At 43.2% G+C, this 121,896-nt stretch overlaps 5 protein-coding genes and 1 long non-coding RNA gene across 13 annotated transcripts; 3 read left to right on the forward strand and 3 right to left on the reverse strand.

Moving 5' to 3' along the window:
* The first annotated feature begins 24,823 nt into the window (after positions 1–24,823).
* LOC116518082 lies at positions 24,824–28,930 on the forward strand. Its single transcript, XR_004256501.1, has 3 exons — positions 24,824–24,939; positions 28,536–28,755; positions 28,892–28,930. It is a non-coding gene; the product is annotated as an uncharacterized LOC116518082 (long non-coding RNA).
* A 25,381-nt stretch (positions 28,931–54,311) lies between these two features.
* Positions 54,312–59,693, reverse strand: MRPS34 (mitochondrial ribosomal protein S34). 3 transcript variants are annotated; one of them, XM_032231070.1, is made up of 4 exons: positions 59,607–59,693; positions 57,427–57,750; positions 56,117–56,159; positions 54,312–55,071 (listed from the first exon to the last, which is right to left on the reverse strand). In XM_032231070.1, exons 2-4 carry the CDS (start codon positions 57,742–57,744, stop codon positions 54,791–54,793), a joined length of 642 nt encoding a protein of 213 aa, XP_032086961.1. In that variant the 5' UTR covers positions 57,745–57,750; positions 59,607–59,693; the 3' UTR covers positions 54,312–54,790. The 3 variants fall into 3 exon arrangements, with proteins under 3 accessions (XP_032086961.1, XP_032086959.1, XP_032086960.1); XM_032231068.1 differs by lacking the exon at positions 59,607–59,693 and adding an exon at positions 59,446–59,600; XM_032231069.1 differs by lacking the exon at positions 59,607–59,693 and adding an exon at positions 57,924–57,961.
* Positions 59,694–59,795: 102 nt separating this feature from the next.
* EME2 (essential meiotic structure-specific endonuclease subunit 2) lies at positions 59,796–70,556 on the forward strand. Its single transcript, XM_032231062.1, has 8 exons — positions 59,796–61,202; positions 61,961–62,097; positions 63,060–63,149; positions 64,641–64,765; positions 66,431–66,530; positions 67,352–67,467; positions 67,971–68,160; positions 69,436–70,556. Exons 1-8 carry the CDS (start codon positions 60,743–60,745, stop codon positions 69,604–69,606), a joined length of 1,389 nt encoding a protein of 462 aa, XP_032086953.1. The 5' UTR covers positions 59,796–60,742; the 3' UTR covers positions 69,607–70,556.
* A 129-nt stretch (positions 70,557–70,685) lies between these two features.
* Positions 70,686–80,460, reverse strand: SPSB3 (splA/ryanodine receptor domain and SOCS box containing 3). 3 transcript variants are annotated; one of them, XM_032231064.1, is made up of 7 exons: positions 80,343–80,460; positions 76,744–76,892; positions 75,468–75,645; positions 74,860–75,047; positions 73,101–73,203; positions 72,248–72,373; positions 70,686–71,625 (listed from the first exon to the last, which is right to left on the reverse strand). In XM_032231064.1, exons 1-7 carry the CDS (start codon positions 80,359–80,361, stop codon positions 71,249–71,251), a joined length of 1,140 nt encoding a protein of 379 aa, XP_032086955.1. In that variant the 5' UTR covers positions 80,362–80,460; the 3' UTR covers positions 70,686–71,248. The 3 variants fall into 3 exon arrangements, with proteins under 3 accessions (XP_032086955.1, XP_032086954.1, XP_032086956.1); XM_032231063.1 differs by having other exon boundaries at positions 75,468–75,648; XM_032231065.1 differs by lacking the exon at positions 80,343–80,460 and adding an exon at positions 80,160–80,335 and having other exon boundaries at positions 75,468–75,648.
* NUBP2 (nucleotide binding protein 2) lies at positions 80,460–95,823 on the forward strand. 2 transcript variants are annotated; one of them, XM_032231067.1, is made up of 7 exons: positions 80,460–80,686; positions 87,073–87,191; positions 89,578–89,776; positions 90,694–90,848; positions 92,105–92,215; positions 94,515–94,584; positions 95,122–95,823. In XM_032231067.1, exons 3-7 carry the CDS (start codon positions 89,623–89,625, stop codon positions 95,265–95,267), a joined length of 636 nt encoding a protein of 211 aa, XP_032086958.1. In that variant the 5' UTR covers positions 80,460–80,686; positions 87,073–87,191; positions 89,578–89,622; the 3' UTR covers positions 95,268–95,823. The 2 variants fall into 2 exon arrangements, with proteins under 2 accessions (XP_032086958.1, XP_032086957.1); XM_032231066.1 differs by lacking the exon at positions 80,460–80,686 and adding an exon at positions 80,865–80,967.
* A 2,765-nt stretch (positions 95,824–98,588) lies between these two features.
* IGFALS (insulin like growth factor binding protein acid labile subunit) lies at positions 98,589–121,656 on the reverse strand. Of its 3 annotated transcripts, none has more exons than XM_032231228.1 (2): positions 121,579–121,656; positions 98,589–100,931 (listed from the first exon to the last, which is right to left on the reverse strand). In XM_032231228.1, the coding sequence occupies exon 2, from the start codon at positions 100,918–100,920 to the stop codon at positions 99,130–99,132; it is 1,791 nt and encodes a 596-aa protein (XP_032087119.1). In that variant the 5' UTR covers positions 100,921–100,931; positions 121,579–121,656; the 3' UTR covers positions 98,589–99,129. The 3 variants fall into 3 exon arrangements, with proteins under 3 accessions (XP_032087119.1, XP_032087118.1, XP_032087120.1); XM_032231227.1 differs by lacking the exon at positions 121,579–121,656 and adding an exon at positions 106,799–106,960; XM_032231229.1 differs by lacking the exon at positions 121,579–121,656 and adding an exon at positions 101,935–101,968.
* Between the last annotated feature and the right edge of the window lie 240 nt (positions 121,657–121,896).

A 121,896-nucleotide genomic window follows, 5' to 3' on the forward strand; every position in this document is an offset into this window, starting at 1 on the left:
AGAATAATCATATCCAAGGACCAGTGGTGGGTTTCAAAAAATGTTGGAACCTCTTCTGTAGGTGTGGCCTGCTTTCCGGGTCCACTGGTGGAACCTCTTCTAACCGGTTCGGTAGATTTGACGAACTGGTTCTACCGAATAGGTGCGAACTGGTAGGAACCCACCTCTGCTTCCAACTCTGTTATTCTATTCTAAGTTGAGGTTAGCCTGTTTAGCTCCTTGCCTTAATTCATCACACCACTGATTTCCTTTCTCTAATAAAAAAGAGCCACAAAGAATCAAGCTGAACAGAAATTTTATGTTGCTTAAGGTAATTACCAGATATCAAATGAAACGAGTAAACACCACCTTGGAAGAACAAATCATATCCTTTTTCTCCAGGTTAAAAGTAGAGTGCAGAAGAAGTTAAGAGCTTTCCTTCATACTCACTGCAGATCTGTAATTATATGGGCTCTCCAAGAGAAGTTGGCTTTTTTAATTATGTATTAATAACATGAATGCAATAAAGTACCGTATTTAATCTGGCCCTAAAATCTTTCCATGCAGAGATCTTTATTAAATAAATTTACTTTGCCTTTGAATTAAAACAATTATTGCAGCACCAACATAATTATTATTCTTCATAAATAGGAGTGTAAAAAAAAAGGAGATGATATATGCAAACCTAGCCATTTAAAAAAAAAATAAACTCAGATTGGAAATGCGCATTTGATGCTCAAGCAATAAATTGGATGCATTTCCTGGGCTGTTGCAGGAAATTGCATTTTATACTTCAGTTGAACTTTTGATGCTTTTAGAAATCTTTAATGTTTCAGTGATTTTCTCATTCATTGGGAGCAATCGGATATTTAGAAGATATCTAAATATACCTATTAGTCTGGATTGGATGCATGATTACTTTTCATTATTTGATTGAAGGTTCTTCTTTTTTGTAGTTCTAGAAAGTTTTTGTTTTTAAATTCACTTTTTCATATATTCAGAAAATGCACATACTGGAAAAGTAGAACAAAGAATAACAGAATTGAAAGGGACCTTAGAGGTCTTCTAGTCCAACCCCCTGCTTGAGCAGGAGACCTTATACTATTTCAGATAAATGGTTATCCAGTCTCTTTTTGAAAGCCTCCAGTGACCCACAACTTCTGAAGACATGTTTTTCCATTGACTGATTGCTCTCACTGTTTGAAAATTTCTCTTTAGTTCTAGGTTGCTTCTCTCCTTGGTTAGTCTCCATCCATTGTTTCTCGTCTTGCATTTTGGTGCTTTGGAAAATAGTTTGATGCCCTTGTCTTTGTAGGATATTGGAATTCCAATATTGGAATACTGATATCATGTTTCCCTTAGTCCTTCTTTTCATTAGACTAGCCATCCCCAATTCCTGCAACCATTCTTTGTAATGTTTACTACTCTTCTTCTCATCTTTTCTTCTTCTTCTTCTCCACCTCCTCTTCTTCCTCCTCTTCTTCATCTTCATCTTCATCTCCTCCTCCTCCTCCTCTTCTTCTTCTTCTTCTTCATCTCCTCCTCTTCTTCTTCTTCTTTTCTTCGTCTTCATCTCCTCCTCCTCCTTCTTCTTCTTTTCTTCTTCTTCTTCTTCTCCTTCTCCTTCTCCTCTTCCTCCTCCTTCTCTTCATCTTCGTCTTCATCTCCTCCTCCTCCTCCTCTTCTTCTTTTCTTCTTCTTCATCTCCTCCTCCTCCTCTTCTTCTTCTCCTCCTCCTCTTCCTCCTCTTCTCATCTTGTCGTCTCTCCCATCTCCTCATTCTCCGCTTACTTCTTTCTTTCTTCTTTCTTTTCTTTCTTCTTCTTCTTCTTTTCTTCTTCTTCATCTCCGCCTCTTCTTCTTCTTTTCTTCTTCTTCATCTCCTCCTCCTCCTCTTCTTCTTCTTCTTCTTCGTCTTCTTTGTCTTCTTCTTTGTCTTTGTCTTCATCTCCTCCTCCTCTTCTTCTTCTTCTTTTCTTCTTCTTCTTCATCATCTCCTCCTCTCCTCTTCCTCCTCCTCCTCTTCTTCATCTTCATCTCCTCCTTCTTCTCTCTTCTCTCTCTTTTCTTCTTCTTCATCTCCTCCTCCTCTCTTCTTCTTCTCCTCCTTCTTCCTCCCTTCCTTCATCTTGCTCATCTTTTCTTCTCTCCTCTCTTCTTCTTCTCTCCTCTTTTTCCTTTCTTCTTCTCTCTTCTCTTCCTCCTTCTCCTTTCTTCTTTCTTCATCTCCGCTCTCTCTTCTTTCTTTTCTTCTCTCTTCATCTCCTCCTCCTCCTCTTCTTCTTCTTCATCTCCTCCTCCTCTTCCTCCTCCTCCTCTTCCCCTCTTCTCTTCCTCCTCCTCATCCTCTTCCTCCTCCTCCTCCTCCTCCTCGCATATTCCCACAGGTGCAGGGGTCTGCTTTTTGGCTCATTGAGCACCATTTTGCATGGTCAGATGCCTCTCCAGGGTGCAGGCCCATGGTTTTCATATCTTTGTGGATGGTGTCTTGCCATCTCTGTTTTGGGACACCTGCAAAGTCGCCAGCCATTGACCTCTAGTTGGTAGGTTGTCTTGGCAATGGTGAGAAGTGCTGCTTTCAGGATATGTTCATCCCAGCGGAGCCGGCCTTCCCTCATCTTCTCTATAATTGGTGCCACACCAAAATGTTGTCGAACGGTGTCATTTGTGATGGGGTCACGACATCTTATCTTAAACTGTCGACCGTGGGCCTTACGCATTTCTTAAGAGGTCCGTAAAGGGGCCGTGCATAAACGCACCAGCGTGCCTACTGTCCTTGGCCTACTGTCCCCATTGATATGTACTCTTTTTATGCGTTTATGACTATGTTTTGCTTATTTATATCCATTTATTTCTGCCATTTTTTCATGTGCTTTCATACTTGTTTCCTTGTACTTGTTGACAAATAAATTAATAAATAAATAATGGTGGGATTCAAAAAAAATTACTAACAATTCTGTGGGCATGGCTTGGTGGGCGTGGCTGGTTTGGTAGGCGTGGCATGGCTTGGTGGGTGTGGCATGGTGGGCATGGCATGGCTTGGTGGGTGGGTGTGCCAGGGGAAGGTTACGGCAAAATCCCCATTTCCTCCCGATCAGCTGGGACTTGAGAGGCAGAGAATAGCTGGGGGCGAGGCCAGCCAGAGGTGGTATTGACCGCTTCTCCGAACTACTCAAAATTTCTGCTACTGGTTCTCCAGAACTGGTCAGAACCCGCTGAATACCACCTCTGGTCAAGAAGGGAGATGCCCGATATCCAATGGAGCATTTGCATTTCCCATGGCATGGAGACAGTTTTCAGGGGTTGGTATTCACTTACCTTCCCTACCTGTTGGCAAATGTGAGTGTGCGCTCATCCTTCCACGCATGCACTTTTGGCTTAAAAAAGGGCCGTAATGGGATGCCATAGAGTGGGGGTGGGTGGGTGGGGCCACCTGCGATATCCGCTACCGGTCCGAACCGCTAGAATATCACCGCTGCCTCTATCCCCCTAATCATTCTTGTCACTCTTCTCTGCCAACTTTCCAGAGTCTTAACATTTGTCATCAATGCTGATCTATGAAAAAGACCCGTGTGCCTTGACTGAGAAAATCCTCTGTTGTGTGGACGGTCCCCCATTTGCCTGGTTGACTTCCAGGACTTCATCAAACATCATGTCAAGGTTGTATTGGCCAAAAGATCATCAGATGTTGTGTGGCTTGCTTATCCTTTGGAGGCTGTGCCCCGGGAGCAGATCTGTTCCCACTTTCCTGGCCGTGATGAATGAGCCTCCTCTGGGCCTTTAAGTTGCTTTCAGCAGGGGGAAAGTGTGGGGAGGAAAGCTGCTTCACAGCAGGCTTTCTGAAAATATCTCCATAATTGCAAGGGAAAGCTATCTTAATGAAACTCTCCTTGCTGCGATTTTGCATTTTCAAGTATGCTTATTATTACCACGGCAATCCCAAACTCTTGAGAACAGTCTATTATCCATCTGTATTTAGGTTAACAGTTTGCATGTGATATGTAAATAAATGGAGGGGAATCTTGGGGGGGGAGGGGTGTTTGTGTGTCTGTGTATGTATATGTGTGTGTGTGTGTGTTTGTATCTATATCTATCTATCTATCTATATCTATATCTATATCTATATCTATATCTATATCTATATCTATATCTATATCTATATCTATATCTATATCTATATCTATATCTATTATAGCAATAGCTAGCTATTATAGCTATTATAGCTATATAGCTATATAGCAAAAAGGCCCGTGTGCCTTGACTGAGAAAATCCTCTGTTGTGTGGATGGTCCCCCATTTGCCTGGTTGACTTCCAGGACTATATCTATCTATATCTATCTATCTATCTATCTATCTATCTATCTATCTATCTATCTATCTATCTATCTATCTATCTATCTATCTCTATCTCTATCTCTATCTCTATCTCTATCTCTATCTCTATCTCTATCTATCTATATCTATCTATCATCTATCTATCTATATATCTGTATCTGTATCTGTATCTCTCTCTATCTCTGTCTGTCTGTCTGTCTGTCTGTCTGTCTGTCTGTCTGTCTGTCTATCTATCTATCTATCTATCTATCTATCTATCTATCTATCTATAGAGAGAGAGGGGGGGGTTCAAGAGTTTCCGCTACCCAATGCAGATCAATAAAGGCTGTGTGAATCCAACCAAAATCTTTAAAAAGAAATAATAAATCAGAGTTTAGGATGCAGGGCGAACCCAACTACCGGTAAATTATTCCAAGCAAACACAAGCTTTGCAAAAAGTGCCAGGCTATTTGGAGGACTGCCTTATTATCACATCCAACCAACAACCCCACCTTAGAACAATTAAATCAGTGGAACAGAAGTTGCCTCCAGAAGTTGTGAATGCTCCAACACTGGAAGTTTTTAAGAAGATGTTGGACAACCATTTGTCTGCAATGCTATAGGGTTTCCTGCCTAAGCAGGGGGTTGGACTAGAAGACCTCCAAGGTCCCTTCCGACTCTATTATTCTATTCTATTCTAACCTAGTTAGGGTAATGACATCCCTGCAAGCAAACCATCAAGTTCGGAGAGAACCCAGGATCCAACAGTTCAACTATGAGTTACAAATATTCTCCTTTACTGGTATTTTACTTCTGTTCTGTTTACAGTTTCATTTGCTTCTTTTTTTATTACTGGAAGCGGCTTGGAATAGCCCCAAATAAATTTAACACATAAACAAATAGTAAATAAATAAAGTCTAACTACCCAAAGATTGATAACTCCCTTAAAATTACTGGTGGGTTGTCTTCCCCTCCCTCTCTGTTCCCCCAAAGTTTCGCTGATCCTAATCACTGTGGAGAGATTCTCCCAAGGGGAGGAAGGCCGATTGCTGTTGATGAGGAAGCAATTCAACCAGGAGGAAAGACACCCCCCAACCGTAGTAAATCCAGGAGTATTGAATATTTCAGAAGCATTCCTTTGGGGAATTCTTCCCCTGAAATAAGAATAGCACTTAGGATGCATTCGGCATTAATATTCAAGTATTCGACTCAGGGGGATTATCCAAATCTCTGCAGTTGTTCTCAGGGTGGGGGGGGGGGAGCTGCAATTGGCTATCCATATCTGTGATTCATTTAAACTTCTCCCTTTTGCCCTCTTAATAGCACTTACGCTCCACCTTCCAGCTGTCAATTGGCACCTATTAACTCATTAATCTTTATTCCATGGGAGAGAGAGGTGAGAGAAAGGGAAACGGAGGAGGAGAATGATAGAGGGGCAAAAGAAGAAGAAGAAAACCATTAGCGTTTAGGTGAGGTTATGCAAGACACTCGCCTAAACCGTTGCCAAGGGAAACGGAACTCAAAGAAAAAGCCTTTTACTGGGATTTTTTTTGTGGCCAGTTTTTCCTTCCCCTTCCTCTTGCTTCTTCTGCAAACGCATCTTTGGCTACCATGTCGCTGGAACTGCAGATTTCGTCCTCTTTCTCCGCCATAAGCGTATTGAATTGAAAAATCATGGCTCCATCAATGGAGCTTCTCACGGAGGTTGCATCTGGAGGAAAGCAGCTTCAATGGGATTGTTGGGCCTGCCAGAGGATCTGGCAGCAGATTCGGACAGTGAGGAGGTTGGGGAGGAAGATGGGCCAGTCCTGGAGTCTGGGGAAGGCTCTGGGGAAGGCTCTGTGTCGAAGGCAGATAAGAATAGGATGTAAACTTGTTTTTTAAAAGGCATCTTTGGTTTGCGTTAAAACAACTTCAACACACGCAATGTTCTGATTGCACCACAATCGCAGGAGTCATCCTTACCTTTCACAGAGGCACTGAGTTTTATAAATAGGAGCATGATAGTGTAGAATAATCACATCCAAGGACCAGTGATGGGTTTCAAAAGATGTTGGAACCTCTTCTGTAGGTGTGGCCTGCTTTCCGGGTCCACTGGTGGAACCTCTTCTAACCGGTTCGGTAGATTTGACGAACCGGTTCTACCGAATAGGTGCGAACTGGTAGGAACCCACCTCTGGTGTGGATAAGAAAATGAAGTTATAAGAGAATGAGACGGGACATTTGGATGAAGTTCTGCGCATCCAGTCTGTTTCTTTCTAACTTCTTCGTAAAGAATAGCAGCAAATTTTATTCCGGGGGAAATAGGAAGCCTTAATTACATTCTGCTTTTAACAAGAGGCGCAGCAGCCGCAGCCTATGCCTAATCACAACTTACACACACATAAAAATTACTGCCTTCAACATACATGCATTTCTTTTTAATTATACATAGGAAAGAGGGAATCAGTCTAATTAAGGAGCTCGGATAAGAGCAGAAAAACAAAAATCTTTCCACCCAAATCAGAACAGGCCCCAAATTACTCTGAAGTGTGCTTGATTTATACTTCCGAGGCGCTGAATGTCGCAGTCAAGATACAGCTTATGTTATTAGATAATGATGAGTGACTCCATTGTTTTATGAGTTTTGTTTGACTATCTAGTCCTGTCCAGGTCTACTCATGAACATAGGGACATAAACATTCCCAGCAAGGAGGGGAATCCAGAAAGGGGACGAGCTCAGAGGCAGCACGACAACCCAGAACTGGATAGGATACAGAAGAATAACAGAGATGGAGGTCTTCTAGTCCACCCCCCAAACAGGAGACCCACTACCATTTCAGACAGATGGATGTTCAGTCTCTTTTTAAAAACCTCCAATGTTGGAGCACCTACAATTTCTGGAGGCAAATTGTTTCACTGACTAATTGTTTGGCTGACAGGAAATTCCTCCTTAGTTCTAGGTTGGTTCTCTCCTTGATTAGTTTCCATCCATTGCTTCTTCTCCTGCCTTCAGGTGTTTGGAGAATAGGTTGAACACACACACACCCTCTTCTTTGTCGCAGCCCCTTAGATATTGGAACACTGCTATCGTGTCACCCCTAGTTCTTCTTTTCATTAATAGCAATAGTAAGGTAAAGGTAAAGGTTCCCTTCGCATATATGTGCTAGTCATTCCCAACTTTGGGGGGTGGTGCTCATCTCCATTTCAAAGCCGAAGAGCCAGCGCTGTCCGAAGATGTCTCTGTGGTCATGTGGCCAGCATGACTCAATGCCGAAGGTGCACAGAATGCTGTTACCTTCCCAACCAAGGTGGTTCCTATTTTTCTACTTGCATTTTTACGTGCTTTCGAACTGCTAGGTTGGCAGAAGCTGGGACAAGTCACGGGAGCTCACTCCGTTACGCAGCACTAGGGCTTCAAACCGCTGAACTGCCAACCTTTCTGATTGACAAGCTCAGCAGCCACTGAGCCACCACGTCCCTCCCTAAGTACATAACAAATACTCGTTTTAAATGGGATTCCTAGGAAATGCCTTTCTCCTACGTTAGGCTATTTTGCTGTCCAAAGTTTTGTTTTTATGTTATTTTCTCCCCTCCTTGTTTTACTGCTATCTCTGTCTCTCATATGCATACATAAAGGACAGCAACTTCCTATAAATGGAGAAAGTGAAAAATCAAACAGCAAGAAGCAATATAATCATAGGCTGGCAATATTATCGTTTAAGTTCTTGATCGTTTTCAAATGCTGTAATTATAAACTCCCCCAGTCGCTACACAAAACTCTTGAGCGTCAAATCGATATTATAGAATAAAGGTCTACTTTGGAATTTCTCATCTCTAAAGCTTTTTTTTTGTTTTTGTAGAAATGTGTCCATGGTCTTGTGATGAAATAAACTCCATTCACAATCTGGATGCTTTCCTGACACACCATGGAGACTTCAATGACTTTGTTAATACTGGATTAAATGCATTGTGTTGATAATACAGGTGAGTCCTTAATTTACGACCATTTGTTTAGTGGCCATTTGAAGTTACTGTAAGAAGTGACTTTGAGGCTGATCCTCACACATACAACCCCTGGATCATGTGATTTGGTCATGTGATTTGGGCAACCGATGTATTTGCAATGGTTGTGTTAGAGAGTTTGCAGCAATCCAACAAGCACACAAGTAAAGAATTCAGCAGGATTCATTTATAAAAGAAACTTTATATACAACAATATAAGGCATAATGCTGTTGGACCATAAGAAAGGCTGAGCGCCAAAGAATGGAGGCCTTTGGACTCTGGTGCTGGAGAAGACTCCTGAGAGTCCCTTGGACTGCAAGGCGATCCAACCGGTCAGTCCTAGAGGAGATCCACCCTGGCTGCTCTTTAGAAGGCCAGATCCTGAAGAGGAAACTCAAAGACTTTGGCCACCTGATGAGAAGGAAGAAGGACTCCCTGGAGAAGAGCCTCATGCTGGGAACGATGGAGGGCAAAAGAAGAAGGGGACGACAGAGAAGGAGGAGGCTGGATGGAGTCACTGAAGCAGTGGGCATGAGCTTCAATGGACTCCAGAGGATGGTAGAGGACAGGAAGGCCTGGAGGAATGTTGTCCATGGGGTCGCGATGGGTCAGACATGACTTCGCAACTAACAACAAAAGTCATGAAGAGATGAGTCGGTTGAAGGTTTTAAAGAAATAGCTTTTCACCTAATCGACTATTGGTGATAGCATTACCATATTTATCCCCCTCCTCCTTTCTATCTTCCGTATTTATTTAATGTGACTCTTTCAATTAATGTCCTCTCTACTACTTCTTAGACGTTCCTACCAGCAACTGCTGTTTGACTCAAACAATCGTCATATGATTGGAGAAGGGGAAAAATATAAGCCCATGTTGGCAGAGGGATTGGAAAAAGCCTGACTGATAGTGGTGGCTGGATAGAGTCACCAAAACAGTCAGCATGAGTTTAAATGGACTCCAGAGGAGGGTAGAGGACAGGAAGGCCTGGAGGAATGCTGTCCATGGGGTCGCAATGGGTCAGACACGACTTTGCAACTAACAATAACAAAAGTATGTAATAAATCAAATCAATCAATCAATCAATCAATCAATCAAATCAATCATGAGGTATGTATATAATACCCGTGCAGCAGATCTTAGAATCCAGACGCACAGAATCAATTAGAAGCCATATAATACAGAGGCTACGTTACAAATCAGTCAAGCTAAGTCATGCCCAGCCTCCGAGCCATCTGTCTCCAAACAGTCTCCATTGGCTGACCTGTTACCATGTCTATTCCAATTCATGAATTCTCATACACTGACGGATTGCAGCATCTTGAGGTCATGTGATCTCTACCTGTGACCTTCCCAGACAACTTCCAACAAGTCAACGGGGAAAGCTGGAATTTGCTTAACTATCACTTAAGGTGTTTCACTTAACAACTGTTGCAAACAAAAATCAGGCAAGACCGCCTTGCTTAGCGGCAGAAATTCTGGACCCAATCACAAATCAAGGACTACCTGTGCATTTCCATCAGTTTTACATTTATTCGCTTGGGGTTCCCCCCCCCCTTTCTTTCCAGCGCTGTAAAATAGCTTTAGAGTTAGCGAACAGCTGTTGTCTTGCCATTTGTTGAATGAGAATTTCATTCCAAAATTAACCTTACTTACTTACTTCACTTCATTGGGGTCGTTAACCCGCACGAGATAATTGCTATTCAAACATTCAAAAATATCCAAAACTACACTGACATTGCCAGGATAGGCACGTACGGACAAAATAGGGGGGGGGGGGGAAATGGCTAAAAGACAATATTAAATCAAATATGCTAAAAAAGACTCGCTCGGGCAACACACATCTAAGAAGAAATTAAAATTTGCCATCTGGATAATATAAACTTGAACTAGCCATATAAAAAAATCCCAAATATTATATAAAGATATGCAGATATAGACAAAAGACAGAGACACAGGCAGATGTTACAACCACACTTGGGACCAAAATTTCTGTTGTTAATAGCAATAGCAATAGCAGTTAGACTTATATACCGCTTCATAGGGCTTTCAGCCCTCTCTAAGAGGTTTACAGAGTCAGCATATTGCCCCCAACAACAATCCGGGTCCTCATTTTACCCACCTCGGAAGGATGGAAGGCTGAGTCAACCCTGAGCCGGTGAGATTTGAACAGCCGAACTGCAGAACTGCAGTCAGCTGAAGTAGCCTGCAGTGCTGCATTTAACCACTGCGCCACCTCGGCTCTAAGCAAGTGGTTGTTGAGTGAGTCATGCCTGATTTTACAGCCATTGTTGCTGCAGCTGTTAAGTGAATCACGCCATTGTTATGTGAATCATACAATTGTTAAGAGAGTCATACAATTGTTAAGTGAATAATAGAGTTATGTGAATTGTGCAGTTGTTAAGTGAATTGTGCAGTTGTTAAGAGAACCTAGTGTTGTGGCCTGTTGGCCACCAGCAGCCAAATCAGATGAGGTGTGGGAGTCACGGCCAGCATCAATGCAACCTGAGAACTCAGAGGGGGAAGAGGGAATGCAGCTGTCAGAGAGAGAGAGAGAGAGAGAGAGAGAGAGAGGAGGAGGAGCCTGGGCCATCCGTCAGTCCTCAGATGGAGAGTCAACTTAAGGTGTTTCACTTAACAACTGTTGCAAACAAAAATCAGGCAAGACCGCCTTGCTTAGCAGCAGAAGGTCTGGAGGTGGCTGATGAGGAAGAGGAGGAACAGCTGGGTCCAGTGCCTGATGCGGGGATGTGCAGAAGGCAGAGGAGAGGAGAGCAGTGGAAATCTATGGGCCGGTCCTTGGGATGGAAGATCACCGCTGTGCCGAAAGCAGAGGAGAGGAGAGCAGTGGAAATCTAGGGGCCGGTCCTTGGGATGGAAGAGCCACTGCTGCTAGCGAAGCCCCACCTGAGCTCTGGGAATAAAAAGCAGGGGGCAGAGATGAATAGATGTGGCAGACAACTATTCATCTCCTTGCCGGATAGACTTGTTAGCCTGCAGTGAGAGAGAAACATTTTCCCAGGGCTGCCAGCATTCCTAATTAAAGGAATTTCTGAGTTAACTTCAGAGGGTTTTCTCGTGTTTGGGGAGCTTGGTCAGAACATCCAGTTTCCCCCACTGATTGCTTGTCAGAAGCCAGCTTGCAAGGTCCCAAACCTTGCTGATGATGTGATCCCGGGGACACTGAAAACCATTGTGAGTACGTGCCAGTTGCCAAGTGTCCAAATTTTGATCATGTGACCATGGAGGTTTCTGCAATGGCCATAAAGTGCAAGGACCAATCCCAGGTCCCTTCTTTTCAATGCTGCTGCAATTTCAAATGCTCACTAAATGAATGGCTGTAAGTCTAAGACCACCATTATCCATATATACATGTGTTGTGGCCCAGCAGGAGCCATTGGAGCTGCAAACAGACTCCGACAGTGAGGGGCCCTATGAGTCGGCTCTGGAGGATGTGGAGGACCCTGGACAGGGTTCCGACTCCGAGCAGGCCGCAGAGAGGCTGGTTAGCCACCAGGTGGGGCCTGAGCCTTGGACCAGTGGGGAGGAAACAAGGGAGAGTGATCCAGAAGCCAGTAGTGAGTTGTTCCTGAATGCACAACATAGAAGAACTACTAGGCGTCAGGAACAGTTGCGCAGTTACAGGAGATAATTGCACTTAGCTGGTGGTCATTAGGCTCTTCTCCAGACTATAAAAAGACTACTTGTGCACACGCCCCTCTTTGCAGAAGTCAACACAGGATTGAATGTCGGAGGACATTACTGTGAGCTTGGCAGGCTGGATTGCTGCCAAGCCTTATCTGTGTTTATTGCTGCCCAAGTTTGTCTGTGCTGGTTTGCTGCCAAGGACCTGTCTGTCTGTTAATTAAATGTCATAACTTATCTCTGGCTCAGAGTGTGTGTTGCTGTGGGATGAGGGGGATCAGAACATACATGCGTATCCTGTTTCCCCAAAAATAAGACCTCCCCAGATCAGACTTTTGAGCCTATACACTAAAATAAGCCCTGCCCCAAAAATAAGCCCACCCCAAAAATATTGCAACGCAGCAGCAGCCAGGGGGTGACCACACTTGCTGCCTCCTGCACCTCAAAAATAATAAGACCCCCCAAAAAATAAGGCCAAGCGCTTATTTAGGGGGGTCAAAAGAAAAATAAGAAAGTCTTATTTTGGGGAAAATATGGTATTCATAAATACAACACAATACAACAGCAGAGTTGGAAGGGACCTTGGAGGTCTTCTAGTCCAACCCCCTATACCGTTTCAGACAAATGGCTATCCAGCATCTTCTTAAAGACTTCCAGTGTGGGGGCATTCACAACTGCTGGAGGCAAGCTCTTCCACCGATTAATTGTTCTATGGAACAGCTTGCCTCCAGAAATTGTGAAATAAAACAATAAAATTGCCCGTGAGGATTTATTCCTTTGCAGAACTCTGCCAAGCTTGAGAGAAACGTAATATCTATCAACATCTGAGCTATCAGCTATCAATATCTGAACATGGAATATATACACCCCAAAGCTAATTAATAACCCCAATTTTTGGACCAGTTCAAAAACCCAGGAGAAGCTCAGCTCTGGCAGTGGGAATTCTGCATCCTGTTTATAATGCTAATAAAATTACCTGGTTTCCTATTTTTAAACATCCAAAAACATTCCTCCTTCTTTATTTAGCCGCGCGCCCCATTTATATATGTTTTCTTCCATTTGTATATGTTTTCTTCCATCCCATTTTGGTATTACTTAGTATTTATCTAGGGCCTGACAATAATACTTTCATTTTATGTAATTTATGTTTAGACAATTTGTTCTCCACGCTCAGCTGTGGGTGGGTTTTTTTCCCCCCCCCACGTAGATGTCTGTACTTAATCAGAAGCATATGACAAGGTCAGAAATACTAAAATGTGGGGATAAAGCATGTTTCCATAAATATTGTGAATTCATTATAACACATTACACAATTCTTAATCATCAGTGTTTAGAGATCATTTTGGTACATGTCAAAAAAAAAGCTTAATGACTAGGCTTGAATGACTGCAGCCGTTGTAAATGTGTACATTTGTCACATAATAACATTACTGAGGATAATACTGAGGACATTAAAAAAAAAAATTCCTGCAGACATTTAAAAGTGGAAGGCTGGTGGCCACTTTATATGGAGTAGCAGAGCTGGTGGATGTAACAGAAATAAATCCATTGATCTTCCAACCAAGGTTTTTTTTCCGGTTTGCTCAGCTACAAAGAATTCATCTGAATTGCACAATTTAATTAAGGAAGACAGTTTTGCAGCAAATCTCTTTTAACAGTCCCATAATCCCTTGCAGGGTGGAGTCTGGGCAACTGAATGGAGCTGGGTGTTTACTGACCGGATGCCTGCCCTGTCACCAATGCGGAGTTTTGTTCAGCAGATATATTCTCATTGTGCCGAGAGGAAAGAAATATCTGACTTTACTTAAGATCAAACTCACAGCCTCCAAGGGTTAATTGCAATAACAGACCTTATCATTCCTTGGATTATTGCCAGCCGGAGAGCTACCAGTCGCAAAGCTGTCAATTAAACTCTCTCAAGCAGTCTCTGAGGCAGGAACCATGATAAGCAAGACTTCCGAAAGAAATACGAACTGTTGTCTCCTGCAACCACCATCCCCTTTTGCTTCTATTTATTCCCCAGCCAGGGAAGGGCCATTCAGCATCCACGTGTGCCTTTCTTCCTGAGTTGGCTCCTGGTACTCAGTTGTTCCCCTGTCCTGACAGCTCTGAGCATATGTGCATCTGGCCCCAGCTGTTTGTCCTCCCCCACTTATCTCCAACTCCGGAGGCAGCTGGAAAATGTCGGATGGCCTGGCTCTATCTCTGCTTCCGGTGCAGAGCATCCATCAGACTCCAGGACTGGCCCAAGTTCCTCCCCAATCTCCTTATTGTCCAACTCTGCCACCAGCTCCCCTTGCAGGCCACAACATACAAGTTCTCCTGGGTTCCTATTGAAAATTCCAGGTGAAACGGGATCATGGCATGAATTCACCTTTTCTGTAGTCTAGAAGGCATCAGAAGACAAGTTTCTTGGAGTGCCCTTTGGACAGGCAAGACTACAATTCCCATCACCCCTCAGCAGTTCATCTGTCCTTTCCTCTTGTGTCTTGCATGTCCATCTCAATATCAAAGACAAGAGATGATTATTTTTTTAGTCCCACTTTCTCCAAAGACTTCTTGAACTTGAGGCTAGATTTCCTATGAGAAACCTAAACTCTTCTTACAAATGTAGACATCCCTCGGCTCTTAAATTCCATGGAATAAACATTTGAATTAAGTTTTGCAGTCTTAGCATGGGAATAAACCTCCGCTGCAAACAGAGATTGCTTAGAGACAGGTTCATATTTATTAATTTTCCACTACCTTCCTTGGTTTCCCCCTGATATTAAAAAAAGGGATTTTCTTGCAAAAGTTTTTTTTTCTTGGCAATTCTGATGTGATGTGACCTGAATCTCCATCTCCTGGATAAATGAGTTATACTTCCCAAGTTTTGCAGTGCAGTTACAGATATGCAGATTAACAGAGTTGGAAGGGACCTCTAAGTTCATCTAGTCCAACCCCCTGCCAAAGCAGGAGACCCTACACCACTTCTGACAGAGGGCAGTCCAATTTATTCTTGAAAGCTTCCAGGGATGAAGCTCCCACAATCTCTGGAGGCAAGTCATTCCACTGGTTAATTTTTCTCACTGTCAGAAAATTTCTCCTTATTTCCAGGTTGAATCACTTTCCATCCGTTATTCCTTGTCTGGCCTTTGGGTGCTTTGGAAAATAGCTTGATGCCCCCCCATCCTCTCTGTGGCAGCCCCTCAAATATTGGAAGACTATTCTCAGATACAAGTTTAGAATAAAATAAAATTTGAAGTCTGCATGATGAAAACAAATTAGAATATAAATTAATGTGTCTTCTGTTCATTTTCTTAAGATACATATTAATAGAAACACCTGGTTACTTATTTTTCCCTCCAGAAGGGCGGGCGTTTTCATCCGTAAATGTTGTTAGCCTTTAAAGTACCCCAAGAACTCTTGAAAGAGAGACAGGATCTCATCAGCATAATCAGCTTTATCTAAAGATACTTTTCAGAGGCAATTTGATCATGTCTCTCCTTTTAATCACATCTCCCAACTGAGTCACCCGAAAACCATAAAGGTAAAGGTTCCCCTTGCGCATATGTGCTAGTCGTTCCCAACTCTAGGGGGCAGTGCTCATCTCCTTCAAAGCTGAAGAGCCAGCTGTCAGGCCTTCAATTATATTCTTTTTAGAATTTTGGCCTGCCACACCTTCTCTTATTTCATTATGCTGTTCCATTAGTATAGTTGATGGGAGGGGCGAATAGAAGGAGTAGGATTGTGGAATGTATTGTTTTCATTCTTTACTAGAAGCCAAGGTTATCCTTTGTCTCCATACTTTGACACCTGACCGGAAGCAGCTGGGTGTGGATGCCCGCGTGGAAGAAGAAGATTTGACCATGTGATGGATTGTGGGTATGAGGACAAGTTCATGAACTTTTAACTGGGTGGAATTCTGATGTCATTTCCAGTATTGGGATTCCATAGCAATGTGCCAACATGTCTGTCTTATTAAATTGGAACCTTAAGGATAGCTCTGCCTTGGACTCTGATTTAATTCTGCATGATACTTGGAATGCTGACACCAGCACTGTCTGAAGACGTCTCCGTGATCATGTGGCCAGCATGACTAAATGCTGAAGGCGCACAGAACACTGTTACCTTCCCACCAAAGGTGGTTCCTATTTTTCTACTTGCATTTTTACATGCTTTCGAACGGCTACGTTGGCAGAAGCTGGGACATGTAACGGGAGCTCACTCCGTTACAAAGTGCTAGGGATTCGAACTGCCAAACTGCCAGCCTTTCTGATCAATTTACTGATTTACCCCATTTATTGAACATGAAAGAATTACCTCTGCCACCAGACACCCAACAATGAATCTGGGTGTCCCAACGAAAATTGCTTTGAAGTGCATCCCCCAACTTGTCATCCCTTCAAAACTCATCTCCTAGCAGAGGAACTCAACGAGGATATGGGTTCCAAGGGCTTGGGAATGAAGGTTTTCTCAGTAGCCAGACCCCAAACTTTGACAGTTGCACCAGCTTGGATGGGAGATAACATTTGTTTTCCTTGCACCTTTAACATTTTTTAACCTTTTCTAGACCAATTCTCGAATACAGCTTGTCTGCCTGGAATCCGCACTCTTTATCGGATATGAATACAACTGAGAGACTCCGGAGGTATTTCACAAGAAGAGTCCTTCACTCCTCTGCTCATAATAGAATCCCTTATGCCACCAGGGTCGAAATTTTGGCCTTGGACAACCTAGAACTACGCTGCCTATTGTCTGACCTAAGCATAGTACACAAAATTGTCTGCCACAACATCCTACCCATCAACAACTACTTCAGCTTCAACCACAATGATACACGAGCAAAGAATAGATTCAAACTCAAGGTAAACTGCTCCAAACTCGATTGCAGAAAATACAACTTCAGCAACAATAGCAGTAGACAGTAAACAGAGAGGTCAACGCCTGGAATGCTCTACCTGACTCCGTTGTTACATCCTCAAACCCCCCACAATTTTAACCTAAGACTGTCTACTATCGACCTCACCCCATTCCTAAGAGGTCTGTAAGGGGGCGTGCATAAGCGCACCAGCATGCCTACCATCCCTCTCCTACTGACTCCATTTATTTGCATCCATTCCAGTGGTGGGTTTCAAAAATTGTTCGAACCTACTCTGTGGGTGTGGCCTCCTTTGTGGATGTGGCTTGCCACCCATGTGACCGGATGGGAGTGGCTTGCCGCCCATGTGACCGGATATGAAGATGCCAACGACACTTTTCAGAACAACCTTAAATTATCTCACACACAGCACTGGCATGCATAAGAATATGATGTAAACTTGTTTTTTAAAAGGCATCTTTGGTTTGTGTTAAAACAACTTCAACACACACAATGTTCTGATTGCATCACAAACGCAGTAGTCATCCTTACCTTTCACAGAGGCACTGAGTTTTATAAATATGAGCATGATAGTGTAAAATAATCACATCCAAGGACCAGTGGTGGGTTTCAAAAAATGTTGGAACCTCTTCTGTAGGTGTGGCCTGCTTTCCGGGTCCACTGGTGGAACCTCTTCTAACCGGTTCGGTAGATTTGACGAACCGGTTCTACCGAATAGGTGCGAAATAGTAGGAACCCACCTCTGATCCATTCCCTTTGTTCATGCCCATGTTCATACTTACACCTGTTATCTTTTACATGTCTGACAAACTAAATATTTTTTTTAAAAAAAAAAATGCATTTGTTGCTTTCCAAAGCTGGAGTGACCTTCCCTTGGTTATCGGAACAGGAATGGAAAGTAACAGGAAAATATCCAAGGGAATCGAAAAAGATGGTTAGAAACAAAACAAAACAAATCTATTTGGCTTGCAAAGAGGTTGGCAAGAAAATTGCTTCGGTTGACACGCCTGACAACAAGAGAAACCCAATCCTTTGAAAAAGGAGATTTAATTCACATGATATGACAACCACCACAAATCCTCTCCACCTTCAGAGACAGCTGCAGGAAATTAAGACTCACCACAGCCTTGTATCTGATAGTGTGACAGTGTTTCCTCTCCCTCAAGAGCGTCTCTTGATTGAAATCCTCAATAATAGTTTAAAAGGGTCTGCCTGACCATGGCTTCAAAACGGATGCTGCCCATGAAGGACTTGGGAGAAATAATTAGATGGACTGAGAATAGAATAGAATTCTTTATGGGCCAAGTGTGATTGGACACACAAGGAATTTGTCTTTGGTGCTTATGCTCTTAGAGAGGGAGGGAGGGAGGGAGGGAGGGAGGGAGGGAGGGAGGGAGGGAGGGAGGGAGAAAGAAAGAAAGAAAGAAAGAAAGAAAGAAAGAAAGAAAGAAAGAAAGAAAGAAAGAAAGAAAGAAAGAAAGAAAGAAAGAAAGAAAGGAGAGAATAGAATAGAATTGAAAATAGAATTGAGAATTGAGAATAGAATAGAATTGAGAATAGAATTGAGAATAGAATTGAATTGAGAATAGAATTGAGAATAGAATAGAATTGAGAATAGAATAGAATAGAATTCTTTATTGGCCAAGTGTGATTGGACACACAAGGAATTTGTCTTTGGTGCTTATGCTCTGAGAGAGGGAGGGAGGGAAGGAGAGAGATAGAGAAAGGGAGAGAGAGAGAGAGAGAGAGAAAGAAAGAAAGAAAGAAGAGAATAGAATAGAATTGAGAATAGAATTGAGAATTGAGAATAGAATAGAATTGAGAATAGAATTGAGAATAGAATAGAATTGAGAATAGAATTGAGAATAGAATTGAGAATAGAATAGAATTGAGAATAGAATAGAATAGAATAGAATCCTTTATTGGCCAAGTGTGATTGGACACACAAGGAATTTGTCTTTGGTGCAGATGCTCTCAGTGTACATAAGGAAATAAAATACATTCATCAAGAATGAAAGGATACAACACTTAGTGATAATCAAGGTTACTAATAAGCTATCAAATCGTACTCGGAACAAATAAAACAATATAAATCATAAGAATACTAACAACAAAGTTATAGTCATATGTAGAAAAGGAGATAGGTAATAGGAAGGATGAGAAGAAGAATAGAATAGATAGGATAGAATTCTTTATTGGCCAAGTGTGATTGGACACACAAGGAATTTGTCTTTGGTGCATAGGCTCTCAGTGTACATAAAGACAAATAGAATAGAATACATTCATCAAGAATCATAAGATACAACACTTCGTGATAGTCGTAAGTTACTAATAAGCAATCAAATCGTACTAGGAAACAAAAACAATATAAATTGAAAGATACAAGCAACATGGTTACAGTCATAAGTGGGAAGAGATAGGCACTAGGAAGGAAGAGAAGAATAATTGTAAAACAGTCAGTAAAATTATTGACCATGTTGTGGGGGTTGGTAGTTTAGCAGAGTGATGGCATTCAGGGAAAAAAAACTGTCCTTGTGTCTAGTTCTTCTGGTGTGTAATGCTCTATAGAGTCGTTTTGAGGGTAGGAGTTGAAATAGTTTGTGTCCAGGATGCGAGGGGTCTGTAGATATTTTCACAGCCCTCTGTTTGACCCGTGCAATGTCCAGGTCCTCAGTGGAAGGCAGGTTGGTAGCCATTGTTTTTTCTGCAGTTCTGATTATCCGTTGAAGCCTGTCTCTGTCTTGTTGAGTTGCAGAACCAAACCAGACAGATTTCAAGAACTATCCACAGTTTCTGAGCATTGCTGTGTCACAACTGTATGGAAGGATCTCTTGTTCATCTGCACCTTCAAGCTTTCACTCTCCACATTTTTGAATCCAAAAAGTTGGATCATCAAGAAAGGAATGCAACATCTGCCTTATTTATTTGTATCCCACCTTTATTATTTTTACAATAACTCAAGGCAGTGACTATATCCAACACACCTTCTTTCTCCTGTTTTCCCTATAACCACCCTATCTGGTGTGTCGGTCTGAGAGACAAGGACTGATCAAGGTATATCCAGCTGGCTCTCATGGCTAAGGCAGAACTAGAACTCGCTGTCTCCTGGTAATTGGTCTAAAGCCACCCAGGTGGCTTTCATGGATAAGGCAGGGCTAGAACTCACAATCTCCTGGTGATTGGCCCAAAGTCACCCTATTGGTTTTCATGATTAAGGTGGGACTAGAACTCAACAGTCTTCTGGTGGTTCACCCAAAATCACGCAAATGGCTTTCATGGATAAGACAGAACTAAAACTCCCAGTCTCCTGGTTTCTAACTTGATGTCTTAATCCCTGGACCAGGCTGAGCTGGTTCTCTTATTCTGTCCACAGAAATTCCAGGGCTCTTTCATAGAAACCCTCAGAGATGAACTTGTAAAAGTAGTAAGAACAGAACCTATTGGCTTTCACCGACTCCAGGTGTGTTGGTTAGCTCTTCTTCTAACAGTTCAACAAGCGGAGCTGACATGTGTGCCTAGGCATTGGTACAAAAGCTGGCCCCAGTTACACAAGAACTTCCATTCACACGGAAAACTCTGTAGTCATGCATCTGAAGTCACTTCAATTGGTTGAGAAAAACAGGCCTACCAGAAATTTGGGGTGGCCCTGTTTCCAGTCTTCGGAGGGCTTCCGGAGCCTGCAGAGGCCATTTTTTGTCCTCCTTGAGGCTCGAGAAAAGCCTCAGGAGCCCAGGTAGGGCCAAAGGTGTCCCATCCACCCCCCGCTGTGGTGCAGGAGGCCAATTAGGCCACGCCCACCATGGCCACGCCCACTCAGCAATCAGGCAGAGAACCCCTTGCTAAAAAATTTGAAGCCCACCCCTACATGACTGATCCTCTCTTTGCACCAATCTCACATAACCCCTCTGTCACTTTCTCCCCATTTAGAGTCCCTGGGTCCATAGTTGTCTCATTTCCAATTTACACCCTGTTGGCACTGCTGACTTTGAGTGGCATAACTAAAGGCAACATGGTGTGTCTGTTTTCGTTTGTTGTATTTTTCTGGGTGTGTAATTATACAAGGATATAACTTTCTATCCATCTGAGAAAACCCGCCCCTTTTCTATTTTATTATTGCTTATTAAAGCCTACCGCTGGTTGATTGAAGTGTGTGGGTTGCACAGTACTTACAATACCTTGAAAATACATATATAGTGTTTTGCTTCTACCTCCGTTTTGCGTGCTTAACTCGGCTGCCCAGCAAACTCTCTTCGTTAGACGGGGTAAAAAATTGATTATTTATTTCGTCTCTTGCAGAAATTAGACCGATGCCTTGAATAGGTTAGCTATTTTTAATCTTTATTTTAGGGTTTAAGTGTGATTAAAGTGGTTTTCATACTCTAGTTTTATCTGCTTTTTTAATGGATGATTGTATCATTTTGTAAATTGAACATGTTGTACAAATACTTCTCAACTTACAACTAGAATGGAGTCTGCCCATTACGTTTATGAAGTGTGATGGGTTATTATTTTACGATCTTTGGAGCAAGAACTTTTCTTCTTCTTCTTCTTCTCCATAAAGCTGGTATGTTCATATCCCCATTGTAAAAATACTCTATTAGTAGGCCTCAACCAAATCAACCTAGTAGGGTTAGAACATCCCTAAAAGAGTTATGTATTCATCCCTAACAACAAAAGTGCGTATAGTCAAGGCTATGGTTTTCCCAGTTGCAATGGATGGCTTTGAAGGTTGGGCCATAAGGAAGGCTGAGCACCAAAGAATGGAGGCCTTTGAACTCTGTTGCTGGAGAAGACTCCTGCGAGTCCCTTGGCCTGCAAGGCCATCTAACCGGTCAGTCCTAGAGGAGATCCACCCTGGCTGCTCTTTAGAAGGCCAGATCCTGAAGAGGAAACTCAAGTACTTTGGCCACCTAATGAGAAGGAAGAAGGACTCCCTGGAGAAGAGCCTCATGCTGGGAAAGATGGGGGGCAAAAGAAGAAGGGGACGGCAGAGAAGGAGGTGGCTTGATGGAGTCACCGAAGCAGTTGATGTGAGCTTAGATGGACTCCAGAGAATGGTAGAGGAGAGGAAGGCCTGGAGGAGCATTCTCCGTGGGGTCGCGATGGATCGGACGCGACTTTGCAACTAACAACAACAACATCCATCCCTACTCAACCAAGTTTGAATGGAGAACTCAGTAGAGACATGCAATTGGAGAGCTGCCAGGCCGATATCTGCAAAACTTGGCAAGGAGTCTCCCTCTCTGATTCTCCTCTTGCAACATAGGAAGCAAGGAATGCTAAGCCTTTTGTACTTGTAAGAGACAATTGGGAAGCATTAACATGAAAGCAGGTCACAATTGTGTAAATTCTCATTAACAACGCAGTCATTAATCCCAGGTGAGTGCACATCTTCAAGTTTTCATGGCTTCCCCTTTCTTCTGGCTCTCTCTTCTGGTTGCCTTGGATTTCTCAACAACAAAAAGCTAGGATTAAAAAAAAAACACTCAACCACAACTGTGTGCTGCAGTGAATAGTTACTACTATGAAAAATGGAAAGAAGTAAGGAGCCAGGAGGCTGAGCCCTGATGGAGAAATCTGACAGTGCCATCTTGTGGACATTCTGGAAATGACCAAACACCATTTGCAGGAGTGGCAACTGCAAAACTAAACCGATACGTTTTTAAAAATCTTTTTCCAAATCCCTAAAATTCTGTTTCTTTCACAAAAAAAAGGAAATCTGGGGTTTCTTTCCCCCCCCCCAATGGATTTGCGGGCTGAGAATGTTATGAGCTGCTTCCTCCTGCAATCTGCAGCTTTAATCATAGGCACACACAAAGGATTTGCTATCCGAAGTTCCAATATTGGGGTGGAAAAGAATTTTAATGCTGTCGTGAAATTTCTGGAACCAAAAGCTTCTGAAACAGTCAACCCTAGTGGGGGGAAAAAGGTGAATTCTCCCATTGGGGTAGCCTCTTGCAGAAGCAACATTTGAATCAGGCTGGATCCTCTGTGGAGCTGCCTAATGTACTGAACAGGCATATCCACGGACAGTCCCTGATTCAAGGGAGGATTTACAGTCACAGATAAGGTGACCAGATTTTCAGATTGGTAAAGAGGAACACCATGGACCAGAGGGGGGGGGGGGCTTGACTAAAAATTGTATATGGAGCAACAAAAATTTTCATACAACGCAAAAACAGTATTGTAATATGCATCCTCTTTTTCTTACTCATTATGTTAATTTTAAAAAATTAAAATTATACCCCGACTCCCCTGCCTCTAGTGACTGCACGTCCCTGTAGATTCTATCCAAAATAAATTGAAATAAACCATTTTTAAAAATTCTATGCACAATATAGAACTTTTAAAAATGGTTTATTTCAATTTATTCTGTGTGGAATAGTTTGAAATTTTTTACTTCAATTTATTCTGTGTGGATTCTTTTTTTAAATTGTCTTAGACTATTTAAAAAAAGATTCTATCCAAAATAAATTGAAATAAACCATTTTTAAAAAAATTATGCACAATACATTTCAAAGTATTGTGCATAGAATTTTTTAAAAAGGTTTATTTCAATTTATTTTGGATAAAATCTTTTTTTAAATAGTCAGGAGTCATTGACACTGAATTTGCACTTTTAATAATCAGGAAGCACATACTGAGTTTCTTTGAAAGAAAATCCAATAATTTAAAAATCCAATAATGTGTTTCCTAGTATAATTTGATTGCTTATTAGTAACCTATGACTATCACTAAGTGTTGTAGCTTATGATTCTTGATGAATGTATTCTATTTTATTTTTCTTTATGTACACTGAGAGCATATTCACCAAAGACAAATTCCCTGTGTGTCCAATCACACTTGGCTAATAAACTATTCTATTCTACTCTATTCATTTCTATTTCAATTTTAATAAGGAGTTTACCTTCTCTCTCTTGAAAATGTAAGCTAGCATAAGGCATTATAATGCAAGCTAGCCTTAACTTTCAAACAGTTCATTTAGTGACCAAAGTTACAATCCTAAAAGCTACTTAATGTTAACAGTAAAATAACTAGATAAAAGCAGAGATTGAGTCTCCAAATCATAGTTAGATAGTAATGTTCTTCTTGCCTTGCAATGAAGAGTAATGGGGACCATTTTAAAAAAACCTAGCAAGGAGGGAAGTGTGTCAAAATATTGTGCATAGAATTTTTAAAAATGGTTTATTTCAATTTATTTTGGATAGAATAGAATTTTTAAAAATTCTATGCACAATACATTTCAAAGTATTGAGTATAGAATTTTTTTAAATGGTTTTACTTCAACTTATTCTTTGTGGAATAGTTTGAAATGGTTACAGTGTAAATTATTGCTGGTGTAATACTTAACAATGGTTTTTAAGGATTTCTTTTATTTATAGAATATCTTTTTTAATTATTTTTGGGGGAATTTTATTTTTTAATTGTTTATAAAATATATTTACTACAAGAAATGCAATATGTTCAGACCAGCTTTATGTGTCTCAAAGTGGCTGCTATTCTATGGGCAGGCCAGGTTGGTGCAAGGCAGCTTTGCCAGATTAAGTGTGTTTCACCCTCGTTGAATTTTATATCATATAAAATCGTATAATTTTAACTTTTTTTAGATTATTAACATAATGAGTAAGAAAAAGAGGATGCATATTACAATACTATTTTTGCGTTGTATGAAAATTTTTGTTGCTCCATATACAATTTTTAGTCAAGCCCCCGCCCCCCCCCCCCCGGTCCATGGTGTCCCTCTTTACCAATCTGAAAATCTGGTCACCTTATACAAGACCTACAAGCGCTGCCGGGTGGGAACATGCCCCATTCTGAATTTTGCTATCTTTTTCCTTCCATTTTTCTATTGTATATTTTTTAACAAAATAGTTTCAATGATTTTATTGTTATTTTATTTTGGGGGGCTTATTGGGGGGTTGTTTATGTTCTAATTTTAATGGCAGCTACATACATTGAATATATCACTAAATAAAATGTGGTAACCTGATTTCTTGACTTTGAAGTTTCAATTCCCCTCCCACAAAAGGGGAAGCCTGTTTACAGTGATAACTGCGGACAACGAGATACATTTTGCAAAAGTTGGACAAAGTTTCTTTGAAATGTCTCACAAGATTGTTCTCCGACTGTGCTTCTCAGTGCTTTTCTTAAGAGCTGGTAAGTTGTTTTTACTGTCTTTCTAGCAGATTCAAATCAGGACTGAAATGAATGTTTTGTTTTTTGGATTCATCATAATTTTCAGATTTAAAGATTTAAAACTGCGGTGGAACTTTATCTCCACCCAAAAAGCTGAGTTGGAGAACCTCAAGAAAAAGGGAGATAAGTTTGAAATAAATTCTAGCACAAGAAATAGAAAACATTTTCTGCATTTTTTCTTTACAAAATATAAGAAACATATAGATAACGCCATTATTTATGTTTTGTGGGAATATGCTACTTAAATTAAGAGGACTAAAAATTCAATTTCATATCCAAACATACTGCAGGTCCAGAGCAGTAAATAAACATTTCAAAGTCCCATTTCATTTCATGTAGTCAAATAACCACAAAACATTGAAAAAAACGAGAGGAACTGAAAAAGTTAAAAACAGGAAACAGATTTTTTTAAAAGCAAAAACCCCAAAGTTTGGAGAATACAGAAATAATTTTATAATCACCAAGAAATATATTGATTTAAAATATGTTAATATTTTAATCATCAAATGCATTTGTAAAGGTAGACAATTTTTAACAGCAGTATCTTGGTTAGGGCCAGTGAGGGTTTTTTTTAATACAATTTTTGTGTAAAGTGAAAATGCAGAAATAGTTTTTTGAACAGTAGCGGAAGGAAATAAAATATCTCAAACTGCCAAATACCACAAAGACAAAAGTGAAGCACAAAAATATCTAAATGCTGAAAAGCAATTGAAATAATTGTAAAACTACTTTGGGATTGGATGCTGAAATGCTAACGCACTAAATTACCAAATTGTTAGGTTGAAATCCGAGTGTGTGTAATGGACCCTCTTCTGACAACCTTTTTGAATGCAACGTCTGGGGCTTTCATGAGCCCCCTTACCAGTGGTGGTTGCAGATGGTACGCCCTGGTACGGGCGTACCGGAGCCTGCCTGGAGTACCGGGTACCGTTCCGGGATGGTGCTCCGGAGGGCCCACCCACCTGCCCGAGCTCCGTACTGGTGCTTTAAGCCTTCGGCACTTCCATGCACACGCATGGCGCATACAGCACCTGTGCGATGCTCCGCCAAGCAGCTGGAGCGGCGTGGAGGCTTGTGGGGGCATCGCAGGCAGGTACGACGCATGCGCGCGTCCATGTGGACAATGCCAGATCCAGAACCCACCACTGGCCCTTAACCATTTCTGGAGTGGTATTGGAATCAGAGTGAAGTTGGAAGATCCACCTCTGTTATTCTGTAAGGATCTCCTGCTTGAGCAAGGGGGCTGGACTAGAAGACCTCCAAGGTCCCTTCCAACTCTGTTATTCTGTAAGGATCTCCTGCTTGAGCAAAGGGGCTGGACTAGAAGACCTCCAAGGTCCCTTCCACCTCTGTTATTCTGTTCTTAGTTTGCAGCAAGGACAGTGTGGAAAAGATGCATACAAGGACATACAACGGGAGGGAGAGAAAAATAAGGAGTAGCACATGAGTAGCTCTGTGAGCAGCATGTGATGCATTTTAGCCTGGAGCAAAGGCCACCCCAACAGACCACGCATGGTCTCATGGAGGCGTGCAGATCCATCTTTGGGGCCCTATTTATACTCACGTGGAGAAATAGAAAGAGAGCATGGAAATGCAATTAGATGGGGAATTTGGGGCGGTGGAAACGGGATCTTCAAAACGAAGCATTTCGGATTTTTCTGGTAAGACTCTGGCATATTTAGAGAACATAAGTTGCTGCAGATAAGCTACGAGGGGGAGCAGATGTGATGGGTGGAAAGAACTGCTTCCTTAGATTAGGGAACAAACAGTTTGCAACGAATTTCAAACTTAACATCGTTTTCCCTTAACTGGATCTTAAAAAAAACATTCCACACCTTGCACCAATTTCCAGCATTAGTTTTAGGGCATTGGTATTCCTACAATAGAATAGAGCAGGAAGGGACCTTGGAGGTCCTCTAGTCCAGCCCCTTGCTCAAGCAGGAGAACCTATACTCTTTGTGTAGTTGCTGTCTAATTTCTTCTTAAAAGCCTCCAGTGATGGAGCACCCACAATTTCTGGTGGCCAGCTGTTCCACTGGTTAATTGTCCTCACTGTTAGGAAGTTTCTCCTTAATTCCAGGTTGCTTCTCTCTTTGGTTAGTTTCCAACCATTGTTTCTTGTCCTGTCTTTCAGTGCTTTGGAGAATAATTTGACCAGTTCTTCTTGGTGGCAGCCCCTCAAATACTGGGAGACTGCTATGCTGTCTCCCCTAATTCTTCTTTTTCCTTAGACAAGCCAGACCCAAATTCTGCAATTGTTCTTCGTATGTTTCAGTCTCCAGGACTTTGATCATCGTAGTTCTCTGCACTTTTTCCAAAGACTCAAACTCTTTTTTGTAGTCCGGCAGTGACGTGCGGTGACGGTTACCGTTGGTGAGGCAAGACTGCAGCAGCGGCGAGAAGCAACGTCCCCGGCACTGTGTCTACAGGCGTCTCGCATTTATGGCGGACATAAACGCGAGACACCTGTCGGACACAGTGGCGGGGGTGTTGCTTCTCGCCGCCGTCGCACTCCACCGCCTTGCCCCCCGCCTCCTCCGATGAACAATCCTGCTGCCCCGGCCTGCAGCCAGCCCACCTACCCCTCGCCCGACCTGCTCCCTGCCTGGACTCACCGCCCTTCTCCTCCTCCTCCTCCTCCTCCTCGTCCCCGCTCAGTGCTGGGCTGGCTGCAGGCAGCATGCCTTTAAGTGCTGGCTTGCCTTCCATGTGTCCTGGCTCCATCTGAGATGCTTCTCGCCACCGTCACGCTCCACCGCCTTGCCCCCCCGCGTCTTCATACGAACAATCCTGCTGCCCCAGCCTGCAGTCAGCCCACCCACCCCCGCCCGACCTGCTCCCTGCCTGGACTCATCGCTCTCCTCCTCCTCCTCCCCGCTCGGTGCTGGGCTTTTAAGCGGTCTCCCTTCCCCAGCCAGCCAGCCCACCCAGCCAATTCCTCCCACCACCACCACTGTGTCCAACAGGCCAGGTGTCTCGCGTTTATGGCGGACATAAATGCGAGACGCCTGGCCTGTTGAAACACAGCGGCGAGAACGTCCCTGCCGCTTCCGTGCTCCACCACCTCGCCCCCCTGCCTCCTCCGACCCCACCGCTGTGAAGAAAGAAAGAAAAAACGCACACAAACCTCACAATAAAAAATTATTTTTTTTTATTAAATTACAAATTACAAATTAAATTACAATAAATTTGAATCCCCCCGCCCTCCCTCTGTCCGATCCACCTTTTCCAGCTGTGGAAACTCTCTCAACTCTCCTCTTGTCCGCCCAACGTAAGCGTGCTCAACGTAAGCTCCTAAGGCATGATTCGCTGCTCCCCGATCAGGAGGCGGGAGAATCAGTGCCTCTTTTGCATATGAAAGTGTTCACTTGTTAACTCCTCCTTAACTTTTAAAAGGCAAACAATTCCTTAGGCAAAAGAGGCCCCGAGTTCTCTGGCCTCCTCCCATAGTTAACACTGAGAGCAGACACCAAGCCACTGTGACTTTGAATCTGGTAGCAACTACCCTGGCTTTAATTATTTAAAAAAAATTATTTAAAATTCTTCCTTTCCCTCAGGAGACTGGTGAGGCCCCGCCTCCCCCGCCTCTAGTGACTGCACGTCCCTGGTTCTAGTGGGTCCCTTTCTCTCCTTCGGGGGAACGACAAGGAGGCGGTGCCTGGAGAGGAGGAGGGGGGGCTTCGCAGAAAGGCGGGGCTGGTATATGGAGCGCCTTCACTTTCGGAATCAGAGAGCTGATGGAAGGAGCGGTTCCCTTCGGAGGCGGAGAAACCGGAAGTAAGTAGAGGCTGCTGGGACGGAGTGGCAGCCTGCGAGGGTCTCCTTCGGGTCCTCGTGAGGGGAGGCCTCGGCCTGGGCCTCTCCTGCAGTGAGGGGGATGCTGCCATGACCTGCCTCTCTTTCTCCCCTGCAGGAGGACGGAGGAGCCCGGTGGGGGAGGGAAGGAAGGAAGCGCCGCCCGAGAGGAGGAGGAGGAGGAGAGCGGGCCCCGCGGAGCAGCCCCGGGAGACGGCGGGGAAAGGCCGGGGGGGCTCCGGAGCTGCAGGAGGGATGAGCCCAGCGGGAGCCCGGGAAAGGCAGCTGCCTGGAGGGCGATGCGGGGAGGAGGAAATGGGCGGAGACGCCGAGACGGGCCTGGAGGGCGGAGGGTCCTTCGGAAGACCCCGGAATCCCCAAAGGATCCAGGAGGAAGAAGAGAGATATCAGTGCCCGGAATGTGAAAAATTCTTCAAGAGAAATCAGTATCTTCGAAAGCATCTAAAGGTCCATTCAGGAGAAAAACCTCATAAATGTTTGGAGTGTGGAAAGAGCTTCAGGCAGAGGAGCCACCTTAATACACACCAAAAGATCCACACAAGAGAAGAAACTCATAAATGTCTGGAGTGTGGAAAGAGCTTCAGTCGGAGGGGCAACCTTTATGCACATCAAAGGATCCACACAGGAGAAGAACCTCATAAATGTCTGGAGTGTGGAAAGAGTTTCAGTCATAGGAGCAGCCTTTATAGACATCAAAGGATCCACACAGGAGAAAAACCTCATAAATGTCTGGAGTGTGGAAAGAGCTTCAGTCGGAGGGGCAACCTTTATGCACATCAAAGGATCCACACAGGAGAAGAACCTCATAAATGTCTGGAGTGTGGAAAGAGTTTCAGTCATAGGAGCAGCCTTTATACACATCAAAAGATCCACACAGGAGAAAAACCTCATAAATGTCTGGAGTGTGGAAAGAGCTTCAGTGAGAGGGGCAACCTTTATAGACATCAAAGGATCCACACAAGAGAAGAACCTCATAAATGTCTGGAGTGTGGAAAGAGCTTCAGTCTGAGGAGCAACCTTTATGCACATCAAAGGATCCACACAGGAGAAGAACCTCATAAATGTCTGGAGTGTGGAAAGAGTTTCAGTCATAGGAGCAGCCTTTATAGACATCAAAGGATCCACACAGGAGAAAAACCTCATAAATGTCTGGAGTGTGGAAAGAGCTTCAGTCGGAGGGGCAACCTTTATGCACATCAAAGGATCCACACAGGAGAAGAACCTCATAAATGTCTGGAGTGTGGAAAGAGTTTCAGTCATAGGAGCAGCCTTTATACACATCAAAAGATCCACACAGGAGAAAAACCTCATAAATGTCTGGAGTGTGGAAAGAGCTTCAGTGAGAGGGGCAACCTTTATAGACATCAAAGGATCCACACAAGAGAAGAACCTCATAAATGTCTGGAGTGTGGAAAGAGCTTCAGTCTGAGGAGCAACCTTTATGCACATCATAGGATCCATTCAGGAGAAAAACCTCCTAAATGCTTAGAGTGTGGAATGAGTTTCAGTGAGAGTAGAACCCTTTATAGACATCAGAGGATCCACACAGGAGAAAAACCTCATAAATGTCTGGAGTGTGGAAAGAGCTTCAGTCGGAGGGGCAACTTTTATGCACATCAAAGGATCCACACAGGAGAAAAACCTCATAAATGCCTGGAGTGTGGAAATAGCTTCAGTGAGAGTAGAACCCTTTATAGACATCAAAGGATCCACACAGGAGAAGAACCTCATAAATGCCTGGAGTGTGGAAATAGCTTCAGTGAGAGAAGTAGCCTTTATGAACATCAAAGGATCCACACAGGAGAAGAACCTCATAAATGTCTGGAGTGTGGAAAGAGTTTCAGTCATAGGAGCCACCTTTATAGACATCAAAGGATCCACACAGGAGAAAAACCTCATAAATGTCTGGAGTGTGGAAAGAGCTTCAGTCTGAGGAGCAACCTTTATAGACATCAAAGGATCCACACAGGAGAAGAACCTCATAAATGTCTGGAGTGTGGAAAGAGTTTCCGTCTGAGGAGCAACCTTTATAGACATCAAAGGATCCACACAGGAGAAAAACCTCATAAATGTCTGGAGTGTGGAAAGAGTTTCAGTCATAGGAGCAAACTTTATAGACATCAAAGGATCCACACAGGAGAAAAACCTCATAAATGCCTGGAGTGTGGAAAGAGCTTCAGCCAGAGGGGCAGTCTTTATGCACATCAAAATATTCACACAGGAGAAAAACCTCATAAATGTCTGGAGTGTGGAAAGAGCTTCAGTGACAGGAGCAATCTTTATGCACACCAAAGGATCCACACAGGAGAAAAACCTCATAAATGCCTGGAGTGTGGAAAGAGCTTTAGTGAGAGGAGCAGCCTTTATAGACATCAAAAGATCCACACAGGAGAAAAACCTCATAAATGTCTGGAGTGTGGAAAGAGCTTCAGTCAGAGGAGCAAACTTTATAGACATCAAAGGATTCACACAGGAGAAGAACCTCATAAATGTTTGGAGTGTGGAAAGAGCTTCAGGGAGAGGAGCAACCTTTATAAACATCAAAGGATCCATTCAGGAGAAAAACCTCCGCCCAATCCCCGCATTCAGGCAGGGGGAGGCCGAGGGGCCCTCCTGGGACTGCAGACGTTCCCTCCCTCCGGGGTCCTCCCCTAGGCAAGGTGGGTTGGGAGGTCTGGGGGGGTAGCCAGGCGAGCAAAAGCTGAAGGGGCCACGGAGTTTTCTGCTCTTTTAATGTTCTCCTCGTTTTGCACTGAAGACCTGAGCTAATCTGATGCTGGAGCCCAGTGATGCTTAGACCGATGGAGGAAGTTCCCTTCTGAGCTGACACAATAAGAACAAGCCAGCTGCAAGGGACCTTAGAGGTCTTCTAGCCCAACCCTCTGCTCAAGCAGCAGATCTCATCCCGAAGGTGCTTTTTCAGGAGGCAACTGGATTTTCTTTCCCTTCACTTCTCACCCAAGAAATGTCCTCCGTTAATAGGACAGAGCAGAAGGGAATTCTTTATTGGTAAAGTGACCAGATTTTCAGATTGGTAAAGAGGGACACCTTTGACCGGGGGGTGGGGGGGTGTTGATTAAAAATTTTATACGGAGCAACAAAAATTTTCATACAACGCAAAAATAGTATTGTAATGTTTTTTTTTATTTCAACATAACTACAATTTACAAATATAAATTGTAACTGTTGCCAAACATCCAAATTTTGATCGCGTGACCATGAGGATGCTGCAACGGTCGCTAAGTGTGAAAATGGTCACTAAGTGTGAAAAATGGTCATCAGTCACTTTTTTCAATGCCATTGTAACTTTGGTCACTATACCACCTTTCTTGCCACAGTTCTTAAGTGAATAAATGCAGCTGATAAGTTAGTAACATAAGTGAATCTGGTTTCCCCATTATATGACCCCAGGACACTGAAATCATCATAAATACAAATCTGTTGCCAAACATCAAAATTTTGATCGCGTGACCATGAGGATGCTGCAACGGTCGCTAAGTGTGAAAATGGTCACTAAGTGTGAAAAATGGTCATCAGTCACTTTTTTCAATGCCATTGTAACTTTGGTCACTATACCACCTTTCTTGCCACAGTTCTTAAGTGAATAAATGCAGCTGATAAGTTAGTAACATAAGTGAATCTGGTTTCCCCATTATATGACCCCAGGACACTGAAATCATCATAAATACAAATCTGTTGCCAAACATCAAAATTTTGATCGCGTGACCATGAGGATGCTGCAACGGTCGCTAAGTGTGAAAATGGTCACTAAGTGTGAAAAATGGTCATCAGTCACTTTTTTCAATGCCATTGTAACTTTGGTAACTAAGCCCATTATATCACCTTTCTTGCCACAGTTCTTAAGTGAATCTTAAGTGAAGATGTTATATCTTAAGTGAATCTTAAGTCTTAAGTGAAGATGTTATACAGTAGAACCTCTGGTCACGAACGCTTCTGACCAAAATATTAACATTCCCCCCCCCCCCCCCGCTGCTGATTTCCCCTTCTGCACCATTTTTTTTGTAAGCGCCAAATTTCCAAAATTAGGTTTGATTCATGACCAAATCGGTTTGCGACCAAAGTTATGGAACGAATTATGGTTGTGACCAGAGGTTCTACTGTATTCATGCCTTTACATACTCTATATCACCTCAAAATGTTGCACAGCCTTCATAAGTTTCTAATACAGATAAAATTAAATACAACATCAAAACCATAAAAAAGTAAAATTAACCTGGCTGGAAAATCCTATGCCTGTCTTGCTATTATTACTGACACACTTGCTGCAGTATTTGATGGCTAAAAGAAAAAAATATATTGTTAAAGTGTGTATTATGTTCACTCCCATGTCTTGTCTGCTGCGTTGATTTTGAATTCATTAAAAGAGCTTATTTTACATCAAATCCCTCTCATATTATTCTCCTATGTGCAATGAACCCTAAGAGACAGCATACTATACATGAAATTCCTGTAACTGTATATTTAGTAAATTGTGGAGCTGGGTTTATCCAATTAACTCAGTTTTTGGACTTGAGTAATCACCTACAATAAAGGAAATAAAACTATTTAGAATGAAGTGTAGTTGGCTATTTCTGATTAAGGGTGTCATGCAGAAACAATTATAGTTTTGATCAGGAAAATACCCTAAAAAAACCTTTTGTTCTTTCAGGTTTTTTTTTAATGATTTTTCCATGGCACATCACATATTGTTTTGAATAAAAAAACAGCAGCTGCACATTTTTAAAAACCTACATTATTTTAAAATGCATTAAAAAAATAAAAGAAAAAAACCCAGCACACTTACCAGAAAGTTTCTTTTCCCACCATTTTGAGCAGTCCTGCAACCTCCGTGCCCCTCCCCTCCAGAAAATCCAGGAAGTAACACTGGCGACCCCTCTAGCCATTTCCTGCAGCTCTATGGTACTAGTTCATTTTTTTCTTATAAAATAAGGTAAAAAAGTGGCGCGGTGGGGGGGGGAGGTCCGTTTTGTTGCTTTAACGTTTTAATATCTTCAGTGAAAGTACTGAGACAGAAAGAGAGGTTAGACAGGGTGTCTTTTGTCTTGCCCTGGTTAGGATTTCTTAAGCAAATCCACTGGGCTTTCAACATGAAGCCAGAAAAAAATCGGGACTTTTTTAAAAGGCAGAGGGACGCGGGAAAAATTGTTAAAAATCGTGACTGTCCCGCTGAAATCGGGTCATTTGGTCACCCTAGTCACAGACCTTCTCTGGCTTGGAGAGCTCACAGGCTGATATCTGCAGAACTTGTCATGGAGTCTCGGAGAGTCACGAACCAATTAAGCGAACTAATTGTCTCCTGCAAACTCCACTCCCCTTTCGCTCCTCTTTTATTTCCTCTGGGAGGGGCCATTCATCATCCACCTGTGGCCTTACTCCCAAGTCAACCCCTGTCTTTAGCTCTTCCCTTCGTCTGGCAACTCTGCGGATGTGCACACTGGGAACAGACTCCAGCTGTTCCACTGCCTCACTGATGTCTGACTCTGAAGGCAGCTGATAACTGGCATATGGCCCTGGCCCCCTCTCTGCCTCCAACACAGAGCCCTCATCCGAGCCTTCCCCGGACTCCAGGACTGGCCCATGTTCCTCCCCAACCCTCACTGTCTGAATCTGCTGCCAGCTCTGCTGGCCTTTGGCAAGCCACAACAGAGAGTAAGGATAAGTTGTAACAGCCTGCCTCCTATTTTAATATAAAGTCCGAAGAATTATGCGGGAAGGGAGGAAATGTTCACATGATTTCTCAACATAAAGCTTCATTTCATGCATCAAACATCCTGTCTGACTGGGAAAAACAAGCCATTTCTTTGTCTTGCAAAGATAACGAGAATATTCCTTGTGCATGCAAAATTTGACAGGCCTTCATTTGTTTCCCTCACCTCCCACTCCCCCACCGCCACCTGCAGAAAAACAATTAAAAATAAATAAATTACGCTGCCAAAACAGAGCTACTTTAGTGGGTATCACAAGGCAGCCTGTACATGAAAAGTTTTTTTTCCCCGAGAGTCCAACAAATCTTTTTTGCTTCCTTAAAGGCAGAAAAGGGTGTTGGTACTTACCTGATACGCCTCTTCTCATAGTGGGGGAAGGAGTATCCAGAATGGGTTGACTTTGTCCTCTCATGATTGGATGAGTCAGATAAGCTCTTTGGGTAACGCCCCCTGGCCAGCAGGCCCTCCCAGATTTGACGAAGAGCTCCATCCGACTCGATGCACCATTCACTCCAGACTCTTAATTCAGTTCTTAGCTTTTATCGTCTTCAACATCAATATTTATATAACTTCATAAAACTGTGAACATAAAACTTAGTCGTACAAACATAGTCAGGGGGGGACTGGATACTCCTCCCCCCACTATGAGAAGAGGCGTATCAGGTAAGTACCAACGCCCTTTCTCCATAGTGAGGGGGGAGGAGTATCCAGAATGGGACGTACCAAAGCCTGCACGTCCCTAGGGAGGGAGACCCAAGAGGCCCCATGTCTCCCGCTCATGCCAGTTGAGGCGTGGGCCCCGCCCTGTGAACCGCCTGCAACGCCCTGCGTCCAAAGAGGCTTCTGCTGAGGCAAAATAGTCCAGTTTATAGTTCCTAGCAAAGGGAGAGGGGGAAGCCCACGTGGCTGCCCTGCAGATTCCGGCCAGGGCTGTCTGCGTGGCTCAGGCCCTGGACGTGGCTGCGCTCCGCGTGGAGTGAGCTGTGACATGATTGGTGTCTGTAAGCCCTGCGATTGGTATGCAGAGGTAACGCAGGATCGCAACCACCTGCTTATTGTGGTGGAAGTCACCCTGTTACCCAGGCCCCTATTTGGAAGGAGACAAACAGAGCTTTGGATTTCCTGTCTGGCCTGGTTCTCCTGAGGTAATCCTCAGAGCCCTCCTTACGCCCCGAGTGAACCACTTCTTTCCCAACGGGTGGGAAGTGTCTGGACAGAAGTTGGGCAAATCAGTTCCTGGGTTTGATGGAAGCAGGGGCCCACCCTGGGGATGAAGGATGTAACCCCACTCTGTCTTGGTGGAAGAAGCAGAGATCCTCCCCGGTGGACAGAGCTTGCAGTTCGTATATCTGCCTGGCAGAGGAGATGGCCACCAGAAGGCCACCGTGAGAATCTGGAACGTAAGGGAAGCTGTTCGTAAAGGCTCAGATGGAGCGCCTATTGGAGCGTCCCCTACCCTGTGTAAGTCCCAGGAATGGTACTTGAACGCTGTGTGCGGTTTGGGGTTGGAAGCTCCCTTGAGGAATTGCCTGACCATAGGATGGTAAGTCAGGCTCTGGTTCCTGCCACGCAGGAGAACTGGCGAGATGGCTGAAACCTGTCTCCTAATTGTGTTAGAAGCTAACCCTCTGTCCCGGCCTGCCTGGAGGAGGTCCAGAATCTGAGGCACTGAGGCCTGGCTAGGATTGTGCCCCAGGGAATTACACCATGAGGCAGAGGCCCGCCACATGGAGCCATAGATACGCTCTGTGGAGGGTGTGCGGGCAGTCTGGATAGTCTGCATCACCCTGGGGGGAAAGGGTCTTTCCCCAGGATGCTCCGTTCCAAGAGCTAAGCAGTCAGCTGGAGCCATTGACGGTCTGGGTGCTCCAGCGACCCCTGGTTAAGGGATATCCCCTCCTGGGGGATTCTCCATGGCCTCTCCGCTGAAAGCGACTGGAGCTCTGCAACCATAGTCTCCGGGGCCAGTGAGGCGCCAACAGAACCCCTTCCGCCCCCTCCCGAAGGGTTTCCCATATGACCCTGGGGATCAGGGGTAAGGGCGGAAGGCATACCGACAACCCCTGGTCCAGGGGCTTCGCAGATCGTCCGCCCCTTCTGCCCCCCCCCCCATGTCTGGTACCTGGAGAAGACCTTCAGGAGTTGAGCGTTGAGGGGCGTGGCGGATAAGTCGATCTCTGGGTGTCCGAAGCACTCTGCCAGCTCCTTGAAGATTGCTGGCTGCAGCTTCCGCTCCAAATTGTCCCCTTGGTCCGGCTGAGCCAGTCGGCTCTGATGTACCCCACCCCTGCTATATGTTCTGCCCTCAGCGAATGTTGTCTAAATTCATAGGCTATCTGAGGTGCTTCTGCGATCTCTCATAGTCAGGCATCCCATTCTGCGTTTGTGGTGGGTTCTGGCATGGGGACCAGGCTGTCTGACCCTTTTTCCCCCCGGCCATAAGGGTGCTATGATTCTATGGCTAGGATTAGCGCAGAGATATTCTGAATGTAAACACAGACGGAGTTTAATGGGCTGCCACTAGAGTGTGTGTAAAGATGAAGTGAGGGAAGCTAAGGCTCACAATAAAGGCCTGCCACAAAGGTAAATTAATAATAATAACAACAAGAACCACAACAACAATAATAATAATAAAATAAAATAAAATACAAAAGGGGGCATCTTCCCGCCTGATAAACCAAGAAAGATTAAGGAAACGATTGGTCCCTTGCTGGGAGAAAGTGGCCCGAAGGTGACAAGCAGCAGGGGTAAAGCCGAACTATTTAACTCGTGCTTGGCATCTGTCTTTACCCGAAGGGATAAACAATCCAACCTATCAAGAACAGCACCCCAAATTCAGATTAGGAACCCAAGATGAGATAGGGAAGAAATGGTAGCCTGTCTATCTTAGGCAAGGTCCAATTCCCAGGACCGGGTGGGTTACACCCCAGGGATCTGAAGGAGCTGGCGGACAAGATCTCCAAACAACTGAAACTATATCTATCAGAGATCCTGGAGTACCGGAGAACCACTATAGAATTGCTGATGTGATTCCCCCCCTTCAGAAAGGGAGAAAAACCGGCTCGAGAGCCCAAAGCCAACATGCGTTTGTCAAAACAGATCATACCAGACTAGCCATATTGCCTTCTTAGATTACGGTGACAACCCTAGTGGACCATAGGAATGCCATTGATATAGTTAACTTGGACTTCAGCAAGTCCTGATAAGGTAGACCATAACCTACTACTAGATAAAGTAGAAGAATGTGGGTTAGACATAGTCACACCAGGTGGCTTGGTAACTGGTTGACCAACCGCACACACCTGTACTCCTCAATGGAACTGCCTCTTCATGGAGGGAAGAGTGCAGTGAGTCCACCAAGGCTCAGTGTTGAGCCCAGTACTCTTCAACATCTTCATCAGTGATTTGAATGAGGGTGTTAGGTGTGTAAGCTAACATTTGGGTTAGCAAAATATATGCCATGATAGTAGTACTGTTTCTTTAAGAACTGCTGTTATCTCAAGCGGTCATAAGAAGGAGCCAGAATGACTGTTAGCTCTCTGTTTGTTAAATGCTGATTGGGGGGGGGGGGGTCATCAGGTTATCAGATGACCCCAAGCTGGCAGGAATAGCCAACACTTCAGAATACAGGCTAAAGATACAGAAGGATCTTGATACCCTTGAACATTGGGCACTACCTAGGAAAATGGGATTCAAGGAAGTAAGGTTCTACCTTTAGGCAACGAAGGTGAAGTGTACAGGTACAGAATACCTTGCTCCACAGTAGTAACTGTGAAGGGGATCTTGGAGTCCTAGTGGACCACCCTTTAATATGAGCCAGCAGTGTGCAATAGCTGCCAGAAAACCCAACACAGTTTTTGGCTGCATAACCAGAGGAATAGAATCAAGCTCCCGTGAAGTGTTCATCCCACTTTATAAGGCCTTGGAAAGGCCACAATTGGAATTCTGCATTCAGTTTGGTCACCATGATGTAGGAAGGATGTGGGGGCTCTAGGGAGAGTGCAGAGAAGAGCAACAGAGGGGATCAGGGGACTGGAAGCTAAAGCCTATGAAGAACGGTTGCAGGACTTGGGTAGGTCTAGTTTACTGAAAGGAAGGACTAAGGGAGACGTGATAGTGGTGTTCCAATATCTCAGGGGTTGCCACAGGGAAGAGGCAACCTGATTATCCTCCAAGGCACCTGAGTGCAGAACTAGAAGCCATGGGTGGAAACTAATCAAGGAGAGAAGCAACTTAGAACTGAGGAGAAAATTCCTGACAGTTAGAACAATTAATCAGTGGAACAACCTGCCTCCAGACGTTGTGAATGCCCCAACACTGGAAGTTTTTAAGCAGCTGTTGGATGGTAATAGCAATAGCAGTTAGATTTATATACTGCTTCATAGGGCTTTCAGCCCTCTCTAAGTGGTTTACAGAGTCAGCATAATCAACTATAGTAATGATAGCCATTTGTCTGAAATGGTGTAGGAATTTCTGCTTAGGCAGGGGGTTGGGCTAGAAGACCTGCAAGGTCCCTTCCCCCTCTGCTATTGTATTGCATAGTATTGTGTTGCCTTGCATTTGCTCTTTGCCTAGTCACCCCCACCTTTGGAAAGCCTTGGGGGAGGGGGGTAATCTCTAACCTGATTGGAGGTTCTTCTGTCTCTCCCTGGGGGCTGCGGCCTCTAGTAGGCGGGCTGAATACTCTTCCCCCCTGTGTTTTCCAGGCTGCCGGGGCTGCCGGCTTGGGCCACGTGGGGCCCCTCCCCCCTTCTTTCCAAATGGTTTTGCAAGGCAATTGCCATAGCCCCGCCCTCAGAACTTAGCCACAAAAAAACAGCTTTTGTTAAGGGCCCGGCCTCCTTCTCAGGGGCTTCCCGCCCCTCCCCCCTCCTTCTCCTACTCAAAGGAGAATGCTCTTAAGGAGGAAGGAGACTTAGCCCCCCCCCCAAAAAAACGCAGCTCTTGCTGGAAGCCTTTTTCTGATGGCATTCTCGCCCCCAAGTCTCTTTCTCCTACTTAAAGGAGAGTGTCCTTAAGGGGGGGGAGCCTTCTCCTGTTACTATGCAGTTAGAAAGGGACAGAACGGGCTTTTAGGCAGGATTTCTGAAGCACCGAAGCCGAAGGGGATCCTCCCCTGGGAGGGGAGGAGTTCTCAGGTTGGGGGGGGGAGGGTTCTTCGTGCAGTCTTGTGGCAGCTGCCTCTGTGATTCATCTAGGAGGTAGGCTTGGGGGGGGGATCCACCGCCTGCCTCTAACCTCCTTAAAAAGCCTCCTTTTGGCCCTTTGCTGCGTCCCCCGCCCTTGGCTAATGCCTCTGCGATGGTTTCTCACCTTTCAAGGGCTCCACAAGCCTCCGGTTGTGGCTGGAGGGCTGAGAGTTGAGGCTTCTGCCTGCCTCCTCTGAGCTGCTGGGGGCAGCCATCTTGGACCGCGTGGTTTCAAGATGGCCCCTGGCTCCAAATTCAAACGGCTCCTCTTTGCTGGAGCACATGGAAATGGCTTTTGCCTTTGCAGGCTTGCCATGCGGCTGCAGCTCGCCTCCCGCAGCTCTTTCTAAGCCTTTCCGGCTCTCACCTTGTCCACTGGTGATAGCTGCCAGCACAGGTGTTCCAGGGTATTTCCACAACCCTCGTGGCTCAACCCCTGAGGGGAGCAGAGGAGCGCTTCTGCTCCTGAGAAGCCTCTGCATCAAGGGCTGCCTCTAGGAGGCATGTGTGCCCGGTTCTCCTGCTTGCCCGGCAAGGGTCCTTACTGAGTGACTCCGTCTCACTCAGTGGCCAGGGCAGCATGCTGCCCCAGAGGGCTTGTGGCAGTCCAGTCCTTGCAGGAGGAGGTTGTGTGTGATGTAGGGAGGCAGGATTCGCCGGGTCCAAGTTTATTTTCTTTAATCCTTTGTAAATTACTGGAGGTCCAGAGTGGTGCAACCTTTCCTTTGATTGGGATGAGTCAAATCTGGGAGGGCCTGCTGGCCAGGGGGCGTTACCCAAAGAGCTTATCTGACTCATCCAATCATGAGAGGACAAAGTCAACCCATTCTGGATACTCCTCCCCCCTCACTATGGAGAAAAAACATATTTCTGCAGTGTGGCACACTTTTTTTTCAGGGGGCAGGGAATAGAAAAATTTGGTTCCAGGAATTATATTCTCTGGTGACTTTTCAGTAAATCTAATGCAATTGCAATTTTTTAGCGTGCTATCAAAGTTGGTCCTATTCATGTAGGGTGGAGTCAAGAGAGGAATCCTCCTGGGCTCGTTACATTCCCACAAGCAACCCCTCCTGTATTCTGTTGATCAGGGGTGTCAAAATCAAGGACCGCAATAGGATTGGATCTGGACTGCGGGGCCACATGATTTACCCAATGCAAAGATGAAAGGTCGGGCCAGACAGAATAATATATGCACAGAAATAGAAGAACAACACATTACTGAACGAAGACGAGGTAATACGGAATATCTTAGAATGTGCGGAGATAGACAACTTGAACAAGGAAATTCAAGGAAAGGAGGAATCAGAGGACTATCTAGTTTGGGGGAAATGGTACAAATGGTTAGATGATAGAAATAAGATATAAGAATTTGGGAGGTGTAAAATGCATTGTAGAAGAATTAGGAAACAGTGATAAGGAGGTAGGAAAATGTTGTGGCCCAGCAGGAGCCATTGGAGCTGCCACCGGACTCCGACAGAGAGGAGCCCTATGAGTCAGCTCTGGAGGATGTGGAGGATCCTGGACAGGGTTCCGACTCCGAGCAGGGCGCAAAGAAGCTGGTTGGCCACCAGGAGGCACCTGAGCCTTGGACCAGTGGGGAGGAGACAAGGCAGAATGATCCGGATGCCAGCAGTAAGTTGTTCCTGGATACCCAGCACCGAAGAGCTAATAGGCGTCAGGAACAGTTGCGCAGTTACAGGAGGTAATTGCACTCAGCTGGTGGTCATTAGGCTCCTCTCCAGACTATAAAAAGGACTGCTTGTCCACCCGCCCCTCTTGCAGAAGTCAACGCAGGAACTAATGTTGGAGAACATTATTGTGAGCCTGGCAGGCTGGATTGCTGCCACCGCTTATCTGTGCTGGATTGCTGCCCAAGCTTGTCTGAGCCGGTTTGCTGCCAAGGACCTGTCTGTCTGTTAATTAAATGCCGTAACTTATCTTTGGCTCGGAGTGTGTTGGTGTGGGATGAGAGGGGTCAGAACAGAAAAGTAGAATATACAAAAGTAGAAAAAGATATACAATAGAATAAGGGTAATATGATTGCCTGATACAAATGACTAAACACAGATAACTAAGCAAAGGAGTAAGAAATAAAAGGACCTTAAGTGTAAAATTAGAATGTATAGTAGGGGAAACAATAACTGTAAAGATGCACTGATAGGTATCTGCTGTAAGAAGGGCTGACAGTGTCATTCCGGTGTTGTTTGTGTGTTATGTGTATGGTTTTGTCGGTGTGTTTAAGTGTTTAAAATTTTAAAAAAGAAAGAAAGATTGAGCCAGCGTTACTTCGGCCCGGTCTACTCAATGCAAAGAGGAAAGATGCCAGCAGTTTGGGGAGTGGCGCTAAGCTGACTGTGGCCACCCAGTTGGCCACACCCACCCAGTTGGCTACGCCCACCCAACCCCTCCAGGTCAATCACAGTCCTGATGAAGCCCTCAATGAAATTGAGTTTGGCACCCCTGCTGTTGATTCTAATCTAGCGCCAATGTAGTGCTGGCCTTTAGTTGGCCAGATTCTTGTGTACAGATGTGAAAAATAAATCTTGATAGCTGGAACTTAATCTTTGGTCCTGATTCTTTGTGCCTGACAGTTGAGCACTCAACTGAACGAAAAAGAATATTGCCCTCCAAGGCACCCTTTTGTTGTTGTTTTCTTAATGACTTTAAAATAGTGTTTTCCAATGTTTACAAATAATGTAGACCGTGTCATTAGAAAATAATCTGATATGGGGAATAGCTTTTGGGTAAGTGGGTAAGAGAGAACCATCTGCCTTTTGCCATAAAACTAGTAAGCTCAAATGCATCAAATATGTGAAAATACGTTCCTGGTAGATTTGATTTTAGGAAGAACAGGACAAAATTTATTATTTCTATGGCAAGGGCATAACAATAACTTCACCAACCTTAGGTCACAAAACATTCATCATATGACATAGGAAACAATGGAGCTAAGCTATTCATTGCAAAGAGATTGGTTGGCTCCAAAAATACTATGTTGTCACAAGATATTCCCCTGGTTTGGGTTCCCCATAGAGGGTTCCATCTAGGGATAGTCCTCAACTTACAACCACAATTAACCCCAAATTTTCTGTTTTGATCTGATTTGAAAGTACACAGAAATGCATATAAAATAAATGTCCAGAAGATGTGAATACATGAAATGCAAATCAGTATCATCTAAAATAAGTAGTTGGGCTAGTACCTGTACAGATCAAAAGTATGCCTTTTGTCTTTGTGGCAATGTAGAATAACATTTTAAATACTGCATATGCAGAGGGATTAAAATTGCAAGTAGATATATGGAAAGCAGAAACAAAGAGAGAGAGAGAGAGGGAGGGAGGGAGAGAGAGAGAGAGAAAGAGAGAGAGAAACAGACAGAAAGACAGGAAGGAAGGAAAAAAAGAAAGGAAGGAAGGAAGGTAGGAAGGAAGGAAAAAAGAAAGAAAGGAAGGTAGGAAGGAAGGAAGGTAGGAAGGAAGGAAGAGAAACAGGAAGGAAGGAAAGAAGGAAGGAAGGAAGGAAGACAGAAAGAAAAAAAGAAAGAAAGAAAGAAAGAAAGAAAGAAAAGACAGACAGATAGACAGACAGACAGACAAACAGACAAAGAAAGACAGAAAGAAATTATTCCTTTTTGGACTCTGCATTACAGCTAAAATTTCTTTCTGGGACCGTAACTGAAAAGAAACCACCTTTGCTTACCCATAGATTGATTAAAAATTTGAAACAAGAATCTTTGGAAGAGTTTACTTGTCAGTTAAGAAAAGGTAGAGTGATTATCATCAATCAAGAGGCAGTTAGCTCACATGAACAATGGAGTTTTAATGATACAATGTCCTGATATATTGGGGAAAAGGATTGGTTTGTTTTTTTTTTAATTTCCTAAGGAGACAGGACCTGTACCTTCTTCTTTGAATAATTTGTGTGTTACACACTGCAGTCAGTGGTCTCCACAATAATTGCCTGGGCCCACCGTAATGTCTTTAAGCAAAAGCGCTCTCTCCTAATAACACCATCCCTTTCCCATGTCTTCCTTCCTTCTTGTTAGCTGCTCTCCAGCTTCACAACTTCCTTCTAAGCTCATTACCCCGATCTCAAGACTGTCAAGATGTCTCTTGGGAGGTGCTCTGACTTCCCAGTTGGAAAAAATATCTATCCATTTTTCTACTGCAGAATCCAAAGGCACCAACTCATCTCACTTAAGTCTTATTGCCCACTAAATGATAACCCAGCATTGCCTGGGTATTTATTTATAGGGGGGGAAATAACTGGACCAAATGTAATTTCTAATGTTGGATTTTCCCTCTTACCAAAGGGAGCCCCCTTGGGGAGTACTGTGAAGCCGTTACCATGGCAACTCCACCGCGCTGTACAGTAGAAGCCATTTTACAGCAGTACAGTGGAAGCCACTTGAAGGCACAACAGGCTGTATCGTAACAGAACACGCACCCGGAGGGGTGTTAGGGGTGTCTTACCTCACAGTATTTGTTTCCAGAGAGTAAGTCACCTGTGTACCAAATTTGCTTGAAATTGCTCATTCTAGAATTCTTTATTTATTGGCCAAGTGTGATTGGACACAAAAGGAATTTGTCTTTGGTGCAGATGCCCTCAGTGTACATAAGGAGAATAAAATACATTCATCAAGAATGAAAAGATACAACACTTAGTGATAATCAAGGTTAATAATAAGCTATCAAATCCTATTAGGAAACAAATAAAAACAATACAAATGGAAAGATACAAGCAACATGGTTATAGTAATAAGTTGGAAGAGATAGATACTAGTAAGGAAGAGAATAATAATAGTAATACAGTCTTAGTAAATTATGTGACAGCGTTGTGGGAAGAATTGTTAAGCAGAGTGATGGCATTCGGGGAAAAAGCTATCCTTGTGTCTAATTGTTCTGCTTAACAACTCTTCCAACACTGTCAAATAATTTACTAAGACTGTATTTTATTCTCAAAATTTTTGCATGCATTGTACAGGCAGTAATGCCGACAGCAACCCACCCCTGCCCATAACCCTTCATTTAATGGTTTTTTGAAGTTACCGTGGTGGCACAATGCTTAGAATGCAGTACTGCAGGCTAATTCTGCTGACTGCCGACTGCCAGCAGTTCGATCCTGACCAGCTTAAGATTGACTCAACCTTCCATCCTTCCAAGGTTGGTAAGATGAGAGCACAGATTGTTGGGGGCAATAGGCTGACTCTGTAAACCGCTTAGAGAGGGCTGTAAAACACTGGAAAGTGGTATATGTCCAAGTGTTATCCTTCCTTCCTTCCTTCCTTCCTTCCTTCCCTTCCTTCCTTCCTTCCTTCCTTCCTTCCATCCAACCATCCATCCATCCATCCATCCATCCATCCATCGACCACAGTGGTTAAAATGCAGTACCGCAGGCTAATACTACCAACTGCCAGGAGTTCGATCCTCACTGGTTCAAGGTTGACTCAGCCTTCCAAGGTTGGTAAGATGAAGACCCAGATTGTTGGGGGCAATGGGCTGATTTTGTAAACCGCTTAGAGAAGACTGTAAAGCACTGTGAAGCGGTATATAAATGCTATTGCTACAACAGCAGTGAAAAAAGTGACTTATAGCCATTTTTCACACTTACGACTGTTGTACCATTTCCATGGTCCAAATTCAGACGTTTGGCAACTGGCTCATATTTATGACGGTTGCAATGTCCCAAGTGCCCCTTTTGCGACCTTCCGACAAGCCAAATCCGTGGGGGGAAACGCAACTCCCTTAACAACCATGTTACTAACTTAACGACTGCAGAGATTCACTTAGCAACTGCGGTAAGAAAGGTTGTAAAACGGGACAGAACTTACTTAACAGCTGTCTTGCTTTGCAACAGAAATCATGGGCTCCATTGTGGTCGTAAGTCCAGGGCCACCTGCATATCAATCAATCAAGAGTGATTGATACCATCCCACAGCATCTCAAGGACAAAGGAATTTATTAAGTCACCCTCTTGCCTTGACAGAAAAAAAGGAAGCAGTGAGGAGATAGCAGAAGGCCGAAATTGCTTTAATGGCCAGATATTAATAGAGGTTAGGTGTGACCCAGACTCTTTGCACTGAACAGTTAATTAACAATTAATTGTGCTCACTTTGGCAGCACATAAACTAGCAATTAGTTAATAGGGGTGACAAATAGCCTTTTATCTGTGTTTAATCTATGAGAAATAATGTCGAACCTGCTAAGGAATTGCAGCACCGTGTTTTCGGTGATCTAATCGGACTGTGTAATTTGTTTTCTCAAGTATTGTCACCTTGAGGTCATGGGAGCCCAAAGGGGCTTAATGGGAAAAGGTGGGGGTGGAGGATGAGATAGAATTGCATGCCTTCAAGTTCATAGAGATAATATATGAATTGATGGGGCATCCCTAGTTTCACAGACAAAAGCCAAATTGACTGCCCATTTTTTTTTTATAGAGAACCAGCTGGATACCCATGCTTCATGACAAAACTATGCGATCGAGCTATGCAGGAGAAATCCGGTTCACTCGGTTAGCTCAGTTGTTGTCGGTGTTTGAAACACATATTGCTCCCGCTGCCTTGATTCCAGAAGCAGCTCCATGGGTAGAAGGCGTAGACATTTTGGTGAGGTACCGATGTTTAGTACTGTAAGGAAGCCCCAGGCCGCTCCTGAGTGAAGGAGTGGAATGTCTGCTAGTTTGAACTGAGGTAACAGAATGTGAGGTGACTGGCAGTTGGAACAGAGTTCCTTTCAGGTGGGGCAGGGGAGTAGAATGTCTAACTCCTTAGCATCAGAGCGTGTTAATAATATAAGGCAACTGGCAGTTGGAACAGAGTTCTTTTCAGGTGGGGAGGGGGAGTAGAACTCCTTATCATCCGAGTGTGTTAATTACTGCATAAGAAATACTAATGATTCATTTTGAAAAATCCTTTCTTAGCGAGAAGCCAAGAGGAACAAACGTGCCAAATTTCAAATTTGTAGGTTTTTACAGTTCTGGAGATTTCATGATGAGTGAGTGGTATTTGGCTTTTATTTTATAGAGAATTAGAGAAAAGAAATTAAGATGTGGTAGAATGTAAAGGGGAGGTGGGACTCCAGGAGGTAGGGGGTGCAGTCCAGAAGAGTAAGTCTGGACTTACTAGAACCTCAGTCTGGAAGTTGTGTGAGAGAGAAAGAGGGTGAAGACAGACTCTTCCCTAATAGCTCAGAGACTACACTTATGACTAAGATTGAGCCTAAAATTTTCATTGCTAACCAAGACAGTTCTTAAATGAGTTTTGCCCCATTCTACACCCTTTCTTGTCACAGTTGTTAAGTGAATCGCTGCAGTCGTTAAGTTAGTAGCACGGTTGTTAAATGAATCTGGCTTCCCCATTGACTTTGCTTGTCAGGTGACAAAAGAGGATCACTATGACCCCAGGACATTTCAACCGTCATAAATATGAGTCGAGGATCTGAATTTTGATCCCGTGACCAGGGGGATGCATGTGAGCAGTGCAGTTGTAACTTCGGATGGTCGTTAAACCTTTGCAAGTCAAGGACTCCTCTGTGTATTGTAGATGCAGATAGTTGAGTGCTCAGTCTGGCAAGATTTGGCCTACATGTGTGAAAGCAGTAGCCAACTCGTGTTGTCCTTGGTTTAGGGCCTGGCAGAAATGCCCATGTGTGGGGCAGGCTGAGTAGCAAACCGAATCAGAGCACGCCTACCAGATGAGGAAATACTGCAAAATTTCATTGCAGTTTGTATTAGTCCCCTCTAAGGATCAACTTAAGATCAGGGGGTTTCCAACCTTGGCAACTTTAAGACTTGTGGACTTCAACTCCCAGAATTCCCCAGCCAGGCTCTCAATTTAGAGCAAGGGTGAACAACCTTGGCAACTTTAAGACTTGTGGACTTCAACTCCCAGAATTCCCCAGCTAGGCTCTTAATTTAGAGCAAAGGTGAACAACCTTGGTTACTTTAAGACTTGTGGACTTCAACTCCCAGAATTCCCCAGCCAGGCTCTTAATTTAGAGCAAGGGTGAACAACCTTGGTGACTTTAAGACTTGTGGACTTCAACTCCCAGAATTCCCCAGTCAGGCTCTCAATTTAGAGCATGGGTGAACAACCTTGGTTACTTTAAGACTTGTGGACTTCAACTCCCAGAATTCCCCAGTCAACCTCTTAATTTAGAGCATGGGTGAACAACCTTGGTGACTTTAAGACTTGTGGACTTCAACTCCCAGAATTCCCCAGCCGGCCTCTCAATTTAGAGCAGGGCTGCCCAAGCTTGGCGACTTTCAGACCTTTGGACTTCAACTCCTTAGAATTCTGGGAGTTGAAGTCCACAAGTCCTAAAGTTGCCACAGTGGGATACCCCCTGACTTAGATGACCAAACATTGATTGGTTTTCAAACTACACAACTGAAGGAAGCAACATATGTGTAACATATGTCAAGCACATTCTCCAGAGACGTTGAAGTACAAACATTTTACAAGTCCAGAGAAATGTTATTTCTCAGTAATGAAACAGCCCCTTTTGGGTATTTACTACTAGTAATAGATAAACACAGGGGCGGGGGAGATACAGTTTACTGAATTGGAAAAAAAAACACTTTAAAGAATAAACAAACATTTCCAACACATTTCTATAGCCTTGAAAAGAAAAAAACTATGGTGGGCTAGACAAAGCCAAGAATCCTACAGTATTTCTTTCCCTCATGCAAATTATTATTTGTTGGTTTGAATCACTCCAAGTTGAATACTGCAAAAAATAACCCTTAAATTGACTTACCAGGGTAGTTTTGTCTTCCCTGGAGGTTGCTGTAAGGTTTTTCTCCAAAGGATTTCTCAAAGTCTTAGTTTGACCATTAAACAAATTCCTCACAAGAATTGCCTGCAGAAGCTTCTAGATTACCATGGCAGGTGTGCTGGTCAGTAACGCTAATTGCAACCACATGTGTGAAGTAGATGATTTTTTTTTTTGGTGCCCAGAATTAATTCTCCAAGTTGGGTTTTCAGTAGGCTTTTTATGTAATACAATATAATAGCGGAGTTGGAAGGGACCTTGGAGGTCTTCTAGTCTAACCCCCTGCTCAGGCAGGAAACCCTACACCACTTCAGACAAATGGTTATCCAACATCTTCTTAAAGACTTCCAGTGTTGGGGCATTCACTGCTTCTGGAGGCAAGTTGTTTCACTGATGAATTGTTCTGTCAGGAAATTTCTCCTCAGTTCTAAGTTGCTTCTCTCCTTGATTAATACAATACAATAGCAGAGTTGGGAGGGACCTTGGAGGTCTTCTAGTCCAACCCGCTGCCTAGGCAGGAAACCTTATACTGTTTCAGACAAATGGCTATCCAGGATCTTCTTAAAGACTTCCAGTGTTGGGGCATTCACAACTTCTGGAGGCAAGTTGTTCCACTGATTAATTGTTCTAACTGTCCGGAAATTTCTTCTCAGTTCTAAGTTGCTTCTCTCCTTGATTAGTTTCCACCCATTGCTTCTTGTCCTACCCTCGGGTGCTTTGGAGAATAGCTTGACTCCCTCTTCTTTGTGGCAACCCCTGAGATATTGGAACATGCTATCATGTCTCCTCTGGTCCTTCTTTTCATTCAACTAGACATACCCAGTTCCTGCAACCGTTTTTCGTATGTTTTAGTCTCCAGTTTTATGTGGTTATCGGACAAAGCAAAGTGCATTTTTAAAGCTGATATATCACTGTCATTATAACCTCATTTTGCTTCTCTTTTCTCTTGTGTTTTGTGAGTTTTTAAGATTTGTTTTTCTACGTTTGCACGGATGGCCAAGGAAGTGAGTTTATTTGAACTAGAGTATTTACTTCCTCCCCCCCCCCCAGTATGTACTGGTTGTTCTTGACTCACAACAATTCATTTAGTGACTGTTCAAAGTTAGGTTAATGTTATCCTTTATTAATTAATTGCATGATGACGTATAAGAGGTATTGCATACCAACGTGTCAGCATTCAGCATTCTTTACCCAATCTCAAATGCTGTGTATTGTATTGCAGCTGTCGCATCTAGGCTGCAAAAAAACAGAAAACCACTAGATGGCAGTGGAGGTTCAGGTTCTCCGGATCTCCTTGCTGCCATCTAGCAGTTGCTATATATATATATACACCTCTTTCCTAGTGGTAATGAACCAAAAATTGGATTAATTTCACAAGGGAAATTTGAACCAGAATGACTGGAATGGATGCCTGCAATATATATGCAAGTCATTCTGGCTCGAATTTCCCTTGTTAAATCCATCCAATTTTTGGTTTATTACCACTAGGGAAGACATGCTATTAATACCACTGTATATAATTTCACCCCATTTCTGCAGAATATCTTGGCAGCTTTTGCCATCCTCTGCAAACCAGGGGAATTGAAAGAAGGGGAAGGGGTCGAGGGCTTGAAAAGCTTTGCGCTAAAAAACTGGACAAACTGCAGCCTTGCTTGCTTGTTCACAGCAGCCCTCTGCCAGCGCTAAAGAGCCTGTAAGGAGTTCTAATTTTCACAGCACTTGACACGACATTAATTCATTAACCCTCCAGACAGGCTTCACAAAGGAATTAAAGTATTTTGTTCTTTTTTGATAAACAGCCAAAGGAAGGGGAAGCAGGGAAGGGGGGGGGGGAATAAAATAAGTTTGCCAAAAATCAAAGAATGGCCAGTTACAAATGTGTTCAGTTATGATACCAGCAAAGAGGCTTTAAAAAAAAATCCATTGGGAAACAGATTATTCCTCTTTATGCCTATCTGGGAAGTCCTTGACTTACGGCCACAATTTGAGACCAGAATTTTCCTTGCTAAATGCGGCGATTGCTAAGCGAGTTGTTGTCCAAAGCAAAACGGTTTGCTTTGCTATTCGTTAAGTGAACCGCTGCAGTTGTTAAGCCAGTGTTTCTCAACCTTGGCAACTTGAAGATGTCCGGACTTCAATTCCCAGAATTTCTGGGAGTTGAAGTCCAGACATCTTCAAGTTGCCAAGGTTGAGAAACACTGTGTTAAGCGAACCATACAGTCGTTAAGCAAGTCTGGCTCAACCCCTGCCCCTTGACTTCGCTTTTTGGGAAGCCAGCTGGGAGGGTCGCAAATGGTGACCCCGTGACCCTGGGACAGTGCAGCAGTCATAAGGACATGCCAGTTGCCAAGGATTTTAATCGAGGGACTGAGAGGATGCTCTTAATAGTAGCAAGGAAGGGTTGGAAGTCCCTTTTCGTTAGTGACTTGGGTCACTAAAACAAATGCTTGTAAATCGAGGATGACCTGATTAAAACTTCTCCAAAGCTAAAGTGCTCAGTTGGATCTAAAACCTTGTTCGGCCAAAGATTTCCTCATTTTAAATTATTTTGCACTCAGGATCCAATCTGGGTTGGTCACTTGGACTAGAGATCTAATTGTCCAAGTTTTTTGGGACAGAGTTGTACTCAAGTTAACCCAACTTTCTCGGTACACAAGAGACACAATTTTTTTAATCGGGCTAGCTTGGGCCTCCCAACCCACAACATTCAAACCAAGGCAGTTTTGCAACAGGGTGAGTAAGCGGCAACTGTAGATCCCCCTTTTTTAAAAAGAAAAATGTGTAAATGATTGTGGCAACGTTCCTCGGCGCTAATAGGATGCAACAAGCAGAGTGATTAGAAAAGTCAATCACACCGCCTTAAAATCCCACATTCGCAGCTTTCAAATTAATACAAAAATGTTTTTCTAATTGTCAGTCTGCCGAGTTTTCTTATCAAATTACTTTTCTCATCGGAGAAAATTAAACCTCCTAACAGGGGAGATGGCTGACAGACTGCTAAAGAGGCTTGATAGAATGAGTGCGTTGCGCTCACTAAATGGAAAAGGAGCATTTATGTTTAACACAAATAGGCAGATTAAAAACAGTGTTATTTTCACACTCCTCCTCCTGCTTTAAGCATCAATCTTAAACCACTCCCTGCTTAATCCAGATGAGGATATTGTGGGGGGACTAACTCTCCAAGGCTTAGATTCCAGCACCCATCATCCTTGGCCATAATGGAGTGGCAACTGAAAACCAGTATCTGCAGACCATAGAATCTAGAAGTCTGATCTATATCCTGGGGAGTTGAGGAAGGAAGTTTATTTATATATTAAAGAAGATGTGTAATGCCACCAAGTTAAGCTCAGTGACTCTGGGCGGCTTTCAAAAATAAAATAAAATATATAGATAATCCTTGACTTACAACAGTTCCTTCAGTGGTCGTTTAAAGTTAAAGCGGCACTAGGAAAAGATGTTTTCACACTTACGGCCAACCACTGTGGCATCCCCAGGGTCAAAATTAGGACGCTTGGCAACTGGCTCATATTTATGACGGCTGGAGTGTCCCGGGGTCCTGTGATCACCTTCTGACAAGTAAAGTCAATGGGGAAGCCAGATTCATTTAACGGCCGTGTTATTAACTGGATAATGGCAATGGTTTGTTTGTCCCCTATTAGCAAAATGGTAGCGAAACGAAGCAAAACTCACTTAACAACTGCCTTGCTTAGCAACAGAAGCTTTCGACTCAAGTATAGTTCGTAACTTGAGGATTAACGGCACTTCAAAATCTTTTATTGGCCAGCCATAAAAGAAGAACGATCTGCCTTGATTTCATTCCAAGATGAAAAAGTTGTTAAAAGATGTTGGTCAGTTCGGTGTTTGTTTTCTCCCAGAGGAATCTTTCAGCAACTTTTCTGCAATTCATTAACGATTAAGTTAATTGTACATTAAAAAAAAAAGACTTGACAGGACTGGATATATCAAGATTATCATAAACACAACAACAACAACCAACACCACATTATTGGCTTTTCAGGGGAAATCCTACCCTGTTTCCCTGAAAATTAGACTTCCCCTGATAATAAGTCCAATTGGGCTTTTGAATGCATGCGCTAAAATAAGCCCTCCCCTGAAAATAAGCCCTCCGTGAAAATATTGCAACACAGCAGCAGCCATGAGGTGACCATGCTCACAGCCTCCTGAATCTCAAAAATAATAAGATCTCCCTGAAAATAAGGCCAAGTGCCAATTTCAGGGATCAAAAGAAATTAAGACCCTGTCTAATTTTCAGGGAAAGATGGTATTATTGTTAGGAATATAATCTAATGGTTGGGTTGGCAATATAAAAATCATGTAACAATGTTGTACCTGTTTCTTTAAAGCATACTATAAAATGTGATTGGGTGCTGTATTCCTCAATCGGCCATAAGAGGGAGCCAGAACGACTGTTAGCTCTCTGTTCATTAGATGCTGGTCTAATCCGATCTGAGTGCCATGAGCTATTGTAAGTTTTGCAACTGCTAGCAAACTTTGAGTTCTGAACTGATTATATGATACTGGACTATGTTATTATTTGGATTATCCCTTAACTGAAAGACGTTGATAACTGACTGTGTTATCCGTGTATGACTTGGACTGTTTGATGGACTCTGTTACCTCTATTTCTATGCAGATGAGCAGTCAATCAATGTCAACCACTCCCCTCCCTTCTTTGCTGAGACAATTGTTCTGCCCTTAAAATGAAATTTAAGTCATGCATTAAAAAGAAAACCAAAGACCGACAATTATTACTTTTGGAAAAGAAGTTTCATGTACATTTCCAGCAGTGATGAGATTCAAAACTTTTTTACTAGCGGTTCTGTGGGCGTGGCTTGGTGGGTGTGGCAGGGGAAGGATACTGTAAAATCTCCATTCCCACCCCACTCCAGGGAAAGGTTAATGCAAAATCCTCATTTCCTCCCAATCAGCTGGGACTCGGAAGGCAGAGAATAGATGTGGGTGGAGCCAGCCAGAGGGGATATTTACCGGTTCTCTGAACAACTCGAAATTTCCGCTACCAGTTCTCCAGAACTAGCCAGAACCTGCTGAATCCCACCTCTGATTTCCAGTGGGTGCCACTGTAAGAGCTAGCAAGATTCCAACAAGTTTATATCCAAGTAACTTTCTAAGGTGGTGATCTTATTGTTACGTGCTCTGGGATAAAGAGTCGAGGCGTTTAGAGACACTAAAACACACATGAAGCACCCATGTAAAAACTTAACACCATTTCTCCACCAATCCAGTTCATAATGTCCAGATGTTTCAGAAGATGGGCTGTGGCACAAGTTCATTGTATCCATGATATTAACATTTTTTTTTTCATTTATTTGTATCCTTTTATAAAGGGACGCTCAGTGGCTAAGACGCTAAGCTTGTCAGTCAGAAAGGTCGGCAGTTGGCAGTTCGAATCCTTGGCGTCGCATAACTCCCGCTACTTGTCCCATCTTCTGCCAACCTAGCATTTCAAAAGCAGGTAAAAAATGCAAGTAGAAAAATAGGAACCATCTTTGGTGGGAAGGTAACAGCGTTCCGTGCACCTTCAGCATTTAGTCATGACCACGGAGAAGTCTTCGGACAGCGATGGCTCTTTGGCTTTGAGACGGAGATGACCTAGAGTCGGAAACGACTAACACAAATGTGTGAGGGGAACCTTTACCGTTACCTATCCTTTTATTATTTTTACAAATAACTCAAGGCGGCGAACATACCTAATACTCCTTCCTCCTCGTGTTTTCCTCATAACAAGCCTGTTTCACTTCTCCACCACATTTGAAAAGACAGGAAACAATAATGCCATTTCTTAAAGAACAGACTGAGCCTATTTTTTTTAATTAGCATACAGTAACACAACAGCCCATTTTAAGATTGTGACTGGATTTAGGGGAAGAAGATACCGCAGGGCTAGGACAGAGATCTCTTGTTCCAATTGATTATTTTAAATAGGAGTCTCTTTAATTTATATTGCCTCACTATTAAAACAAATAGATTGATGTCCTTTCCTTGGACTTGATAAGGAAGCAACAAGAAGAAACACGGCAACGGGAAATAAAAACAAATCCAAAAAACCAAGACAGGATAACGGGGAAAATGTCAACAGAAGATTCCGATTGCAAAATTACCTTATCATTTTACCTATTGCTGGTGGGGGGGGAGGGGGAACACCCTCAGTGACAAGATCGTATTTCACAGAAACATCTCAGTGCAAGGCAGAATAAGAGCTCTGGGCTGTGTGATTGATTGCACCTGAGAATATAACAAACCAAATATTACATTGAAGTCATAAAAGTCTTCAGACTGGAGTTCCTTCAGCTTGGTTTCTGGGGGACGTATTTAGGAGGTGGACCGTTGGCTCCAAATCAAGCATAGGTTCCTCTTGAGTCATTTTACCTTCTTTCTGCCTCTGCGCAAGGATCATGGCCCGCAGCAGGGGTGGATAGAGGACATACCGGATTTTTTCCTCTTCCTCAGGAGGGGTAAATTGCTTAAAGGCTTCCTCCTCATGTTTTGGCACCATGCGCCAGTCGTGGTACATGACTTTGTCTATTTCTCTCTCTTCGGTTTCGGGCTTACCTAAAGGAGCAATTGAGAAGATGTAGAGAGGTCCATTTAGGCACGCAAATCTTCCCAGAATGGAACACACCATGAAAAGAAAGATTTGTAAGCCCCAAATGTGCATGCAGTTTGCTTTACTTGTAATTTCATTTTTTGTAATTATTTCTGTTTCTTTATATAATACATAGCACCACATGATTGGACTCTGTGTGTGTGTGTGTGTGTGTATATATAGGTAGGTAGGTAGGTAGGTAGGTAGGTAGGTAGGTAGGTAGGTAGGTAGGTAGGTAGGTAGGTAGATAGATAGATAGATAGATAGATAGATAGATAGATAGATAGATGATAAATAGATAGATAGATAGATAGATAGATAGATAGATAGATGATAGATAGATAGATAGATAGATAGATAGATGATAGATAGATGATAGATAGATAGATAGATAGATAGATAGATAGATAGATAGATAGATAGATAGATAGATAGATAGATAGATAGATATAATGTATATAAAGAATTCTCTATGGTTGGGAACAAGAAATGATATTCAATTATTTTTGGGTCTGCGGAAATACCACACCAAGAAAATAAAAATTAAGAGCTGGAAGGGAGACCTACAACAATAGAAAAAGGAAGGAAGAGAGGAGGAGAGGAGAGGAGAAGAGGGAAGGAAGGAAGATAGAGGTGAGGAGAGGAAAATGGAAGGGAGAATGAGAGAAGAGAGAGGGTAGGAAGGGGAATAGGGGAGAGGTAATGGAAGAAGGGAAAGGAGAAAGGAAGAAAAAAAGTAGAGAATAACTGTGAATGTATATCTATCATGGTATATCGAGAACAAAAAATAAAAAAACTTTTCCCAAAAAAAAGAATTCTCTTTGGTTCAGAGTTTGGTGGTGGGGGTGTTTTTGACACATCAGCAGAATCAAGTTAGGCATTTCTTAATGTTTGACACACATTCACACAGAGCCCAAACTATTTGCCCTCACTGCTCTATCTCATGAGAACTCATCCTTGCTACAGGCTTTATCATGAAATCTTCACCCATCAAAGGAAATCTTCCCTTACCTCTAAATGTCAGATATCCCCAAGCTTTTCCATGTTCCATTTTCTGTAACAAAAGAACATCACATGATTATAGTCCATTCAAGATGAAGGGAAGAGGGAGTGTCTTAAATTTGAAGCAAAACTGAAGGTCCATTTTCAAGAATCCCCCCACCCAATTACGGTTGTTGAATGAGGATGGCGCCTGCCCTTGGGAAAATCCTGCCTCTTGAAGTGAGGTCGGCTCCAATCCTCCTTACTTTCAGTAAGAGCTGAAAGAACTGGTTCTGTTGGTTGGCTTGAGGCTCCAATGAAGGAATTTCCCATTGTGGGTGGTTGATAGATTTACAACATACATCCCACCCTCTCTTCTTCTCATTCTACTCCCTTAAAGGTAAATGTTCCCCTCACACATACGTGCTAGTCATTCCTGACTCTAGGGGGCGGTGTTCATCTCTGTTTCTAAGCCAAGGAGCCAGCACTGTCCGAAGACGTCTCGTGGTCATGTGGCCGGCATGATTAAATGCCGAAGGCGCACGGAACACTGTTACCTTCCCACCAAAGGTGGTCCCTATTTTTCTACTTGCATTTTTACATGCTTTCGAACTGCTAGGTTGGCAGAAGCTGGGACAAGTAACGGGAGCTCACTCCGTTAGGCGGCGCTAGGGATTCAAACCGCTGAACTGCTGGCCCTTTGGATCAACAAGCTCAGCGTCTTAGCCACTGAGCCACCATGTCTCCTTCTACTCCATTCTACTCCTTTACCTCCCCATCTTTTTAGCTAGGTTGATTTTTTTTTTTTAATATCATTAAGTTTTGTACAGTTTTATCTTTTAATATCGTAAGCAGATCAGAGTTACTTTCTTATACGGTGGGCGTCTAATAAATTTTACAAATAAAATAAAATGAATAAATAACCTATATACAGGTAGTTCTCAACTTACGACCATAATTGAACCCAACATTCTTGTTGCTAAGCAAGATATTTGTTAAGTGAGTTTTTTTCCCGTTTTACCACCTTTTTTTGCCACAGTTGTTCAGTTAGTAACATGGCTGTTAAGTGAATCTGGCTTCCCCATTTATTTTGTTCATCCGAAGGTTGCAAAAGACGATCACATGACCCCAGGACCCTGCAACTGTCATAAATATGAGCTGGTTGCCAAGCATTGGAATTCTGATCAGGTGATCATGGGGATGCCATCACGATCGTGTGAAAAACAGTCATAAGTGACCTTTTTCAGCGCAGCTGTAACTTCGAACATTCATTAAACGAACTGTTATAAGTCGAGGGCTACCTGAATTTACTCCTTTCTCCAACCAATGAAAACACTCACCTCGGCGGTATAATCCACCTTTACTTTAGTAATGACCCAATAACAAGGCTCATCATATTCCCATATCCAAGATTTGCGTGTGACCATCCTGCCAATGCCAAAGAGGTGCAATCGGGACAGCAGCATGAAAAGCCGGTTCTCATTCTTCACATCCTCCCAGGCCAGCACAGGGAGGCGCTTTCCTGTGAAAGCTCGGGTCATCTTCTCGTAATCCACCGCATAACGCTGGGAGTCACGAGGTTGGTTTTTTAAAGCCCAGTATTCGCGGATTTTCTTGGCCTTGGCTGCAATCGGGCGATATCTCATGTAACGACCCATCGCTGCCTATGGTAAGAGAATAGAATAGAATTTTTTATTGGCCAAGGTGTGATTGGACGCACAAGGAATTTGACTTTGGTGCATAGGCTCTCAGTGTACATAAAGAAAAATGAAATATAATACCATTCATTAAGAATCAAGATACAACACTTAAAGGTAAAGGTTCCCCTCGCACATACCGTATGTGCTTGTTGTTCCTGACTCCAGGGAGCAGTTCTCATCTCAGTTTCAAAGCCAAAGAGCCAGCGCTGTCCAAAGATGTCTCCGTGGTCATGTGGCCAGTATGACTCAATGCTGAAGGCGCACGGAACCCTGTTACCTTCCCACCAATTTTTCTAGTTGCATTTTTTACGTGCTTTCGAACTGCTAGGTTGGCAGAATCTGGGTCAAGTAACGTGAGCTCACTCCGTTACGCTATGCGACGGATTTGAATTGCCGACCTTTCTGATAGACACGCTCAGCGTCTTAGCCACTGAGCCACCATGTCCAAAACATAAGGTAAACTGCTCCAAACTCGATTGAAGAAAATATGACTTCAGCAACAGAGTGGTCAATGCCTGGAATGCTCTACCTGACTCCATTGTTACATCCTCTAACCCTCACAGCTTCAACATTAAATTGCCTACTATGGACCTCACCTTACTCCTAAGAGATCCGTAAAGGGCTTGCATAAGTGCACCAACTTGCCTACCGTCCCTGTCCTAATCTTCCTTTTTATTCGTACCATTTCATTCAGACTCATGTTTATTCTTATATCAATTATCTTGTAAACGATTGACAAATCAAATATAAACACCCAAGGCCCCCAAAGCATGCCTTCGTTTCCTTCTGGAAGTACGAATTAGGACACAGAATAATAATAATAATAATAATAATTATTATTATTATTATTATTATTATTATTTGCAAAGAAGCTGATGAAACTGTTGATCACATACTCAGCTGCTGTAAAAAAATCGCGCAGACTGATTATAAATTGCGGCACAATTCAGTAGCACAAATGATCCATTGGAATTTGTGCAAAAATTATAATATTAAAACAGCAACAAACTGGTGGGAACATCAGCCTGAAAAAGTCACCGAAAATCAGATGGTCAAGATCTTGTGGGATTTCCGTATACAAACCGACAAAATACTGGCGCATAATACACCAGACATCACACTGGTTGAGAAAAATAAGGTCACAATCATAGACATCGCAATACCAGGTGATAGCAGGGTCGCCGAGAAGGAACATGAAAAAATCGCAAGATACCAGGACTTAAAAATCGAAATTCAACGACTATGGCACAAACCAGCAGTGGTAATTCCAGTGGTAATTGGCACACTGGGTGCTATTCCAAAAGCACTGGAATTACATTTAAAACAGTTAAAAATTGACAAAATCACCATCAGTCAAATGCAAAAAGCCGCACTGCTTGGATCTGCACGCATATTACGAAAATACGTTACGACGTCCTAGGCCCCTGGGTGGGGCCCGACTAGTAACCAATGCCAAATCCGGCGAAACAACTGGCCGCTGTGATACAATTGTACAACAACAACAACAACAACAACAACAACAACAACAACAATAATAATAATAATAATAATAAGGCTGGAAGGGACCTTGGAGGTCATCTAGTCCAACCCCCTGCTAGAGCAGGAGAGACACATGGCTGTCCAGCAAAACCTTGATTGGCTCTGAGTCGGACGGCCTACCTCGCGGGGTTGTTGTTGTTGGGGAGACCAAAGAAGCCACGCAGCCCAGCAAACACCTCGCTCCTTTTAAGCAGCCCTGCGCTTCACCCTCTGGCTCCGACTCAAAGGCACCGCTCCGAACAAGAGCCGTCCCCCTCCCTAAATCCTCCCCCCAGACTCACTTCCGCCCCTCTTCACAGGCTTTGCTTGAATCCCAAACCTTCGCAAGACGCTCCAGCAGGGACGGTGCAACCTCATAGGACGCTCGGCGAGGAACACTTCCGCCTCGGTATCCTTTTTTTCCCAAATTCAGCCGAGGCTGGTCCGTCCCTAATAAATCATCCGGCCGCCCACGCACAGTCGCTCCTTTGCTTCCGGCCCTAGGTTAGACAGAGAGTAGAGTAGGCGCTGGTGAAAAGGGCGGGCCGTCGCTATAAACGATCCGGCAGGCAACACTTCCGCTCCTTTCCCAAAACGATTTTATTTTTTTGAAGGATGATCCCGATTGCTTTGCTCCTTCTCGTATTTGGTTTCTTTTTTTTCCTCTTCGGCGAAATGGTCGTTTTGTCGAGCTCCAAGTAGTAAAAGGGTTGCTTCGAAGAGCCTTTTTCTCAATAGGGACCAGGATGGATGGATGGAATGATATGTAACCTATAATACCCGTCTTTGCTAATGAAATGCATTCTCTTATGTCGTTTCCAGGCTTGAAATTGCCGTAGCTGATATGGCTGAGGGAGACTCTGGACGTGCGGCTGCCTTTTATTTCCCCTTCCACCCCCAAGCGATGTCCCACTACAAGCGATCCAGATAAAACACTTGATCAGCTGTTGCTGCATTGGTAGAAATGCCTAGTGATGGGGAAAAGTTTTGCTCAGCTGCATAAGCCACAACAACAAAAAAGCGTAGAGACTTCAGGGGCAGAGGTTCTATAAATAAGCTTCTGTTGACAGTATTCATATCCACAGGATCCAAATTGTGAGAGATCATTTAACTATGACTTAGTTTGGGGGGGGGGAGCTTTCTCTATTAATGAAAGGAGATCAGGTGACCCTGGCTTTGTGATCAAATTGAGTTTGTTGACTTGCAGCCAATATTTAACCAGGATACTTCGATTGTTTCAGCAATGACCATTGGCCCTGTTTATTATTGACGAGAATGTAGGGTTGTTTTTTTTACCGCTAATACATCTATAAGCTTTCTTTCATGAAATGATGCCCAGCTTTTGATATTTTTACAAACATAGCTGGGGTTGGTTGATTGTTGCTGATTTAACATTTGCACTTGATAATGTAGACTGGAAAGAGGGTAAACTTAAATCATGGAGGGGAAAAAGAAGACTGTTGCCCCTGATGGAAAAAGAGCGATCACGTGGGAAATCTCGGATTCTGAAGAAGACAGTGATGTTAAACCAGAATCCTCAACAGCTTTTGCCACTTATTCAGATGCTGGAGCTCGGGGCTGCTCAGAGAAACAAAAATTAGAGCTGGGCATGGTTCTCCTCGAGGCAAAAGCAGTTTCTTCGCTTGTACCATTGACACAAACCGTATCCTGTGATTCAAGGCCAGAGAAAAAAAAGAAAAAGCAGTCCCTGGACAAAAACAAGATGGCCCAGATAAAAACAGAAGAAAAAAAGAAGAGCATGCATAAAAAAGAAGAGAAAATGAAGATAAAACAGCAGATTGCAGCTGAAAAAGAGAGACGTAAAGAAGAAGCAGCTGCCTTGAAATTCCTTCGGCCTGATCAGTGCATGAAGCAAATGATTGTCTGTTTGGATTCAGGTAGTATGTTTACACTGCATGATTTATTCCTTTCCACTTTTGGTTTGGCGTTTTTGGTGCCTTTACGCCGGTCCCTGCTGCTTTCTTGGAAAGATTTCAGAAGAAAACCCAGCTATTGTTAACACCTAAGGCAGAACTTAAAAACAGTCTCGTTTCTAGCCCGGTGCCTTTAACCATTACACCAAAATGATGCTTTTCTTGGCAAGATTTTTGTGAACAGCTTGCCATGGTCTCCATCCTAGAGAGCCGAGGTGGCGCAGTGGTTAGGGTGCAGTACTGCAGGCCACTTCAGCTGACTGTTATCTGCAGTTCAGCGGTTCAAATCTCACCGGCTCAGGGTTGACTCAGCCTTCCATCCTTACGAGGTGGGTGAAATGAGGACCCAGACTGTGGGGGCGATATGCTGACTCTGTAAACCGCTTAGAGAGGGCTGAAAGCCCTATGAAGCAGTATATAAGTCTAACTGCTATTGCTATCCTAGGGTAATGAGTCACTGGGCCCAAGTCACTCCTTTGGCTTTGCGCCAGGTGGGCGCAAAGCTTTGTTCTAGTCCCACTTCTGGCTTTGCACCAGGTAGGACTAGAACTCAGTCTCCCAACCTCTAGCCTGATGTTTTAATCACTATACCAACCCATCTGTACATGCTGCATTCCCATGTTTTACCAGGAGGGAATTTAGAGGGGAAGGTTTTTCGCATAGTACCGTGTGGTAGAGTTGAGGTCCACCCAAATGATCAATTTGTTAGGCTTTCTCTTCAGGTCTTCTAGAGCACCCTGGCTCTGATATCTTGCTGGAAGTTTTGGATACTTTGGACTGTAAATACCATATTGAGCATCAGATCATTCCACACAGCATAACCTGGAAGAGAAAAGTCTTCAGCGGTACGTCTGGTTCCGTAAGTATCTCAATCAAAACTCCACTGATACCGTAGCCAAAGAAGCAAGACTGAGTGTGTGTCTTATAACAGCTTCCTTATTCTGCTCATCTGCTTTTTGTAGCCCTTTAAGATTTGCATTCATTTAGGGTTGCCTCTGCATGACATCGAAGAGAGTTGGGCCAACTCTGATAAAACACATTATTGTTGAAACTCTTAGAAGGGAAATTCAGCAACTTATTTGGATTTAGAACAGATTTCTCCATTGGAAGTTGAGGACATCCGTGTGTATGAAGCGCTTCTCTGCTCCGATGACATGGATTACTGCTCTGATTCATTAACCTGTTTTGCCATAGCTGCTAAATTCCTGCTCAGAAATTAATAGAAGAAAAGGCGCAAAGCAGTCAAGGAAGATAATAAATATAGCAAAAGTCCCAGACTCAATCTATATTGGGCTTGTCCCAGTTACACTATTTGTTCCCTAATGGATGGGTGTCAGCTATGAAATCCACTGATTTTAATAGTACTCTGGCTGTTCAGCTAATAAATCAGTCTGACTTGCCAAACTTCCTAGTATCTAAAACCCATATAATTAAAATCTTAGCTTTAACCGACTAAAGGTTACTGATTTGTAGGAGGAGAGGGCAGTGAAACGTTTCATCAGAACGTTGTTTTTTATCATTTTTTTTATAGCAACTGTTGTTGCTATAAATGGGTGAGATCTTTAGAGTCTTGCACTAAAAACTGGGATGTGAACTGCTCTATGAATGAATTTTAAAACAAAATGTTTTGAACTTCCTGAGGACAGGCAAGAGAATGCAAGCATAAGGTAAAAGAGGAACGTAAGCTAAGAGCACCTTAAGGATCTCTTCCCTGCTTCTGCAAATCACCATTGGAAGCGGATGCTGGGTTTAGTAAGTTTTTAGTTTGAGCTACCAAAACTTTTTTTCTCTTCTGGCAAAAGTTTAATTTTATTTCCGCAGGACAATTGTCAGGAAGAGACTGCAATGGAAAGGGAGGTCCTGCTAGTGATGCAGCCTTCATACTTCCTCAGACAGCTTTCATCAATGCAGGTGCTGTATAGTATTTTAACTTGTGAATACAAATATGAATGGAAAGTATTGGTTTCCCACCCCCACCCCCCAGTTGCTTAATTGTGCTATTTTCCTTCATTTTTTACTGGCTCCTCGTTGCCAGAGTTTGCCTTGATTCTCTGCTTGCTATGCCTTATATGATGATGAGGAGGAGGGGCAGATAATGGTGTGTTTCAGAGTTTCATCTTATTTCCAGACACCTAGGGAGATGAAGCTTAATAATTGAGAGGAAATGCAATAGAAAGCTAGATTGGCAGCAGGCAGAATCCAAGAGGACAGTACTGGAACCATTAAGCAGAAAAAGGTGAGCAGGGGGGAAAATTGGTGAGCCAAGGCATATGGTGAGAAAAAAAAGTATGGTAGAATAGATTTTATTTCTTACATTACAAAAATCCTACACTGCGTAGACTTAGCCAGGTGAGTAAAAGGGTATCTCTGCTCTGCCATCAGTTTACTATTCTAGTTTGTAAGTGGGATTTAATAGATACTGGCATACCATAGTTGCAGTTTTCAAGTGGCCACTCATGTGTATGTACCATATTTTTCAGAGTATAAGACGCACCAAGGTTTTGAAGAGGCAATTTTTTTAAAGGTTTTGCACTCTGCAAACCTCGCAAAAATGGGCCTGTTTTTTCCCCCAAAAAGGCATGAATGGCCTCTAGGGGACTTGCATAGTGCTCCTGGGGAAGCTCCCCAAAATGAGCAAAAAAATGCCCCGTTTTTTGCAAAAACAGGCCCGTTTTTTTGTCCAAAAAAAAATGCAGGCAGAGCCTGTAGGAGGCTTATAGAGTACTCCTGCGGGCTGGGGGGGGGTGGATTGAGCAAAAAATGGCCCATTTTTCACTCATTTCTGCCTTCCCCAGCCCCCAGATTATCTCTGGAAGCCTTCTACAGGCTCTGCAGCCATTTTGGTGAAGGGGCAGGGTTTTGGGAGGCAAAAAATGCTGTATTCAATGTATAAGATGCACCCAGATTTTCAGCCTTTTTTGAGGGAAAAAGGTGTGTCTTATACTCCAAAAAATATGGTATATATATTTAAAAAATCAGTCTGATTTTATTTCAGGACAGATTTAATTCAGGAGCGAATTGTTTTAAAAGTAAAAACATTCAAAATCCGGCACTTGGAAATTGAACAAAAATATATTCAACTACTGAAGAAAGATAGCCAAGTGGTGGGCATTAACACAAAGGAAGAAGGTTCAAATAACAAACAACTGTGACAGTATTTGTGCTAAGAATCCATCACAATATTCCAACCTCAAAATAGCACATTCATGCTATTGATAATCCATTGGTAAAATGACTCCAGTAGAGTTACCTGGGAGTTTAATATTGTCCTTTCTGTCTAAGAAAATTAAGGCAAACACATTTGAGGTTGGAGTTTCTTCACCAATGGAATCCAACATAGTTTTTACATTTGTGTGTTAAAGGTGGTGATGAGTTTTTGATTCTAAAATCATCCAATTCTAGAATTCAAGTCCTGATGGCCAGCAGTGTGCAGCAGATCTTATTCATCTGTGTCCCTTTCACCATTTGGAAGATCCTTCTACAGTATCTTTCAGCGTGGTTGTTATTGGACTAGACACCTACCAATGGTACATGGGATTGGAAGGGCTGTGTGAGTTGTGGGTCCCAAGGAACAAAGGGTTGTGCGAGTTATGTGAGAGCTGAAGATCCCAAGAAGCTAAAAGTCTGGGTCCTTGACATACACAATTGGAGGTCTTCATCTTTGACTCCTACAATACTTGTTTCAGAACAATCTTGGTTTTTTTTTATGATAGTGCAGATTACCAATAAAGATTGGAAACAGATAGTATAAACGTGGGGAAAATTGATTCAAAAGGAATGAATGTATAAACAGTCTTGCTTGTGCTTGTTCACTTGAGGTTGTTTGAGGCAGGGTTGTAGCAAGTCTAACTGGCCTTAGGATTCTGGGATTTGAGCCATATACCGTATATACTCGAGTATAGGCCGACCCGAATATAAGCCGAGGCACCTAATTTTACCACAAAAAAACTGGAAAAGTTATTGACTCGAGTATAAGCCTAGGGTGGGAAATGCAGCAGCTACCGGTAAATTTCAAAAATAAAATAGATACCAATAATGTTTTTGAATATTTATTTCAAAGAAAAACAGTAAACTAGCGGTGTATTCAATGAAATACTTCACTCACCTCATGATGCTGATGTCCCGCTGTGATGATGATGTCCCGTGCAGCCGCGGGAACGATGTCCCGCCTCCTATGACACACGGCACAGTGATTCCTATCATTGGATCACTGTACCAGAGGAGGTGGGACATCGCTATGTGGCTGCTTGCCATAACAAGGAGGAGGTGGGACATCGTTGCAGAGCGGCAGGAGGGGGAGGAAGGGGAATCGTAAGACAGCCCTGCATTACATTAGAACGTGAGGAGGGGGGATGGTGCGGTGCGCGCTGCGCGGCAAACTGACACAGAGGGAGGGGAAACTCACAGGGGCACTGGGCCATTCACGAGTGTCACCCAGCGGCATGGCCCCGCCCCTTTTTCTCCTCCATTTTGGGCAAATTTTTCACTGACTCGAGTATAAGCCGAGGCGGCTTTTTTCAGCCCAAAAAGTGGGCTGAAAAACTAGGCTTATACTCGAGTATATACAGTAACCGGCTTCTGGTCAAAGGATAAGCTGGTACTAAATGCAAAACAAATTCAAATGCTGACAAGGAAAACTCAAGTGCATCACATCTGGTTCTCCATTACCTTCTGCTGGATGTTAATTTAGCTTTCCAGTCTTGTTTATAGTGCTGGGATTTCCTGGCTGCATCCCTTCCAAGTATTAACCAATCTGATCCTTCTTAGCATTTTCAAACTCATTTTAAGATTAGGAAGCAGCAGCAACACTTCTAGCCATGGAAGGCAACAAGACAAGTTCATTCTTTACTATCGACTGCCTCCAATGCCTCAGTGACTTAAATTAACAATAGACTTTCCCTGCATGCAAGTTTCCAGACCACAGTAGGTTGATAAGAATTATTTTGTGCCTTCGAAATCAGTCTGGTGATTGAACAAGTCCCTGCTGTTTTCTCAGTAAGAATTTTGGAAGTGGTTTCCTGCTGCTTTCTTCTAAGGATATGGGGGGGGGGGGAGAGAGATTGGGCTGAAGTGAGCCAGCTGGCTTTGTGTCTAAGACAGAAGAAATAGTCCCCTAGGTCCTAGCCTGGTACTTTTAACCATTATACCATAATACTAATTCCCCAATTGTGGTTCTTCTCTGAATTGCCTAGGTATCATCAGCTTCCGCAAGAAGAACCAGTCACTGGACTAAAGAATGAAACATTACAGCTTGGTCCAGAGCAATTCATGACACGGCATCAAATTGAAGAGGTAAACAAAGCATTGAGCTTATCAACCACAGCAAAGGGCTCCGCTCTCTCAGAGACATCTGGGTTATCCTTTGAATCCCTTGCCTGATTTAATTTACACCCTTGTACCACATCAAGGATGATTTAGCACGGGTGTCTGCAACCCACGGCTCCGGAGCCACATGTGGCTCTTTGGGCCCTCTGCTGCGGCTGTCTCTCAGGTGATTGCACCACTGGCTGGCCCCACCCCTCACTCTCCCCTCCCAGTGACTCCTCGCCTGGCCTGAGAAGGTAAGGGTGACGGCAGACAGTGGAGAAGCGGCTAGAGTACCTCATTGCCTGCCCAATGCCTCATATCAGAATGGGGGGGGGAGAGACACAGAGAGATACAGAGAGGGGGAGAAACAGGCATAGACACGGAGAGAGATACAGAAAGAGGTGGGATAAAGAGAGGGAGAGAGAGAATGTCAAGAGAGTTTTGTGGCTCCAGTATTTTTTAACAACTGGTTCTCTGCCCTAATGACCAGCTGGGTAAGCGTGGCTGGGGATGGTGGTCATGTGACTGGAGTGAGTGATGTAGAGTTGGCCACGCCCAGCCAGGTTTTGTGGCTGTTTTCTTTTTTGTGGGAAATGGGTCCAAATGGCTCTTTGAGTGTTTAAGGTTGCAGACCCCTGATCTAGCAAAAACACTGAAACAGGAATTACCAGTTCGTCATTGCCTTAACATTTAGCCGAGATGGATGGGAAAAGCGTTGAAGCCTGGAACCTCTCAAGATATGCAAGAAAGGCCAAATGTGTTTTTCTTCTTGTTTTTTTTTAGTGTCTCCAACTTTCTCCTTGCAGGCTCTGGTGGTGTTGCAACTCCGGGATAACATAAATGTCCTATTTCTGGAAAGGTGGCAGGAATTGGCCCAGCATGTTTCTGCGGTGACCAGAGCTATAGCACAGCGTCCTTATAAGTGAGTGTCAAGTTGTCACGTTGCCTTGACAAAGCTTCGGAGCTGTGAAGCAGAAACCACAAGACTCTTATCCCACAATCCTTTCACAAAAAATCCGTAAATAAGCTTTTTGGGTGACTTTTGTCTTTGCAGGACTAATGGGATTGTTTCTTTAAAAAAAAATAATTTAGCGTTTAGAGTTCTACTGATACAGCTGCTTGATTTACACTGCACTGTATTTAGAACAAGCCATACATTATGTTTTGTTCTGCCTTGCTTGCAGTGGTTAGTGTTACAGGGTCCATTGATAATACCTACTTCGTGTTTAATAATGTTTTAACGGGGAACATTCTGAGCTCCAAATGGTCCCAGCCCAATCTTAGGAATGGGACGTCCTGACCAGCATGGAAACTCTCTTGGCTCAAGACAACCCCTTCGGAACAGGCTATTGTGTGGTCAGTTCCGACATGTTAAGCCAAAACAGTAGCCTATGAATAACCCATACGTAACGGCTTCTTCGACAGGAAACATCAGGAAAAGCAGCCTTTCTCCTTCTGTGCCAAAGGCAAGTGGGCTAGTGGTGTGCACATTGGCAAGGACGGGAAAGGGCTCCAAGAGACCTGGCTGAAACAGATCCAGCAGTTCAATCGAGTCAGTCCAGCTATGGCAACAGCTATTGCTCAAGCCTACCCTTCGCCAAATCTACTGCTGCGGGTCAGTTCGTTCCACCAGTTGCTTTCTCTTGGCTGTAGGGGAGGGAAATCAAGGGAGGCAATTCTCAAGAACTGGCGCTAAATTTAGGCACCTGTTGAGGCCTGCCAGCAGCAGATTCCAACACTGAGGAGGTTGGGGAAGAACATGGGCCAGTCCTGGAGCCTGGGGAAGGCTCTGATGAGGGCTCTGTGTCGGAGGCAGAGAGGAGGCCAGGGCCGTATGCCAGGCAGACGAACAGCTGGAGCCTGTTCCGTGTATGTGCATGCGTAGAATTGCCAGACGAAGGGAACAACTGAAGAACAGGGTTCGACTTGGGAGTAAGGCCACAGGTGGACGATGAATGGACCCTCCCAGAGGAAATAAAAGAGGAACGAAAGGGGAGTGGAGTTTGCAGGAGACAATTAGTTCGCTTCATTGGTTCATGACTCTCCGAGACTCCTTGCCAAGTTTTACAGATATCGGCCTGCCAGTTCTCCAAGCCAGATGAGGTCTGTGACTGTAAATCCTCCCTTGAAAGACTTTGTTGGATCTGAATGAGCAGAATTCACAGTAAATTAATAAAAGGGGGGGGGGGTTCGGGACAAGGAGTTTCCTTCATGCTCTTGGGAAGCCTCGGTCAGAACAGCACCAGATCTCTGTTGTCTGAGTAGGAGTAAGTAGGCCGCAAGTAAAAACCACAGAGATTTCAGCGAAAAGGGGATGAGTGGAAATACCAGTGGGATATTTACTCAGATGTTGCAGTGTTGAGAATTACTATGAAGGCTGGATAAAGCCACTCCTAGTAAACTTCATTCCATTCTCTCCAAGGGTCAGTTTCTCATTATTCCAAGCCTATTGAGTTCTCCTGGGTGAGAGGAAGCATTTCTGGGCTAGATATTTTTTCTTCCTCTAAATACTTTTGTTTCCCTCTAATACAGCCAGTTTTTTTTTCTTTTACTTCTTGTTAGCCGCAGGGCTTCTGTTTAGTTTACATAAGGATCATCTTTAAGAAAACAAATTGTAGATCAAATCTTTAATGATAAAAGCTACAAGTGAACTCATTAATTCCTTTGGGCTTTTCTTAACCCAAAGCTTTGTTAGAGATGCTCCAGATCCGTTCTCCTCGTGGCAAACCAGCCTTGCTTATACCTCATCCCTTTTGCTATCAAGAGCTCTTTTCTAGACAATTCAGTTTTAAAACAAAGCTAGAGGAAAAGGGGTTTCATGCTGAAATAACATCACAGAGACCAGATTACCAGAAATACATGGGAATTGGGTATGCTTTCTTTCTTTCAGGCCTACCAAGAATGTAATACAGAGGCAGAGAGACGACTTCTTCTCAGCAACCTCCAAGTCAGAACTGAGGACAATAAAACGGAGAGACGGATTGGCCCAGACCTGTCTCGCCGGGTCTACCTTTTCATGGTATCTACAAATCCAGAGCTTGTCCTAGATTTAAGTTGTTGAAGCCCCTTGTAGTGCTGTTCTGACCACTGGGTCATAGCTCCTTAGCCTTAAAGTTTACTGCCAAAGCTACAAGATTTGTTGCAGAAACAGAGTTTGTCAAAATCAATAAATGTCTTTGTGCACAAATGCTATCAACGAGCCTATCTTGACGGTGGGGATTTTTTAAATTTCCATCCTTCTGCCGAATAATTATTATATATCATGCTGTTTGTTTGGCATATTTTTTTGTGTTCATGCATTAAAACATAATGTGACTTGGTGGTTGTATGTTTGAGAGAACCTAGCTTAAATATAAAAGTGTCTATAGGTATTTTAACTGCAGCATACCTTATTTTTTTAAAAAGGAACACCGAATCCCTTATTTTAGTGCAATCTTAATCCAGTTAAGTAATCAATTCCGTGAAACGAAAGCTCTGTATTTTGCTTTCATTTAATCAGACGACACCAGGAAGTCAGAAGGGAATCTATTATACTGCCAAATCAGTGATTAAATCCAGAAATTAATACTAATCCATGATTTATTACAAAACGATGCAGCTTTGTTCCCTTCATACACCTCCTTTCACAATGGACCATACTTTATCATTTGTATTAAGCATAGGAGAAACTGAAGGGAATGTAATTGCCCTTGTGCTTATCCATACATTAAAAATATCAAGAGAGCCTTTCCTGGCTACCCACATGGCTACCCACATAAGTAATCATTAGGGAAAAGACCATACCAATACAGGCTTTTGAAACTGCAAAATGCCCCGCCAGTACGTATCCTTGCAGTTAGTTTTTAATGACATAGATTAAAGGAAGAATTTGAATATTTAAACTTACCTCCCCAGGAAATATACATGGGATGTGAATACCTTTAAATAAGTAAATTACAGCTGGCTGTGAAAAGAGGAAATGTAGGACTCAAGATCCAGAAGAAAGCAGGAGCATCCAGAGTTGAGGTTCATCCACATAATTCCAACTACTAGCCTGGTATTACATTTGAATCAGATAATTAAGATAATGAGGGAAACCTGATTAGAATTTTCTGTAGACAAGAGGACAGCAAGGTTGACGAACTAGCCTATCATCACTGATCAAAGTCTGTATATATGTTTTAATTCTTTTGGGTATAGTTCAATACAGGAGAAGTAATAAGACATGCAAAGAAGGTTGAAGAGTTGCAGGCCTCACATGATACCACTTACGCTGTCAAAAGGTTTAACGTTCTCTTCTGAATACCAAAGCACTGAGAATGGAGGAGAGCCCTTTGGCTCTGGAAAGACTGCTTTGCTCCTTGGCTCCGAAACTCTGGCAGCCCTCTACTGCAATTCACATAGCACATGTGGTAGCTTCTGAGGTGTCCCTAAGCATTCCTTTGGCTGCAGGAAGGATTACTTATTGATACACTGGGCTGCCAGAAGCCTGGCCTTTCGAACGACTTGTTCCGGGAAACGTGGCAAACCAGTGTTGGTGACCTCGCTGGCCACGTGGTACAATGAAGCTGTGGAAACGGCTTTGTCTCTTTAATGGTAAGTTGAAACGGGCTTTAGTGTTCAAACAGGACACAATCAGGAAGGTAGAATGTCACTCGGTAACACTGAGGGAACGGCTTATCCTTCATGACAACACTGTCTTTCGAAGGGGGGGGGGGAATAAATTAAGTCCTCCACCTGCATCTCTTCCGATGGCGTGCCTCAGCGTCTGAGCCACAAGAGCTGTCTGAATCGCTTCCTGAGGAGGTAGAAGAGGAGGAGGAGGAGGAAGAGGAGGAGGAGGAGGACTGGAGCGAGCCACAGTTCATGCTCAACACCCAGCCCAATCTGTTGTGCAAAATCTGCTTGAGTCCTGGAGGGAGGGGAAGCACCTCCAGCGTGTCCACGTAGTCAGGAAGCAGCTGGCGGAGACGGTAGCAGCAGAGGTATTGCAGAGAGGTGGGGGTAGCACAGGAGCGGATGATTTTCATGCTACTTTTGGCTGCAGTCGAGCACACCATCGGGAACACTCTCTTGTTCTGGAGCTTGGTGGCAGCCACACCTGAGTCACAAAGTCAGCAAAGAAGTCCAAGGTTAACAGGCAGACATGGGGTGGGGTGGGGAGATAACACAGAGACTGTCTGGGGGTAAAGGTTGCACTTCCTTTATTCCTTTTAGCATTTCTACAATGACATCTTCCACTTTAGGCCACAAATACATGACAGCTGCATGGTTGTCTTTTTCTATGGACCCAATAGTGAAAATTGACCAGGCAGTTTTTATAGTCTTCCTTGGAAGCTATATGAATGCCATGAACAAATCCAATAACCAAGCAGACAACTTATAAATTGTCATTTTATGCATGTCTAAAAACTTATTTGCTATTTAAGAGGCCTTTATCTCCATCAGAGTCACCTTCCCACAACCAATCTGTTAAATTGGTTTGTTAAAATGATGATTCTCTCCTAGTTTACTCTACATTATGCTATACAGGTTAGTTTTCAACAGGTAAATGGTCCTTTCCAGGTAGCGGTACCTCAAGATGGCCTTCTCTCCTATTAAAATAAAGTCTGATTTTGGAATGGAAAACAATCTGTTGCCTTTTAGAGATCCTCCCATAAATTTTATCCATATATTTCCATATTTCGCTAGTTACAAAACACATCTGGCCTCTTCCACCTTACCTATACATTTCCTGTTTTTGAAAAAGGTTAAAGTTCCATGCCATGTGTCCAGATGCACCCCAATGATGGAGCCCTGACCAAACCTTGTTGAAAAATTGCTCCGTTCCCCCTTGTGCTGGAGGAGTCCTATGGAGAAAGGGACATTTGCAATTATAACATGATATGTTTCTAATTTCTGCAAAGGTAAAAAGGACCCTATAGCGTTCATCGAACTTTTTGTTTAAGAAAGTTTGTAATGCAAGAGGCAAAACAAGATTCTCCTCAGATAGTTATCTGCTTACCTAAACTCCTCTAGCAAAGTCCATTGTCTTCTAAAACAATCCATTTCCTTTCAAAGTTTTTATTAATGTTTCACCAAAATAGTCATCTCTCCCCCCTTCCAATGTTTAGCCATTGATCTATTTCCTAGATCCACAAAAAACAAACCTGGCATGATTTCTACCTGACGGCATTTTAGATATTTAAAAATGTTTCCTAAAAATAAGCTGAATATTTAATGAAGTGTCCAGTTCAAATAATTTGGAATGTTTTTCTCCTTTAGTCCCAAGGCCTAAAATGCTTCCTCAAATATTTCTGAAATTATGATGTTTGAATTCCAAAATCAATTTTGAGATTGTGTATATGATTTGCCATCGCCATTCTCTAATAAAGAGGAATAAACTTTCTCTGTGGATGCCAGAAAATGCTCTCTAACGTTAACTGAACCATATTTGCAAATCAGACATTACAAAGGACAGCTACATCCACACAAAACTTTAGGAAAAATAGTTCTTGTATTCAGGCATAAGCTGCAAACATTCACCTGTAAATTACAAATCCAGATATAAATAAATGAAACCTTTGCTGTTATTACCTGTGTAGGAAAGACCCCAGCTGTCTTCATCTTTTCCCAACAGGCTACAGAATGTGTGACGGAATTTATCCAGGTTCACATCTGATGTTCCAATCCCCACCATCTAGAGGGAGTCGGATGGAAGAAACACGAAAGTGATCAAATATTACTCCTTATGTAACAACCGCAGTGGCTCCAGTGGTTAAGATGCTGAGCTTATCAATCAGAAGGGCGGCAGTTCAGCGGTTCGAATTCCTAGCGCCGCATATTGCTCCCGTTACTTGTCCCAACTTCTACCAACCTAGCAGTTTGAAAGCACGTAAAAAATGCATGTAGAAAAATAGGGACCACCTTTGGTGGAAAGGTAATGGCATTCTGTGCGCCTTCGGCATCGAGTCATACCAGTCACAAGACATCTTCAGACAGTGCTGGCTCTTCGGCTTTGAAACGGAGATGAGCACCGTCCCCTAGAGCCAGAAATGACTAGCACGCATATGTGGGGGAACCTTTACCTTTACCTAACAACCATTCGTTTAGTGCAGGGGTCACCAACCTTAAACACTCAAAGAGTCACAAAGGTCCTAACTGGAAGATCCCCATTCAATTCTGGAGCCGACTGAAAGTCTGGTTCCCGCAACATTGATTCTCCTCCTAGCATGGCGTCCTTTTTCCTCTGCCGACCGGAAGTCCAGTTCCCCCACTTTAGAGTCTCCTTCTAGTGCGGCGTCCTTTTTCCTCTACTTGTCCTAACCAAAAGCCCTATCAGTTATGGAGCAGACTGGTGACAGGGAGATGCCGGAGAGGGATGAAAGAGCCACATGCGGCTCCAGAGCACTGATTTAGTGACTGCTCAAAGACAAGACAGCACTGAATTAGAACCATGGCATAGCCTTATGGCCACAGGATTGTAGGTGTTTGGCACTTGGCACACCTTTACAACAGTCACAGGAGCCTAAGGTCCTGTGATCTCTATCTGTATCTTTCAATAGCTGATTTCCAAGCAGCAAAATCAATGGCAAAGCCAGCAGGAAGTCACGAGTCAAAGTTGCGTGGCATAATTAATAACCCATGATGATTCACCTAATGACTGCAACTGGAACTGACAGGCTGTCATTGTAAGTTGGGCACGCTCGTGTATTCTTTGTGATTTTTGGCAAACCATGCTATACGAGCCCAATCTCTGGAGGTTTAAAAATCACAATCTATGGGTTAGTGCCTTGTACGAAGCAGATTTATTTAGCTATCTAATCCAGTACTATTCTGTTCTAAGACTTATCATCTGTTTCTTTCGCTAGAAATGCCAGAATTTAAACCTCAAAATCTTCCATGTACCGAAAAGGCTCCATGGACTATTTTCTCCTCTAACAACGCTGCCACATCCAGACAACAAAGACACTATATGGAAAAACTTGTGAGGACTCTAGGTGAGATTGTTCAAAAGTTCTCAACCTCATATCACTCTCCTATATTGGTAGCATTTGGCGCTTATTCCAGCAAGATAGTGGCTGTGTTGATACTTGATCATCCTCTGTGATATTTGACAGCATTTTTTAAAAAGAAAAATTGGATACAAACTGTTGGGATCTGGTGGAGCAAAATAGGTCTCAAAAAACAAAAATTTAAGACAACAAACAGTGCTATTGCAACTACCCATGATGTATTCAATGTAATGCTGCCAACTCCCAGTGACAGAAACCACTGAAATGTAATTATGGATGAATCTTATTGGATTTTTAAAAAACTGGTTCCAGCACCTATTGTCAGGTTTTATCCAACATACCATGTCAGTGCCATAGACGGGTGATGTCATCTTGATTTCCCAGAAGTGCTGACCCTCTGCTAGTTCCTTGTTCCCCCGGATGGCAGCAGTACCACAACTGTAATCCATGTGGAAATTTACCTTACGATTGTCACAAGTCAAGAGAGTATTTGCCGATTTGTTCAATTCATCCCATACCCAGTCAAAATCTTTGGAGAAAGACATGGAGAAGAAAAGTAGTGTGAATGGGGAACACCTCCAACCATTTCACCTCAAGTTATGCTTGTCAATTTGCTCCTAGTTGAAGAATTTTTTTAAAAAAGTCTAGTTCAAATGTCTTGTCAAGGATGGTTTAAAAATGTGTGGATTTCAACCCCCAGAATTCTCCCATACGTCTGAAAGTGGCCAAGTTTGAAAGGCACTGATTTAGTTGCTAAAATTATAAATACATCCCTAGATATACCGCAGCACATATTATAGCAAAAACTGGGCAAGATTTCTATTCCCCCCAAAATGTTCTCCCTGTGCATTTGCATCACTTTCCAAATATATATGTATACACCTATAGCTCAGTGGAAACTGAAAGGATCAACAAGACAACAAAAGAAAGAATACAGAAGCTTTCTCACAATCATCTTCCTCTCCACACTGGCAATCCTTCATCCGATGAGCCATGTGGAAGTTAGAGCAATACGGAGTTTCGTTCTGGTTCTCACAGTTGCAGTAAGACTCTCCTGTCACAGGTATGGCTGTGGGGATGGAAGGCAACTGAGAAGGAAATTCTGATTCTGAATCAGAGTCGCTGTGCTGCTAGAGAAAGAAGAAAGAATGGGTACATTTTCCTCTTATTCTAAGAAAACATTTAGCAACAACAGGGGTCCCTGGGGAAAGTTTTAAGGTTCACATGCTCTGGATGTCACATAATTCTATGTTTATGCCCATGTCTTTAATTTCTAGACGATCTTTCTGAGGCTGACTAGGATCAAATTTAATTCTGCCAAATTTAAGGTAACTGGCTTTAATGAACTCCAGGATTAATCAAGGAGTTAATTATAGCATAAATATTTGATTCTATGAAGATTGGATTAAGGAAGTGTTAAACATACGTTTGATAATCAAGCATATAAAACAATCATAACACTCGATACATTTATACTATTTTTTTAAAAAATAGAGTTTAATCATTGTTCTTTTTTAAAGAAAAAAGTAGAAGATATACCACATTATTTTATCCAGGACTAGAACATACAACTGTTAAGAGCACCTGGCAAATATTTTATTCAAGCTGTCTTTGTACTAGTTACGTTCAGGCATAATTCTATCAGCAAGAGTAACTTGTTTCCTTCCATGGTTTGTACAAATTTATAGCTTCTTCCATTAAAAAAACCTTTCACTATTTATTCAAAAGGAAGAAGCCACGAAACCAAATTAGGATGGCATTGTTAACAAGCCATAAAAGAACTTTCATGTTCTAGTTAGCTTCTTCCATTGTTTTTTTTTTTAAGTAAAAAGTACTGAACCCAGCAATTCAGTTTCTCGGGTAAGAGGTAGATACTTCTTTACTTTACCTGGCATAACACATTAAGCCTTTCTAGGTTCGATTCAATTCCAACCTAGTTATCAACTAAGGCTATAGAGAGATCCAAAAAAGGGTGTTGCATATTTTCCTAGGCTTGTACAGCTGCAGCACTGAATCCAAAAACCAATGTGTTGAAATTAATATATTCCTGGCAAGCACTACATGTGCACTAGCATGCATTCTGAGCACTGTAAATGGTCTCTGGGTTCAGTGCATTGTATGAATGTACAATCTGTCAGAATTTACAACAAGAATCTGATGAAAGTATTGAGTGTCCCAATGGAATTATATCTTAGGTAGTCTTGCAGAAAACAAACAAATTTCACCTGCCCATCAGTGTCAGATGACCAGCCATGGGTTCCAGAAGCTGTTGTAAAAGTCCGGGAATCTGATTCTCGGCGCACTCCACTCAGAACATAGCGCCAAGCTCTACTATTGCGCATACGTCGCGCCATGGCCTCTTTGGAGAGGTAATCTGGAAGGCAAAGCAATATCTTACTCACAATGCCCTCTTCAAAGGAATCGTCTCAATGTGCAACATTTTTTCCCTTCAGAAAACATTACATATTAAGGTATATTTTGTGCCGAGAAAGAGAGAAGATAGTAAACTATATACATAGGAAAAACAATTGAATCTCCACTTATCAGCTAGTGCCAATTTTATCACACTAGACTTAAAGGAGGAAAATGCACTCCACCACTAAAAAAGCATAGGAAGTATGACAGTCAATAATCTTTGGCCAAGATGAATGAGATCAAAACCGACCGGAACAGAAATAATAGAGTCTAGAATACTGACTGTTTCCAAACTGGCTTGAAATAATCCACAATTTTTTAAGCCCTCAGACTATTTCTTTTCCCTTCCATCAAAATTCTTATTTAGTAGAAGAGAAGCCATCAAATATACAAAGGCAGGAAATGAGACCGCTGTTCTTAAATAAGTTGGACTTAAATATTTGTTAAGGACATTGGATCAATCACTGATTCAGTAAGCAGGGAAATGACCATGTGTACCTCCTGATATGTATTAATGTCCAGCTTATTACAATATCCCCCCATCTATTTCAGAGCTCAATCAATCCAATTCAAAGTTTCAAAGCATCTCTTTTCTCTTCTCAGTCCATAGTAGCAGTGACATGGGTCACCCTAACCATTTTTGGATGTATAGAAACGCTCCCATAACTTACTAATTTTTACGTTTTCTAGGACTCCTCACTTCCACCCAATTCACAATGATTAGAGACCTAAATGTTACTTGAGCTAATGAGTACTTAATACTTAATATTCCTAGATCTGCCTAACACAAGCATCATGTAATGAATAGCAAACCTTATGATTAAAGTGACTCAAATGAGTGATCCAACAAATTCTGCTTGACAGCTCAACAACTTAGCTGCCTTAGGAGATTACTGCAAACATTCCAGTGTATCTGAAGGCAGTAGTTTTAAATAGTAGGGTGGGAGAAGGAGGTGCCCAAACAGAAAATGAACACAAACAGCAATCTAAGTATACTAAAGCAAATTCAAAGGCATCAATTGTTTAATATTTGAATCAGTTAATCCCAAAACTGCTTTTCAATGTTAGAAAACACATAATCAAAATGAAAAAGCTTGAATATGAATGGGGAAAGAAAAGATATAAGAATAAAATTTTTGATAATTCTAAAATCAGTATTTCAGTTTATCCAGATTTATAATCTAACTAGCACGCCTTTAGAATGTCAAAAGATAGACATCAACCTTAGTCAAGAAAGCAAGAAGTCTCCTCCTACACAAGGTTTACCATCACAGAACAAACACGAAAACTATTAAGGATATGACAATTTTCCTCTTATTTCAAAACAAAAGTATGCCTTAGTTTAGTATCTTTTTTAAAATATTTCACCCTTCCTTTAGGAGCTTAAGGAGTGCATACCACTCCTTCCTCCCATTTTTTCCCCATAACAATACTAGGTGATAAGCTGGGCGAGGGAATCTTTCGGTGCTTCTGTGTTTTGGAGCTGAACAGATGTACAGCATATTTTCTTTGATAACTGCATTTTTATTTCTGTAACCGCCATCAACAATGACTTCCATATGCCAAAAAATACAAAAGAATGGATATCGGCCAGGTTTGAATATATTTGCTGCAGAAAACATAGTCACCACCAACTGCAAACAAAACTTCTGTTTACAAAATACAGGGTTTATTTATTTGTTTTAGTCCTCATTTGAAAGGCAGTATTTTCTCAACTTGTTTCAAACCTAGCAGTAGAGAACTTGTAAATTGAAAGTAGAATATGAAGTAGCTTTAACAGTGAAAATGTGAAAACAAGAATCAAGCACATATCTAAGCACATATCCAACCCTGGGAGTCCTCAAAATGATATTGGACAGCCACTAGTCTGAAATGGTATAGGTTTCCTCCTTGAGCAGGGGGGCGGACTAGAAGACCTCCAAGGTCTCTTTCAGATTACTTTCTTTGGAAATAGAATAACAAACTACCAGAGTTATCAGCTCAAACTATTTCATACCATCTCCATCCCACGTTTTTTCCCCAAAAAATCTTGGAAAGCAATATTGAGAGACAGAATCCTAACAGCCTTTTTCCTCCCTCATCCCTGGCCAAGTCCACACTAAACTATCCATGAAAAATCATTTCCAAGGGTAGGTCAGGCTTCCCAGCCCAACTTTTTTTTTATTAAAATCCACATGCTCTGTTGAAGCAGGCTACTAAAAAGGCCATCACATACTTGGAAGAGTATTAAATTAAAACCTTAACTAACTTTTAAGGTTAGCATTTCAGCCCACTTCTCCGGGGGGGGGGGGGAGCTGCCTCTTTTTGTGTTATACAACTATATATACAATAGATACACAATATATACAATCTGAGAAGCCAGGGGATGGAAGAGCAGCGTCCAATTTACTTTACTTTATTATTAGCCTTTGGGCCATACCAAAGTGCGGACTTCCTGACACAAATTGTTACTAGAATCTGAGAAAAACAATTTAAAATGGAATTGAGATAAAATACAATTTAAAATGAATTTGGAATAAAATATGCTTTAAAGTTGGTATTAAATGCAGTTTAAAATGATAGCTTTGATCAGCCTATATAGGCCACCTCAAAGCACAAGGTGCCAGCCAACACAATATCTTATATCAAGAATTTAAACTAAGGGTAGGGTAAAATACAATAGTTGTAGGGTAAGATACAATATGACTTAATACATAAATTAATAAAATTGAGGTAATTGTCCCATAGAATGAGGAATAGTAGTAACCCAATGAGAAAGAAGGTGGGGAGGGGGGAGAAGCATAAGAAAGAAAAAAAGAAAGAAAGAAAGAAAGGGAGGAAGAAAGGAAAGAAAGAAAAGAAAGTAAGGAGATAGAAAAGAAAGAAAAGAGGAAAAAGAAAGGAAGAAAAGGAAGGAAGGAAGGAAGGAAGGGGCCAATTCAGGTCACCAAGGATTAGGCGAGTTCAGGAAGGACGTCCTCCCTCCCGCCCGACGGAACTAGGTTTAAATTAAAGTATGGGGAGAGGCGAGGGCACTCAGGAGGCCAGACAGCCGCGGGGCCTCCCGAGAAGACCGCCCTTCCTTTCCCCTTAACGGGGTCCGAAGATTTCCCACCTCAGGGAAGCCTGAAGGAGCCTCATTTACCCAGCACCCCGTGCGAAAATTTCCCAGCAAGCTTTGCGAAAGACGCTTTAAAAGAGCTTTGACTGTTAACTGAATATCGGGTAGGCCGCAGGCTCCGTTTACCTCAGAGGCGAGCGACCCCCCCGTCGGCCTCCCCCGTCTCTCCGAGCACAGCGCGGTGTGTTCCCAAACTGGGGCCGACTTCCCCGGAGGGGGGGAAACCCTCCGCCCAGGATCCCGTCTTTCCGTTCACCCTCAAATCCGCGCTACGCGGCCTTCTCCCCTCCCTCCGCATCCACCTCCTACCTGCGTCATCGCGCAGCATCCGCCCCTCCCCTTCTCGCGCGGGGAAGGGGCGGAGCCGCCCTCGCGCTCTCCTCCCATTGGGCACGTCCCTCGCGAGAGGCTTCCACGTCCCGCTTCCTTTGAGGGGTGGGGGTGGGACGGGCGTTCGTTGCTTCAGTCTCGCTCCTCCTCCCTCCGCGGCCGCGAGAGGAAGGCGCGCGCGAGACGCCCCGCATCTCGGGCTCTCATTGGCTTCCCCAGCGGCGCGTGGGCGGCGCCTTCAGTGACGTCACACATACCCTCATCCCGCCCCTTCTCTCTTGCTCTCTTTCGCCTTGCCGGAGTTGCCTCGCAAAAAAGAAGAGGAAAGCGGGCTTCTTCGGGGAATTAAATAAAAGCTGATTGGCTGAGAAAGGGAGACTCGGTCCCGCCCCTAGCGTCTCCTTTCTTCCAATCGCCTTTTGAGGCCGTCACTCGTCCGCGAATGGAGTCGAAAGGCGGGCGCACCCGTTCGCGGTAGCCTTCCTTTATTGGTGTAAAAAAAAGGGGGCGGTCATTCAGGAGGGAGGCCTGATTAGACAACGGCTGTGTCACTCCACCCGTTGAGGGAAGGCGAACGGAAGCAACATGGAGAAGGGGGAGGAGGGTGAGTGCGTGAGGGAAGGTGCCTAGTTGTTGTTGGGGGGGGGAGGTTCCAATGAGGGAAGTTCAACAGGTGAAGTTCTTGCCTCATGAGGGGAAAAGATTCCCCACCACCACGATGAATGTCGGCCTGTGGCGTTCACGCTTCCCCTCTCCCTCCTCTGTCGTCCTCCAACCCGCCGCCCTGGAGAGGGAAACCTTCCGGGGATCCCCTCAGACGAAGGCTCGGACCCTCGGAGTCGGGCGGTGGGATGAACCAGGGGTTGCCCCCTCAGTAGGGGAAAAGCGGTTTCCCCATTCACACGACAAGCTGAAGCCAAACACGCGTGTCAGGCCTCAGTTGGGTTGAGCGTGGGCTGCGAACCCGGGTTCTGGTCGCCAAGTGGGTGGGTTGACCCAGACCGGTGTCGCTGACTGTTATAATGTGGTTGTGGTTGTTGTTATTTGCGAAGTCGTGTCCGACTGAATTTTGATCATGTGACCGTGGGGAAACTGCATCCCTCGTGGGAAAAACCCGTCATGCATCATTTTTTTTCAGTGCTGCTGTAACTGTTGACCGGTCACTAAATGATCTGTCGTAAATGGAGGACTACCTGTATTGCATACGTGCAGTGTGTTTTTCAATCTTGGCAACTCTTAAGACGAGTAGGTGTTAAAGCCAGTATATTTTTAAAGTGGCCAACGTTAAAAACTTTTAAAGCAAAGATTTTTAAAACACAAAGTTGCCAAGGTTAAAAATATTAGTACATTTAAAAGTATTGGTTGTATTTTTTGTTTTTGATGTAGCACATTACTTCAACACAACTCTTGTGTTTCCTTGAGGGAAGGTTACATGTTAGATGCATGATTCAGCCCTTTGGCCTTTATTCCAGATTTAGACCTTTTTTTTTCTTTTTTGGGTTGCTGTGGTACACTTACACAATCACTGTAATCAACCTGTCTGCCCTTCCTTCCTGATCACAATATCAAATTGCCTTTGTATGTGTCTCTGTATGAAACTACAACCAACCACATGGCAATCCAGTCGCACAGAGATGACTGGGAGAAAATGAAATTGAAGTGGGAAGCTCAATTATATCTTTTAAATGGCTGGAACCTCTTCTGACTCATTTGTAATACCTATGGCACCTGCTTAAACCACACACACACACGAGATTCCTGGGATATAAATCTGGACAAACCAATATTTACTCTATCGATGGTGTTAATAATATGTCTTGGTTATATCCACAGTAGATAAATAAAAGCTTTTTTTAAAATAAGAATAACAGATCAAAATATTTTGCAGTTGCATGAAATGAAAACCATTGGAAAACAGTACATTCTTGCTTAGGAGAAGCATCTACAGGAATGACTGATGTTTCTATTTCCTAAAGTTTTGCCTTGATGCAGGGATGCTTAACTTCTGAGAGACTGCTAACTCTAATACTCCCTGAGTTTTCTACAGGAGAGTACAGGAAATTATTCATTGGCAAGGTGATGTAACCAATAGGAGAATTAAAGGTGAGAATGAAGCCCCTAGGAGGCAAACCTCTACCATTCTTAACTTTGAAACAAAAGAAATAGTCATAACTCATTTTTTAGCAGAGTTATTTTCAATAGACAATAAGTGATCAAACGATAACACTCGGTGAGCCAGGTTTTTCTGATCAGGTAACTGATGTATCGGAACCGCTGAGCAGTGCTGCTATAAGTCTAATGGCCAAGTGAAAAATTAAATCTGATCTCACCGAATTCCAGATACTGTCATCACTTAAATCCATTATACCAATAGTGACATAACAAATGTGAGTATATTTAATTAAATTGAAACCTATGTGATTAATTGGAGTGGAAGCCGGGGAAAATCGGGAGAGAGACCAGATGGCATAAGCATTTCAAGCACAGATGCCATGCATTTATTTCTGAGTTTCAGTTATAGCCTTAAGCTAGACAGCTGTTCCTGCAATAATTCGTTATCTATTTGAGATTTTCTTTATAGGACTACATGAGAAATAGAATTCATTAAGGCATAATGTAAATGAAATTAAAATGCATGTTTTTATTTTAATTGTTCATTAGACTCCACAGTTCAACCCCGAGTTACAAATATTCTCTATTGGTATTCATTATCACATTTCATGCCTAATATTTTGCTTAAGTGTATATGTTGCTTACATTGTTTATTTATCCATCAGTCTGGATGTGGTCCATATGGATCTCCAGATTGTGCTAGTGGAATTTGGCAACAATTTCAGCAACGGGATAATGGAACATTTTTCTAGCTGGTGATTTTGAGATATGATGCTGGTGGATCCCAAGCTCTTAATACCACCAAGAAATATATAATTTAAAAAGTCTGGGAAAAAATTATCCACTTCTCTTTGGTGATTCTGCCACCCCACCACTCCATAGAGGTCGCCCAGTCTCTGAAAAGCATATGTTGACTAAGTTTTTAAATGAACGTTGGGATCAAAATATGATACGTCATATATTAATACAGTAGTCCTTGACATATGAGCACAATAGGGACTGAAACATTTGTGGTCATTAAGTGAGGCATCATGTCACTGCATATCCTTTTGTTAGGTGACCATGATTTGCAACCTCCTGTCACCTTCCCCATTAACTTTGCTTATCAAAAGCCAGTTGAGAAGGTCATAATCACATGAGAATGACCAGGGATCCATCATAAGTCACTTTTTTCAGCACCATTGTAACTCACTAAACCAATGATCGTAAATCAAGAACATCTTGTACTATCACTAGCTGACTAGCTAGTTGAATATTGTTTTCTTGTTTCCCTATTGATAACAAAGTCCTAATCAAGGCATTCTCTTTGGATGACAATACATCCATTTTAAAAAAAAAAGAATGGCAGGAATGTGAAAGCTGAACTTTTGTCCCAATGAATTTAGTAGTAGAAAAAAGAGAGGCAAATTACCCCAACATTACCTTCTGTGGATTTTCTGATGAGTTCCGCCAATGTCATGGAAGATTCCATTTCCGGGCCAACGTCCTGCTGTCCACTCAATATCTTTGTCCCCCATCAGAGTTTCAGGAGTCCCCTTTGCTAGGTTTCATTTTCTTAATACATTTTTGGGGTGTTCAAAATTCTCTGTCCAGGAGATGGTTTCTTCCTCTTATAATGCAGCTGAGTAACTTATTATGATGATCTTCAGCCCTAGCCGTGTTAAATTGCAGGAAATTCCTGGGTGACTCAACATCTACATACTTATTCACCTTTTCCTTCTCTGATCACACACTAGAGGTGTTTACATCTTGCACAGTCTTTATTATAAGGCCCAATGACTGAGAAGCCATGGAATTCTAATCAACATGTTGTCTTGGATCTTGGCTTCCCCCAGATATAGGAAGTGTTGCAAATATTATTACCGGTTGCAGCTGGTAAAAAAGAGAATTGTGAATATGGATAGCAGAGGAGTTGGGCATGCTGGTTCTAAATTGTAAATTTATGAACCTTCGATTTTAAACATGCCAGTTAAGGGAGACATCATTAAATTACTTTCATTCTTCCAATACGGGCTGACTTTTCCTCTGAAATGTTACTCAGAAATTCATTCCAATGCAATCAGTAATACAGGTTGTCCTCAACTTGCAACAGTTCATTTTGCGACCATTCGAAGTTACGTTGGCACTGAAAAAAAGTGACTTATGACCATTTTTTTACCCAACCATTGCAACATCCCCATGGTCACATGATCAAAAATCACATTTTTGGCAACTGCATTACTAACTTAACAACTGTAGTGATTGACTTAACGCTTGTGGCAGGAAAAGTCACAAAATGGGACAGATTCACTTAAGAACTGTCTTGCTTAGCAACATAAATTTTGGGCATATTTGCTGTCATAATTGAGGACTGCTTGTATATATTCCAAATCACTAAGGGTGGTCTGGATCAAAATCAAATTATCTGAACTTGGTTCCTACTGACATCAGTGAAGTAAGTTGCTTAATGGCCACTGATTTCAGTGTGAACAAAATCTAAATAATTGAATTTGGATCCAGTCAGCTTGGGTTTATTTATTTATTTTTTAATTTTATTTTTTATTACAAAGACAACATCACATGACAATAGAAAAAAAAACAATGGGAAAAGGAGAAGAAAAAAAAGGGGGGGAAACCCCATCATCACATACAATATGTCATTTGATCACAGGTGCATCCCTACTAAGTTTATACATCCCATATCTCTCTGTTGTATATTTAATAAACACCACAATAAGCTAGGGTTTAAAAAAAGGGGGGGGAAGGAGGGGGAGGGAGCTTGGGTTTATTTTTGCTTCACCAGATCGGGCCCTGAGGCAGCATTCAACAGCTTTGTAGAAATGGTTTCAGCTTTGATTAGTCTTGTATAATTTCATACATTCTGCAAACCCAATTTTTCTGGTGAGTTTATGATCCAGCCCATTATACAGCCTCTGAAAACGGGGTTAATTCAATAACCTGGTTAAGCTTGTTGGCTATCCACTTGTGCTTAGAATTGTGAGGTTTATCTTTTTTGCTTTTTTCCCAGCTAAGCTGTTTACTTCTTTTTTCTAATGTTGCTTATAACACTTTTAATATATAGAAGCAGGAAATGTAGAGCGGGCATCATTTTAAGAGAACAGTTCTCTTAAGAGAACTCTGATCTTGTTCTCTGAACTTGTTCCAAGGAATTTACTTCTTTTCATTTGACCTTGGGTGGTTTAGTCAAAACATACAAGCTTTGGTGAAAATGTAGCCCATACAGAGAGTGTCTGGGTGATAAATCAGAGAATTAAATGTTTTTGTTAGATATGCAGCCTTCCTAATCTAAAATTTTGCGTTGTTTGATTGTTTTCCCAGTTTGATACAATCCAGATGTCTCAGAATTTCCTAGCCAGCAAAGTCATGCGGATGGGAAATTCTGGGAATTGCACACCCAAATCTGGAGGTTGCCATGTAGGGTAAAGTTGTACATCAACCTAGTTACTGGCTGACCTTTCCGTTGTTGGCCAACAATAAGGCTTGCAAGTTTACATTCAGAACTATTCATTAGGGGATGCAGCAGAGTATATGCACACACATACATCACACCAATAGGTATCTCCCTGGAGAAGTTCTATCTTTTCTTAGACCTACAAAGAACGTCGAGAAAAAAAGATGCATTTGATTGCTTACGGCACACCTTCACATCTTAGACCAGTTTTCCAGTTCGGTGGCCCGCTGATGTGTGACAGCTTCTGTTTTCATGCAGGAATGATGGGAATTGTAGTCCATGGTGCAAGTTTTGATTCATTTCAGTAAGGCTGTTAATGTTGTATTCGTTCAGGTTAAATGGTAACTTTTCTTTGGCTTTGACTTAGTGCAGTGTATGATCTAGCCAATTGCAGCTTAGTCAAACCACAATTAACCATGTAGGTTAGTGTGGGATGTGACTCCATTCTTGACTTCCTGTCACTTCGGCAACCACCTCTTTACAGAAGAGCTTGTTGCTTTGGCAGTTTCTGGCTTCTTTGGGAAATGTAAAAGCGGCCATATCTACTGTATTTGGGGCTGGTAAATCATTGCCCTGCTGGATGTTTGGGAATAGGGGAAGAGTGGCTTCATGAATTGCAGAGGCTTGTGTTTTAGAGTCTGCAGCATGGCTCTTCAGCTTCATCTCTTTTGAAATAATAATCTTAGGGACCCAAACACTGCCGTTACAAAGAGCATTTTACTGCCCTTTCCACAGTGGAAGTTTTATTAGCTTTAGTAGCTAAAACAGCCCAGAGTCTTGTGCTCTTGTAATGATAAGTACATTTGCTTTTGTAAGTTCTTCTGGGTGCACCAGATTCTTGGTTGATTTTGCTTAAGCACAATCCTGCTTCTTCTTTTTTTCTTTTTAAATTTGGCCTGTTTAAGGACAAGACCTTAAGTTTATTTTGCCCCAGACACCTTGAATCGGGGCACAGTTTGACCAACGGGAACAATGATAGGGATTTGCAAAATGCCATTCAAGTCCGTTGTCAGAATTGGAAGGAAGGCTTGGATTGCCTTTGATTCTGGCAAAACCCAGATCGCTCCTCATCTCTCTCTCTTTCTCTCTCTCTCTCTTTCTGTCCGATGTCAATTGTCTCTGCTTATTTTCTCTTGTTCCTGGCAGATCGAGGCAACTTGGCTGGCGTCCAGCACATAATCCTGGTGCTGTCAGGGAAAGGGGGTGTTGGAAAGAGCACCATCTCCACTGAACTGGCTTTGGCTTTCAAGCATGCTGGGAAAAAGGTATGTGCCATTTCAAGACAGTACAGTGCCAAAGTTAAAGCATTTCCTCCCCCCCACAACCCTAACCCTAACCCATCACCACCACACAGAAACCTTGGGGCTTCCAGATTTAGCCATTCAACCTGAGATGTTCAGCCATTAAGGTTTCCTACTTAGAATTATTTCCTTATTAAAACCATGATCATAATTCCACTGACATGCAGTGTTTTGCTCTGAATTTCTAGTGATTAGAAGGAAGCTTTTTGGGAAGTCAGAAAAAGAGAAATGAGGGCTGCGGGTTGCCCACCCAGCTCTATGATGTAGGCTAGGGCTCTCCAAACTTTGAAACTTTTAAGACTTTTGGACTTCAACTCCCAGAATTCTGCAGCAGGGCTGGCTGAGGAATTCTGGGAGTTGAAGTAAGTTTGGAGACACACACGCACCTGATGTAGGCTGTATTGCAAATAAGGGATTTCTAGCTGAAAACTGGAGATCTACTGACCTCTTTGATGGTGCTGTGCTTATTAGACTAAGACTGTGATTTGATACCATTTGTTTCCCTGTGTTCTGCTATGACTACCCCAGCTGGTTGGATTGGGAAACGGAAGGTTTTCAACATCCAACATAGGAAGCTTTCTTTCCTGTTGGACTGAAGGCGGCTTAAGGAAGCGGATGGCATGAGTCATTTAGCTCTTGCAGAATCATCTCCCTCTAAGGCACGGTGGATACCGTGAGGCATTAAAGCTGCACTTGGGTCCTGGTTTTTTTCTTCCCCTATAGAGATCGTGCTGATTCAATCGGCCAAAATAAGTGGCATGGTTTCCTGCTGTCCTGAAGTGGAAAACATACAAAGCCCTAAAATAAACCTGGCATCATGTAGAAAAATGAACTGAGCTCTCCAGATCCCCCAATAAAAGGAAAAACTCTGCCCCGCCTACTGCAGACCTTAGATACTAAGGAAATGAGACAAAAATAATATTCAGAAGTTATTATATTTATGTAGCTACTTACCAAGCACATCCAAATTATATTAAAATAAACCAAAATATCTTTACAATCCCCAAGGCATGTCACAAATTTTGAACACCCCTAATGTTTGGAATGCGGTGGCTAAGATTCTGAGCTGGTTGGCAGTTCAGTGGTTCGAATCCCTAGCGCTGCATAATGGAGTAAGCTCCTGTTATTTGTCCCAGTTTCTGCCAACCTAGTAGTTCGAAAGCAGGTAAAAATGCAAGTAGAAAAATAGGGACCGTCTTTGGTGGGAAGGTTCGTTCCGTGTGCCTTTGGCGTTGAGTCATGCCATCTACATGACCACGGAGACTTCTTCAGATGGTGCTGGCTCTTCGGCTTTGAAACGGAGATGAGCAGCACTCCCTACAGTTGGGAATGACTAGCACATATGTGCAAGGGGAACCTTTATCTTTAATGTTTGAAAATTAAAAGCTGAAAAATTTGACACGTCCTACAAAGTATAGCCTCTGAGAGATAGATTATCCATGCCCAATGCGAGTCAAAGCAGGGAGCCGCAGGATGTAGGGTTTTTTGCTATTGGCTGCATTAGTTGGGATTGATGGCAGCTGGTCTAATATTGGGAGGACTCTAGGTTTGCCAGCTATTGTATAGTGGAGGAAAAAATGTAAACATTGTGTCAGGAGATTTGTGAAATGCAAGAGATATCCGTGATAAGATTATTTGCTCCACCTTTTGAGCTTTACATAGGCAGGATGTACCTTTTGACTCATCTGTTTCATAGCTCCCACTCAAGCCGTCTCAGAAGAAGAGCATGGTTATTTCTTGGTTTGGCCTTCTGCCTTGCTTCCTCCAGCACACATTTTCCAACCAAAGACAACTCTAGATTTAGTTGGGTTGATTGATTTGGCTTCTGGAGTTTTAAAAGGCTATTCCTTATTTTCTACTCGTTGAGATCATGTAGTGTTCGCAGGGAACTACAGTTACATAATCTCAACTCTGTGGGATTGCCAGATTTAAATTAAATGACGTGGCCAAAGTCTTGCCAGAGTTCAAGTGAGAATGCCAACATTTCGAGACATTCAGTAGTCACCTATTTTTAAACATGTGCTCTCCTTGCAGACCAACAATAGTGTCTGAACTGTGGGTTGGAAGCAATTGCACTTAGATTTATATACCGCATCACAGTGCTTCACAGCCCTCTCCAAGCTGTTTTGCAGAGTCAGTATATTGCTCCCCAACAATCTGGGTCCTCATTTTACCCACCTCGGAAAGATGGAAGGCTGAGTCAACCTTGAGCCTGATGAGAATCGAACTGTCAAATTGCAGGCAACTGGCAATCAGCAGAAGTAGCCTGCAGTACTGCGTTCTAACCACTGGGCCACCATTATTGCCTTGTGAGATCTTTCTTTCAGAACACGACTGCTTGTTTTTCTAGGTCGGGATCCTCGATGTGGATCTGTGTGGCCCCAGCATCCCTCGCATGCTCAATGTGCAGGACCGAGATGTTCACCAGTGTGACAGTGGATGGGTGCCAGTCTTCGTGGACCAGGACAAAAGCATTGCCCTCATGTCCATTGGCTTCCTTCTGGAGAAGCCAGACGATGCCGTGGTGTGGAGAGGACCAAAGAAAAACGGTACCACATGCTTCAGCTGCCACCCTCCAAAGCGAGTACGGGTAGTCCTTGACCTATGACCACAACTGAGCCCAAATTTTCTGTTGCTAAACGAGTCACTTGTTAAGTGAGTTTTGCACCATTTTGCGATCTTTCTTGACATAAATTGTTCAGCAAAAGCCTGCAGCTGTTAACTTAGTAACACGGTTGTTAAGTGAATCTGGATTCTCCATTGACCTTGCTTGTTAGAAAGTCACAAAAGGGGATCACATGACCCCGGGCACTGCAACTGTCATAAATACCGTATTTTTCAGAGTATAAGACTCACCTTTTCCCCCTCAAAAAAGAGACTGAAAATCTGGGTGTGTCTTATACACTGAATACAGCATTTTTGGCCTCCCAAAACTCCACCCCCTTCACCAAAATGGCCATGCATAGTCTTTAGGAGACTTTCAGAGTATTCCTGGGTGCTGGGGAAGGCAGAAATGAGCGAAAAATGGGCCGGTTTTTGCTTAATTTTGCTCCCACCCCCAAGAGCACTCTACAAGCCTCCTAAGGGCTATGCATGCTCTTTTGGGGGGGGGGAACGGGCCCATTTTTGCAAAAAACAGACCATTTTTGGGAGGTCTGCAGAGTGCAGATTTTTTTTTTTAATTTGCCTCTTCAAAATCATGGTGCATCTTATACTCCAAAAAATACGGTATGAATCCGTTGCCAAGCATCTGAATTTTGATCACATAACCATGGGGATGCTGCAATGGTCCTAAGTGTAAAATATAGTCATAAGTCAGGTTTTTTTTCCAGTGATGATGTAACTTTGGTCGTTAAATGAACTGTCACAAATCGAGGACTACCCGTGTCACTTGAGTGAAGAAATATGGAGACGTGTCTCTCATACTCTCGTATGTGATCCTCGTTTGCCTCTTGTGTCTTTACAGCTTTAATAAAGCAATTCGTCGCAGACGTTACCTGGGGAGAACTTGACTTCTTGATTGTGGACACGCCCCCTGGGACCTCCGATGAGCACATCTCCACAGTAGAATCCCTCCGGCCTTTTAAACCTCTTGGGGCAGTTTTGGTGACCACACCTCAGGTAACAGGCCCTCACCGCCACTGGCTTTGGATCTTCTGCTAGGCCTCTTATGTCGCTTCACCAGTATCCTGCACCCAGAGAAAATGGGACATTTTACCTGGATACCCAAAAGTGGAGATTTCCCCAGATTTTGACATTCTGCATTTTGTTTCTCAAGACTAAGAACTGAAGAGGATACCCCTCCAGGTTTTTTCCAGTGCATCTGCTGCAGCAGCATACAGAGCGATGTGGTGGCCTAGAGGTGGCGCTCTCGCCTCACCATCAAGTTCTGTGGGGCTGTGAGTTCAATCCTAGGTAGAGGGAGGTGTTTCTCTCTCTGGGCCCACTGAGAATATATCTGCTGAAAAAAAACTCCGCATCCGGCCATTAAAACACTCTGATAGCTCCATTCAGTTGCCCAGACTCCATCCCGCAAAGGATTATGGGGTTAAAGGATGATGATCTGCTGGAGCAGTATAGAGATTTCAAGGCAGGGGATGATAGTCTCTGAAATCAGCACATGCACTGCCTGCTAACTAACCCATCATGCTAAACTCTGAATGATACAATGAACCCCAGTTGGTCGGGTTCAGTTGGCCTGATTCAAACCCAAGCAAATTATGGACTTGCATGAAATGTGGGAAGCCAGCAGTTATCTGGGTGATTTTGATGAACACGATAGTGAATGCCACATCCCCCCACCCCTCTCTGTGATACATGGTGCATTTGGAGTGGTTGAATCTAAAGTTTCTGCCATTCCATTGTGGTCCAAAGCTCACCTTCTGGATGTCAGAGTATGAATATTCATGAACTGGAATAAGGCTTAGTAACAAGTTCAGCCAATGGGAGCTGAAACACTTTGGAGCCTGGGCATGGCTTAGCTCTGTAGTTCTGAGTCTGTGCAAAAGCTAAGAACTAGTCAACTAGTCTCCATCTCTGAACTGAAATTTATCTTCTCTCTACCATGTTGGAAGAGCCACTCTTGGTATTGTGTGTGTGTGTGTGTGTGTACATACATACATACATATATATCATGTGTTGTGTTATATATAAAGAGAAGTTAAATGAATCCTGCTGTATCTGTTTTACCTGTGTGTGCTTTCTGGGTTTGATTTCCGCAACAAATTCTTGACACTGGATAACTTCCAAGATGATCCTTTAGAAGATACGTTCCATTGTTGCTGCATAGGATGGCTGGCGAGTGATCATTTCTAACGAAAGCAGTTCATGCTTCGGAGTTTTTTTCCCCCTTAATTGATTTTCTTTCCTTCCTGTAGGCTGTGGCAGTGGGCGACGTAAGGCGAGAACTGACATTCTGCAAGAAAACCGGTCTTCGGGTCCTCGGGATTGTAGAGAACATGAGCGGCTTTGTTTGTCCCCATTGCTCGGTGAGAGTTGGGTGCCAAGCCTGGATTGGCCCGTGGATCTAACTACAGAAATTAGTGAAATAGGCTGAAAAACAGCTTCTATCCCAGGGCAGAAACCATATTGTATTCTGTGGTATAATGCAATTTTGGGTTTTCAATTTCAATTAGGTAGAAAACAAAGGAAGTATGTGTCAGCGTTCCAAATACCATGTAGAATCAAATCAGAATCGAAGGCAAAACTATGCTTAAAGTTCCAATTTAATAAAGCAGGCATGTTGGCACATAGCTGTGGGGTCCCAACTCTGGCAGTTACATCAGAATCCCACCCAGTTAAAAGTTCATGATCTTGTCCCCACACCCACAATCCATCACATGGTCCAATCTCCTCCTTCCACGCTGGCGTCCATGCCCAGCTTCTTCCGGTCAGGTGTACTGGTGTGGAGACAAAGGATGACCTTGGCTTCTAGCAAAGAATGAAAAACAATACATTCCAAAATCCTACTCCTTCTAATCCTCCCTCCCATTGACTATACTTAAAGAAACAGCATAATGAAATAAGAGAAAGAGTGGCAGGCCAAAATTCTAAAAGGAATATAAATGCAGGCCTGACAGTATGTTTGTGTTTTTATTTTTATAGTTATAATGTACACTAAAGATGGCATTTAATTTTGTTGTCCAATGCGTAATGACAATAAAGTAAACTAAACTAGTGACAGCTACATGTCTATGGAGATTCTCCATCGTCCAGGTCATGGTTGTCCCAAAGGGGCTTTTTCGAGAGGCAACTGGACTTTCTGGTTTTTTTCTTTGAAGATGTTTCACTTCTCATCCAAGGAGCTGCTTCAGCTTCAGAGTTGAAGAAGCTCCTTGGATGAGAAGCGAAACATCTTCAAAAGAAAAAAACAAGAAAGTCCAGTTGCCTCTCGAAAAAGCACCTTGAGGAGAACCATGACATGTATGACCGAGAATCTCTCCAGACGTTTAGCTATACAATTCGGGATGAATATGCTTGGAATAGTGTGGGAGTAGGAATGGATTTCCAAGGGCGGGAGGGGGGAATTGCAGACTACAGGAACCAGAAGCATCACTCAGGTGACCCTGAGGCCACAGATAAACCTCCAAATGCTTCAAAGACCCTCTTAAAGGATGCAAATGACCAGCTGCCTGAAAGGAGTGTAAACCCTTCCATTCCCCACCATCCAGTCAGAGCTGAAAAAGCTTGAATGAGAAGCGAAAGGTCTTCAAAGAAAAAAACATAGTCCAGTTGCCTCTTGGGGAAAAAAATACCTTTGGGACACTAAAGAATTTCTAAGCCCGAGGGCAGACGGGAAGATAGAATTGCTCACAATGGGGCTTGGGTATAGTTAATCGCTGTCCCGTCCCTTAACCAGACTGAATTATATTTAGGGGGAAGCATCTTTTAATCCGGGGCAGCTTTTTGACTTCGAGATGTGAAGGCCTGAAAAATTTAATCAGGACAAAAATGTGAAAATATGACCTTCTACCCAACAAGTCTCTGCAGTTTTCTTTTCAAGGTTTTGAAAGTGATTTACCCTTGCCTTTTTCTTTCTAAGATTGAGAGTGTGTGGCTGGTGAAAGATCACCCAGCTGGCTCTGTGCTTAAGGAGGATTAGAATTCATCTCTCCTGGTTTATAGCCTGATGCCTTAACCACTACACCAGGGGTCAGCAACCTCAAACACTCAAAGAGCCATAAAGGTCCTAACCGGAAGCCCCCCATTCAGTTTTGAAACTGTCCGGAAGTCCGCTTCCCCACCACAGAGACTCCTAGCGCAGCATCCTTTTTCCTCTACCTGCCCTAACAGAAAGCCTTATCAACTGTGGAGCCAACTGACGACAGGGAGCCGCAGCAGAGGGATGAAAGAGCCACATGCGGCTCCAGAGCCGCAGGTTGCTAACCCCTCCCTTACACCAAGCTTCCTCTCCAAAAACAGCAGGAGGTGAAAAATTAAATCCTCGCTTTTAAAGACTTGCAGTTGTATTTTGATGGGCAGAACTCTGTAAACAATGGGCATCCTTGGCTTGAACTTAAACTGGACTACAGCAGAGTAACTTCTCAGTTGCAGTTGCTGGGAAAACTCAGAAGGTATCTGGTGGGTCTTCTTGTGACCTACAGGATGGATCCAACCGTCCTTTGCAGCTGCCCTCTTCTTGCATATAGGAAATGAAAGGCCATAACTGTATGAACGTGTGCAAAACTATGTTCTGCTTCCCAGCAGCCGTGACTTCTATTTCCGTCCATCTTCCTTCTTGCAAATAGAGCAACCTGCTTTTATAACAAACGTTTTCTATCCTTCCAGGAATGCACAAATATTTTTTCCAAAGGAGGTGGAGAAGAACTGGCCAAACATGCAGGTGTCCCATTCCTGGGTGAGTATTTGCTCACTGAATATTAACTAGTAACTAGCAAACATAACTGCAAACTCCACACTATCCAAGGTTGCCTCTGTGGAAAACAGTCATAGTCTCTTCAACACCATTATTGTTTAACCGACTGCCAATCGGTTTTACCTTGCAATTTCTCCTAGAATTGCTGCTGGGGGAATACAGATTTCAAGGGGCTATTTGTGTATTTTTATGTAACTTGCTAGGTTCACACAGCACACTAATAATGATGATGATGTGGTGTGTTTGGTTTTACCTTAGCAAGTTGCATGGACATAACCATTGTGGTTTATTGCTTAGCATAATTTGCAAACCCTGCTAGTCGTGCCTTCTTCTAGACACTTAAACCTGCTTAAACCCAGCCTTACCTTAGCAAATAATATCTAAACCAGGTCAACGAGAAAGCAAGAGATGTAGACCAACAGCCCTGGCATCAGAAATGAAAAAAGGGCACATTTAACTTTCTTTTGGAGGACGGAAGGAAGAAAAGCGTTGTTTACTTTGGTATTTTCCTTTGGACAGGCTGTGTCCCTCTGGATCCACAACTCACCCAAAGTTTGGAAGAAGGCGGAGATTTTCTCCAGGAGTTTCCCAAGAGTTTAGCCTTTTCAGCATTGACGGATATTGCTAAGCATCTTTTGACTGAGGCCTCCACCTGTAGTTCCTGAGGCAGCAACCAAGAGTGGAGTTCCTAATGGCCAACGTCTCCTCACTGCTCAAGCAGAAGGGAATGAATCTGACCAGGAGGTGGGAGAAGCAACCTTTGGAGAGCAACCTTCTGTAGCACCGGACTTCAGTGGAGCAAATCATGATCATTGGAGGGGCTGTTGGTGCAAACTTGCCCTGGCAAACGAGGGACCCACCGTGTGCTTTGGAGTGATCTATCCTGCAGTTCATTTTGTCAGCCCTTCAATTATTTCAGTTTCACCCATGAAGAACTCTGGTCCAATGTGGTACTGTTTTACCCATGAGAAAATAGCATTGTTTGGATACATATTTCTGGAACAGACAGACCGACGGACTGACCGTCAAAACTGGGTGCTTACATTCGGGATCTCACCCTCTGTCCCCATCCATTGAAGCCTTTAAAATTGGTGCATGTCAGTGATTGATCAGTGAAACTCAAAAGCTGGCATTCTCTTTTGCTGTGCAGAATTGATCATGACTCAGGATTTAAAAAAAAATAACTGAATTATCTATTAAATTGTTTTCAACTGCAATCAAGGCTTGTTCATGTGTATTCTCTTTTATTTTTCATATACAAGTAACCTGTATTGCTGCTGTCTAAGGTTTTATATATATATGTACACACACACCTATATATACAGTGCCAAATTCAGATTGTACGATAAGAGTACTTCCCTTAAGGCAATAATTTGGAAAACCACATATAGCCGGATTTCCCTCTATAGGAATTATGCAGAAATGCAGTTTGTGGATTCTTTAAAGAGGTAATTTAACCTTTCGCCTCTCACTTCCACATTCTGCATATTTATGTTGTGCTGTTTTTTGCCTCTTATAAAACAGAGGTAAAAGTGTCCAGGAAGACATACTGCTGTAACTTATCCCATGACATAAAAGCTTTTAATTTTCACCAATGAATCCTAAAATATTTTCACTTTCTAGCTTTTATGACAGCAAAAGGGGGGGAAATCCCTTCTACTTCCTCTTAATTTTCATCCAGATGAAAGCAATTTCTAGAAAGTCTTATGACAGAACTGAGGCAGAGGCTCCAAAAGGACAAGGAAAAATGACCTGTGAGTGGTGAGGACACGGGAAACTCCAGAAAAAATGAAAATGCTGGTGACAAGAACACTAGAAGGGAGAAATGGCACCCAGAACTTAACTGAGTACATGATCATCTGCTTTTCCCAACCAGATATGAGCCACAGTGGCACAGTGGTTAGAGTGCAGTACTGCAGGCTACTTTTGCTGACTGCCGGCTGCCTGCAGTTTGGCAGTTCGAATCTCACCAGGTTCAAGGTTGACTCAGCCTTCCATCCTTCCGAGATGGGTAAAATGAAGACCCAGATTGTTGGGGGCAAGAGGCTGACTCTCTAAACTGCTTAGAGAGGGCTGGAAAGCACTGTGAAGCAGTATATAAGTCTAAGTGCTATTGTTATTAGGAGCCCTGGTGGCAGAGTGATGAGAATGCAGTATTACAGGCTAACTGCCTGCTGCCAGCAGTTCAATCCTAATTAGCTCAAGGTTGACTCAGCTTTCCATCCTTCTGAGATGGGTAAAATGAGAACCCAGATTGTTGGGGGCAAGAGGCTGACTGTAAACTGCTTAGAGAGGGCTGGAAAGCAATGTGAAGCAGTATATAAGTCTTAAGTACTATTGCTATTGGAAGCCTTGGTGGCACAGTGATTAGAATGCGGTATTGCAGGCTAACTGCCCACTGCCAGCAGTTCGATCCTGATTAGCTCAAGGTTGATTTGGCTTTCCCACCTTCCGAGGTGGATAAAATGAGGACCCAGATTGTTGGGGGAAATACGTTGACTCTAAACTCAAGAGGGCTGTAAAATCACTGTGAAGCGGTATACAAGTCTAAGTGCTATTGGTACATGTTTCAAACTGTAATATCTATCCACAGTCTTTAGAGCTAAGCATGTAGGGATTGCTACATTCAAGCACAACCCCAGCACTTTGGAAAGATTTCCTTGTAAATTATGTGAACATGACAGATGAATTAGGGCAGTGTTCCCATAATGAACTTAATCGGGGCAATGAACAAACCACAATAATGGCTGCATTCGCTCAATATACTAAGTTTGGTTTAGGTGTTTCCTTTTTCTTTTCTGTCTAAAGGTGTTCTGTGAACTCGGCAACGAACAAGTGTACTGTCCAGTTACATGCACAACACCATCTCAGAAAGGTGGTTGTGTGAACTCAGCAATGAATGAGTTGAGACCTGACAGAAGCCCAATCCTGAACTTCAAGGATTCTCAGCCAAGTGGTGTTCCTGAGACCCCAGCTGACATCAGAAGTCTCCAGATACAACATTTCCCCTCATTATGCTCACCCAAATACAGTTTTGGGTGTAATATACCGCAAGGATCCCAAGGTGTTTTCAAACTTTTTCGGGCTGCAAGAACCTGTTAGCAAAATTCTCAGGGCCTCTTCTCAAGAGGCAAAGCTATAGTGACAGAAAACGGGCAACAAAGTTGTGTTGCTTGTAATTTACTTAGGGATATTCATATATCAAAAGTAGTTGAATTTCTTTTTTTTTCCCGTTATGGAGCCTATCAAGTTATTGCAAAACTCAATTTGGGGGGGAAAAAAACCTGTTTCCAAGTGATATGTCAGCATGATGAGAAAAATAGCAGGGCAACATCCATATTCCCCACCCAACTCCAGAGCGAGTAGAAAATTTAAAAAAATACATACTTTATAAAGGTGTGAGAAAAGGAAAGATTAACCAACTTACTGGAATAGTTGAGTCCTAAAGGCTTAAACATATTTAAGGGAGTAAGAGTGATGCTACTCTGTGATTCAGAACATAATTTGATATTCCCTATCTTCCTTAATTCATTTTCCTAAATGTTAGGGTAATTTCTCCATAAAATCAAACTTGACTGGGCAATTGAATGAAGGAAGTCTGTGCGGATTTTGTGGAAGCAATATACAAAGTTGTATTGTTTGTCACCTTCTCAATTGTTTTAACTTCCCCGTCTGATCTACAACTCTAGAAATGTCTGCTGGACTACCAAGCAAGCACTAAAAACAAAGTCTGATCTCATAGGTGTGTTTGAGACCCGCCACTTGCCACAGAACCTTTGTGATGACTTCTTATAAGTCCGAACACATTGAAGATTTAAGTTTGTACTGTTCTCTAGAAAGGAGAAAAGTTTCTTGGAGAAAAAGTGTCTTGGCGTTGTAGTACGCTGGCGGCCTGCAGAGCTGGCAGCAGAGTCGGACAGTGAGGAGGTTGGGAAGGAACATGGGCCAGTCTTGGAGTCTGGGGAAGGCTCGGATGAGGGCTCTGCGTCGGAGGCAGAGAGGGGGCCAGGGCCATCTGGTAGTTACGTGCTGCCTCCGGAGTCTGACATCAGCGAGGCAGAAGGACAGTGGGAGCCTGTGCCCAGTGTGCGCATAGTTAAGACAAAAAGGATGACTCGGGAGTAAGGCTTGGAGATGATTGGCCCCTCCCATAAGACGCAAAAGAGGAGCAAACAGACGTGAGCCTTTGCAGGAAGCAATTAGTTCATCCAGTCGGTTCAAGCTCTGAAAAGTCCTGTTTGAGACTGTGCTGCGTTCGGCCTTGCAAAACTAATTAGCAATTAGGTCTCTGGCAGCGTTTCAAGGGAGATAAAGGTGGGTGCTTATCAACATTCCCCTGAAAGACTGTGGCAACTCGAGCAGACCTCTGTCGGACTCTTCATAGACTGTTTGTGACTCATTAGGGGCTGTGAATCACCATAATTCACAGCCGTTTAAATAAAAGAGGGTTTGGGGGATTAAGATTGTGATTTATGCTTTCTCAGGAAACCTAGATCAGAACACTTGGAAAGCAAGAAGATCAAACCCCTAACAGTCAACAAAATGGTCTTCTTGCATATCCCGTAGATCAAGTCCTACTACTTCCGCTGGGCTAAGGCAAGTGATATTGTTGTAGGTGTATTCGGGTGCTTCTCCTTCCGTGATGGACTGCGTGTACCTCAGAACCACACCGGGCTGCTGCAGAGCAAAGTCTCGGAGGCCCTTGAGCGAGCAATTGCACGCCCATTTGTTCCCTTCTAGCCACAGCTGAACCAGGATAGGTGAGGGGCCGAGCCAATCCATCGAGAAGGTTCTCAGAGAGTTGTTCCTGATGTTCAGGTAGGTCAGCTTCGAGAAGGGTGCAAAGACACCACTGTCCAACGTCTCCAAGAAGTTGTTGGAGAGATCAAGCCAGGAGAGACGCAACAACGGGGCGAAGGCTTCAGGAGAGACCTCCACCAGCCGATTGGAGGAAAGAAGGAGATACTCCAGGTTCCGGAGGCCGGCAAACTGATTTGGGGAAAGGCTCCTCAGGCGGTTGTGCTTGAGATCTAGATCAATGAGCTCATGCAAATCGTTCAAGCTGTGATCTTCGATGACCGAGATGGCGTTGGATTGCAGGAAGAGTCTTCGCAGGCTGGAGAGATCCGAAAACATGTGCGGTCTGATCCTGGAGAGGCAACAGTTTTCCAGGTGGAGGCTGTGGAGTTGGCTAAGACCCCTGAAAGTGAAATCGGGAAAAGTGGCAAGACAATTCCCAGATAGGTTCATCACTGCCACATTGGAAAGTCCAAGGAAAGCCCCTGGCCTGATCTCCTGGATCTGGTTGTCGTTTAGAGTAAGGACTTCCAGCTGGCCCAATTTATCGAAGCTCTTTTCGAGCAAGATGCGAATCTTATTGCTGCCTAGCTGCAATTCTTCCAGGAACTGCAGGTCTTTGAAAGTCCTAGGGCTCAAACCGGTGATGGCGTTGCTGGAGAGGCGCAAGACGTGAAGGCTCGAAAGACCCACGAAGGTGTCTTCGAAAAGCATGGCAAGACGGTTGTGGGAGAGATCCAACCATCTCAGAGATTTCATGCCCACAAAAGCCCGCGGAGCAATGGCATTGATTTGGTTGTGGTTCAGGTAAAGCTTCAGCAGCTTCTGAAGCTTCGTGAAGATGTTCCCTTTGATGCCCTTGAGGGAATTCCAGCTCAGGTCCAGTTCTCGCAACTCGCTGAGGCTGTAGAACAACTGGTGTTGGAGATAGGTCAGCTTGTTCCCAGCCAGAACCATCTCCCTTAAATTGGGCAGGTCATGGAAGACTTTGTCTGGCAAGACCACCAGGGAATTCCACCCCAGGTTCAAGTACCAGAGGTTGGAAAGCCCAGCAAACACCCCTTCTTCGATCTTGTTGAACTGGTTGTTGTTGAGACGTAAGGAGGCCAGGTTCTGAAGGTGGAGGAAGATATTGGGTGCCAGTGACTTCAGCCGATTACGTTCCAGGAGCAAAGAGTACAGCCCTTCCAAACCATGGAAGGCATGTTGTTCAATCCCCGATAATTGACTGCCCTGAAGGTTAAGGAATTCCAGGATGGAGAGGTTCCTGAAAGCAAGCGCTTGCAAGGTTGTGAAGTTGTTCCCATCCAGCCACAGCATCCTTGTGCTTCGGGGCACGTCTTCCGGCAAGGCGGTGAGGTTCCGTGCGCTACAATAGACGCTCAGGTCATCGATGCAGTCATCAAAGCTACAGGCGCAGAGGTTGGGGCATTTCTGACTGTCAGGACTCACACATTCTTTGAGCATTCTCGCTTCTGGATGCAGAGACATCACCACCAATGCCCATATCAGCGTCGGCATGGACGAGACTCCTGTTGGATGGAAAATTAAAAGAAGAAGAAAAAAAAATAAGGAAGCTAACAAAACTGGGACAAACAAGTTAGCAGATGTAGAAGAGTGTGAAGAAATTTTAGCGCATCTCAAGGAACAGTGGGGTTGCAGGGAGGCAACTATCAGATCAGTAGCGTGAGGACCACATCTCAAAAAGAGGCCATGGGTTCTTTTGAAGAATCCTAGCTCTGGCCTTCCCTGCCACCATCTCCAACTTCACAAGCAATACTCAGAAAAAGAGGAGAATGGAGCACTCAGACCAGGAAATGGAAGAGAAGAGGGTAAAAGAAAGCGCAATTGAAGAACAAGAAGAAAATATTGGGGGGGGGGCGGGGTAAGAAGGAACTGAAAACGAAAAAGCAGCTAGATGATTTCACTGGGGTAAAACAGAACAGATGAATTATGAAATGATCATTTGGTTTAACTCTGAAGGGGCAATTAGTGCTATTATTTATGCATTAAGAAGAAAATTAGTTTAAGATGGAAAATATGGAGAGAGAATAATGGGATTGAAAATGGAATCAGAATGATGATGTAAAATGGATTATGTACATGAGAGGATGTAAAAGAAAAATCCATTTTGTTCATAAATATGTTAAAAATTGTAATAAAAAATAAAAACCTTGTTTTCAAGGAAAAAAAAGAAAAAGAGAAGAATGAACAGTCTCTTTGGTCTGTCCTCTCTTGCTTGAATAAGGTTGTGAACAGGGGACCCAAGGAGAAGGTAAGGGAAACGAGGAAGCACCCCAAAATCACAGCAGCTCAGCTCTCCCTTAAGAGCAGTCGATCAGTAGGGCTCAATAATCGCTCTGTCCTAGGGAATCTAGCACAGGGGTGTCAAACTTGATTTCATTGAGGGCCCCATCAGGGTTGTGTTTGACCTGGGGGGGGATTAGAGGAGCCAGGGGGTGTGGCCAGCTTGACGTCACTTGTCTCGGGGTCACCTGTGGTGGCCAAGTGCTAAGGCAGGAGACCCTCACTCACTCTCATCATCTTTCCTTCCTTCTTTCTTTTTTCTCCTTCCCTCTTCATTCTTCCTTCTTCCTTCCCCTCTTTCCTTATTTTTCCTTCCTTACTCTCTTGCCATCCTTTTTCTTTGTCTGTCCTCTTTCCCTTTCTTCGGTCCTGTCCCTTTCTTGCGTGCTAAAATGCAAAAGGGGGAAACATTAGTTTTTAGTTTGTTTTGCCAGCCCTCTCCCAGTGAAAATAGAGCTGGGGGGAGCACACACATCCCCTCCCCAGGCCCCGATTTCACCTGCGACAGCCTCCTGCAGCCCTCTGCCAGCAAAAATGCAGCTTGAGCCCCAAGCTCTGGCAGAGACACCGTGAGCCAGTCCTTTGCTGTTTCCAGGGTGGTCCCGTGGGCCAGATCTAAGCATCCTGGGGTCCGGATCCGGCCCATGTACATTGAGTTTGACACCTCTGATCTAGCACAATGGTCTACACAGTCCATCTTCCCTTCAAATCTCAGGGAAGAGAAAGAGGTAGATGCTCCATCAAGTGATAGCCTCATGAAGACTGTCTTACATAAGGTTCATACCCTCACCCTCTTTACACATAGGATATACACACAGTGTGCATCCTATGTTCAATTCTCAGTAGACCATTTGAGCCCCAATGGAATTAGGTCTGGCTGCCCACATCTGATGAACCCCAAAGAGAATGAAGTTAACGGCATGATGTCTCCTGGTGCTCAGTGTAACAGGAAACAAAACAACAACAGGAGACTCATAACAGCAATGTTTCCCCCTGAATATTATTATTTGCAGGGAAGCTGCCTTTCTAGAAGGGAGCAGTGAGATTTTGCACATGCGTACGATTGTTTAAAATGTACAGCCAATAAGAAATATTGAGGGTCACCCCCACTCATTCCTCCAAAGTGATCTAGGGCAGGGGTCAGCAAACTGCGGCTCTGGAGCCGCATGTGGCTCTTTCCTCCCTCTGCTGCGGCTCCGTCACCGGTCGGCGCCACAATTTTGAGAGGAGCTTCCGGTGGGGGGAGGGGGGAAGAGAAGCACAGTGCGCCAGGAGAAGACTCTATGGCAAGGGGAGGGTTTTCCAGTTGTCTCCACAATTGATAGGGCTTTCGGTTATGACAGGTAGAAGAAAAAGTACGCCATGCTAGGAGGAGACTCTATGGTGGGGGAACTGAACTTCCGGTCAGCTCCAGAATTGAACAGGGGGCTTCTGGTTAGGACTTTTGTGGCTCCCGGTGTTTTCTTTTCTGTGGGAAACGGATCCAAATGGCTTTTGGAGTTTTTAAGCTTGCCAACCCCTGTTCTAGGAAAAGAACTTGTAAATAAAACCTTACTTGGCATTTCCTGCTATTAAAGGTAAAGGTAAAGATTCCCCCTCGCACATCTGTCCTAGTCGTTCCCGTCTCTAGGGGGCAGTGCTCATCTCCATGTCAAAGCCGAAGAGCCAGCACTGTCAAAGGATGTCTCCGTGGTCATGGGGCGGCATGACTAAATGCCAAAGGCGCATGGAACGCTGTTACCTTCCCACCAAAGGTGGCTCCTATTTTCCTACTTGTATTTTTTACGTGCTTTCGAACTGCTAGGTTGGCAGAAGCTGGGACAAGTAACAGGAGCTCACTCTGTTACACAGCGCTAGGGATTCAAATAGCTGAACTGCCGACCTTTCTGATCGACAAGCTCAGCATCTTAGCCACTGAGCCACCGCATCCCTGCTTCTTGCTATTACTATTATTTAAAACGAATCCCTGTGTATTATTGTATTATTTTTTAATACTATTACATTAAAAAAAACTACAATTAAGGAAAAGAAAGAAATGGAATATTGTTTGACTTGGGACTTATTTTATCAATGGCTAGCTGACAAAAACAGGAGCTAGAAACAGGGAAATCTATAGAAGGATCAGAGATTCAAGGAAGATGTGTTAAATTGGTTAAACAAATAGTATGACTATTATTGGTATTAAGATATAGATATATAGATATAGATTAGATAGAGATAGAGATATAGAGATATAATATAGATATAGATGATATAGATAGATAGATAGATAGATAGATGATAGATAGATAGATAGATAGATGATAGATAGATAGATAGATAGATAGATAGATAGATTAGATAGATAGATAGATAGATAGATAGATAGATAGATAGATAGATAGATAGATAGATAGATAGATAGATTAGATAGAGATATAGAGATATAATATAGATATAGATGATATATATCTATAGATATAGATATATAGATGCAATGAATATCGCTGTAAACATTTGGAATATTACTTCCTAAAATGAGTTGTACCCAGTCAACACACTGCACACTGTTCAATTGAAGTTAGAATTTTTATATGCTATAAAATAAAATAAAAACTTATTACAAAAATAAAAAACTACTACTGAAGGCTGGAAAGTCAAGAAAAGTATTGAACCTCTTTTTTTTTTTAAGGGACACAATATGAGAAACGATGAACTAAAAGTTCTAAATTTGAAACGGAAAGAAAGGCAGCGTAATAGACAGAAAGGACACCAGCGGCTTCTGTGCAAGGCATCTTTACGAAAGCCTGGAATTAAATCCCACCTCTCTTTTCTCGCTCCTTCGCACACGCAAGGGCTCTCGTCTAAATATGTCACTACACCCATGTTATTTGTCTGAAAGTTATCAGTGGGACGGGGCGAAAAGAGACTTTTAACCCGAATGCATAAGGATAGTTTAAGGATAGTTTAAGGTCAAGGCAGGGACGCGGTGGCTAAGACGCTGACCTTGTCGATCAGAACATTCGGCGGTCCGAATCCCTAGCGCTGCGTAACGGAGTGAGTCCTCGTGACTTGTCCCAGCTTCTGCCAACCGAGCAATTCAAAAGCACGTAAAAAATGCAATAGGGACCACCTTTGGTGGGAAGGGAACAGCGTTCCGTGCACTTCGGCATTGAGTCATGCCGGCCACATGACCACAAAGATGTCTTCGGACAGTGCTGGCTCTTCGGCTTTGAAACGGAGATGAGCACTGCCCCCTAAAGTGGGGAACGACTAGCACATATGTGTGAGGGGAACCTTTACGTTTACCAAAGGCCAAGGTAGATTTGGCACAAAAGACTGCAGTGATTGGATGGTCTTCCTGTACCACTGAATGTACTTAAAAAACAGTAGAGCCTTGTTATTTCTTTTTACGGAGAAGCAGTTTGGTGTAGTGGTTAAGGCACTTAAGGTGGCAAACCGTGAGTCCTAGTCCTTCCTTAGGCCCAAAGTTAGCTGGGTAACCTTGGGTGACCCCCCCTCTCTTTGCCCTGGGAAGAAGGAGGCGAGGGCAAAACCACTTCCAGAGGTAAAAAAGGCCAAGAAAACTGGAACTCATCAGAATTGAAATAATGGATGCAATCTAATGCATTTAAAACTGAGTTAAAATCACCAATAAATGTTTTTTTTTCCAGACTGTACTGAATAGACGTTACATTTTTACCAACCGGTAAAGAAGCGGATTTAGATATTTATTTGACTTAGATGCTGCCTGAACCCAAATAAACTCTGGGTTGACTTATAAGATAAAAAAACTAACAAATATACAATTTTTTTTCATTTTTAAAAAAAGTTAAACTGTTTCATGCATGCTGTATAACAGGCTAAGCCAATCATTTTGACTGGGTATGTTTGTGTCCTGTGGCTGTATCATCATCCAAATCTGAAAAGACCATCATTTGGAAAATAAATTTTAAATCCACAGCTATAGATTCCAGCATCTTTAAGCCCAGAATAGACTCACCTTCCCTTGCCTTCCATACAAAGAGCAAAAAGAAAGAAGTAATGGGTGCAAAGTAATGCATTTACAAGTTTTTAAAGAGGGAGTTTTTCAGACTTAACCAAATACCACCTATTTAACTCAAGGCAGCCTGCAAACACATCCTCCAAAGTTGGCCAACACTAGGAAATCTACATTTTGGGAAATAATAATCGGAAGCTCCAGTTTTGTAGTTTTTTTCCCCCTCTTATGTGCTTAAGGAACAGAAGTGCTATGCAGCTCATAGTGATTATTTTCCATAGATTATTACGAGAGCCAGGTGAGGCAAACCAGTAGCCAAGGTTTTTATGTGTCCTGTTAGTACCCCAAGAATTAAGGAAAACACTGTGGTCGTTGTGAAGGTTTCCTATGAAAATGATTTTAACATTTCTTTAGGCAAGAGAATGGCTGTACATTCTGAGAATGTCTACCACTAGTATTTTAATTCCCTGCAGGTCAACATAGCATGAGGACGTAAGAAGCATATTTGTTTTGAGTTCTGTTGCTTGCCTTCCCGGTTTCCTTTTGGTCAAATCACCCCTCATGAAGTTGAGCAAAATCAAACAGCTTCCTCTGTCCCTATCATATACGTATACCTGTTCAGTTTTGCTCTAACATGATATTCCCCTTCTCTTACCTGTTGCTCCTGCCCACTGCTACAAAACTTTAAGCACTTTTGCAAATCTTTTAAAAGAGACGCAGGATAAAAGGGGACACATTTGCAAGATTCCCCCCCCCCTTTTTTTCCCTACACCGCTGATCTTTTTCACTGGCAATGCACAGCAGCAGGTTAAAGCCAGGATCCTCCGCAAAACGAATCCCACTAACCAAAAAGCTGTACGAATGTGGTGCTGCAGCCCAAATCTTGGAAGGCTTTACCTTAGATACCCGTAGTGGGGAAAGAAGGAAAACCGCAGGAACACGAACAAGCAGATCCTGCAAAAGTCTATTTTCCTCTCCCTCCCCCCCCCCCACCCCACAACAGCCCTTTTTCTGTGGCAGAGTTGGTGAGACTGGCCATGCCAAAGGAAAACCAAAACACGAAATCACTTTTTTTTTTAAGAAGGGGGAAAAAAAAACCCAGTTCCTCCCTACCTTTGCTCATTCTGGTTGCTCTCGGGCTGAAGTGTGAAAAGTCAACGGTTTGCGAGCAACTTCAGGTAATGCTTGTCCTCTGGGTTTCTACAAATAGAGCAGTTCAACAGCTACCACCCTGTGGCTTGTCCAGCTGTGTGTGTGTGTGAGAGAGAGAGAGAGGGGTTGCTTTTTTAACCCATCATTTACTGGCACGGAGCACTGAGTGCCTTTAAAAGAGCAATATGGGCAATGCTTATCTCCTGGGAAGGCATAATGGTTGAAGAGCGTCCTTCTCTCGGGGGTCTCCCCAAATCATCTTGTTGGCTCCTGTAAAACTCTAAACTCCCCTTTAAAGTTAAAACTCCACTTTAAAAAACTCTATAAATGCATTAGATTAAAAAAAGAAAAACCTAGATCTTTCAATGAATCCAGCTTCACATAGTTCTGCCCTGCTGGGACAGCTAAGTTGAGGTTTAGTGTCATTGCACCTCGTACAACGAAATTCAGTGCCAGCTTCGGTGTACATTAATACATAAGGAAAACTATAAAAATAAAACAAAAACACAATTCTAGACAATTGAATTGAAAACCACTGATGTTGCATCAATATTGCACTAGCCAGTAGAATTTAATATAGTTGCTGCTAGAATAGAAGCTGTTTTTCAGCCTATTTGTCTTTGTTTTTATTGTCTGGTACCGTCTGCCAGATGGTAATAGTTCAAAAAAAAAAAGGGAGCCCAGGATGAGATGGGTCTTTAAGAAGGTTTGAACTTCCTTAAGGCAGCGTGAGCTATTAAGCTCTTCCAAAGTGGGGAGGGGGCAACCAATGACCCTCTGGGTAATGACTTTAACCCTCAGTGTCCTATCTGCCACTGTGCAGTTGGCAAACCAGACACAGGTGCAGTAAGTTAAAATCCTCTCTATGGTGCAGCGGTAGAAGGTCACCGGCAGTTTTTCCTTCAGTTGTTGTTTCCTAAGAAGTCTCGGGTTGATCTTTTGAATGCTAGATCAAAGGGCTGTGGGGAGAGAGGAAGTCTAGAGAGGTGTTAGATGTGGCTTCTAGGCTTCTTAGAAGCATCCAACTGGAGCAGTACATGCTGGCTGAAGGCCATTGGTCTCATCCAGCTGGGATCTTATGATTGTAAATCATGGTTGTGAATCCGACACAGATAGATCGGTCTCCAAGGATCAACCCTACGGCAAGGAGGGAAGGGACTACCTTGCATTGAGGTGGGGGGGGGTAGGGAGGATAGGCATGAACAGAATGAAGGTATGGGTCCTCCTTAAAAGTTTCTTCTTGGAGGGGAAGGGCCATATCTCTGCCCTTTGTTTGCAAAGGCTCTATGGTTTAACCTCCACCTTTCCAGACAAGTTTGCAAAAAGAGGTGGAAGCACAGGAGAGCTGCCCCGTTGGTCAATGGGGCAACTTTTAAGAAGCCAGATCGAATGCTTAGACAACAAAATAAATCAGTGAATAAGATGCTGGTGCATATTGTACTCCTATGATAATTTGTTCTTTCTGTTCTCTCCCCGGAGATTAAAATATATGAAAAACGGTTGCAAGAACTGGATATTTCTAGTTTAATGAAAAGAAGGACCAGGGATGACAGGAGAACAGTCTTCCAGTATTTGAGGGGCTGTTGCAGAGAGGGGGGGGAGGTTTCAAGCTATTTTCCAAAGCACCCGAAGGCAGGAGAAGAAATATTGGGTGGGAACTAATCAAGGAGAGAAACAACCTGGAATTGGGGATAAATTTCCTAAAACAATGAGAACAATTAACCAGTGGAACAGCTTGCCACCAGAGGTTGTGGGTGCTTCATCATTGGAGATTTTTAGGAAAAGACTGAGCAGTCACTTGTCTGGAACGGTATAGGGTCACCTGCCTGAGCAGGGGGTTGGGCTAGAAGACCTCCAAGGTCCCTTCCAACTCTATCCTGATTCCCTTTGATTGGTGATTCCCTATCCTGCTAGCTGGAGTGACTATGACAGGGAGGGGAAGCCTAGAAATGCACTACAGTTCCCAGCACCCCCTGCGACTGGACCGGCTGGCTAAGACTTCAACTGTGTCTGCTGGTTAAACGAATCTCTACACGGGGAGGGGGTCTTTGGTGCTCACTGAGCTTGGCTGTTTTCTGGCAGACGTTTCATTAACCAGACTAGGTAACACCATCAGTGCTACAAGGAGTGGGGTTTGCTCTCAGTTTATATTCTAGTGGGCTGGTCTTGGAAATTTTTTGGTTGGGCCGTTTACTGTGGACTTCCTTGGCAGCTCCTAGATGGAAACATCTGCAAAATCAAGAGAGGACCATGGACTCATTATTTCAACCCTGAACTTCAAATGTTCTCCTCTGTTGGAATCTCTACCTACAAACCAGACACATATCCCACTTTTAAAACTTTTTTTGGAGAGGAGCAATCTGAATTCCTAATACTTATCAGACTAATGCAGTCCTTAACTGAACTCTTTGTAGCCCCTTCTTGTAAGGCAAAGATTGCCACATCCTTTTCCCCTACTAATTGAACTATTTTAAAGGGGATGAAATTGTTAAGTCCCCACTTCTAGTGGTACCAAGAAATCAAACATCAACCGTTAAGCCACCATTAGGAGGAAAGGCAAACTGGCCTGGCCAAGGCGGTCTTATTAGGATGATGAAGAAGAAAAGGTGGATATACTTGTTCCCTGAGCAGATATTAGATGTCTTGCTCAGCTGCATTCACAGCCAACGACTAAGAAGATGTTATTCAAACAGTTACCCATCCAGCTGGTAAACAAGCCACAGAGCAAGTTTGTTTGGCCATGGTGGAAAGAGTCGAAAGTGTCTGAGGACACCAGAATTTAACTCACAATTCTTATGTGGCTTACTGTGTTATGGAAACCTGGGCCATGATCTAACAAGGCAGCTTCTTTGAGAAGGAAAGATCTAACAACAAGAAACTATTAATCCGGTTATTAAAGGTAAAGGGAAAGGTTCCCCTTGCACATGTGTGCTAGTCGTTCCCGTCTCTAGGGGGCAGTGCTCATCTCCGTTTCAAAGCTGAAGAGCCAGCGCTGTGCGAAGACGTCTCCATGGTCATGTGGCCAGCATGACTCAATGCCGAAGGCGCATGGAACGCTGTTCCCTTCCCACCAAAGGTGGTTCCTATTTTTCTACTTGCATTTTTTATGTGCTTTCGAACTGCTAGGTTGGCAGAAGCTGGGACAAGTGATAGAAGCTCACTCCGTTCTGGTAAGGATTCGAACCGCTGAACTGCCGACCATTCTGATCAACAAGCTCAGTGTCTCAGCCACTGAGCCACCTAATTATTGGGTTATTATCACAAACTTGGAGGATAGGGGTGACATGATAGCAGTGTTACGATATCTCAGGGGCTGCCCCAAAGAAGAGGGAGTCAAGCTATGATCCAAAGCACCTGAGGGCAGAACAAAAAGTAATGGGTGGAAACTAATCAAGGGGAGAAGCAACTTAGAACTGAGGAGGAATTTCCTGACAGTTAGAACAATTAATCAGTGGAACAACTTGCCTCCAGTAGTTGTGAATGCTCAAACACTGGACGTTTTTAAGAAGAGTTTGGACAGCCATTTGTCTGAAATGATATAGGGTTTCTTTCCTGAGCAAGGGGTCAGACTAGAAGACCTCCAAGGTCCCTTCCAACTCTGTTATTCTATTCTGTATACCTAATATCACAAAGGTGGGAATGCAGTGTAGGGTGTCTGTATTCAAAATAGCCATGGCTGCTTAAAAGAGGAACCCGGTCTTGCTGGAAAGGATGCAGGATCCCACATATTTAATGAAATATCACCAATTCCTATATTTGCTTTGACAAAAGTTTTTCAAGCATCGGAAAGCTCTTCGGAGAAGATGGCCTGCATGGCTCTGCAGCCGCTTGGAGTTTTAGGACAAAAGGAAGACCGAGAGAAAAGGAGACTGGAGAAACACCTTTCATTCTGCAAGTCTCCCAGGGTTTGTCCTTGCTATCATGCCACATTTCTATTGAATTTAGATCCCCCCCCTCCTTCTCTTGTCTATTTTAACATTCAATTCTTGGAAATTATAGACCAAAAGGGCAAAATGAGAGAGACACACACCAACAATTTCATAGGCGCTAAGTACATATTGACACAGGGCTCAGAAACAAAAAGAGGGAGAGAGAGAGAGAGAGAGAGAGAGATAGAAAGAGGGGAAAAAACCTTGAGTCAGCAGGGACCTTCGAGCCAAGAAAGATAAAACCTGAAATTTCATTAGGCACTTCATTTTCTGTTGGCAGTTCTATGGTTATCTGGGGTTACTGTTAAAAAAAATGATGTGCAAGACAGCACCTTTTATCATTAGTGCATAGCCTTCCCCATGCACTCTATTTTTTATTTTTAAAAACTTTCTGTGCTGCCCACCTCACTCTGAAAAACAACTCTGAGCAAGGGAAGCATCTCCCAACTGCGTTTTGTGATTTCAGCCGTCACAAAATCTCCGTGTTCGGCAGGAGAAAAGGCACGCGTCCCTTCAGAAGAAAGAAAGAAAATCAGGGGATAAAGGTAGAAGTGGTAAGGCAAGCCATTCTCTTCCCCCACTTTTTTTGCAGAAACTATCAAGATAAAATACAATAGCAGAGTTGGAAGAGACCTTGGAGGTCTTCTAGTCCAACCCCCTGCCTAGGCAGGAAACTCTACACCACTTCAGACAAATGGTTATCCAATTTCTTCTTAAAAACTTCCAGTGTTGGAGCATTCAGAACTCCTGGAGGCAAGTTGTTCCACTGGTTAATTGTTTTCAGTCAGGAAATTTCTCCTTAGTTCTAGGTTGCTTCTCTCCTTGATTAGTTTCCACCCATTCCATTGCTTCTTGTTCTACACTCAGGTCCCTTGGAGAATAGTTTGAATAGTCCCTCTTCTTTGTGGCAGCTCCTGAGATATTGGAAGACTGCTTTCATGTCTTCCCTAGTCCTTCTTTTCATTAAACTAGACATACCCAGTTCCTGTAACTGTTCTTCATCTCTTTTAGATTGTTATACTTTCTGGCGTGGGATACAGCATGGAACTTTCAAACCACGGATTTACAGTGATAATTCCCAAAGTTTCACAAACCTCCCCAAAAAGGCATGTGCTTGAGATCGCCTCATCCAGGTATACAATCTACCCACCCCATAAGTTGTGGGTGTAGAGAATGCAGGCATGCTGTAAGTTCCCGCCCTCATCCATTTTCACACCTGAATGTGAAACAGGTAAGGGACTGGAATACCTTAGCTATGGGTCATTTCTCCCAGAATAGTTTAGTCTGCGGAGACCACCACAGACGGCCCCCTCCGTGATAACATCCAGGAAAGCAATTCAAACATTACTGAGGATGGAAGAGTTTACTGATTTACAGGGATCCTTTCCCCGATACCTGCTGCATTAGGAATGTTAGCTTCTTTGGTTGTTTACAGGAATGTTGATATAGTATTGATATACCCTGCCAACAAAAGTGTGTCTAGTCAAGGCTTTGGTTTTCCCAGTTGCAATGGATGGCTGTGAAGGTTGGACCATAAGGAAGGCTGAGCGCCAAAGAATGGAGGCCTTTGAACTCTGGTGCTGGAGAAGACTCCTGCGAGTCCCTTGGACTGCAAGGCCATCCAACTGGCCAGTCCTAGAGGAAATCAACCCCAACTGCTCTTTAGAAGGTCAGATCCTGAAGAGGAAACTCAAAGACTTTGGCCACCTAATAAGAAGGAAGGACTCCCTGGAGAAGAGCCTCATGCTGGGAACGATGGAGGGCAAAAGAAGAAGGGGACGACAGAGAAGGAGGTGGCTGGATGGAGTCACCCAAGCAATTGGCGTGAGCTTAAATGGACTCCAAAGAATGGTAGAGGACAGGAAGGCCTGGAGGAACATTGTCCCTGGGGTCGCGATGGGTCGGACACGACTTCACAACTACCGGTAACAACAACAACATTATTGATATAGTTAGGTTTGTGTTTCTTTATTGCTAGTCTTTAATTATGCAAGGTGAGTGGTGTGACTGAGATCGCATATAAGATCCAGTAATAAGGCAGAGGAACCAAAGGTGTGGCATCTGTGCTTTTAATGTAAGCTCTGTGTCCTGGGCCTCAGTAGGGTGGATTTATGAGAGAGCAAGTGAGATGATGATGTCATCCCACCAAGACATGGATTGCACACTGAATGCATTGGAATCATATGTGATGTCACTGGGGCATCTTGCATGGCTGATGTGGCTAGCTGGTCACTTCGTGTTTCCTTCTGTGGCTTTTTTCTGATTGGTTTCAGATTGTATTGGAGGGGATTATTTTTGCATGCCCCTACCCAGGGGGATGGCTTTGGGATGATATAAGTGCATAACAAATAAAATCAGGAGGAATTAAGACAACCCAAGAAAAGCTGAAAGGAAACCAATGTAAAATCACTATCACCATTTGATTCTGTAGAAGAAGGTGAAGTTTGGACCAAGAGATGAGAATATGTCCAGGAAAAGGATGTATTAAAGGAGCCAGATGTGTCAGGCATCAGTTCCAATAACTCTTAGACAACATGACCAACGGCTATGCTTAAAGGTAAAGGTTCCCCTTGCACATATGTGTTAGTCGTTCCCAACTCTAGGGGGCGGTGCTCATCTCCATTTCAAAGCCAAAGAGCCAGTGCTGTCCGAAGACGTCTCAGTGGTCATGTGGCCGGCATGACTAAACACCGAAGGCGCAGGGTGCACTGTTCCTTTTCCACCAAAGGTGGTTCCTATCTTTTCTACTTGCATTTTTTACGAACTGCTAGGTCGACAGAAGCTGGGACAAGTAACGGGAGCTTACTCCATTACGTGGCGCTGGGGATTCGAACTGCTGAACTGCCGACCTTCTGATTGACAAGCTCAGCATCTTAGCCCCTGAGCCATCGCCTCCCTCAATACGGCTATGCTTGTGAGAGTTGAAATCCAAGTTGGATGAAGGCCCCTTAATAGCTGACCATCAAGGTTGACAGTTATTCCTGTTACTAAAAAAAAAAAAAAAAAAGGAAGGTAATTCCTTATTTAATAACCCTAATTGGGACCTGCAACTTTACCCCTAGGTGACCACATGACCATGCTGTGCTTTCCAGTTGGAAAGAGACAAGATTATTCCGTATCCCATCTTCGGTTTTTGTTTGCCTCCTAGCCTCTTTCCCACTCTTTGCACTGCGTGTGTGACAGCTTACTGTGTTGTATACATCACAAGCAACGTGATGACAATCTGGGACCCTTGAAATGATGGTCCCTGGCATTTCTAGGAAAGATTTCTGCCTTCAACTCTGGAGAACTTTTGCTCGCCAGTGTCAATAATACAGACCTTCATGTATCAACCAGATGAGAGCAAAACTAGCACAGTATCCTAATTTGCTAACAGATTTCAAACCCAAGAGGAACAATATGATTAAGCACAACAGACTCCATTTCCGATTGTAATGCCTTGAATCCCCTTCTGCGTGATTAGAATAGAAGGCTCCCAAAAATGACTAGGGCAAGGGGAAAACACCCTAAACGTGCTGGTAAGTTGTTATTAATTTTCATTTTTAATAGACCATTCGCATAAATTATCCCTTTTTTCCACAGGATCTGTAAAAAAGAGAAACAAAGAGTGGCACATTGAGTAGCAATAGTATAAAATATTATGTATCGTTAGGGACTGTAATAGTAGATTATTGGCTAAGATAATATTATTAGCTAAGATAATATTAATCTATTAAGAGACATTCAAGGAATTTAGGAGGGAAATTTAACCACTACCTGGAATTTTGTCCTTAAAGTAGTTTTTGTTAAAATATTCATGTCTGGGAGAGACATGGGAACAAGGTCAGCCAATGAATAGGCATAGCAACTAAATCAGCCAATGGGAGCTTAAAAAGATCTGAGTCTGTGCAGAGAATTGAAACAGAAACTAAAGAAGAAAGCAGTCTGCTGCTCTGAGAAGTAAACTAGCAGCCTGTCTGGGCTTGTCTGCTAATATGAAACTAACTGCCTGTGTTTGCCTGTAATCCTCCAGCCTTGTGTTTACTTGGAAGAACCACCTGTTGGTATTGTACATTTATTCATCTATTCTTATGTGTGTAAAGACATTAGTGAATCCAGATGAATCAGTTATCTGTGTGTGCTTTCTGGATTTGATTTTTGCAACAAACTCTGAGAGATTTCAAGGGCCACACTGAACCATAAAAAAACTGCCTTTGAAGGGCAGTTGTCTCTAAAGGAGATACAAAGTTAGCAAGTCTTGGCCAGTGGATTACAAGATCCATCCTCAGATTTCACGTGTAGGTGATTTTAGGTCCTCCACAATAAGGTTATGTCAGGCGATTGACATTTTAAAGAACAGCTTGTTGAAATTCGCCATACCTGTTAGGTTAAGTTCGTAAACCAGGATCAAACAGGGCTTGCGAGGGGCAGTGCCCTCAAGCCTGATCCTAGCCAAATTACTGGTGAGTGAATAGGGAGAGCCAGTCTGGGGCAGTGGTTAAAGCATTAAGCTGAAAAGAAGGAGACCAAGAGTTCTAGTCCTGTCTTAGGCACTGTTCTGATCGAGGCTTCCCAAGAGCCTGAAGCCAATCTTTATCCTCTTATTTTAATTGTTGTAGGTTTTGCTTAGAGTGATTAGTTATTTTTTATAGGAGCCAAGGTGGCGCAGTGGTTAAATGCAGCACTGCAGGCTACTGCTAGATCAGCAGGTCAGCGGTTCAAATCTCACCGGCTCAGGGTTGACTCAGCCTTCCATCCTTCCGAGGTGGGTAAAATGAGGACCCAGATTGTTGGGGGCAATATGCTGACTCTCTGTAAACCGCTTAGAGAGGCCTGAAAGGCCTATGAAGCGGTATATAAGTCTACTGCTATTGCTATTGCTATTGCTATTTTTATAATCGTGACTACCATGACATTTTTTAAAATCCGCTCTTTAGTCTACTTAGATTGTGATGGATTGGAAACATAGCTAATAAATAAATAAAGGGAGGAATTCTGAGAAGTATAATTCTGCCCTCCCCCTCCTTCTCTCTCTTCTTTGAACTTTCCAGCAAATCCTTCAGTTTTCCAGGGAATTGAACTCAACCATTTTCTGCTTTGGAATGTAAAGTTGCAATGTCCGTCAAACATCCATCTATTTATTCTAGAACAATCCACCCATCCAACTGGTACAATGCCAAGCATTTCCTATGCCAGGGCAGTTTTATTTGCCTATTGAAGCAGCCAAAACCTAGCCAGCGGCCTTCGGAATGCTTGATGTCGATGGGACTTATTCTTTACTATTATAGATTTATTATGCTTGTACATTACACTTCTTTCCATCAGCACTTGTGGGAGTTTGCATGGAATCCCTACAGGGACTCCTATCTGTAAATGCTCTCCAAATTTCTACAGCATCAACAGTAGATTGGATTCTTTCCTGATAGGAGTACATAAAAGGTGAATGTTCCCCTTGCACATATGTGCTGGTTGTTCCCAACTCTAGAGGGCGATGCTCATCTCTGTTTCAAAGCCGAAAAGCCAGCGCTGTCTGAATATGTCTTCGTGGTCATGTGGCCGGCAAGACTCAACGTCGAAGGCACACAGAACGCTGTTACCTTCTCACCAAAGCTTGTCCCTATCTTTCTACTTGTTATTTCTCACGTGCTTTCGAACTGCTAGGTTGGCAGAAGCTGGGATAAGTGACAGGAGCTCACTCCTACGCGGCGCTAGGGATTCAAACCACTGAACTGCCGACCTTTCTGATCGACAAGCTCGGCGTCTTAGTCCCTGAGCCACCGAGTCTCTTATGATTACATAAAATATGGCTTTTCCTCAAATACATAGGACTATCTGCTACAATTTTACCTCTGCAACATTAACTACATAATTGTCTAGGTTAGACTAAGAAATAGGGTTGTTAAATGACATCCTGGGGTAGAGAATAAGCAAAAACCTGGATTTACTCAACTCTAGTTCAACCCTAACTTTACTCGCTGCCTGTTTTCATCCTACTGGAAAGTTGAGGTCACACCACTTGATTTCATGAGATCAAAGGAGGGGTTGGCTACAGATGGTGAATCTCAAGCCACCAGAGTGGGACCGGAGTTGGTTAGTTGTAATCTTGAACAACCACAAGATTATTTGGTGTATACATCCTTCTGCACTTAGCTGTGCAAACTTTTTGACGCAACTCATTAAAGTAGGGGCAACTCATTAAAGTAGGGGCAATTTCACGACTGTCCCCAGTCACTCATTGGAGGGGGTGGAGGGAGAAGGGGCATTCACAACGGTCTCAAAATACTTTGGAGGTCCCAAGTCTCTCCATTATTGAACTCACGCCCCAAATATATCACAATACATCAACAAAGCACACCTTCCAAACGTTACTTAGTCACGCCTCCTATTGCCTACTCTGCCTGAAATGCAAGGGTTAATAAGAGACCAGACCACAAGACTGAAAGGAGTGGATTATCTGTTTTCTAGAACTGAAGTCTCTAGAGTTGTTGGTGCCATTGCCAGAACTACTAACGAGGGTCTACAACTAGGTTAATAGCTGACGGAGTTTAGTGTTTTGTTCAAACAGTAGGTTTTTTTTAAAAACAAACAAACAAACAACCAAAGGTTACAAAACAAGGACTATGTTCATGTAGGACATTAAGCAAGCAACCTTGCTATTGGTTGCCAGTCCCGTTGCTGACACTGGATGAATAGGCTCGCGGAAACAACTCCTGCTGTTTGCTGAATGGGACACCTGAATAAGGTCACTAGCTTACTCTTCCCCCTTAAGCCCCGGAAACTGTAGTTTGCTATTAGCCTCTGATTCTTGGTTTGTCAAGACTCTTGATTTGGATGTGATGGTGATAAACCATAGAAGGAGATTTGGTGGTTTGTGTTGTCACTCACAGTGGGAAAAAGGAGCCAAGAGCCAAGCCAAGGAAGGCATTGGCCAATGGACAACAATGCACAATCAGCGTTCTTAGCATCCTAAGAGCTGCAGTGGCGCAGTGCATAGTGCAGTACGGCAGGCTACTTCTGCTGATTGCCGGCTGCCAGCAGTTTGGCAGTTCGAATCTCACTAGGCTCAAGGTTGGCTCAGCCTTCCATCCTTCCAAGGTGGGTCAAATGAGGACCCAGATTATTGGGGGCAAGAGGCTGACTCTATAAACCACTTAGAGAGGGCTGTAAAAGCACCGTGAAGCAGTATATTAAGTCTAAACGCAATTGCTATCCTGGTTGAAGGCAACCTGAGGGGTCCTGATTGGTCTCTGAGCTTGACTGGTTTTTTTTTTTTAGAGATCTTTCATTACCCAACTAGGTAACATCATCAGTGCTAGAAGGGAGTGGAGTTTGCAGAGAGGAGGAAGAAAATTGGGGAGTCCTCAGTGTCCTCTGAGCTTGGTTGTTTTCTTGCAGATGTTTCATTACCCAAATTAGGTAACATCATCAGTGCCAGAGGAGAGTGTTCACAAGGAACCAAGAGCAAACTTCACTCCTTCCAACACTGATGTTACCTAGTTTGGGTCATGAGATGTCTGCAAGAAAACAACCAAGCTCAGAGAGCACCAAGGACCCCACAGTTCCCCCTGTCCTCCTCCTCCTCTCCCTTCTAGTCCTGATGATGTTATCTAGTTAGCAATAGCAATAGCAATAGCAGTTAGACTTATATACCGCTTCATAGGGCTTTCAGCCCTCTCTAAGTGGTTTACAGAGTCAGCATATTGCCCCCATAATCTGGGTCCTCATTTTACCCACCTCGGAAGGATGGAAGGCTGAGTCAACCTTGAGCCGGTGAGATTTGAACCGCCGAACAGCAGCTTAGCAGTCAGCTGAAGTGGCTGCAGTACTGCACTCTAACCACTGCGCCACCTCGGCTCTATGGGTAATGAATCATCTGCAAGAAAACAAGCAATCTCAGAGAGCACCAAGGACCCCCCATTTCAACACCGAGCTACACATATTCTCCTTTATTGAAGGCAACCTTCCAATGTGGTCAGTATATTTTTAGGGAATCTGATCTCCAGAAGTAACAGAACCCTGATAGGCTTGTCCTGAGACTCTCCCTCGTGGCACAGAGTAGTAGGGAGTGTGTCATAACCTTTCACCTCGGGCTGCAATCACCCACCGCTGGTGGCCAAAGGGGCGGCTTCCCATTATACTTTCTTCTAGGAATTCGTTTGTAGGAACAAGTTGTGTTGTCCAATCAGATTAGATAACCATTGTCCAATGTAAAATTGACATTGGCGAGAAAAGTAGCCAGCCTTTTGTTGAAAACAGGCGTCCTTGTGACTACCTAACTTTCTGGGCAGTGATGGTGTGGGGATGGAAAGTCAGCTATCCAAACAAACCTCGGTCCAGGATCAGGGAAAGCATTGACTTTATACTTGGAATGACCCCATGTGAATCCTTTAGCCCAGTGGTCTCCAACCTTGGCAACTTTAAGACCTGTGGACTTCAACTTCCAGAGTTCCTCAGCCAGCTTTGCTCTGGAACTCTGGAAGTTGAAGTCCACAAGTCTTAAAGTTGCCAAGGTTGGAGACCACTGCTTTAGCCATATCAAATCCCGGCATAGCTTCTCTCAACCAAAGAAGCGGACAGAAGGCAGATTCTACATTACTGGTAAAGAAAGGTAATCCTTGATTACCTTTACCAGTAATCTAGAAAATAGAGTAAAATAATATTTTGCTGAATATATTTCAATAATGTCTATTCATACCAGAATTATACAGGTTGGATTATCATTTTAGCAGTGCAATAATATTGCAATATAAATGGATATGAAGAACGGGAAAAAATAGACTTTGAATGACTGTGCTATTAAATATGTATAAAAATATGAATAACAATGAAAGGTTAGAAATCAATGGGCGATTAGGGAAAGATATAAATATATTAATCTAAACATGTCTATTTATAGTAGAATTATATGGATTGAGGAACTGGAAAGAATATGAATAGAAATACCCTAAGCTTATAAATGATCATGATTGATACCAAAACTGTAGAAGGAGATGTTAAAAAATGGAAGAATGAAGGATGGAACTTGGATTTAACTATGGAAATATGAACAACAAAATAGGTGGAAAGCACATCTTTGAATATTATAGTGATATGAAAGGGGAGGGGGGATTTAAAATAGGGATAGAAAATAGTGAGGGGGGAATAATTATTATATATTAATACATTAAGATATACAAAAGGACAGAAAGATAGTTCAGAAAGGAAGGGTGATAATAAAAGACATGTATAAATAATATGAAACAATGGAAATGAAATCTTTAGGAATAATAAGACTATGTTCATTCGTACTGAAATGTATGTTACCCAGTTACCACAACCATTTGTGCATTGATACGTATAAAGAATCTAAAAAATAAAAATCTGATTGGGGGGGGGAAAGGTAGTCCTTGACTTACCACCTGTTCATTTAGTGGCGATTCGAAGTTACAACGGCATTGAAAAAAGTGACTGAGGTCCATTTCTCACGCTAACGACCGTGGCAGCATCCCTGAGGCCACGCGATCAAAATGCAGAGCGTTGGCAAAGGCTCATATTTATGACTGTTGTCGTGTCCCGGGGTCAGGTGATCCATTTTTGTGACCTTCCGTCAAGCAACAGTTAATGGGGGAAGCCAGATTCTCTTAAAAACTGTGGCAAGGCATTGTGGGCGTAAGTCAAGGATTTCCTGCATTGCTATGATTTGTATTAAATTAGCAACTTCTTGTGGCTAATAACAGCTATCTCAACTGTTGCTGAGACACAGCCCAACCTGGGAATTTGGAGGAGGAGGGAAAAGGGCTCTCATTGTTACAGTCTGTAAAGATTCTCGGTCCTCCAGGTCATGGTTACCCCAAAGGTGCTTTTTCAAGAGGCAACTGGAGTTTCTTGTTTTTTTTCTTTTGAAGACGTTTCGCTTCTCATCCAAGAAGTTGTTCTGACCAAGGCTTCCCAAGAGCATGAAGCAAACTCCTGGTCCCGACAAAAACCCCTTTTATTCATTGACTGTGAATTCTGCTCATTCACCTCCAGCAAAGTCTTTCAAGGGAGGATTTACAGTCACAGACCTTCTCTGGCTTGGAGAGCTGCCAGGCCGATCTCTGCAAAACTTGGCAAGGAGTCTTGGAGAGTCACAAACCAATGAAGCAAACTAATGGTCTCCTGCAAACTCCACTCCCCTTTCCCTCCTCTTTTCTTTCCTCTGGGAGGGGCCATTCATCGTCCACCTGTGGCCTTACTCCCAAGTCAACCCCTGTTCTTTATAGCAATAGCAATAACAGTTAGACTTATATACCGCTTCATAGGGCTTTCAGCCCTCTCTAAGTGGTTTACAGAGTCAGCATATCGCCCCCACAGTCTGGGTCCTCATTTCACCCACCTCGGAAGGATGGAAGGCTGAGTCAACCTTGAGCCGGTAAGATTAGAACCGCTGAACTGCAGATAACAGTCAGCTGAAGTGGCCTGCAGTACTGCACCCTAACCACTGCGCCACCTCGGCTCCTAAGCTGTTCCCTTCATCTGGCAGCTCTGCGGATGGGCACACTGGGAACAGGCTCCAGCTGTTTGTCTGCCTCACTGATGTCTGACTCTGAAGGCAGCTGACGGCCCTTGTCAGAGCCTTCCCCAGACTGCAGAACAGGCCCATGCTCCTCCCCAACCTCCCCACTGTCTGAATCTGCCACAACACAAGCTTCTTCAGCCTTCCATTCTCCACCGTGCTGTCAGAGCTGAAGAAGCTCCTTGGATAAGAAGTGAAACATCTTCAAAAGAAAAAAAAAAGTTTTTCAAAGGTTTCCAAAGTCTAGCTGCAACTTTGAAAGTCTTGTTCTTACAGAAAAAAAAGGAACATGTAGGCACCTGTAACATGTTTAGTCCAGCCTGCTTGCTGGATTCTGAATCATGCGTCCTCTGCAATGGCAACAGGTTTCTTGGATCTCTATTAAGGGAGGGAAAAAAGAGAAAAAATAAATATTGGCTTCTGGGTGGTTTTTTTTTTAAACACCATACATTTTTCTTTCCCTCGTTTGGTTTATTTCTTGCTGTAGCTAATGCAGGCAGCTATAGTTGTTTTCTAAAGAGAAACTAGACATGACTTCAAGGACATGCACTGAATGTGTACATGCCTGAACATGTAAATGGGTAACATATAAATACAACTTAAAATTATTTTGGAGT

This window comes from Thamnophis elegans, chromosome 14 (genome assembly GCF_009769535.1).
Source record: "Thamnophis elegans isolate rThaEle1 chromosome 14, rThaEle1.pri, whole genome shotgun sequence".
In the NCBI taxonomy this organism is placed as follows: Eukaryota; Metazoa; Chordata; class Lepidosauria; order Squamata; family Colubridae; genus Thamnophis; species Thamnophis elegans.

Excerpts from the sequence above, each read along its gene's own strand:
- MRPS34 (XM_032231070.1), bottom strand. The coding sequence starts at position 57,744 with ATGGGTCGTTACATGAGATATCGCCCGATTGCAGCCAAGGCCAAGAAA. Across the intron at positions 56,160-57,426 it reads AGGTGGATTATACCGCCGAG|AAAATGGAACATGGAAAAGC; the intron begins GTGAGTGTTTTC and ends CTTTTGTTACAG. Across the intron at positions 55,072-56,116 it reads GGGATATCTGACATTTAGAG|GTAAGCCCGAAACCGAAGAG; the intron begins GTAAGGGAAGAT and ends TTGCTCCTTTAG.
- EME2 (XM_032231062.1), top strand. The coding sequence starts at position 60,743 with ATGGAGGGGAAAAAGAAGACTGTTGCCCCTGATGGAAAAAGAGCGATC. Across the intron at positions 61,203-61,960 it reads GATTGTCTGTTTGGATTCAG|GTCTTCTAGAGCACCCTGGC; the intron begins GTAGTATGTTTA and ends CTTTCTCTTCAG. Across the intron at positions 63,150-64,640 it reads GACAGCTTTCATCAATGCAG|AATTCAAGTCCTGATGGCCA; the intron begins GTGCTGTATAGT and ends ATCCAATTCTAG.
- SPSB3 (XM_032231063.1), bottom strand. Across the intron at positions 73,204-74,859 it reads CCGTCTATGGCACTGACATG|ATGGTGGGGATTGGAACATC; the intron begins GTATGTTGGATA and ends GACTCCCTCTAG. Across the intron at positions 71,626-72,247 it reads CAAAAACAGGAAATGTATAG|GTGTGGCTGCCACCAAGCTC; the intron begins GTAAGGTGGAAG and ends TTTGTGACTCAG.
- NUBP2 (XM_032231066.1), top strand. Across the intron at positions 89,777-90,693 it reads GAGAGGACCAAAGAAAAACG|CTTTAATAAAGCAATTCGTC; the intron begins GTACCACATGCT and ends GTGTCTTTACAG. Across the intron at positions 92,216-94,514 it reads TTGTTTGTCCCCATTGCTCG|GAATGCACAAATATTTTTTC; the intron begins GTGAGAGTTGGG and ends CTATCCTTCCAG.